Here is a 138,761-nt window from a genome sequence, read left to right on the forward strand (position 1 = left end):
AATCTAGAAAGGAGACCAAGAGGGGTTAGAGGTATTGGGGAAGTGGGGAGAAGGGCAAAAATAGCCTTGGGGAGTTCGAAGTGAAAGCAGAGGGAAGACCAAGGGGCAGCTACAGGAAAGGGTAGGAGGAGAGAGGGAGTGGGGAGATGAGGAGGCAGAAAATCTGCCATACACACTTTGTTAGACAATGCCATAAGGAAACCTGTTGTGGGTTACCCGCCAGAGAAGGCCAGTCAGACACTGGCATAAGCCAATAGAAAGCCTTTATTAGCCAGCCAGCAACTATACCGGGTGTTCCGGATGGCAATGTAGCCTTGAGCCCTTCTCAGGGTAAGCTTTCAAGTACATAAACCACTTCCTGAGTTGACATTCTTCAGTTAACAGGAACAGTGAGCCAGAAGTGGAACTACAGAAACCAAGAAGCAAGGTTAGTACATTGAGAGATTTTTCTAGAACTATGGGCTTGGATGGATTAGGTCTTTGTTCTCATTTTGGCAGGTGGTGCTGTCTGTGTACTGAATTTTGTGGCCTGAATGGTACTTCCATCATGGAGTCAGCTGTGCTAAGGTCTGGGGGCCTGTTACAAAACCCAGTACCTTGAATGATAACTCAAAAAATTAAAACACCACATGGTCTGAAAAGAAAACCTAGAAAAGGCAGAAGTTAGAAGTTGAAGGATACTTTAGAGATCAGCAGGAGCTGAGACAAAGAGGAATAGAAAATGTTACTCAGTGGATAAAGCATTTCTATTTGGGGTGATGAAAAAAAATTATGAACAGTGGTGATGACCGAATCAAACCACAAATGTGATTTCCACTGCTTTCAGAAATTGGTCTTATGGCTAAGATCAAGTATAATTTATGCTACTTAATTATGTTTTGTAGACTAGTCTCACTGTCTTCCAGCCTTGACCTTCTAAATGTTAAAATCATAGCATACATAATCAGACTTGGCAAAGGTCACGAATCTAAAAGAGACAGAAGTCAGAGTGGATCACAGGTCCACTAGGGTCACTGATATTAAAACTTCCCCAGTGTTGGTATCCTACAAGGATTAAGTGATGCTGAGAGTGCATGAGCCAGAGTACCTCTGAGAGGACAGAGCCCACCAAACACATTCATGCTTTGTCAGGATGAATGTGTAAATGAGGCTCTTTCTCTTCCAAGAACATCAGTGATGAGTATCAGAAAAGATGGAAGAACTGGCCTGGAAATAGAAACAAGACCTGTTCAGGCCAGCACTTCTAGATGTCTGAACAGAAAAGCAACTATAAAAACTCTTAGCCAAGCTTGAAAGTAGCAGGCTGTACGCAGACAGGAACTTGAAGCTAACTTCCTTCATGGCCTTTGGCCTTTTCCTTGGCTGATGAGAGTCAATCTCAGACAAATACAGATTTCTTGTCTGTCTGTAAAGTTGGTCTGTCTCTATGTTGAGGACAGTCTCATGCAAGCCCTCTCACACAATATTTCTTACATCTTAGGCCTCAAGGTTTGGTCAGCTCTCCAGGCCTCTTACGTCACTGGTCATATCAGGGATTCGGTTGTTATCCCCAATGTGCTGAAGCCCTGTCCTCCAGTATCACGTCTGTGTCTGTCTTCTGTTGCTAAAAGCTCAGTACAAACTGGATAAGTTACAAAGGAAGCAGCTTTATTTCAATTTGTAGTTCTGGCCCAAGGTCAATGGACCTCATTCAGTATTAACTCTCTTGTTGGTAGGGCATTATGTGGCCGAAGACAGGAGGCATGTGTTTATTTATTTATTTTGGATTGTTGAGACAGGTTCTTTTTTTTTTTAATTTATTTACTTTTATTTTATGCACATTGATGTTTTGCCTGTATGTATATCTGTGTAAGGGTGTCCAATGTTGGAGTTATAGGCAATTGTGAGCGGCCATTTGGGTGCTGTGATCTGAACCCTGGTCCTTTGGAAGAGAAGTCAGTGCTCTTAACCCCTGAGCCATCTCTCCAGCCCCTGAGACAGGTTCTTTTTAACTCCTGGCTATCCTAAAACTTACTAGTTAGCCAAGAATGACCTTGAGCTTTCTGCTTCCACCGATTTGCAAGTGCTGGAGTTACAGGAATGTAACCACCATACCTGGCTGAGACAAGACACAGAAGCGTACCACTCCGCTGCTCTTTCCTTCTTAGAAATCCACCAGGGTTAAACGACAGATGCTCCCCCAACGGCCTTCTCTAATCCAAATCGCCCCTGAAATGACTTGTCTTTGTCCATCATGGTTGGGCTAAGTCCCCACTTAATCCGCCTCCCAAAGGGGATGAAACTGCAACCCTGGCAAGGAAACCTCATTTAGACCATGCAGCCTATCAGTGGGACAGTTTTGGGACAACTTTGAATATAATTGAGGCAGAATAAGCTCATTAGGTGGGCTCCCTAATCCAGTCTGACCAGGTCCTTAGAAAAAGAAACACCAGGTGAAGGTAGATCCGCAGAGCGCAGGCAGGTGACGACAGTTCTTGGCCAACCAAGAGGTACCTGGGCCTGCAGAGGTGAAGGAAGCAAGGAGAATCTCTTTGAGTCCTCAGACACCTTGGTCCCTGGCTTCTGGCCACCAAGCTTTTGAGAGAATACATTTATATTATTTGTTTGTTTGTTTGTTTTTTGAAACTGTGTTTCTGTGTGTAGCCCTGGTTGTCCAGGAACTCACTCTGTAGACCAGGTCTGCCTGCCTCTGATGAGTGCTGGGACCAAAAGAATGAACCACCACTTCCCAGCTGAGAGAATACATTTATGTTGTTTTAAGCTACCGAATTTATGATACTTAGTTACAGCAGCCTTGGAGAGTGTATAGTCTCCTGCATGTTCTCTTTGACATCTCCCTCCTCCACTGGCCAACCCCAAGGCTTATACCTCTCCTTTCAGAATGGTTTACACCTGCTGGCCCCATCTCTCTCGTAGTTCTTCCAAACTCGTCTTAAACAACACATTCGCAGTGAAGTCTGAACTTGAGTATTCTGGTTGCCCACCAGAGCAGCAAGCCAAACATCTTTGTCATCCCTCATCATGCGTTTAAGTTAAAAACTTACTTAGATAGTTACGCCCGTTTGCCCTGCTTGGTTGTTGATGCCAGTTCAAGGCCTGGCATAGTAGATTCAGCAGCAGACCTGCCCCTGCGTAGTGTAGTCTCTAGGAGGATGCACTGCCTGGGATGCATGGGTAACATACGTGCAGCAGTGGCATAATGGTGCACATCTGTGATCCCAGCACTTGGGAGGTAGGGACAGGAGGATCAGGAGTTCAGGGACATCCAGGGCTACATGGTGAGTTGGAAGGCAGCCTGGGCTACCCGAGATCCTGCCTCAAAACAAAACAGAGCAAAGCAAAACAAAAGTAAACCTGTGCAGGAGCTCCTGGAGGGTGTGTAAAGGACCAGGCTGTGGCGGCTTGCCCCTCAGCAAGTGTATTTCTCTTGCCCGCTGCACAGGAACTTTTCCTGAAATCAGGCCAAACCAGCTTATAGCCATAATCCATTCCCCAAGATCTGATGGCTTCTTTGTTTCTTTGGTCTCCATCATTCCCTGCTCCTGACTGCCAGGCACATCTTAATGTTCCTAAGGGACCTGACCTAGTACCTTGGATGGCGTGCATTTACTCCATTTCCCAGAGTGGTGGATGACTGAAGGGGGCAAAGCAAGTAGAAAGCAGTGCGATGTCAAGAGGTTTTTCCTCTAACTGGATATTAAAAACAAGACAAACAACAGGCATATTTACTTACTTATTTAGTGTGCATGATGTTTTGCCTGTGTGTATGCCTATACCATTTACATGCCTGGTACTGGAAGAAACCAGAAGAGGCATCAGATACCCTGAAAACGGAGTCAGGGATAGTTGTGAACCACCATGCTGGGAATCTAACTTAGATCGTCTAGGAGAGCAGTCAGGGCCACCTTTCTAGCCCCTCTTTACTGAACACTTTGTTATTATTGCTCACTATATAGACCAAGCTTTCCTGAAACTCAACACAATCCTCCCACCTCAGTCTTCCCTGTGCCGAGATTACAGGCACATGCCATCGCACCCATCCTTCTGTTCAAATGTATACTGTGTATATCATATACATAATTTCTTCCGTGTAGTGAAGCAAGGGAAAACAGAATAAAAATCATCCAGATTCCTCCTGCAAGGAGACATCATCTTTCTCGTGTTGTCTCTACTCACTCAGCACTTTATGTCTGCCGACTATGAGGAAGAGAAAGTGTAAGGCGTTCCCCTGCAGTTTAAGAAAATTGTTTTAAAAAATCCCAGAGACTTTCCAGAAAACCAAAGTATTCCTGGAAGTTAATGGATGTCTCTGAATGTTGTTCTTTTCCTGTGTCTGCTTCTGATATGGGAGGGGTTCAGGAGAGGACTTTCTTGTCTGGGAGAGAATGAATTACTCCTGCCCAGGGGCAGCAGCAGCCAGTTTCTACCTGTGCCGGGGAAACTCCATGACCCACGGCCCTGGCATCTTCACCTTCTTCTAATAAGGCACAGAGCCAACTGGCTTCTGAGAAACTCATCAAGCTTCAAGGTCTCACTCACTGGGGGAAAGTTATTGTGCTTCTCTGGGCTCAGGTCACCCTGGTGTAAAACAAGAAAAAAGAGCTGACCAGATGGCTATCAGGGAAGAGATGCTCACTGCTAAGCTTGAGGTTCTATGTTGGATCCCAGGTATCCACAGGGTAAAAGGAGAGAATGACTCGCACAAGTTGTCCCATGCCCTTCCTTCTCTCAACAAAAAATAAACAACTGTAATTGTAAGAACAAACCAAACAAACAAACAAAACCAGGAGAGAATTAGAACCACCTTCCTAGGAGGTTCTGGGAGGACTGAGTGAAACAGGATTCAGGATTCAAAGCCCTTGGCTGTCTCCACCAAGTCAGCCCATTATTTATTTAGTGCTAGAACCCGCCCACTTGGCCATTCTGAGCCATTCTTAAATTACAGGCGTGGCCATTTCCCCCAAACAAAGCACACTCCTTTCCCAGGCTGCTTCCACCAAATTCTTTGTGGAGGGCACAGTAGTTTCAGGAAGTAAAGTGTGCTGCTTACCCTCTGAACCTCTCCCGACTCAACCCTCCCCTCCCAATGTCCCAGGGATCAATAGTAGAGGGTTTCCTGGCATGTGGAAACCCTGTGGGGCTGTGTCACTTTTGGCCCTATGTGGAATCCTGCAAGGTGTTCACTGGAGCGTTGCATCCTGGGAGCTTTAGAGGAATCCAGAGTTCAGGGCTGTGGCTGCTGGTGAGTGACTGATTTTCTGAACACCCTCAGTTTGGGGTTAGGAAAGGGCGATGGAGGGGATTTCTCAAGTCTCACTCCCACTCCTATACTCAGACCTGGTTTATCAAGGTTGGCAGGGTGGGGTGGGGGAGTGTTTGGCAGGAAACACACTTCTCCCAGAGTACCCAAAACTGTGATCTGGCAAAGGGGCCGGCCCTGTGGTTTTACTGAGGAAGCCTGCAGTGGCTTTTACCGTTTCATTTTTCAGTCTACATATCAAGAGGCTGCTTGCCAGTAGCTATTGTACGGCTCTTCATTGTCTCTCCTGTTCCAGGAACAGCTCAGTCTAGAAGGCAGAAGGTAGGATTAAAAAGGGGACAGTACTGTCCTGGTACTCCATGTTGGGAGGGCTGACCCTGGGCTGGCAGGTCAGCATAGACCACTTTAGGTCTAGGCCTTTGATTCGCTTTCTTCCTTCATCATCACACCAGTGAGGAAGGCGGGGCTTGGTGGGCCTCCTATGCATGTGCTCTGTTCACAATAAACCTGTCCTAGACAGGAGCTGTGGGATGCTGTGTGTCCAGGGCATCTCTTAGAGGTGTCTCCAAGAGCAGCCTGTGGGAACAGCTGGGCAACAAAGGATTGGAGACTCAAGGAAGTGACCAGCCAGGACCTCAGTCGCTAAAGGGCAAGAGAGGACCAGGAGCATAGCTGTGGATTTCTTTCTTTCTTTCTTTTTTTTTTTTAAGATTTATTTATTTACAACATTGTACCTGTACATCAGATCTTACTATAGATGGTTGTGAGCCACCATGTGGTTGCTGGGAACTGAACTCAGGACCTTTGGAAGAACAGCAAGTATTCTTAACCTCTGAGCCATCACTCCAGCCCAGCTGTGGATTTCTTGATGCCCACAGATGCCATACTCCAGCCTGCATCCATCAGTCCCACATCCCAGAGGTCACCGCTCCAAACAGGCAGCCTTAGTCTTCCTGGCGGCCAGCCTGGTGACCCTTTGGGTGTTAGGGGAGTCTCCAGGTCACATTCTGCAGTACCTGGTTCTCCACCTAGCCTCCCTACAACTTGGACTGCTGTTGAAAGAGGCCTGCTGTTTCGCTGAAGAGCTGCACCATGTCCACTCCAGGTAACCCCCTGAAGTCCCCATGGAGACTGGGTGCCCAAAGAGTATCATACCCTTGACTGCTAACCTTGGCTTTCCCTGAACGTCGTTGGCCAAGTTGGGCTGTGACCTGAGGTTGGGTTGTCTCTTGCAGGTACCAGGGCAGCTACTGGAAGGCTGTACATGCCTGTCTGGGCTGCCCCCTCCTCCGAGTGGCCCTGCTGCTACTGTCCTTCTATTTCTACTGCTTCCTCCCAAGTACTACTGGCCTCCCTCTCAGTTGGATGCTTGCCCTCCTGGGCCTTTCACAGTCCCTGAGCATCCTCCTGGGCCTCCAGGTATGACGCAGGAGAGGTGGATGGTGTGGGAAGATGGGACTGTGGCTAGTGTTGACCTGTCTGAGCTCAGTGCTGATATCGAGACCAGTTTAAAGGCTGGAGATCTAGGTGTAGAGCTATGAAGGCTTGGGGTGGCGGCTTCAACACCATCAGTGAGAGCAAGCAGGCAGCAGGTTGGGAAAGCTTTCTTCGAGAGAAGGGCTCTGGATGTCCCCTTGAAAGTCCCTCAGGCTTTCCTGCTGTCTACAGAGCCTGACCCCAGCGGAAGTCTCCGCAGTCTGTGAAGAAAAGAACCTCAATGTTGCCCATGGGCTGGCCTGGTCATACTACATTGGATACCTGCGGCTGATCTTGCCAGGTAGGCCACCTTCTGCATCTTCATCCATAGAGAGCAAGACACACAGCTTTTGCTATACTTTTTGCTATGCTTCCCAAAGCATTTTCATGTCTGCCATATAATTAAATTCCTAAAGTATCCCTGTCCGTGTGAAGGGCATTACAGAGTTTTAGTATGATCTTTGAGAAAGGAGCTCAGAAACCCAGGTGCTTTAAAACATGCTATGTATTTGAGGATGACCTTAAGTTTCTGATCCTCCTACATCCACCTCCCAAGTCCTGGGATTACAGGCGTGAGCCACTACACTTGACTGGTTATTATTGTTGTTTTGTAATTAATTGATTTGTTGGCTTGAGGATTGAATCTGGGCCTTACACATACCTAGTAAGCACTATACCACTGAGCTACCTTACCAGGCCAAGGATACCATTGCTATGTTTGGTTGATAGTAAGATTGTGTTAAAAACTCGCCCGTGCTTTGCCCAAGATCATCTATGAATGTTTGCCTTCTCCTTCCCTCCCTTTAAACTTTGCATTTTGTGTATGTATGAGTGTGGGTGTGTGCGGAGAGTCAGTCATGGAGGCCAGGTCTTTCTTGCTCTGCTGCTGCATAGCCAGTTCTCCTGTCTTTGCCTCCGAACTCTCAGATCCAAGCCGCCACATTCCAGCCTTTGACATGGGTTCTGGTGACTAAACCCACAGTGTACTTATACTTGCTGAGCCATCTCCCCAACCTGGTCTTCCTTCCTTCCTTCCTTCCTTCCTTCCTTCCTTCCTTCCTTCCTTTCTTTTTTTAAGATGTATTTATTTTTACTTACTGGACATTGGTGTTTTGACTGTATGTATGTCTGTGTGAGGATGTCAGATCCTCTGGAACAGGGGTTACAGACAGTTGTGGTCTGCGATATGAGTGCTGGGAATTGAACCTGGGTCCTCTGGAAGAACAGCCAGTGCCCTTAACCGCAGAGCCACCACTCCAGCCCTCTTCCTTTCTTTCGTAAAGATGTGTTTATTTGTTGTACCTAATGTCTGTGAATGTGCGCTTGTGCGAATTGTGTGTGTTTTCAAGCAGGCAATCTTCAGACTCCTAATTCTCCCCCTGCCTTCATGGTCTAGAAGCTAGGATTACAGGTGTATGCCACTACGCTCCTTGTATGATTCTCTTCCTATTGTCTTTTGAGAAAGGAACTCACTAGGTAAGCCTAGCTGGCCTGGAACTCATATGTAAACCAGGCTGGCCTTGAACTTGTGATCTTCCTGACTCAAATACTAGGATTACAGACATGTGCCACCACACCTGGCTTTCCATGAATATATATTTTTTAAATCTACTTATGTAGGTGTTTTGCCTGCATGTATATCTGTGCACCACATGAATGCCTAGTGCCTACAGAGGCCAAAAAAAGGTATTAGATCCCCTGTAAATGGAGTAACAGGTGGTTAGCTACCATGAACCCGGGTCTTCTAGAAAAGCAGCAGGTGCTCTTAACTGCAGAGTCATCCCTCCAGCCCTGATGAATGCTTTTGAATCATCTATCTGTCTGTCTATTAGCTTTTTGAGACAGGGTTTCTCTGTGTAGTCCTGACTATCCTGGAACTTACTCTGTAGAACAGGCTGACCTCGAATTTACAGAGAACTGCCTGCCTCTGCCTCTGCCTTCTGAGCATTGGGACTAAAGGCATGTGTCATCGCCACCTGGCTTGAAAAATATTTATTACATGCTAGATTCCCTTAATGTGTCTTCTCCTCTTTGAACTCATATGCTGTATGAACTCATTATTATTCAAATTTTATTTATATTTTTAACATTCTTTTATTAAAATTTATTTTAATGCGTGTGTGCTTGTCTGAGAATGTGTGTGCCTAGTACCTGTGGAGGCCAGAAGAGGGCATCAGATCCCTTGGAACTGTCATTATAGATAGGTGGCACCGAATGGGTATTGGAAACTGAACCCGGGTCCTCAGAAGAGCATCCAGTGCTCTTAACTGCGGAGCCATCTCTCCAGTCCTGTTTATTTTATTTTATTATTTTATTTTAATTTTATTGTTATTTTTGAGACAGGGTCTCATTATGTAACCTTAGTTAACCCAGAACTCTTGGTGTAGATCAGGCTGGCCTCAAACTCAAGAGATTCACTTGTTTCTGCCTCTCAAGTGCTGGGATTAAAAGCATGAGCCACCAAGATTTATTTTTTTTCTTCTTGTATACACATAGGTGTCTGTCTGTAGATATGTGCACCTGAGTACAGGTGACCATGGAGGCCAGAAGAAGATGTCAGATCCCCTAGGGCTGGGGCTAGTGGTTGTGAACCATCCAACATTGCTGTTGGGAACTGAGCAATGCTGAAGAGCAGCAAATGCTCTTGTCCACTGTGCTGTCTGTATAGCTCCCATCATTTTCATCTTAGATAAGAAAAAGTGCGGCTTTGAGAGAGCAGTGACCTACCTGCGGTTACGTGAATGCGTGAGATGAGGAAACAGAATTGGAATGCAGGGCTGTGTAGAGTCAGCACACTTGGCCGCTGTACTGAGGAGCGCATGTGGCTACTCCCTGACTTTGAACCCAGGCCGTGGCTCTCCTGAATCCTCTGGGATGCCAGGAACGCTTTGGACCCAGTTGTCTGACAGTATCCATCAGGGAATGCTGAGAATGCCACTTCTCAGGACTCTTGTCAGTTTCTCAGGGTCCAGGCTGCTGTAGTAGCGGTGGTAGGAGGCTGACAGAAATTCAGGGGCCAAGCATTGAGGCACATTCCTTCCTCTGCCTCCGCGAGTGCTGGGACTACAGGTGTGAGCCATCTCTCTCTCTCTCTCTCTCTCTCTCTCTCTCTCTCTCTCTCTCACACACACACACACACACACAGTGGAAAGAGGAAGTCCCTGAATGTTCTCTCCTTCCCCCAAATCTCCTTCCTGTACAATGAGAGAGGTCGGATCCCCCAAGTCTCTTGTACCCACACACTGAGAAGGCTGGTGACCTGGGTCTCGGTGGGAGACAAAGTTGATGAGATAGTTTCTTGGGCTTCCCGAATGCAGGGCTCCAGGCCCGGATCCGAAGGTTCAATCAGCTGCACAACAACTTGCTGTGGGGCGCAGGGAGTAGGAAGCTGTACATCCTCCTCCCGCTGGACTGTGCCGTGCTTGACGACCTGAGCGTGGCGGACCCCAACATTCGCTTCCGGGACATGCTGCCCCAGCAGAGCATAGACCGTGCTGGCACCAAGAATCGGGTTTATTCCAACAGTGTTTATGAGCTTCTGGAGAATGGGCAACCAGTAAGTGTACAGAGCTGGGCTTGGGGAACCCTGGATCCCTATCCACACACTGGTAAGAGCTCATGACTCTTTTCCTTCTTTCTTTCTTTTTTTTTTAACTTTAATTTTATTTATATATTTATTTATTACAATTTATTCACCATGACTCTTTCCTGAGCCTGCTTGCATAGCTGGTCTCAGGACAAGGCAAGAGTCAGTTCGGAACGACACTGAGGAGTAACGTTTATGGAGCATTTACTGGACATTCTTTGTGAACCATAACGCCACCTCATTAAACCTTACCGCCAATCTGCGGAGCAGGCGTGATCCCTGCTTTTACAGTGGAGGAAAGTGAGGCTCGGGGACACAATACTGAAGGCTATGAGAGCATTTGAAGAATTTAGTGTGCGTGTGGGAAAGCCCCAACCAAGCAAAGCAAAATCCTCAGAGCCCTTCCCCGGACTCCATTTCCCAGAATGCAATGCTCCTGGATGATGGGCGAAAGATCTGTGAAGGGTTAGCCCAGCCCAGGCCTGAAGCTAGGAAAGGGCGCCAGAGACCCTAGCAGGGCAGTCACATCCCAGGACTCTCGTTCTGCAGACTGAAGGAATACAGCCACGGCCCATGGCATCAGGGTCCACAATTCATTTGTCAGGGTGCTGGCTCAGTCTAATCTTGTTCTCACCTCCTCCAGGCAGGCACCTGTATCCTGGAGTATGCCACCCCCTTGCAGACCTTGTTTGTCATGTCACGGGATGGGAAAGCTGGCTTCAGTCGGGAGGATCGGCTTGAGCAGGCCAAACTCTTCTGCCGGACACTTGAGGACATCCTGGCCGATTTCCCTGAGTCTCGAAATACCTGCCGCCTCATTGTCTACCAAGGTAGGAGGCTGATATGGCTGGAGGACAGGAATCAGGAATCCCCAGTGTCTCACAGATGGCCAGAGAACAAGGGAGCAGCATTTTCTGGGCTTTCCCAAGTGCTCAGAGGGATCATGCCCTGCCTTTTCCTCCTCTGGCAGATGTCTTCTTGTCACCCAAATGTGGCAGGATTTGACTCTGCGGCTCTTTGTCAGTGTGACCGCAGGCATGTCTTTGCTCCTTTTCGAACATCCTCTCTAAAAGCAGGAGGGTGGGCTTCCATGGCCTTGATAACTACTTCTGGCTCTGGGATCCCCCCAGAAGCTGAGGGGTAGGTGGGAGGGGGGCAAGGAGGCCGGAGGATCATCCCAGTGGTTTCTAAGGGCCCTGTTGAGCGTGAGTAAGGTCCTCACCTGAACCCACCTTACATCCCCGTTCCAGATCCTGCAGAGGGAAACAGTTTCTCACTGTCTCAGGAGGTTCTCCGACACATTCGTCAGGAAGAAAAGGAGGAGGTCCCCATGAATGGCCCCGAGTCCTCAGGGGAGCCTTGTTCCTCCATGCTGTCCCAAGAGCCGAGGCTCCTCATCAGTGATATGGGGCAGCTTCTCCCACTCCGCACTGACCTCATCTGAGGCACGGGACAGCCTTGCCTGAGCTTCTTCAGCCTCCTGACTGGGTCTTCTTTCAATGGCCGGGAGCCTCACAGGGATTTCACATCTCCAGATGAGTCCCACATTCTCCGGCAAGCCATTTCACCTCTCTGAGTCTCAGCCTACCCCACTGTGAAGTGGGATCATAATGTATACCTTGCCCTCCTTCTAGGGTTTTTGTGAGGACTATATGTGTAGAGGTTTGGTGTCAGTTCCTGGCAAACTTAAGAGATAGGGCAAGTATTTCCCGTGATGCCTTAGGCATTCTCTGTTCTTCCTTGACCTGCCTAAGTGGTACCAGCAGACCTCTGACCCTCCAGCTTCTGGTCATGTGTGTTCAATGGGAGCTTCCATAGGTGGAGAGAGGGAGAAGGCCGAGTCAGGAGTGTTTGTTCTGTTGCAGTCACAGTGGGCTATCCTGCTGGGCTGCCTTCTCAGTAAACATGGCTATTCTCAGGTTTCTAAAATGGCCTCGTCTGCTTCCCCCTAGCACTGGTATATGTGTGGCACTGAGGTACTTTATAGCATGTCCTTTGTACATGTCCTTTTTTTTTTGTCAAAAAAGTTTAATAAAATTTATTAGAGATAAAGTGGAGTGACTGGAGAGATGGCTCAGAGGTTAAGAGCACTGGCTGCTCTTCCAAAGGTCCTGAGTTCAATGCCCAGCAACCACATGGTGGCTCTTTAACCAGATCTTTAATGAGATCTGGTGCCCTCTTCTGGTGTGCAGGCACACATGCAGGCAGAGTGCTGTATAAATCATCAGTAAATAAATCTTTAAAAAGAATTAATAAAGTGGAAACCAACTGAAGAAGACACCTGCACCAACTTTTGGCCTTGGCATAAAGGCACACATATGTGCACAGACATGCACTTAAACACGCTTCTTTCCTTTAAGTAAGAATGATGATTTTTCACTTTTTAAAAAAATTTTCCCATTTATTTATTTAATCGCTTTACAGCTTGACTGAAGGCCCCTCCCTTTTCTCCTCCCAGTCTCCCTTTACTCCCACGCCTGCCTCCCACCCCCACACATGTTAAAGACCATCCTCACAGTGTGCTGCTTGAGCACGCCGTCTCTTTGCTGCTGGGCTGTGAGAGCTATGAGAGGGCGAACGCATCACTCCTGGCATCTGTGTCTGGCTGCGTGTGCAGCACGCTTCCTGCACTCCTTCTCGTCCTGCTACAGGGCAGTAGGGGACGGGTGCCGTTTCAACCCAGACAGGGCCCACTCTTCACACCGAGGGCGCACCCCACCTTTGCTTTCAGTGTCCTTGCTTCCGGTGGCAGGCTGAAGGATCAGGAGCGGGGCTGAGTGGAGCTAGCACACAGATGCCACAATGGTCCACAGCTGTGTCCCAGGGAAGGGACCATTCAAAGAACCGGAGGGCGAGTATGTGAGGAAATCGGACGCCCTCTGGGAACACTGGACGACACAGTCAGGCACCAAGCCTATACTATGCCATTGTAACAACATTGTGGTGGCACTGCCACGGCCATCTGGGAGGGCAGACAGTCCTTCCTATGCTCCACCCAGACTTGACATGTGTCCCTCCCTCTACTACCTTTGTTTCCATCACAAGGGCTGAGTATACCACTCTGCATTTCCTTTTCTTGTTTGTTTGTTTGTTTGTTTGTTTGTTTGTTTTTGTTTTTTGAGACAGGGTTTCTCTGGGAAGCCTTGGCTGTCCTGGAACTCACTCTGTAGAGCAGGCTGTCCTGGAACTCAGAGATCTGCCTGCCTCTGCCTCCTGAGTGCTGGGATTAAAAACGTACAACAGCAACGCTTGGCACATAGCTACCTCTTAAGCAGTCACAAGGAGGTGGGTTCATCTCTGTATATATTTTGACCCCCATTCTGCTCCTTCTCCACTTCCTTGATTTCCAGCCTCATTCAATGGGAGGCAGGGCCTTAATGCTAACTTATCCTTAAGAGCTTCCCAGGGGTCAAGCAGCAGGTGTCTGTTTCTATGGTTTGCTTGCTTGCTCCTTCCTCCCTTTCCTTCCTTCCTTTCTTTCTTTCTTTCTTTCTTTCTTTCTTTCTTTCTTTCTTTCTTTCTCTCTTCCTTCCTTTCTTTCTCCCTTCCTTCTCTCTTCCTTTCTCCCTTTCTTTCCTTCCTTTTTCCTTCCTTCCTTCCTCCTTCCTTCCTTCCTTCCTTCCTTCCTTCCTTCCTGTTTCTCTTTCTTCTTTTTCTCTTTCTTTCTTCCTTCCTTTCCCTCTCGCTCTCTCTTTCTTTTCTTTCTTTCTTTCTCTCTCTCTCTCTCTCTCTCTCTTTTAAGAAAGAGCCTTATGGGGCTGGAGAGATGGCTCAGAAGTTAAGAGCACTGTCTGTTCTTCCAGAAGTCCTGAGTTCAATTCCCAGCAACCAAATGGTGGTTTACAACCATCTATACCCTCTATACCCTCTACTCCCTCTTCTGGGATACGGGTGTACATGCAGAAAGAGCATTCAAAATAAATAAACACAATCTTAAAAAAAAAAAGGAAGGAAGGAAGAATTTTACACTAAGGAGGCAGAGGTAGGCAAATCTCTGTAAGTTTGAGGCCAGCCTGGTCTACAGAGTGAGTTTTAGGACAGCCAGGACTAAAACAGGCAAATCCTGTCTTGAAAAACAAAAAAAAAAAAAAAAACCAACCAAACAGAAAAGGAGCCTTACTATGTAGCCCATGCTAGCCTAGAACTCACTATATAAGACCAATTGGTTTTGAATTCAAAGATGGATCTGCTTCTTGAATGCTGGAATTAAAGGCATGCACCAGCATAACCAAACCCTCTCCTTTCTTTCTTTCATTCTTTTTTTAAAAAAAAAAAAAAACAAAAAACAAAAAACAAAAACTTTTATTGATTCTTTGTGAATTTCACATCATGCACCCAGTCCCACTCATCTTTCTGTCACCTCGTATTTGCCTTCTGCCCTTGCAACCTCCCCCCCCAAAACAGAAAACATCTCATTGTGGAAACTGTAGTGTGTTCCATAATATACTCCTCTGTCCACACCTCTTCACTTACAAATGTTTGTTGCAATGAGTCATTGGTCTGGTTCGAGGTCTCTGGCTTCTGTGATGCCATCAATATTGGATTTTCACAGGGACTCCTCCCAGTTATCCTGTTGTTGCCCTGTGTCATGGAGATACTGCGGCTTTGGATCAGTAGGACTGTCCTTTTCACATGCCCTAACAGTTCACAAATGATGTAGATTTTGGGGTGGGCCAACTCAAGCCCTGGATCTGGGCCTGGGTGGTAGTTGAGCTGGTGAGCTCACTGGCTCTTCCTTATCCACACCACTAAGGTGAGCTTTTCAGCATTCCTCTGGCTAGGCCACCATTGGCAGGAGGCTGGGTCAGCTCTGGTGTCATGCCCTCAAGCTGGCTTATCCACAGCTATGCCTCCAGAGCCAACTCCACTGTGCTGCCAGTCAAGGCATGGGGCCCAGTCTCCCAATGCTGCAGCTGGCAAGGGGCTGGGCCAGCTCTCCTGCTCTCATGCCCTGCCTTCAACATCAGGGCCAGTGAAGTGTAAAGATAGACCTCCTGCTCTCATGACGTCAGGGCTAGGTCCCCTGAGTACCGTAGGTGGCAAGGGGCAAGGAGGGGAGGGCATCACTCCTGTGCCCACTCCACCTTACACCTTACAGAGAGTGGTGGGGGCCAGTTCTCCCACACTCATGCTGACTGGGCAGGCTCACCTGTGCCCCCTCCACCAGGGCCTACTCTACTGTGCTGCTCAGGTGAGGTGCAGGGCCCACTCTCCCAGGTGCTGTAGCGGGTGAGGGACAAGATCCGCTCACCCATCTCATAAGCCTGGGGTCAGGTCTCCTGACTGCCTCTCCCTCAATAACAAGGGTGTCATGTAATCTAGGCCCTCAGACCTGCTGTATCATTGAGGATAACCCCGAACTTCTGATTTTCCTGCCTCCGTCTCTCAAGTGCTAAGCTTTCAAGGCTGTATCACCAAGCCCAGTTTACATGGTTTGTGTCTGTATGTCTTTGACTGCGTGTGAATGGGCCTCTGAGGTACCAGAGAAAGGTGTACTTTCTAGAGAGTCGCCAGGGAGCCCAGCTTTGTTCTCCTGACCACAGGCTGAACTGTGCCCTTTCCTTGCAAGGATGGACCCCTTGTGCTCCCTCCTTCCCCAAACAAGTTCCATGACATTCCTTTTCTTTTCCTGTTTTCCCACTGGCTGGAAAGTTCTGGATCTGGAAATAATTTGTACTACATTTTAGGCGTGTTCCAACAGGCCCACCCTCACACAGAAAGTAAGAGGTAAGAAGAACCCTCAAACTTCCTAGGATGTCAAGATGGGGCTTGAGTGCTCAGGGACACTCAGAGCCCTTGAAGCTCTAAGTGGAGGTTAGGAAGTCCAGGGGCTTTGGAGGTTATCAACAAGGCCAAAGCCTAGCAGCCAGAGGTGCCCTCCAGAGGCGAAAAGACAACAGAGGTGGCTCCTTTCCGAGCAACCTGGGCCTCAGAGAAGACACCCCACAGCTCCTTGCCTTAGCTCTCCCTGGGTCCGCGGTGTGTGAAGGCCTTCTCTGTAGAGCTCTGGCATTCCTTCTTCATGGATGGGATCTTCACTTTACTCCAAGAAGGATGGAGATCAGAGAGGTACAAGCAGGAAACAGGAATTCCGAGGAGGATCTGGAGGTGCCCAGGGTGGGGGGCCTTGGCACCATGTCTCTAGGCAAGGTCCTCAAATGGCTTTTCACAGTCACCAGGAAGCTTTCTTGCTAAATATCTGAGGACAGCTCCAGCTGGGTCCAGAGGCCGTCTGTAGCTCCCACACCCAGGCTCCAATTCGTTTTTCAGCCCAGTTTCTTGTTCTGAGACCAGCCACGTTAACTCCAAATCACCTTCCTACAGATACGTGACTTCATCAGTGCTGGCCCTGTGCCCATCTAGGGCAGGGCCAGAGTGAGGAATAGGAAGTCCCTGCTGGGTTTCCCTGTGACTGTCCTGTAGGCCTAGCAGCCGCCAGTGGGTGAGGCAAATGCCGTCCTCTGGTTTCAGGGCTGGTGGCTCTGTGAGGAGGGTGGCATGACCCTGACGGAATGTAGGCCCAAAGTGAACTGCTAGCACGATGCAGATTGCTAGTAGGACAAAGGCAGCGACGATGACAGTGAGTAGTGGCAGCCCGTCCCCTCGAGGCAGTTCCCTGACCTCACCTAGCATCTCTTCGGGCTGCCTCTGAGGCTCTTGTCCCAAGGAACCCAAGGAACCGTTCACAAGTGGAGAAGACTGAGGATAGTGGCCATCCTGGGGGAAGAGGAGAGATGACAGAGAGAAATTGATATGGGCATGAACATACCAAAAAAAAAAAAAAAAAAAAAAAAAAAGAGAGAGGGATCTGAGAGAAGAAAACCCCAGAGACAGCAGTAGAGAGCAGGGAGGAAGAGAGAGAGGAGGTTTAAATACATTCATAAGGATACACTAAAAGACAAGGACAGTGGGAGCTGTGGGGGTGGGGAGAAGAGAGAGATAGACAGAGACAGAAATGAAGATGGAGACAGCAAAAGAAAAACAAATAAACAAAACCTCTGGGAAGATAGGGAGTTAAAGTCACTCAGAAAGGGCCAAAGAGAGGAGCTTTATTACAGCCTGGCATAAAACAGTTTGTCCCCAAAGTCTTTTCTCATTGCTACCTCTTCCCAAGTCTCCAGCAAGAGTCCCAGATCGATCCTGTGCTGCACTGGAAATCTGAGTACTCTCTGGGCTGCTGCCTCACATCCTGAGCAGTGGGCAGCAAGCAGCTGCTGCTTTGAGATGTTCTGGAAAAGGGGAGTCATTGTCTGTTCTCAGAGGCTCCCTGCCTCTAAGTCACTGGAAAGCAGGGGATAGAAAGAGGGACATGAACCCCAGAAATCTGGTGTGAAGTGCTATGTATGCCCATACTTCATCTTATAAGTATGCTCCCTACCCCCAGGTCTTGAGGCCAAGTTCTAGAGGCAAAATAGGGCTGGTGTCTGGTGTAGATTCCTGCCTGTGCCCAGGGTGGGTTGAAGAGATCCTGCCCCAGTCTACCCTGGCCAGGGTATTAGAGGACATAACCAAGTCGTTAGAATGTCCCTACCCTGCTAGCTGCTGAGTGGGGATGAGGGATCTCAGTGGGGAAGGCAGGCTCAGAGTTAGTGAGGTGGCCTCCCTCCCTCCAGCCATCATTCTATAGTCCCCTGGGAGTTGGGCGCCCCCCCCCCCACTCGGAGCCCTCAGCCTGGCCCACTCTGTGGAAGGTAGTTGGAGCCAAGAGAGGCTGATAAGATGAAAGTATTTCCTTTAGGCCCTTAGTCACACTGTCCCCAGATTCTGTCTCAGTGCTACCTATGCAGGGCGGAGCTGGGGCATGTGTTCATGCATGCGTGCTTGCATGTGTATGTTGGGGTGGGGGGCTGTCACGGGGTCCCCACCTAGGCCCCCAGAGTGACTTCTGGGTGTAAAAAGGGAGAAGGAAGCTTAGGTTGGGAAGGGTCTGAAGCCCCTCGAGAGAGTCAGGCCAGCCTGGCAGGAAGGGGTGAACAAGTCTACCTGGTGCATTGTCCGGGGCTGGAGCAGAGTTCTCTTGGGACTGGATACCAGCTGGGCAAAGGAAGAGAGCTCACTGCCCTAGTTCAGCCCCTACCCAGAGCTGCCACGTCTGCGGGGCTCCTGGGCACACACCCTCTGTACACACCCTCACTGTTCTTTCCCCGCACTTGTACTTCCGGGAACAGCTAGGCTGCTGTGGGCCAGCCTTCAGCTCTGAGAGTGCCTCCATCCTCCTAGGCACTTCCTTTCATACCTCCCGCAGCTTCGGAGCCCAAGTTGCCCTGCCCACTTCTTCTCCAGCAGATTCTAAACTCGACACGTGTGGGGCACCTCCACCTTCCCCAGGACCTGTCCGTTCTCCTCCTCCCTCCTCCCTCCCATTTCCTGAAGCTAAGGTCCTTTGCTCTTTTTTTGTTATATGTAACAGCTTAAGCGCTGCGAAGTATGGATCACATACACTACATAACCTATTGAATGTAATGCCTCTACATCTCTATAGCCCAACAGCTCTGTCCATTCGTCTTTGCTTTACCACACTGGTTTCTAAAATGTTAAGAACTAAATTAATTTTCTAAACTAACGTCATTTTAACTTAAAAAATTATTTTTAATTTTGTGAATGGGTATGTATATAGGCATGATGTGTAGGTGGTCACTTGTGCCATGCAGGTGTGTGGAGGTCAAAGGACAACTTTGTGGAGCTGATTCTTTCTATCCACCATTATGTTTATTCTGAGGATCAAACTCAGGTCACTTAATATTATTATTGTTATTGATGAAGTCCTTCTGTGTAGCCCTGGCTGTCTTAGAACTAGCTATGTAGACCAGGCTGGCCTCAGAGTCACAGAGATGTGCTTACCTCTGCTTCCCTAGTACTTGGATTAAAGGCACACACACCACCAATGCCTGGCAAATCCATAAATTTCTATTATTTATTTATTTATTTAAATATTATGCATCAAGGGAAGTACTATTTTATATAGACTTATTCATTTTTATGCATTAAGTATCTTGCCTGCATGTATGTCTGGTGCCTGAGGAGATTATGGGCATCCAGTCCCCTGGAACTGGGGTTACAGATGGTGGTGAGCCATCATGTAGGTGCTGGGAATGGAACCTCAGTTCTCAGCAAGAAGGACAAGTGCCCTAAGCCACTGACTCATCTCCCAGACCCTATTTTTCTGTTTGTTTGTTTGTGTGTGTGTGTGTGTGTGTTTGTTTTTCAAGACAGTGTTTTGCTGTGTAGCTCTGACTGTCCTGGAACTTGCTCTGTAGACCAGGCTGCCCTTGAAATCACAGGGATGCACCTGCCTCTGCTTCCTTCATGCTGGGATTAAAGGCATGTGCCAACATTCCTTGTTTCCTCCCCTATTTTTAATTGGCACATTATCATTGTATGTACACACAGAACATAGTGTAGCCAGGCCCTCCCTCTCCTTTGAGATAGGGTCTTACTGCATAGATCTGGCTTATCTGGAGCTTGTTATCCTCCTGCCTCTGTCTCCAGAGAGCTGAGATCATTGGTTCAGGCCATGGTGTGCAGCCAGTGCAAGGCTTTATACATTGTACAGATAAATAAAAATCGGATGAGGGTAGCTGGTATATCTATGACTGCAGGCTTTTTTCTTTTCTTTTCTTTTTTTTTTTGTAATGTGGAGGTAGTGGGGGTAGGTGGGGATTTTTCTGCTATAAGCCACAAAACGTGCTAGCCAAATTCTAAAAGAATTCTACACTTTACTATAAAGATTTGTCCTAAAATGTTACCAGTAAACTAGAAATCCAGCCTGACAAGATGGCTCATCTGGCAAAGGCACCTGAGTTTCCAGGTCTCCGGGGTCTACGTGGTAGAAGGAAAGACTTGACTCATACAAATTATCCTCTGAAACACACACACACACACACACACACACATACACACACCTCCTCCCAGTACACACCCAAAATATATAAGTTTCAAAGTATGTTATATATATATATATGTATAATATAGATTATATGTATAAAATCCCTATCTCACCATACTTTTTTTTTTCTTTTTGGTTTTTCAAGACAGGGTTTTTCTGTGTAGCCTTGGCTGCCCTCAAACTCATAGCAATCCACCTGCCTCTGCCTCCTGAGTGCTAGGATCAAAGGCATACACCATCACGACTTGCTGAAAAGCAGTATTTTCTCTCTGGGTTGTTTTGGTTTGGTTTGGTTTTGGTTTTTATTTTTGTTTGAGACAGGGTTTCTCCATGTAGCCCTGTTCTGGCTGTCCTGGAACTCACTCTGTAGACCCGGCTGGTCGAAGTCAGAGATCGACCTGCCTCTGTCTCCCTAGTGCTGGGATTAAAGGCGTGCTCCACTATACCCGACTCCTCCTCTCTGTTTTTTGTTTTTTGTTTTTAATTAACTTACTTGTTTTTGTTGTCTCATGTAAATTAGGTTGGTCTCAAACTCACTCTGCAGCTAAGACCACCTTCTGCTCCCACTCTGCCTGTCCCCATCCCCTGAGTGCTAGAATGTATGCATACACCACCATGACCAGTTATTGTGTTTTGTTTAGGACAGTTTCATCATGTGGTTTGAGGCTGACCTCAAATTCAATATTCTCCTGCCTCAGTCTCCTGAACACTGGAATTAAAGGGTTGCCCTATCCCTCCTGGCCTAGTTTTTCCAAGATAATTTTTTGTCCGAACTAGCTGCTGCCCATAACCAGCCATTCTTCACCCTGTCTTGGACGGATGCTGGCCTCTCTTTATTCTTGTGGAGACCAGTAAACTCCCACAAGACCCCCTCACCCAGAGACTTACAGCAGTAAGTGTTACTAGCTTTTTGGCTTCTTTTCTCTTAGCCATGCTGCCCATATCCTGTCACTGAGCTCAGGGCTATTGACCTGACCCTCAAATTACAGAGGCCTCTATTGATCATTTCTCCATGCAATGGAAGGTTCTGGTGATCTTCGGCCTCCCACTTCGGTCCTCTTGGATCTTAGCCAGAGGGAATCCAGACTCTTTCCCAAATCAAGACTTTAACTTCTGAATTTGGGAGAGGAAATGAGGGCTTTCTGGAAGCGAAGTGTGACCCCAGGCTTCTCCGTCACTTTTCCATGTCCACACCCAGCGTTGCAGCTGCCCCTCTCCCCTTACTGGGGAAGCCGTAATTAATCATCTGGCCTCATTAGTTTGGGTGTCACCCCTTCCTGGAATGTATTATTCAGCTCCTGAAACTAGAATATCCTTTTTTTTCCCTCTTGTAAACTCTACACAAGTGTGTTCCTTACCTGTTCATGTGGGAGTGCGTGTGTTCATGCGTGTGAGTATGGTCATGCTTGTGACACGGTGGATCTTGAGGATAGTCTCTGGTGTCGGCTTACCTCCCACTTTGAGGCAGAGGCAGTCTTCGTTGTTTGCTGCTGCGTCTGCCAGGCTGAAAGTTCCCAGGATGCTCTTGTCTCTGCCTCCCACGTCACCTAGGAGCATTGGGACTATAGAACTGCACTGCCACACTTGGTTTTCTGTGGGTCCTCGGATTTTAAACCCAGGTCCCCACTGAGCCATCTCCCCAATTAGGCTAGAGGACCAGTGAGACCCAGAATTCGAATGTCTCTGCCTCCCCTTGTATTGGGATTACATACCAGCCACTTTGCCTGGCTTTTTTTTTTTTTTTTTTTTTTTTTTTTTTTGGAGACAGGGTTTCTTTGTGTAGCCTTGATTGTCCAGGACTTGCTTATCTGGACCAGGCTGGCCTCGAACTCACAGAGATCCGCCTGCGTCTGCCTCCCTGAGTGCTGGGATTACAGGCGTGTGCCACCGTGCCCAGCAGGTTGCCTCGCGTTTTATGTCGGTGTTGGGATGGAATTTAGGTTCTTGTGCTTCGCAAGGCTACTTCTTTACCCACCGAGCTCTTTGCCCCGCCCACCTCTTGTTTTTCTATTAGGAATAACAAGCTTGCTTGTAAGGTTTTCCCTAAACGATGCTGGAAGTCCCGTCTGGACTGAGAGCCCTGAGTGGGGAGAGGAATGTGGAGAATTCATAGTCCACAGAGCATGGGCAGCTTGTGGGTCGAGCTTAGAGCTGGGTCCTTGGAGAGGAGAAGGCATCTTGAACAGCAGCTTGGGGGAAACACAGGTGCTGCAGGGAACAACCTGAGGGATCCCTCAGGGAGCAAGGAAGCATTGGGGTCAGACTGCCACCATTGGTCACTGTGCACAGAGCGCAGAGAGACCGAAAAGGCCCTAGCTCATGCCCACAGCTGGGCTGCTCAGGCTTACATCCTCAGCTGCCGGGTTGCTCTCTGAACTGGGGCCCCTGGAGCAAGTCCCAATCTGTTTCCTTCTATTCTTTGACAGGAAGCTCCTGGAGAGCCTGTCCCCGCCCCCGCCCCCCCCACCTCGCCCCAGCACTCCCTCTCTCTTCTCCATTATGGACAGAGAATACACCGAGGAGCCTGCTGGCTACACACCCAGCTAATATGGGGACCAACGGAGCCATTCGGCTGGGTTCAGCAATCCTTGGCTTACTCCTGCTCCAAGGTAAGATGCGCTTGCCACTTTCTCCAGCAACCCCCCCCCCCCCCCCCGCCCAACCCCCCCCCCCCACACACACACACACGTTCCCATCCAGGGCTCTGCCTGAGAAAGGGAAATTCCAGAACCTTTCCATGAAGGGATCAACGGCTTGGAGGATGGGAATTACTGCCCTGGTAAAACACACATTGTTAGCACATTGTTAGGCTCCTTATGATGTTTTCTAGGGTTCCCCCATAGCGTCTGGCCCCCTGAAAGGTGGCAAGGGGCTGGATCGATGCCTGACAGAACCTGGAAAATTCCTTCTAAGGGGTATCCAGGCAGGAGAAGCCTGCGGCTTCCCTGTCAGGACTCTCCACCAATCCAGGCACCATGGTCACTCTGTGGGAGGTTCTAGCACAAAGTGGTCTGTACGTTGGGTTTTACAGGTGACCTTTTTTTTCCTCCTCACCTGCGAAGAATTACAACCTGTGAATTTTGAATGCTGACTTTAATCTCAAATCATAGCAAGAGGGCTTCTGGTTAAACACAAAGACCTCTTTACCAAGGAGGGTACACACAGCAGGGGGGCTAGATGAGATGGCCTCTGGTGAGGGGACCGAAATACTACCTCCCGGTCATCACTGGCAGTCATGAGTGGGGACTTGAGGCAGGATTCTCTAATTAGGGAGCCATTGCTGGGAACCATGAGAAGTCCAGGACGCTCTGATTCACAGGGCAGCAACTTCCCTTTGTCACCACCCCCAAACCCAGTCCTTTGTGGAGGATGGCTGAGGCTGTGATCGGAGCAGCAGAAAGATGGGCCAGGGTGCTTAGGTGGGAGGGTTTGTGCTCCAGACAATGTTGCCTCCTGCCAAGGCGAGATACTTCTCCAGCCCGTGGGCTGGAGTCAATGCTGCCAACCCGTCCTGCCTATCAACTCCCACAGGGGAGAGTCAGAGGCTGATGTCCGGGGGAGGTGAGGAATTCCACGGGCCTTCCAAATGCGCAGGCCTTCCAATTGGCCCCCTAGACTCTCTTGAACCTACTGTCTCCCTAACTCACCCAGCGTCTCCGTCCACGAGCTCACAGCCGTTGTCTGCCTCATTTTGGTGGCTGAGGAATTGTCTGGAGCAAATTCATGCCAACAGAGGGGCTTCACTATGAAGAGTCAGCCAGTCTTTAGATCTGGAGAAACCAAGAGAATGGGGCAAACTTTGAAATGTCTAGCACAGATTAAACAAGGTTGTCAGGGGCTGTGGGCTTTGTGTGCATGTTCTTTTCCCCTCAACAATTCATGAGGCTGTGTGTGTGTGTCTGTCTGTCTGTTGTGATGCTGAGGATCCAGTCTAAAGCTTATATAGAACTATACCTCTAATCTCTCACACTTCAGAGAACCCAGGTCCAACTCATACAATAAGAGAAGCCAGAACTTCAAAAATTCCCCACTTTTTTTTTTTTTTTTGTGTGTGTGGTGTTGGGGTTTGGTCCTAGGGCCTCCCTCACACATATTAGGCAAGTGCTCCACCACCCAACTACATCTCCATGCTCTGCAAATCCATGCTTTTAAGCATTTATTTATGCAGCTGAGGAAAACAGGAAAATGGGGGTGGGGGTGGGGAGATGGGGGAGGGAGACATGGGCTAGGATGGAAGGAAGTGGAGCAGGTAGGCTTTAGGAAGTGGAGGTAAGGAAAATTAGAAATGTTTGTGGCCATGGCTCTTTGGGTGTCTGTACCTCTCCTGGTCAGAGGCACTGGGCCTACAGAAACACACTCCTAAGTCCCTTCTCCACTCACAGCAGACTGTAGGTGATGGGTTGGGAAGAGTGAGGCAAAGAGAGCGCAGGCCTTTATGGCTTGATGCTTGTGCCCTAGGAACTCCTCAGAAACGTGTAGATGTGTAGATAATTTTTTAGATCTATTCAGAAAGGCAGGTGCGCTCTGATGGCCCATCTTCCCAGAACCAAGATGATTCATATGACGTGATTGAACAGGAAGCAACTGTCTTCAGAGGTGTTGAATGGAAAGGGTTAGCCCAGGCTCCTCTCTTCCTAGAAAGGATTCTCCCTAGCTTGGGGTTCCTGTAACCTCTGTCTCTCCCTTCTGGAACCTCTACCCACAGAGGAGCAGGGATCTGAGAGATATTTACGTCAGGGTTGGGTAAGATTGTCTTGGAAACAATTCCACACTATCCACATGATAGCTCCATGGAGGAACGTAAGGCCTTAAGGAAAATAAACAGAGCAGAAGGCTGCCACAGCCTAGGTTGTGAAATTCAGCTGCCTTGGTTCTTCAGGGGCCTGGGTCTGATGCTTCCCTAATGAAGAGAAGCGAAGGGAACAGTAGGGTCAGATCAGCAGCTCATCCAGCCTGCATGGAGGGAGCGGCTCCTGATGGGCGGCTCCATTTCCCCATGTTGTTTTCCTTTCACATTGTTCATAGGTTTCAAGAATGATTTCATTGTGGAAAGTGAGCACACATAACCTGACCTTCCAGGTTCCCCCCCCACACACACACACTGAAAGCATGCACATACCTACACAGAGGCCCACAGACACATGTGTACACACAGAATAGCCAACAAAGGCTACAACTAGTAACTGCTGGTAACCTCCTCCTCCCTGGGTTTGGCCCACAACAACCATTTCTTTTTCTTATCTATCTATCTATCTATCTATCTATCTATCTATCTATCTATCTATCTATCTATCATACAGTGTTCTGCCTGCATGTACACCTGCAGGCCAGAAGAGAACCAGATCTCATTATAGATGATTGTGAGCCACCATTGGTTGCTGGAAATTGAACTCAGGACCTTTGGAAGAGCAGACAGTGCTCTTATCCTCTAAGCCAACTCTCCACCCCCACCCCCCCCAGAACAATCATTTCTAAAGTTGCCTCTGCTTGTGAGAGTAAACCAATCGCTCCTTTCATAGCTTCCTCTCCTCCGGGATATACCTCAGAACTTGTTTCCTGTGCAGGCCTCTACTTCCGGTGGGGGAGGACAGAAGAGAGAGAGAGAGAAAGCCCCAAACCTGACTCTGTTATTTACCTTCCCCTCCCTTCCTTTTGAATTGGAGCCAAAATGACAGTCTTCACAGGAGGAAATAAATGAGCCAGTAGTGTATAGGCATGGAGACCTAAGTTTCTCTGTGTTTGTCCAGATACTTTAAATAACCACACCCTTGTGTCATATGTATGAAGGATTGAAGACTCAGTAAAAGACTCTAGGACTCTGAAGCATGAGGAGTCCTTTCACCCTCTGCCAAGTGTGCCTGCCTTCTAGCATAGGGGTTTTAGACAGCCAAAAGCCCTACATTTCCTCATGGGCTCTGCTTGGCAGAGTTGCCAAGGTAGTCTATATTGTTGTTTTGTTTTTTGAGACAAGGTCTCTCTATGTAGCCCAGGCTGTTCTAGAACTCACTATGTAGATGAGGCTGGCCTTGAACCCAAAGAGCTATGTCTACCTCTGCCTCCCAAGTACCAGGATTAAAGGCATGTGCTGCCATGCCAGCCATAGTCTATAAGGTTTTTGCTTTCTCTCACAGGCTACAGCTCTCAGGCTACAACAACTCAGACCTCTCAGGGTAAGAGTTGGGGTCTACTCCAGCGCTTGTGCGTAAGAGCTTAGGAAGGTATTAGAGGGGGGAGCTCTGGTTTCTCTTTTTCACTGACTGCAGGTGATGGGAGCTTGGGCCATAGGTCTCTGGACTCACTCAATTGGCCTAGTCTAACATGCCGTAAAGAGGGAAGAGATGAATAGTCAGAGGTAGAGGAGAGGAGGGAAAGAGAAAAACCAACCAACCAAACAACAACAACAAACTAGCTTCAGAGAAGAAGAAAAGGGCCCAGAAGGGCAGGGGCACCAGACCCCTCAAATGATGTGTTTTAGGGCTTTTCAGGAGTCTGAACTCCCAGCCAGTTTCTCTCAGCTCAGGTGAGTGAACAAGGATGGCTGCTGAGAAGCCCACCTCTACCCCCCCCATGTCCACCCCAGCCATTCAGACCTACTTGGAGCCTGGGGGTTCTCAGATGGGCAAAGAGGTATGGCATCAGCAGCCCTGCCCTACCGCCTCTCCCCGTCTGCTTCTGTCCTTGCAGGAGATAAATCTTCCTCAGAGCCTGGTAGCACAAGGTTTCTGCTGAGCACCGTCACTCCAGGTACTCGGCTGCTGAGACAGCCAGTGGTGTCCAGGGAGAGCCCAGTAGGAACGGGACACAGTTTTGCCTCTGCGGGAGAATGTAGCCCTGTGGCAGAAGGGACAGGCAAACAGGGCTTCATGCTGGTGATTCCAAAACAGGGGAGCAGGAGTGGGTGACATAGGACCCACCCAAATGTCAGCCACTTCCGACTTCAGCTCCAGGGGCCCTTTAACAGGCAGTGGCCTTAAGAATTGTGCCTGTGGAGGAGTGAGATGAACAAGTGGAGACTGTGGGGTGGGAGGCGGTTATAATGCATCCCATGCAGAGCAGACTGCAGAGACCAAGGGTCAGAGCTGAGCCTGAGGACGGCTCCTTCTGGGACCCGAGGCAGTGATGAGGAGGAAGGCTGAGGCCCTGGGTCAGGGGCATGATGCTCGTCTAGTATAAAAGAAGTCCTGGACTTAATCGCTGGCACCATACACACAAGAAAAGAGACAGGACATTTTGAAGTAAGGAACCCTCCCCGAGCATATTCTGCTGCTGCTCTGAGCAGGTGATGTCTGCTTCCCAATCCACAGAAATTCTACAGAAGGCTTCGCAAGGCTCCTTGGTGTCCAGTCAGCCTGTGACGCCGAGGTCAAGCACCATGGGTAATCACTCCCTTTCTGTGCCCGGCTCCATGTCCTACCAGCCACAGAAGCACACACTGGGACCTGGTGAGTACTCAGGGCAGGCAGGCAGGAGGTGACAGGCCCTAGGCAGGCCTGGATGAGTTCCTTCCTTTAGTCAGGTGGCCTCTGTGCTGGAGTGGAGGTTCTTAAGTCTAGAGCTACACCAGTGGTAACCCAAGCTTGGGAAATTACAAGAAAGCATTTGGGAGAAGTAGAAACAGAAAGAAGTTGGGCCTGATCACAGTGAAGGTTATATAATCCTGAATGTGGGACTGAGAAAAGAGTGGACAGGGAAGGGAAATGGGAAGGGGGCTCCCAAATACAGAGTTGGGAAAAGGCAAGACCCTTCTCAGGGTATGATGGGAGGAATGGGGACCCTACATCTTGGCCATTTGCTTCAGATGCAGGCACAGGGACCCCAGAAAGCAGCAGAAGCAGCAGCAGCAGCAGCAGCAGCAGCACTGGCAACAGCAGGAGAGGAGGTATGCAGTGAGACATGTCTATAACCCTTTCTTGCAAATCATCTTTTGGTCCTTGGATGTTTTACACCCCCAGGCTTATTCAGGAAGTGAGTACAGATAAGGAAAGTAGGATAGCAAATACATCGGAAGTACGTGGCTTGTGCAAAGGAAGAGAAACATGACATTGGTTCTATCCTTCCAGCATGTAGGTCATAGGGATTGAACTCAGGCCACCAGCCTTGGTGGCAATCACCTCTACCTGTTGAGCCATTTAGCCAGCCCAAAACTTATGTCCCTTACCTGGCACCCTGGCTTTTTAGGTCAATGTCTTCTTTCTTCCCATCTTCAACTGTTGGCAAGACGTAGATGACTCTACTTTGTCTAGTATGGCTTCCCTGCTTCTGCAGCCTTACATCCTTTCTTCCGGGCACCACATGGTGGTGGGAAGCAACTTTTTGAGTCCTCCGAAAGCAGCAATGTGAATAACCAGCCGAGCTATCTATGTAGAAATGTGAGATCTGCAATCTCTGCTTCAGAGGTCTAGTCAGTGGTAGGGAGGAAGAAGTCCTGTTAGCTCTCTGCAGGGTCTTAGGGCATCAGGAAAGAAGCCGATTCTCTCTGCCAGTTCCTGCCAGTCCCCTTCACTGATGCACCGACACCCACTTTATTTCAGAAGCATCTCTAAGTGCTACTCCCAGTCCAGCAACCACCAGCCTGTGGACCAGGGAAGATGTGACCATCCTGCCTAGCCCCACGTCAGAGTCAGTGCTCACTGTGGCTGCCTTTGGTGAGAGTTGGCAGGGAGGATGGGGCAGGAGAGGGGATTCCACCTTAGGACGGAAGTTCAAATTTCATCTGTTTATTCTGTGGCAGACTTGCTGATGAGCAAAGCCCTGATGGGAAGAAGTATTCGCTGGCCTTCTGTCCAGCTCTTCTTGACTCTCTTGAGTTCCACATTCTTCTGGGGGATGGAGCTGGGCTAAGTGGTCCACCATGGTTAGGGGTACCAGACTACTCATTTTCCCCAGAGAAGCAGTGTCCAGTTTACTCTCAGAGTGAATATATAGTGTGCACATGAGCGTGCACACAGACACACACGCACGCACGCACGCACGCACGTACTAGCACTCTTCTGGGAAGGGAACTCTAGACTCATCCTTAATGTCCTCCCTCTTCTCCCATCTCTTCCCTGCTCAGGTGTTATCAGCTTCATTGTCATCCTGGTGGTTGTAGTGATTGTTCTAGTCAGTGTGGTCAGTCTGAGGTTTAAGTGTCGGAAGAACAAGGATTCGGAAGGTAATTGTCTTGAGCTGGGCTCCCTTGACCCTTGCTGAGCGTGCCCGAGCAAGAGGCTCAGGCTGATGGCAGCTGTGCTGAGGAATGGCACACAGGTGGCACTGAGGAGGTGGGGAGGTGGGCCTGGGTGGGCTCTAGTGGAAAGACTGGGTGTCTGAGTTGTAGCGTATGGCTCTAATCTGTGCCCTTGGGATTTTACAGATCCACAGAAACCAGGGAGCTCAGGGCTAACTGAAAGGTAAGGGGTGAGAAGCTTATGAAAGAAATCTTCTATCTGATCCCAAACTCTCTACTCCAAGAAGAAAACAACTCCCTCTGCCTTATGTACACACTACACACACACACACACACACACACACACACACACACACACCTGTGCTTCCCCACTACATACCACAACCATTCACACCACTTGGAGACATATGCCCCACAATCTTCTGGTCTTCAGTGAAGCTGGGGAAAACAGGCAGGCTCAGCTGAGCAGAGAGAAGTGAGGTTCTTCCATACCAGGGCTTGGCTTCTGTTGCTTCTTCATGAAAATGTAGATTCTGATATAAGATACACCTCTCTAAACTGAAGAAACTTACTGAAAACCTACTCTGAAGTCTGGTGTGGTGGCACATGGCTTTAATCCCAGCAGTTGGGAGGCAAAGGCAGGCAGATCTCTGTGTTCGAGGCCAGCCTGGTTCTCAGAGTTCCAGGAAAGCCAGGGCTACATAGAAAAACCCTGTCTCAGGAAACCGAAATGTACCATGTACCATACACAACAGCATACAAGTTGTGATATTACCTCAAATCTCTACAGCAATTCTTTTCTTGTTTCCCCTGAAGTATGAAGCATGCTTTGGAAGCTGAAGCATGACAAATTGTAACTTGGTCAAGAGCGAACAACTAGTAGATAGGAAAAACAGGTTTTTTGTTTGTTTTGTTTTTGCTTTGGCTTGTTTTGCTCTGTTGACAGAGGGTCTCACAGAATGCAGGCTGCTTTTGAACTCACTGTGTAGCTGAGGATGACATTGAGCTCCCTGTCTTCCTACCTCTACCCTACCAAGTGCTGGGCTTATAGTTGTACACCACCAACCCTTCTGGGCTTATAGTTGTATACCACTAACCCAGCTTGAAAAAGAACAGAAATAAACCGGGTTTAAATAGAAGTCTCTTGGATTTCAGAGCACATTCTCATTTTATTATGAGTGCCCCCACGGTTCCCTCACTCCCCATTGCTCTGTCCTCTCCTCTCTGTAACCCTGACTCCTCCCATCCCAGCTGTTCCACAGCCAACGGAGAGAAAGAGAGCATCACGCTCATCTCCATGAAGAACATCAACACGAATAATAGCAAAGGCTGCACCTCTGCGGAAAAGGTACATTGTAAATTTTTTTTCCTTCCTCGAGTTCACCCGTCTCCACTCATCACCTCACCTCCTACCTCTCAGTCCTATTTTCAGGCTCTGGTTCCTTAGCCATAAAGGCCAAAGTCGCAACTGAAGACCCAGGCTCTCCCCTGCTGGCTTCCTACCTTGCCCTTTGCAAGTTCACCCTTCCTCATTATATCTATGCTTTTCAGATTTTTAAAAGTGACCTTGAGCCCAGGGTCCAAATGTGATGCAGCTGTCCAGTGATCAGGAGGAAGAGAAGAGATGAGATGGGCGAAGGCAGCAGATCACATATAAGTTATTTTGTTATGTGTCTGCTCCCAGCTCTAAAGGACATGAAATTCCTCTCGATCTAGAAGCAACCTACCATGAGAGCGACTCCTTCCCACTTGGAAGCCACTCTAGACTTTCAACCTGCCTCCCTCCTCCTCAGGAACACAAGGATGAGGAGTGAACAGGGCAACATTTAAGGAAGTAATAAGGTGGACTGGTCCAGTCTGCTCGAATTAAAGTTATTTTCTGGGGCTGGAGAGATGCCTCAGGCTCAGAGTTTAAGAGCACCGACTGTTCTTTCAAAGGTCTTGAGTTCAATTCCCAGCAATCATGTGGTGGCTCACGACCATCTATAATGAGATCTAGTGCCGTCTTCTCTCGTACAGGCACACATGAAAGCAGAACGCTGTGTAAATAATAAATAAATAATTCTTTAAAAATTATTTACTGATTGGAATCCAATTTCTTTTAAGGTTTATGTTCCCATCTACCTACCTTCCTTTCTTCCTTCTTCCTTTCTTCCATGTGTGTAGGTATATGTATTGTGTGCATTCAGGAACCTACAGAGGTTAAAAGAGGGCATGGATCCCCTGGAACTGGAGTTACAGATGGTTGTGAGCTATTCTGTGGGTACCAGGAATTGAACTTGGGGCTTCTCTTAGAGCAGTAAGTGCTCTTAACTGCTGAACCATCTCTCTCTCTCACTTATATATATTTATATATTATATATATTATATATATATTATATATATTATATTTATATATATATATATATATATTAGCAGCATTCTAGCAACTTAGGTGTCTTCTTTTCTGGGGCAGACATGCCTGTGTGTTTCTATCTCTGTGGGTAGCCCTGAAAACTAGTAGGCTAGAGGGGAGTTTGTTTAGGTTTGCCTGTTGCCTGTCTTTTTATTTATGAATTTCATTATTTTCCTGTGTGTGTGTTAGTGGTATTAACACTCAAGTAAGCATTCTACTGATAAAGTATATTCCTGAGGTTTACTTTGTATTTTGAAACAGTCTCACTAAGTTGTCCAGACAAGCCTTGAACTTACTCTGTATTTGCTGGGGTTTGAATTTAACAATCCCCCTGCCTTAGCCTCCCAAGTACCTGAGAATACAAACCTGTGCAACCAGGCCCCGGTGTTGCTTGTCTTATTAGGTAAGGTAGCACTGAGTAACCACCTAAGAGGAAGAAACAGAGGCTGTAATCAATAATGAATGGAATCAGGCCATCAAAATGGCTCCATGGGTGGGGGTGCCTGCCATCAAGATTGGTGACCTCAGTCTCTCCCCCAGAACCCACGGGGTGGAAAGAGAGAACCAGCTCCTGCAGGTTGTTCTTTACCTTCTACAAGTGCCCACACACATAAAAACGCACACACAACAAACAAGCAAGAATTCATATTCTAATTAATTAATTAATTAAGTTTTTTTTTTTTCTTTTGGTTTCTCGAGACAGTGTTCCTGTGTAGCCTTGGCTGTCCTGGACTAGCTTTGTAGACCAAAGTGATTTGTCTGCCTCTGCCTCCCTGAGTGCTGGAATTAAAGGGAGGTGCCTCCACACCCAGTGAGATTGGGTGCTTTCTTCCCAGAATTTCGGAGCAGAGGCAGGCGGATCTTTATGAGTTAAAGGCCAGTCTACTGTACAACCTGGTTTCAGGACAGCCAGAGGTACATCAAGAGACTTACTGATGTGACATTATTATTATTATCTCAAATAATAATAACTGTCGTAGGGTTTTATTGCTGTGAAGAGACAGCATGACCAAGACAACTCTTATAAAAGAAAACACTTAATTTGGGGCTGGGTTACTGTTTCAGAGTTTTAGTCCTTTTCTAACATGGTGGGAAGTACGGCAGCATCCAGGAAGACATGTGCTGGAGAAGGAGCTGAGAATTCTCCGTCTTCATCTGCATGGAAGCATGGAAGAATATGGATATGTTTCATATTGGTCATGGCTTGAGCATTTAAGACCTCAAAGCCCCACCTCCACAGTGACACACTTCCTCTAATAAGGGCACACCTCCTCATAGTGCCACTAGCTATGGCCAAGCATTCAAACATGATCTATGGTGTGATAACAATTCAAACCAGCACGATGATGATGATGATGGTGATGATGATGACAATGATGATGAATACCAGGCACCGTGTTTACATGCATAATCTTAGCACTCTAGGAGGCTTAGGCAGAAGAATATTGAGTTGGAGGTTAGCTTGGAGCTACACTGTAAGACATGTTTACAGAAAAGAAGGGTGGGCTGGAGAGATGGCTCTGAGGTTAAGAGTACTGAGGGCACTGGCTGCTCTTCCAGAGGTCCCGAGTTCAATTCTCAGCAACCACATGGTGGCTCACAACCATTTCTAATGAGAGCTGGTACCCTCTTCTGGTGTGCAGGTATACATACAGGTAGAATACTGTATTCATAATAAATAAATCTGAAAAAAAAAAGAAAGAAAGAAGAAAAGAAAAGAGGGTGGAAGAGATGGTTCATCAGTGAAGAATACTTGATGCTCTTCTAGAAGGTACATTTCCAGCACAAAGGTCAAGCAGCTCACAACCATCTGTACCTCCAGCTTCGGGGATCTGACCCTCTTCTACCTCTGTGAGCAGATGGGTGTGTACACAGCCACAACCATCACATAAAAATTAATCTTAAAAGATTGAACACAGCATACATCTTTAATCCCATTACTCTACAGACAGAGGCAGGAGGGCCTCTGTGAGTTCAAGGTTAACAAGTTCTGGCCAGTCAGGCTGCACAGTGAGACCCTAAAAATAATTCTACTCTAAACAGAAGAGTAGGAGCCAAAAATAGTCCCAGGTGACTCCAGGCATATCTATAGTGTTCTGTGGATTTCCTTCTCATTCTGCTGGCCAGGAAGAATAGAGAAAGGCACTTAGGAAATAAGACTAGTCAGAAATTGTAGCAGACAGCTCAGGGTCCCACTACCCGGACCACACTTCAGAGTCACAGTATTTGTTCCCAAGCTGTGGGCTGCTGAGGACACATAGCCGGCTAATGGCTGGCTGGTGGAGGTAAAGGACCTCAGTTTTCATTCTACATGATCGTGTTCCCTTGTACAAAAACATCCATTAATAACCCTTGGTGGGGCTGGAGGGATGTCTCAGCAGTTGAACGCACTGTCTGCTCTCCCAGAGGTCCTGAGTTCAATTCTCAGCAACCACCTGGGCTCACAACCATCTATACCCTGTTCTACTCTCTTCTGGCATGCAGCTGTACATGCAGCTAGAACACTCAAACATAAAATAAAATCTTCTGAATTTTTTTTTAAAATAATAACCCTTTGGCATGCATATCTCAATGTCTCAGAGTCCATTCCCCAAAGGACTCATCCTATGTATCATTGCTATAGGATTTGCTTATTTAATTTTGACACAGGATCTCCTCTATCCCAGGCTAGTCTGGAACCCAGAATGTAGCCAAAGATAATCTTGAACTGGCCTTCTTGCCTCACCTCCCAAGTATAGATACATACTACCATGCCCACTTTTATGCAGTTCTGCAATCAGACTCGGGGATCTATTCATGTTAATCACACGACCTGGTCCTCATGCTACGGTACTGTCTTTCTTTCTCTTGTATGTTATGGGTATGTATGTGTGTGGACACACATGTTTGTAAGTGGAAATGCACATACGTGCATTTGCATGTGGAGGCCAGAAGTTGATGGGCCAGTCTTCCCCACTCTGCACCCTCTGCATTCAGGCAGGGTCTGTCCCTTGAACCCAGGGCTTCTGATCTGGCTAACTGTGCTGCTCACCCTAGGAAGCACCCATTTTCTACTTCCCCGACACTGGGATCACAGGCATGCCCCCATGTTTACCTCGTTCACATGTGGGTGCAGAGGATCCCCAACACCCTAGCTTATGTGGCAAGTACTTTTACCCACTTGAGCCATCCATGGCCCCATAGGACAGTATTTTTTTTTTTTTTTTTGGAATGTTAGATACATTTTATTTAAGTTGCACTAAGGAAAGCACATAGTAGCTGGAGGCAGTGGCCCATGCCTGTGATCCTAGCGCTCTGAGAGGCAGAGGCAGGCAGGTCACTGTGAGTCCTAGGACAGCCTGGTCTACGAAGCAAGTCCAGGATGGCCAAGTCTACACAGAGAAACTCAGTCTTGAAAAAGCAAGCAAGCAAACAAAAAGCACACAGTAAAATCCAGTTACAGTACAAAAATCTATCATGGGCATAGAACTTTTCTAGGCGACATAACAATGTCTAGAAGTCTTGGTTTGGATTCTGTTAGCTTTATTATCATTCTGCTGTGGACACGAGGTTCAGCTGCTTAGCGTACTGAACTAATCAGGTCAAGGACTTGGGTGAATTTCACTCTGGTTAACTCACATGACTTCATTACAAAGCTACAAAATTTCCCCTGACTCTAGACAATGTACTGCAAATGCGAGCTGTTAGTCATAAGGTATTTATATTTGGGAGGGGGAGGAATGAACTGGTATTAATATCTCTGAGACAGCAAGGCTCTCACCGGGCTGCTGACACTGCAGTACGACACTAGCTACGATGTTCCTGTTGCTAAGTAACGATTCTCTGGGGAGGGGTCCAGGATGAACCTATTTAAGGCTAACTGTGTTGATGGGGGGGGGGTGTCTTTGGGTACATACTTTGTATATAAACGCAAGAGTCCATCTCTGACAGGAAATCCGAGTGCAGTCCTCTGCTGCTCCCGTAGCTTCCCTAAGCCTACATCTCTTCCTTGATGTCTAGACAACAGGATGGTGACCATTTACAAGACAACTTCCTCCCTTTTTTTATACAAGACTATGCAGTCCTAAAGCAGGAAGTTGGCTTTCTCTCTATATCTTTCTCTCTCTCTCTCTGTGTGTTAGAATATTGTTTATTTATTTGCTTAAACTATGGGAAAGCAAGCAACACACCAACTCAGGTACACAGGCTCTGACTGAAAGAAGGAAAATGTACCCAGTGTCTTCCTATTCTCAGGCCTGGAAGAGGCAAACCTCACATCGGTATCTCTAGCAAATATTTTTGAAAGTGGATAAAACTGACAGAAAACCTGCTTCTGGCTTCCTTGCCCTTACTTTGGCACATAATTTCTCAAAGCTAGGCTAGTCCTACTAAGTTCTATGTAAATCTGTCAAAACAAAACAAAACAAAAACCAACCAACCAACCAGTCAGCCAGCCAGCCAGCCAAACAAACAAACAACAAAACAAAACAAACAAACAAAAAAAAACAAAACAAAAGAAACACCTCGTAGTCCTGACTGCCAGTTGCTTGGATTTGTGGATTTTTTTTTCTTTTTTTTGTGTGTAGAAATTTTCCTGGGTTTGTGGATATGTCCTTTTTCCTGTGACTTTTACACCTGTTTCCTTCCTGAGAACTGGCTTGGAAATCCCAATTCTCTTTCCTACTTCTCTCCAAGAAGTTCTTCTATTTGTAGTTCTGAATTATGTGTGTATGTGAATGCAGGTGCCCAGGAAGGCCAGAGAGGATGTGCAATGCCCCGAAGCTGGAGTTATCAGTGGCTGTGAGCCACCTGATGTGGTGCTGGGAACTGACCTCTGCAAGAGCAAGCAGTATTGCATTTACCACTGGACTGCTTCTCCAGCCCACCTCCGGGACTGCCTTTGCCTTTGCTGCTGGGTGCTTTCCCGTGGCTTCTCCACCTCATACAAACACAGCCGTTGACTGACAGTGCTTATTTCTGTGGATTGCTGAATATAAGCAGTGACTGGCACAGAAATGCTCTCAGTGTTGGACCCCTGGGTTTGTCCAGGTGGATACAGTCAGAGACAGATGAATCCAGAAAATCAGTGGAGGCATAAAAGAGCCAATGAGTATACTTTCATGCAGTTATCTGAGAAGGTTGCCATACCACCACCACCACTTTTTCTCTTTTTTCTTTTACTGGGAGGTTTCAGAGAATGGGGAGAGAATGCTCCTCGGGAAGTTTGTTTTCCAGTTTTGCCCATATACATAACATATGTACATATACATATACATACACATATACTTATACATATACTACAGTGTTCTGCCTACACACCAGAAGAGGGCACCAGATCTCACTATAGATGATTGTGAGCCACCATGTGGTTGCTGGGATTGAACTCAGGACCTCTGGAAGAGCAACCAGTGTTCTTAACCTCTGAGCCATGCCTCCACCATACAGACTTTCTGTGTCAGCCCAACACTGAATAATGACATGGATTTATATTTATTTACAATAGCTTCAGGTCTTAGCTTACGGTTGTTCCCAACCAGCTCTTGTAACCTATGTTTAATCTACGTCTGTCACCTGGTTCTTTACCTCTCTTCAGTTTAATATGTCCGACTTCCTCCGTGTCTCCTAGGCCAATCTTCTCTTTCTTTCCCAGAGTTCCTGGCTCTCTGGAAGTGCTGCCTACTCTTTCTTGGCTTTGCTATAGGCCTTTCAGCAATTTATTCAAACAATCAGAAGGTGATGGAAAACATGTTTACAAAACATTGAGACAGGTGATGCTTAGCGATACCAGAGTCCGGCCTGTCCTCAGCTCTCTGCTGGTACAGATGTCAGCATTTGAATAGTACAAAACCCTCATTCCAACCATCTCAGGCTGGCCTTAAACTAGGATCCTTCTGCCTCCCTGGTACTACAGATATGCACTACCACATCTGGTGGGCTTTTGTTTGTTTGTTTGAGATAAAGTCTCCTGTATACCAGACTTGCCTTGAACTCCTGGTTCTTCCCTTTCCTCTAGGGTGCTTAGTATCACTATGCCTGGCTTATCCCTTGACCTTTTTGAAATCAGAAGTGGGAAAGATCAATAGCTTTAGTAGCTAGAGGCAGGTTCTAGGACACAGGGAAAATCAGCTACCTATCCTGTTTTTTTTTTTTTTTTCACAGTGTTGTTCTTTTTATTCCTATTTGTAGTAATAATGATTGCCAGATATACAGGCATGGAGACCTAGTTAGAAACATTGGAGACTTTATGACATGCCCCATACAGACACTACACTACCAATTTACGATGTCAAATCACAAAGAAATGGCTTTTGTTCTGCTATGCTAGTCTGTAGTACTGGCTAGCATTTATTAAATACCAGACCAAAATTTACATACATTCTAAGCATTGCCTTATTGTATCTGTCAGCAATGCTAGGCTAATCTCTTAACCAATGTGCTGTTTCCCCTTCCTAAATCAGATGACAATGCTCAAACATCTGGACAGCTGCCACCTTCTTGATATTTATGGAGGTGGGGGTAGAGCACAGTGCCATCTTTAGGTGTTCTGTTTTTAATTGACATTACAGATGCCACAAGCCTTTAAGAGTCAATTAATTTATTTGTTTGGTTTTTTTCATTCTTTTTTCTTTTTCTTTTAAGAGACAGTTTCTCTATATAACCCAGGCTATCCTGGAACTTGCTCTGCAGACCAGGCTGGCCTCAAACTCGTAGAGATTCACCTTCTCTGCCTTCTGAGTGCTGAGATTAAAGGAGTGCATCACCACAGCTCAGCTTTCTTTTTTTTTTTCTTTTTTCTTTTTTTTGCTGGTAGTTTTCAAATATATGTTTTTCAGAGTCACAAAATATAAAACAGAACTATTTTGATTGGAGAATGGCAATTCAGCCAGCCTTTACTGCTGTGCCTCCCTTTCCATTCCAGCTCCTCATAGAAGGTCCCAGAGGCAGCCACATGCTGAAGCTTAAGGACACCTCAACTTGGGTGGTGGTGCCACCCACCTTTACTCCCAGCACTTGGGAGGCAGAGGCAAGAGGATCTCTATTAGTTCAAGGCCAGCCTGGTCTGCTGAGTGAGTTCAGGACATCCAAGGCCACACAGAGAAAGCCTGTCTAGGGGAGGAGGTGGCAGGAAGGGTACCTCAACTTAGTAATTACCCATCAGCTCTAACCTCAGTTTTTAGAAGACTGAGGTCAAAGCAGGAGGAGAAAGGAGTTGGTCAGTGCCATGGAATGATTTGTGGCAAAACCTCAACTATAAGCTATATCTAACATCTAAGCTTTTTCCGCTGAAAGTCGTTGGTCTCCTGGCATTTCCAAGGAGTCATGGACTCAGCTCACCAGGGCTATGACAGTAGAGAAGTGTTAGAGCCACATGTCACCTGGGGCTCTTACTCTTCTGTCTGGGTTCAGGGCTATGGATCCCCCAACCCACTTTCCCAACAGCCTAAGTAGCTGGTGGTTGACAGAAATATTGATTAGCTTCCTTGAATAAAATCTAAGTGAACTCCAGATACATTTTTTTTTTCAGGAATTTTTCTGAAATAATGATCATTTTGTCCTTTTGTAGAACTGATCTTTAGCTTGATTAGATTGGGTTTGGTGATCCCAACCTAGTTAATTTCCTCTGTGAATGAGCAAGGTAGTGAGGAGACCAGTGATTCCCCTGTGAAGTATGTGAAAGAGTTGCTTTGATTTTTTTTATTTTTCTAGACTCCACGAAAAAACAGGGTGAGGAAGAGTAGGAATACAATCCTCATTTTCTCTTTACTAACTTCTCAGAGCTGGTCCTTCAGAAACGAAAACGGGGCCAGAGAAAGGACTGGGCAGGGAAAGAGAAATGCCTCAGAGGCTCACGAGTATAAAGGGGACGAAGAACAAGGAATGGCAAAGCTCTGATGGCAGCTCCCAAACTTGCTCCCCCTCCCCGCATTATAGTCCCTATGAAGCCTGAGGAGCTTGGATGGGAGGAACCTTAATTGCTGTCTAACTACATTAAATTCACCCCCCCCCCTTTTTTTTCTCATTCTTTGGGACATTAAACCTCGGAGAGTTGAGTTTGGCCTAGCACAGAGTTTGCACAGAACAGACACTGGTGAACATTTAAGAGGGGCATTCCTGAGGGTGTAAACGGTCACCGGCTGACCTAAAGTGTGCGAAGCCGTTGACGTGGGACCTGTATATGTTCTTAGGATGAGGCAGGACAGAAGTCACCATCCTCAGCTACAGATGAGTCTGAGCCAGTTACCACGCTGGCCTAAATCCCACAGGCCTCGTTCTGGGGGTCCCGCCTCTCCACATCTCAGCATCTCTGAGTGTTCTGCGCGGGCCCCGCCGGGACTTGTAGTCACGTAGAAGCGCTGCACACGGACTAAACTACAATGACCAGCATGCCTCGCGCCCCCTCTCTTTCAGTCTCTCGGACTTGAGAGGCTCCGCGGACCTGCTGACTGAAGACCGATATGGCGGCCACTCTGGGCAGCGGGGAGCGCTGGACCCAAGGTACCAGGTCCTGGACTGGAGGGTGGGACAAGGCAGCGTTCCGGAGAGATCAGGGATATGACTCCTCGGATCTTAAGGCGGAGATCCTGGGCCAAATGGAGGCTTGGGGGAAGATGCTAAGTCTGGATAGGGTTCGGGTTGCGGTGGAGGACGGCCCAGGGCAGAGGCTAGGAACGCTGGCTCCAGCTGAGGCTGTGGCCCTGAGCTCAGTCACCGGCTACGACTCGTTGCCTCCGGGCACCCAAAGCTGCCCCGGCCTTGCCCCGTCCAGAGCCCGCGGCTGCCTAGCCAGTCTTGACCTCCTGTGACTCGAGGGCTCTCAGGATGCTGAGTTCCGTAACTTACCTGCCCGTATGGATAACTCTTCCAGCTTAGCCACCTGACTCTCAGTCCCGGTTTGAACTTGTCCCTTCAGGCCTCATCGGGGCCAGTAGGCTGTCTGTCCTTTTCCATCCTACGGTCAGGCAAAAAGTTTTGATCCCAATACCTATCACGTGTCCTGCATTATGCTGATTCTGCAGGGGGAATTTGACAGACGCGGGTCCCCGAGGTCACAGAACTGTCAGTCCACTGAGAGAGTTTGACCGGTTAACAGCTATTTACAAAACACGGCCAGTAAGTTCCTGGGTTACCACAGCAAGGTTGGGGGTTCGGGTTGCTCACTGACAAGGTAGCCAACATAGCCTGGGTATCAAGAGAAGCTTTGTGGAGAAAACTTTACGTGTAAAGATGACGGATGCCTTACAGTCAGCCTGGCTGTCTTAAAGGAAGAGTGTCGAGAGAGTGTCACTGAAGGATATTAAGTAGGAGAGAAAGTCACTCTTAAAGCCTTTTCGGGTCTTCTGACAAGACAGGAGTGCCCTGTCCTGGCTGGCACTTGTACTGAATCCTCTTACACAAAACTATATTTTTTGTGGGCAGGAGTTGGCCTCACCCATACAGACCCTGGTATGGCTAGCCCAGAATCTTGATTCATATTAGTTTTACAAGTTTTAATTTATTTAATTTTTTTAAAGATTTATTTTATCTTTAATTATGGGTATGTGGAGGGGGGGGGAGGAATATGGGCAAGTGAGTGCAGGTGCCTTTGGGGACCAGATTCACCTGGAGCTGGAGTCACAAGAGTTTTGAGCTGCTGTGTGGATGCTGGAAACCAAATTCAGGTTCTTACAAGAGCAGTATTCACTCTTAATTGCTGAGCCATCTCTCCAGCACCTACAGATCCTAGTTTAAAAGAAATGACTTCTCCATTCTTTTTGTTTGTTTTGTTATGGTATTCTAGGTTTTGTTTGCTTTTGAGACAGGGTCTGTCTATGCTTTAAATTTTAAGAGTTAGGAGGCATTGTAAGCAAAATATTGTTTTATGAGAAAGGTCACTTTTGGCCATGGAGCACAAAGAAATGGGCCTCTCTGTACATGCTACTAAAGACAGGGTGTTGGGTGGAGATGCCGCACAAAGCTCTTTTCTGTATCTAAGTGAATTTGCTGGATGAGCATTGTAAGTATGGTGAAAATTTTGGGCTTTGTGTTTCTGATATTTAAACTTTTTTCTTGGGCACATCCCGTATTTTCTGTATAGTATCCGAGGGAAGATGTTTGTTGCTGAGGGAAGATGTTTGTTGGAGTTTTGAATGGATGTCTTTAGTCATCTGAAGACACTTCTTCACACTTCCTTGCGTTTATCTACAAGCTTCCAGAGAGTTAAGGCATATAGCAAAATTGTAGAGCTGGGCCTAGTTGCATATGCTTGTAATTCCAAAGCTAGAGAAGCTGAAGGTTCATGAATTTGAGGCCAGCCAAAGGTACATAGTAAAATTTGTCTCAAAAAAAAAAAGAAGTCTTAATTTGGATTGACCCAGAGGTTGACTTGGAGGTTGCTTTGCAGCTTACATTGATGCAATCAGAAGAAACAAATACCCAGATGACAGACGAGCTGAAGGCCCTGATCCCTGTGCTTGCTGTAACTGCATGAAGGCACAAAAGGAAAAAAAGTCTGAGAATGAATGGACTCAGAGCCGGCAGGGAGATGGGAACTCCACTTACACAGAGGAACAGCTACTTGGAGTACAAAGGTAAGCCTGTGGAAGGATAAATACGGGATTTTACATAAAGTGCTTTAGAAAACTGTCAGTTTCAGGATGGGCTGTGTAACCACTGACCTGTGTCATCACCATTTTTCTTTAGATTTGTTATTTTATGTGTGTGGCTGTTTTCCCTGCATGTATGTCTGTGCACCGTGTGTGTGCAGTGCCCTCAGAGGCTGGAAGATGGCTTTGGAATTGGAGTTACAGGCAGGCAGTTCTAAGCTGCTATCTGGGTGCCAGGAATCAAACCCATGTCCTCTGGAAGAGCAGCCAGAGCTCTTCACCACCAAGTCATCCCCAGCCTGCATTATCATATTATTGAAAGACACTAGCTTCTTGACTTTAAATGAAAGACTGGATAGAAATGGAGTAGTGGAGCACAGTGTGAGTTGTCTGGTCTGCTTTAAGAGAAGCAGTGAAAAATAAAGTAAATAAGAAACCAAGGGCTGGGAGTGTGCCTTAGTAGTAGAGCCTTGTCTTGATTGCATGAGGCCCTAGGTTTGATCTCCAGTATATTTAAAAATGAATATGTTTTTAGCAAGATGTGGTGATCCAGGTTTGTAATCCCGACTAGTTAGGAGACTGAGAGAGTCTCACAAGGTTAAGGCCAGCCTGGGACTACATAGGAAGTTCAGGGCCATACTGGGCAACTAGTATGTGAAAACAGGACTGGGGTGATAACTCGCTGTCAGAGTGTCTGCCTAGTACTTCAAGACCCTGAGTCCAGTCCCGAGAGCTACAAAACAAACAAAAAAGAAACTAGATTAATCCCAGCACTCGGGAGGCAGAGGTGGGTAGATCCCTATGAGATTGGGGCCAGCCTGGTCTACAGTGTGAGCTCCAGGACAGCCAAGGGTACACAGAGAAACCCTGTCTTGGAAAAAAAAAAAAAAAAAAGAGAGAGAAGAAAAAAGAAAGAGAAACTAGAAGGTAGGTGTGGTGGATATGCCTATTGTCACAGAACTTAAGTTAAAGCAGGTATATCTGAGGCTTGAGGTGTGAGACCCTTAACAAAAAACAAACAAACAAAACCAAAAACAACCTAAGAAAGAAAGGAAAAGAGAGAGAGAGAGAGAGAGAAAACCCTTACATAAAAGGGATAAAGAAGAGCTGGGCGAGGTGGCACACACCTGTGATCCCATCACTCCAGCAACAGAGGCGGGTGGATCTCTTAGGTCTCTGTGAGTTACAGGCCAGCCTAGTCTACAAAAATGAGTCCAGGACAGCCAAGGCTACACAGAGAAATCTTGTCTTGAAAAATGAAAAGAAAGAAAAAAAAAAAAAAAAGGAAGTATAAAGAAAATAATGTGAGAAGATAGAAAATAGAAAATAGGAAAACAATAAGTAATACCCAATAAAATCATAAATTAAATCTCTAAATGTCAACAAAATTGAAAAACTTTTAACTACACTGTCCAGGGGGGAAAAAAACCAATGCTCAGATGACTAAAATCAGAAATGAGGCATGCCTGGTTGTGCAAAACTATAACCACAGCAGGAATAAGCAACTTCTAGGCTAGCCAGAGGCATATGGAGGTCTGCCTGCTCCTCAGCACACAGACACAAAATCAGGACTGAAAGGAGAGGACAGTACTTCAGAGTTTCTCTGTGTAACCCTGACTGTCCTGGAACTCACTCTGTAGACCAGGCTGGCCCCGAATTCAGAGATCCACCTGCCTCTGCCTCCCAAGTGCCCAAGTGCTTTGATTAAAAGTGTAAGACACCACTCCCCGGCTACTACTCTTTTTTTTAAAATTAATCTTGTTTTTAGGTGTCTGTGTGTGGGTATGAAGAGGGTATCAGATTCCCTGAAGATGGAGTTATAGGTAGCTTTGAACTACCTGATATAGTGCTGGGAATGTGAGTTCAAGGCCAGCCTGCTCTGTATAGCAAGTTCCAGGCCTGCAGGAGCTATAGAGTGAGAGATCCTATCTCTTTGTTGTTGTTTGTTTGAGACAGGGTCTTTCTATTTGCTGGAACTAGAGGCATGTACTAACATGCCCTGGGAGACTCTGTCCCCAAAACAAACAAACCAAAAGTAAACAAATGGAAGAGTGGAAGATCACTTGGAGATGGAAGGACTCAGAGTGGCCAAGACAGTTTTAAAAAGAGAACAAAATAGGCCAGTTGGTGGTGGTGCACACCTTTAATCCCAGCACTCAGGGAGGCAGACAGGTGGATCTCTGTGAGTTCAGGCCAGCCTGGTCTACAAGTCCAGGATAGTCAGGGCTACACAGAGAAACCGTGTCTTAAAAAATTCCGAAGGGAGAGAGAAAGTTGGAGAAGTAATGCTTTAAGTTTTGTTTTTTGGGACAGGGTTTCTTTCCTGAGTGCTGGGATGCCTGTCCAGCCCTTAATTTTTAGACAAGGTTTCACTTTGTAGACAAACTGGTTCCAAACTCCCAGTAAACCTCCTGCCTTAGCCTATCAATTGCTAGCAATGCTAGGTGATACAAGCCACTAAGCCTAGCTCTAGTCCATCAATGGCCGACAAGGTGCCTAGACATTTTAACGGAAAAAAGAACAGTTGATTAGATAACTGAATATGCACATGAAAAGGATGAACTTGAACCTCAGCCTCATGGACATACAAAATCAATTCAAGGTAGGTGTGGGGATGATGCTTTTAAATCTAACACTCCGGAAGCAGGGGTGGGTGGATCTCTGTGGCAGCAGAGTGGGACTACACAGCGAGACACTGTTTCAAAAAGAGATAAAAGAGTGAGAGAAAGAAAGAAACGTAAACTAAAGAATAACAATCAAGAGGAAAACGTCTGATGTTGATCTCTGGTCTTGATACATATATGCATAAGTACATATGTACATACATACATACACTCAGGAAGTCAGTTCTCTGCTGAATGGAGAGTTGAAGCCCAAACTGAACTACATGAGATTCTATCTTAAAAAAACAACAAAAAGACCAAGTGCAGTGGCTTGCACCTTTAATCCCAGCACTCGGGAGGCAGAGGCAGGCAGATCTCTGTGAGCTTGAGACCAGCCTAGTTTACAAGCCTTGTTTTTTGTCCTGAGTTCCAGGGCAGCCAGAACTACAAAGAGAGACTCTGTCTCAAAACAAAAACAACAACAAAACAAACAAAACCCCTTCCCAATTCCCCAATGGGAAAACCACATACACAGTGTGGAAAGCTAGCCTTGAGGTCGGATGTGAGAGCATGCATCCTATATTTTCAACATGTGGGGAGCAGAAGCAAGAGGATTAAGACTTCACAACCAGCCTTAGCTACACAGTAGGTTCAAGACTAGCCTAGGCTACTTGAGATACTGCCTCAAGAAGACAAAATGAATAAGTCAGCTAGCTGACTCTTGCAGCTTTGCAGTTCTCAGATTAACTTTCAAGACATAAAGGTTCTTCTGCCCACTTATATGAACATAGTAGGGATGGAAGAGTATACCCAGAGAAGCCGTGCAGACACTGAGGTCTGGGAAGGAAGATTTGAATGTTTCATAATGGGTTCACTAATTTTCTCTTACATTTGTTCTGGGGCTCACAGGCTGGAGTGATACATTGTCTGGCTGTTGTACAAATAAAACCTTTGTGGATATACATATTGAAATGTTTTTCTTTTAAGAATCAAGAAGTGCAGAAATTACTATGAAATTCTGGGTGTTTCTCGCAATGCCAGCGATGAAGAGCTTAAGAAAGCTTACAGGAAGCTTGCCCTCAAGTTTCACCCCGACAAGAACTGCGCTCCTGGAGCAACAGACGCCTTCAAAGGTTTGACCTTGAACCCATGCCTATCTGCCCTTGTGATGTTGGTGGTACAAATTTGTTTGTTTTTAAATTTTAAACTATATTTATCTTAGTAGGAACACATTTGTGGAGGTGAGAGAAGAGCCTTTGAGAATCCGTTTTCCTTCCACTCTATGGGTCCCAGGACTCAAGCTCAAGATTGTCAGGCTTGGCAGCAAGCACCTCCTACCCACTTAGCCATCTTGCAGGCCCAGAAGCAAATAATTTTAGCCTTCTCTGCAGATGGCCTCTTAGACTATAAGCAAGTTATTTTCCTTAACACATGCTTTTGATCTGTTTGAAACAGCTTCTTAATATTCTTGTACCCCTGTCTGGCCTCAAACTCATGGACAGTCCTGCTTCTGCCCTTCAAATGAAAGCCTGGATTTTTACATACTCTTATGCGTGCGTGTGTGTGTGTGTGTGTGTGTGTGTGTGTGTGTGTGTGTGTGTATGCACATGTGCGTGCATGAGCGCATATGTGTGTCCATACGTGTTGTGCTCATGTGTATGTCCATGTGTGTAGAGACCAGAAGACAAATTCAGATGTTGTTTTCCAGATGCCATCCACCCTTGTTTTTGAGACAGGGTCTCTCACTGGCCTTCACGTAGGCTATGCCGGTCATCAAACCTCACAGTATCTCCCTTAGAAGGCTGGGATATAAGCTCGTACCCACAGAGCCTGACTTCTTACATGAGTTCTGGGGATTGAGCTCAGGTCATTATGCTTGCAAGACAAACATTTACTTGTTTGACATCACTTGGCATTCTTTCTCTCTCCCTGCCTCCCTCCACCTCTCTTTCTTTTGACACAGGGTCTCAGTATATACCCTGGGTATCCTAGAACTAGCTCTCTGGAGCAGGATGGTCTTGAACTCAGAGATCTGCATGCCTCTTCCTCCTAAGTGCTGGCTGGAATTAAAAGGCCTGCACCAGCACTGCTCAGTTTGATACGTTCTTTTTTTGTTTTTGTTTTTCTGAGAGAAGGTTTCTCTGTGTAGCCTTGGCTTTCTTGGACTTGCTTTGTAGACCAGACTGGCCTCAAACTCAGAGATCTGCCTGTCTCTGCCTCCCCGAGTGCTGAGATTAGAGGCACGCACCACCACGCCTGGCTATCTAGTGATACATTCTTAATAGTAGTTATTAATAGTTCCCTCCTACCTTCATCTACTATCTACTAACATTGATTTTTTTTTTTTTAAGGAAAAAAGTTGGATTTGTTTTTCATTTCTATAACACTTTTGGGGGGCTTGAATGTTGGCCCAGTGATTAAGAACACTTTTTGCCCTTTTGTTCCTGCAAGACCTGCATTCCTAGCACCTACAATGTGTCTCACAATCATCTGTAACTCAAGTCCTAAAAGATCTGATGCCCTCTTCTGGCCTCAAAGGGAATCAGATGGGGATGTGGTACACATAGATACATGAGGCAAAACACTCACTCACATAAAGTAAAATAAATAAATCTTAAACTAGATTATTTCTAGGGGCGGAGGTTCATTGGTTAACAGCACTGGCTGCTCTTGCAGAGGATAGCACTTTGGGCCCCAGACCCTACGTCAGGTTGCTCTCAGCAGCCTGCAACAGAGGGATTCAATGTGCTCTTTGTTGCTGGGCCATCTCTCTATTCCTGGGTTTCACTTTTTTTGAGACAACGTCTTATTCTGTAGCCCATGGCTGGCCTTGAACTCCAGAATCTCTCATCTGAGGCTCCTGGATGCCAGGATTACAATTGTGCACTATAAGGCCTGGCTTATATGTCTTTATTGTACTAGAAAAAAACCAAAACAAAAAGACCCACAAAACTTTCTGTACTTTGATATTTTGAAAAAGAAGAAAAGAAAAAATGACTTAAACGTCTTTTACATTTATTTTTGTGGGAGTAGGTGTGGGGTGTATAAAGGCCAGAGGACAACTTGCGGGAATTGTTTCTCTCCTTCTAACACATGGGTTCCAAGGATTGAGCTCAGGTCATCTGGCCAGGTGACAAGTGTCCTTACTCACTGAGCCATCTTGAGGGTACCTGAGAAAATTTTAAGTTATTCTTGGGGCAGGAGAGATAGCTCAGTGGTTAAGATCACTGGCTACTCTTTCAGATGACCAAGATTCAGTTCCCAGCACCTACACAGTGGCTCACAACTGTCTGTCACTCCAGCTTCAGGAGATTTAACACCCTCTTCAGGCCTCTGTAGACACTGCACACATGTGGTACCCATAGACAATCAGGCCAAAAACCCATTCACATAAAACAAATAAAATTCTTGTTTGCTTGAGATGTCTGTGTAGCCCTGGCTGACCTGGAATGCACTATGTAGACCAGGTTAGCCTTGAACTACCAAGAGATCTGCTGTCTCTGCTTCCCAGGTATTGAGATTAAGATGTGTGCTACCATGCCCAGCTAAAAATAAATATTTTTTTTAAAAAATATCTTATTTATTTTTACTCTATGTACATTGGTGTTTGACTGCATGTATGTCTATGTGAGGGTGTTGGATCCCCTAGAACTGGCATCATAGATAGTTGTGAGCCGCCATGTGGGTGCTAGGACTTGAACCTGTGTCCTCTAGAAGAGCAGTCAGGGCTCTTAACCGCTGAGCCATCTCTCCAGCCCTAAAAGAAAAGTGGTGGTGGGGGAACTGTATACCATGAGGCCAGCTTCTCTCTTGTGAATCTAGTTCTCAGAGCATTTTGGAGGGGCTTGTGAATCACTCACATTCTCTTCTGTTGTTGTGAGCCCAGCCTTTAATGTCTGAGCCATTTTTCCAGCTTTCCACCTTCTCTTTTATATTCATTCAGACGTCTTCTCACAGACCATTACCATTTTGTGGGGGTAAATCTGTTGCATTTCAAGGGGTGTGCATGCTTAAGCAACCCTGTTTGGGTGCTTTTGTTTGTTTTTCAGCTTAGCTGTTTTCATTGATGCAAACATTAATAGAGCTTTATAGAAGAATCATAACAAAGTATTCCTTCTGACTGTGTTTGTGATTGTGTTGACACCAGCAGGCACCTGAATCACAGAGCACAGGGAGTATGTGTGTGTGTATGATATGGCTGTGAGTGCAAGCACACATGTGCCACAGGGTGTATGTGGAGGGCAAAAGCTCTTCTACTTGCCTATTTTGGCTTTTCTGTGACATGAGCCCAGATTATCCGCAGATTGCCATGTAGGTGGCTTCTTGTATCTCAGGTGCTAGGATTACAGGTACAATGTTTGGTTCTTGCAGGTACATTTCTTAGTTTAAAAAGACTTTTTAAAATGAGCTAAAATAAGGCCTTGGAGATGCTTTTTTTTTTTTTTTTTTTTCTCCAAGCAGAAGGAATTTTGCAGATTATTTTACTTAGGAGATAGTTTTTGTTTGTTTTGTTTTACTTCAACTTAATAGTACAATAGTACTGTGAACTGTTTCAATAACTACTACTCTTTTCTTTCTTTTTGGAAGGGGGGTGGTGGTTTGAGACAGGGTTTTTCTGTGTAGCCCTGACTGTCCTGGAATTTACCCTGTAGATCAGGCCTTGAACTGAGAGATCTGTCTGCCTCCACTGGGGTTAAAGGCATGTGTCACCATGCCTGGCTATAAGTGAAATAAGAACTGTGCTGTGTTTGTTTGTGTGTGTGTATGTGTGTGTTTATCAGATCCTGAGCCACATATAGGAGCTACAGCTCCATCCTCTAGAACACATTTTTAAAAGAATTTTTATTTATGTGTATGTGTGTGCTTCTGTTTGTATGTACACTCTGTGTGTACAGGTGTCCACAGAGGCCAGAACAGAGTGTCAAAACCTAAGAAACTAGAGTTACAGGCCACTGTGAGATACCTTTTATGATGCTAAGAACTGACCCTGGGTTCCATACAGGAGCTCTTAACCTCTGAGCTATCTCTCCAGCTCCCAAATCCCATTTTTTAATAATAGGAATGGTAGGTGTTTCTCCAACATGTCTGAAATTATTGGCAACCTGAGCTAGGGACAGGGTCTCAACTCCAGGATGGCTGGGATGACTCAAGAACTCTTAGTTAATGCTCACTTCAGTAACAATTGCTAGTTGTTAGCATTGTTTCTGGTTTATCAAGACTGAGCAATCTCTGGGGCAAGTCCTTTGAGAGAACTTTGTAGTTCTAAGTGCCTCTCTCTGGAACTCTGAGGCTATCTAGCACCAACTCTGGATTTCAGCTGCAGCTGCAGTAGCTATTGCTGTCACAGTTGCCCTCAGCCAAGGCAAAGACTTGCTTATGTGCTGTTCCTGTTGGTTGCAGCAATAGGAAATGCCTTTGCGGTTCTGAGCAATCCCGACAAGAGACTCCGCTATGATGCGTATGGAGATGAGCAGGTGACTTTCACTGCACCTCGAGCCAGATCTTATCATTACTACAGAGATTTTGAAGCTGACATCTCTCCAGAGGAACTATTTAATGTGTTCTTCGGGGGACATTTCCCTTCAGGTTGGTACCTTTTTTAAAGTTTTGCCTGCGTGTATATCTGTGTACCTTATGCGTGGCTGGTGACAGAGCAGGTCAGAAGAGGGCAACTCTGGGACTGGAATTACGTTTGTGAGTGGCTGTGGGTGCTGGGTCCCCTGGAAGAGCAGTCAGTGCTCTTAGCCACTAAGCCACCTCTTCAGCCCGAAGTTAGTATCTTAGTTATGATTCTTTACACCATTTATTTATGGTTCTTAGCAAACTCTTGAAGATCTGAACAGAAAATATCGGTGCTGGAGAAACAGCAAGACTTTGGAGTGAGCTAAATGGGAGTTTGATGAAGTCTCTAGTCTCTAGTTGTGCATAATTTCGGCCATATCATTTAATTTCTTTCACCGTAGTCACCACCTGAAAAGTGGGGCTGATATTTCACGGCTGATAGGAAACTCAATTATTGCATGCGTGTACACACGCACACTGTAGCACTGTAGATTAACCCAGCACCAGACTGGTTTTGAACCCCTTGTGTAGCCCAAGAAAGTCTTCAACTTGCTGTCCTCCTGCCTCAACCTTTAAAGTAGCTATGATTGTAGACTATACTGCCAGGCCTGGCCAAAGAATTTTTTTTTTACTTTTTATTTTTCATGAGTGTTTTTAAATTGGGGCTTATCATGGGTGAGAACAGTCACCTTAGGGCATGCCCCTCAGGTGCATTATCTATAAACAATTTATAGATCAATAACAAAACTGTTTATAGATCAGTAACAAAATGCCTTTTAAAATTATTTATTTACTTATTTTATGTATATGAGTGCTTTGTCTTCACACGCAACAGAAGAGGGCTTCAGATACTGTTACAGATGGTTTTGAGCCACTGTGTGATTGCTGGGAATTGAACTCAGGACCTCTGGAAGAACAAGCAGTGCTCTTTACCACTGAGCTATCTCTCCAGCCCCAAAATGTCTTTTATTAATATCATCACCAAATTGCAATTACAAAAAAAGTTAGACCTCTCCTCAGCACAAATACTAATAGGGAAAAGAGGAGGCTAGGGGGAGAGGGAGATAAGAGGAAATAGATGTGAATATGGTCAAAATTTGTGGATATACATGCATAGTAACATAACACTAATGTCTCTTGAGATGACTCAGCAGACAAAGGCTCTTCCCACCAAGCCTGAAGACCTGAATTTGATTTCTGGGATCCACATGGTAGGAGGATGGAAACAATTCCCGAAAGTTGTCCTTTGACATGTGCTTTGCATGAATGTACACATGTGCATACATACATGCGCACGCATTTGCAAACACATACTGAATAAATGAATAAATATATTTTAAAAAGTTCTTTAGGAGCTAGGGAGATGGCTCAGTGGTTAAAAGCACTGCCTGTGCTCTCGCTCTCTCTCTCTCTCTCTCTCTCTCTCTCTCTCTTTTGGTGTAGGGTGGGTTTTGAGACAGGGTTTCTCTCTATAGCCCTGGCTGTTCTGGAGTCCCACTGTTGGACCAGGCTGGCTTTGAACTCACAGAAAGATCCACCTGCCTCTGCCTCCCTGAGTGTTGGCATGTACCACCATGCCCAGCTCTGGATGCTCTTAAAAGGACCAAAGTTTAGTTCCCAGTACCCACGTGGCTCACAACCATTTTTAACTCCAGTTCTTGGGGACCTGATACCCTATCCTGGCTTCTGTGGGCACGCCATACACATGATGCACAGACATACATTTAGACAAAATGCCCGTACACATAAAATGAATTATTTTTTAAATGTTCTAATAAATCACTAGCCATAGTGGTATATGCTGGGTATAGTGTGTATACCAGCACTTGATGGGTGAGGAAACCAGAGCATCAGGAGTTCAAGGTCATCCTTCAATACATAGCAAGTTTGAGATTAGCAGGTTTTCATGAGTCACCGTCTCAAACAAAACATAACAGAAGCAAAGAGGGGAGCTGGGGCTCCGTGGTTAAGAGCACTGGCTGCTCTTCCGGAGGACCCAGGCTTGATTCCTAGGACTCACATTTGTGACTACAGTTCCAAGGGACTGGCCTCTGCAGGCATGCATGCAGTGCACATACATACATATAGAGAAAATAAACATGAAAACATAAATAAATCTTTTGTTGTTGTTTTTTGAGATAAGATCTCTCTATGTAGGCCTGGCTATCCTAGAGCTTAAATTCAGTCTGGCCTCAAACTCACAGAGATCTGCCTGCCTTTTCCTTGAGTGGTGGGATTAAAAGTGTGTGAAACCACACCCAGCAACATAAAATAAATAAATCTTTAAAGGAACAAATAAAAACATGTACAAATGGCTCAGCAGTTAAGAGCACTTATCCTTATAAAGGACCTGGATTTGATTTCCAGCACCAACATAGCAGCTCACAACCATCTGTAACTCCATGTCCAGCTATATCTAATCCCCGCTTCAGGCCTCTGTGGGTGCTGCATGCATATAGTACACAGACATACAGGCAAAACACCCTGTCTTAGTTACTGTTTCACTGCTGTAAAGAGACATCATGACCAAAGCAGCTCTTAGAAAGTATTCGATTAAGGGCTTGCTTCTGGTTTCAGAGTGTTAGTCTATGATCATCATGGTAGGAAGTAGACAGGCATGGCGATAGAGCAGTGGCTGAGAGCTTTACATCCTGAGCTGCAGGCAGCAGGCAGGGAGAGAGAGACTGATCCTGGTGTGGGCTTTTGAAACCTCAAATCCTACTCCCACTGATGCACTTCCTTCAACAAGGCCACACCTCCTAAACCTTCCCAAACAGTTCCACACACTGGGGCCCAAACATTCAAATGTTTGAGCCTGTGGGATTCATTCTCATTCAAACACACCCATATACATAAAAATAAAACATCTTTAAAAAAAAAGTCATGGTGAAAACCTTTTTTTTTTATTACAATCAATATGTGCAGCAAAACAAAACCCATGATGTACATCGCAGAGAGCTGGAAGTTGAAAAAGTTAAATGCCAAGAAAATAAGTTGAATTTTTTAGTGTTGCTAGGGATGCAACCCAGAGCCTCCAACATGCTAGGTATGCCCACATGCTGAGCTATGCCCCAGTCCTTTAAACTGAATTATATGAGTGGCTAGTAAAGATGCCAGTTAATACTGGTCACAGAAGCAGACACAAGTATATCAGATAGGATTCATGGCCAAAATACTCTCTGTCTTCTGGCCTTTTCAAGTTTTCCATAAAGTCAGGAGATTGTTATACCTACCATGCCCAGCTGGCTCCCTCCGTGCTCCTACTGCCATATTTTTCTGTTGGGTCCAATAAACAGATGCCTGACATCAGCCTCAGGATCATGACCTTGAAAAGGACAAAAAAGGAACTGCCATCTCATGAACGTTCTCTCCTACTCTCCCTTGCTCCCTCTTCCCCTCTCTAACCACGTCTCTTTTCCAGGAAATATTCACATGTTCTCAAACGTGACAGATGACAGTCACTTTTACCGCAAGCGGCACCGCCATGAAAGGACACAGACACACAAGAGAGAGGAAGAAGACAAACCTCAGGTGCGTGGGGAGTGGAGATCATACATGTGGCCATAGTGAGCATGCTTCTGTGGGGTGAGGAGATCCACTCAGATGGGCCGTGCTGACCTGCTTCATCATGCCTAGCTTGTGGGGCTGTCTTGATTGATTGACCTTTTTTTTTTTTTTTTTTTTTTTAAACTACAGAAAATAAGAATCCCTTAAAAAATATCCAGAACTAGCCAGGTGTTGGTAGGTGCACCATTGATATCAGCGCTCCAGGAGGCAGAAGCAGGCGGATCTTTGTGTGTTTGAGGCCAGCCTGGTCCACAGAGAGAGTTCCAGGACAGCCAAAGCTACACAGAGAAGCCCTGTCTCAAAAAACAAAGAAAACAAAACAACAACAACAAAAAAAAAGCCTCAAAATTTTATGAATTAAAAGGAGTTTAAAGTTAGAAAACAGAGGAGTCTCAGAAAGTTCAAAAGGCAAGAAGTACCGCTGGGATTGAACCAGCTTGTCAGTCTTGGCTGCAAGTGCCTTAACTTGCTGAGCTGTCTTGGTGGCCTCACATGCATGTACACATTCAAAAAGCAGCAATAAATACTATGCCTCTGGCTGGTCCCTGAGAGGATGTGTCCTTTCTCCAAACAGTAGTTAATAAAGGAGGGGATGAAGCTCGACCCTACATTGTCAAGGAAGAATGTGATCATTTCTGATAGGAGTTAGATGTCATCGGTGCCACAGGACAGCTGTGGCTGAGTAAGAGTTGCTTAACACCAGCCACTCCTGGAGCCCAGTCCCTCTGTAGCAGAATGACCTAGAAGTGTAAGGGACAGAGGGCTTATGGACAGTCAGTGCAGATTGGAGGGGCTTCCTTTAGCCTCTTATCAGAGAGAAAATGTGTTGTTTGCTTTGAAGATGAAATGAAACCTTTTTGGCAAACCTTGGCTTTATGGCCGTTCCTGTGCAGTGCATTAAGTCATAACCCATAACCCTGTGGAACCTGAGTCTCAGGCACCCTCTGCTCTCTTGCAGTCGCCGTATTCCGCGTTTGTTCAGCTGCTTCCAGTCCTGGTGATTGTGATCATCTCTGCCATCACTCAGCTGCTGGCTGCCAACCCCCCATATAGCCTATTCTACAAATCGTAAGTGGAATATTCCTAATTTTTTGTCAGTAACAGTCTGAAAGACGAAAGACTTCAGGTTTTGCTGATTCATGCTGACATTTAATTTCACCTTCCACTGTGGTTATTATTTCAAGGACTAGCCATTCAGAGTTTCTCTAGTGTTTTCTGTGGAGGCGAGAAATACTAAATTTAGGTATTTGGAAACAATTAATGTAAACTAAAAGGAACAGCCCAGCAGTAATAATGTGGTTTTAGGAGAAGGATTATTCTGTTACACAGTGACACCCTCTGGTCAACTGGAAAACAGTCAGAATTGGGTTAGAAGGATCAACCTAATAATTTGGGATTCATAGCAAATCTTTCTCACCATGGTGGAGTTAGAAAGGACCCTAATGAAGGCGGGAGTGCTGTCTCACACCTGCAGTCCAGCACTGAGTAAGCAGGGACAAAGGATTGCCATGATTCCAGGCCAGCCTAAACGCGAAAGGGGGGGGGGGGCGTGGAGGGGGTAGGAAAGAGAGGAAGAGGGAGGGAAGGAGAGAAAAGGAAGAGGGAAGAAGGGAGGGCTGGTTGTGATAACTACGGCTGGAATGATAGACACTAGGACCTGGTGATTAAAAAAAAAAATTAATTACAAGAAGAGTTGGAGAGATAGCTCAGAGGTCAAGAGTACTAGTTGCTTTAGCAGACGACCGGGTGGGTCAGAACCATTCATAACTCCAGTTCCAGGGGATCTGATGCCCTATTCTGGTGTCTGCAGTCATCAGGCATGCAAATAGTTCACAGACATACATGCAGGCAAAATACTCATACACATAAAATTTAAATTGATTAAAAAAAGTTGCAAGGAGGGACATTTGTTGCCCATAAGTGATGTTTGGAATTCTGGAACTTTTCAGAGGGTATATAAATTTGAGAGTCTGGATGTGGGTGGGTGATGGGTGGTTGCTGTTGGCTGCTATTGGTTGTTGTTGGTCATAGTTTGCTAAGTAGTCACTAGCAAAGAAATGAGAAGAATAAATTAGATAGTCTTACATTCAGGATTAAACTTGCTCCAAGAAACTTGATGCCCCTAATCAACAGGAAGTAGTCTAATGATAACATTGCCCCTTTCCCATCTATCTTTTCTTCTCTCCTATCTAGTGTTAGGGGATTGAAAAGGTGGGAAAGGGTAGAGAAGGGTGGAGGGAAGAAGAGCCTGCAAAGTAGCCAACGCTGGCTGCAGGTGACTCTTTGTAAAGAATGAACTAAATGATGGGGCTGCGTTGGTCCTCACTACCAGATTGCTTGCTTGGTGTGTACGCTGGCCAGAGCCAAGAGTGAGAGTGTTCTCACTCCAAGCTGATGTGTTCCGCTCTGTTTCAGAACCTTGGGCTACACCATTTCTAGAGAAACGCAGAACTTGCAGGTGCCTTACTTTGTGGATAAAAACTTCGACAAGGCCTACAAAGGGGCTTCTCTTCGTGACCTGGAGAAAACAATAGAGAAAGATTATATCGATTACACCCAGACAAGTTGTTGGAAGGAGAAACAGCAAAGTAAGTAAGGCCACACAGGCTTTCACTGGTGGCCATGACTTCCCTCTGAGAGGTCTCCCAGCTTCCTGATCCCGCTAGTCTGCTGGTTTGGGTCATGAGAACAAGCACCCACTCAGATATTATAGCATAGAAGGATTGGGAAAGTTAGAAACTCAGGCGTCTTTGTATTTACCTGTTATATTCTCTTTTTCCTCATGAATAGGGATGGTAGGGGGGCTTACTACATAGCCCTACCTGACATAGAGCTCTCTGCGTGGACCAGGCTGGTCTCACAAAGATCTGCCTGCCTCTGACTCTACTGCTCTGCAGTCCTTATTTTCTGATCCTCCTGAGAACTTAGATTATAGATATATGTTAGCTCTCCCATCTTACTGCCTGTGTTTTTTCTGGAGAGATGACTCAGAGGTTAAGAGCACTGGTTAAGAACACTTCCAAAAAAAAAAAAAAAAGAACACTTCCAAAGGCCCTGAGTTCAATTTCCAGCAACCACGTGATGGCTCACAAACATCTGGTACCCTCTTCTGGTGTGCAGGCAGAACACTATATAAATAATAAATAAATAAATCTTTAAAAAAAAATTACATGTAACTGTGCCTAGTGTTGCCTGCCTGTAATCCCAGCACTTGGGAGGCAGAGGCAGGCGGATCACTGTGAGTTCGAGGTAGCCCGGTCTACAAAGTGAGTCTAGGACAGCCAAGGCTACACAGAGAAACCCTGTCTCAAAAAACAAACAAACAAAAACCAAACACCCCCCCCCAAAAAAAAAAGGAGGAGGAAGAGGAGAAGAGGAAGAAGAAAAGGAGAAGGAAAGAAGAAAAAAGCAGTAGTAGTTGTTGCAGCTGGCATGGAGTTTGGTGCCCCTCACTTTTCGTTGCTTCTGAGTGCATAGAAGGAGCGTGGCCTCTTGGGTCTGGCTTTTCAGTGGGCGGAGTATGAACAGATCTTCCTTCCCTTTCCCTCCCAGAGCTCAGTGAGTGACAGTGTCTGCACTTGCTTACAGCCCTAGCTGTTACTGGGGAGTGCTGGGAGGAGTGTTAGCCCTGTCTCAGCCAGCCCCTCAAGACACACACACACACACACACACACACACACACACACACACACACACTAACTGCATTTTGGCTTTGAGAACTAGGCTTTGGTTGTTTTTGTTTTCAAAGCCAACCTTAACTCATCTTTTAAACTTTATTACTAATGTCTTTAAATGTGTACTGATACAATTAGGTCCTTGGTCCTGGTGCTTATAAGCCCTTGCTGACCTGTCACGTGCCCCTACCTCCACTGAGCTAACCTGCTCTTCCGCTGGGTTCCTAAGGCACTTTGTTCTTCCTGCTAGTGCAGTACTGCTCACGAGCTTTACACGTGGGTTCCCTGTGCAGGGCTCCTGGCCCTGGGGAGGAGACTGTGTCATGCTAATTCTGTGTCCTGAGCTGTTCTGGGTTCAGAACAAGTGCTCTGGGTTATTAGAGAAGATTCCTACACTGGAAATGAGTGAGCTGATGAGAAGGGTAACAGATCAGTGTGCTGTCTTATCCCTTTCCCTCAGGGAACTTGCCTCTGCCTTGTTTCTACAGGGCAAAGCCTAGCTATCTCCTCAAATTAGGGCCAGTTAAACAGGAGGACGAATTTGCTTTTAACCTCCCTCATTGTTAAATTAGGGTGTATTTTTGCTGTTGTTGTTGTTCATCTGGTTGTTTTTTTTTTGAGACAGTGTCTCACTATGTTGCTTGGCTCCCCTGCAACTCACTGTGCAGACAAGGCTGTTGAAATTAGATTTTCTCTTTTAAAAACCAGAGAGGAGCGCTGGATGTGGTGGTGTAGGCCTGTCATCCCAGCAAGTGGGAGGCACAGATAGGAAGATTTTGAGTTTAAGATCAGACTGAGCTACATAGTAAGACTCTGTCTTGGGGGAAAAAATTAGGCTGATGAGATGGGTCAGTGGGTAGAGGCAATTGACACTAAGCCTGACCTGAGTTCAATCCATGACCCAGAAGTAGAAAGAACTGATTTCCAAGCCGGACACGGTGGTGCACACCTATAATCCCAGCTTTTGGAAGGCAGAGACAGGCAGATCTCTGTGAGTTCAAGGCCAGCCTGGTCTATAAAGTGAGTCTAGGACAGCCAAGGCTACACAGAGAAAACCCTGTTTCGGGAGAGAGGAGAGAACTGACTTCCAAAGTCGTTCTTTGACTATCACATACAGGTTATAATACATTCATGAGGGTGCACACACACACACAAATAAATAGGGGGAATTAAACAAAAACAAAAGGCCAGGTACTGGTGGTGAATGCCTTTAATCCTAGCACTTGGGAGGCAGAGGTAGGCAGATCCCTGAGTTCAAGGCCTGGTCTACAGAGCAAGTTCCAGGACAGCCAGGGCTACACAAAGAAACCCTGTCTCAAAAGCCAAAGGAAAGGAAAGAAAGAAAGAGAGAGGAAAGAATTAGGAACAAATTGGTATATAGTTTAGTCTCAAACTCACAGAGATTTACCTGCCTCTGCCTTCAAGTGTTGGCCTAAAGGTGTTCCCAGCATGGGGAAAGAATTTAGGAGCAAGAATCTGTGAGGATCTGAATCAGACAAAAGGTACAGTAATACACCCTAAGTGTCCCTTTTGTGCTGGGCACCAGAATGGTTTGAATGTATTGCTTTCTGCTGGAGCTACATCAAATCTGTATTTTGTATTCTTTGGGCCCTTACACACAGAAGCACACATATACATAAACCACACACACACATGTGCACATGTTCCATACTCTGCTCTGGCATTGAGATGCTGACTATGCAAAGAGGTTAAAGACTGTACTAGAAGTGGTGCCTAGGCTTTTGTTCCCCACTACATGAGGCCTGTTCAGATCTGTGGCCCTCTTCAGGTCCAAGTGAAATTTTTATGAGAGCTACACCTGGTAGAATAGACTTGTAATCCTATCCTGTAATCTCTTGAGAAACTAAAGCAGGAGGATCACAAATTCAGGGCCTGCCATGGCTTGAGAGTGAGTTCACAGCTAGCCTGGGCAACTTAGTAAACCCCATAGCAAATATTAAAAAAAAAAAAAAAAAAAAGAACTCAGGGTATGGTTCATGCCTAGCATACATGAAGTACTAGGATCTATCTTCAGTTAAAAATACACACATACAGCCAGGCAGTGGTGGCACACACTGTTAATCCAAGCTCTCAGGAGACAGAGGCAGGCAGATCTCTGTGAGTTTGAGGCCAGCCTGGTTTACATTTTGAGTCCAAGACAGCCAGAGCAGCACAGAGAAACCCTGTCTCAAAAAACCAGACACACACACATGCACACACATGTAAGCAAATCCATTGAATGAGCCTGATGTATGCAACTCACCAGTTGTGAATGGAGGTTGTCACCTCATCCCCTGTAAAATCTATTCATAGCATTTAAACACAATGGTTCTGAGGAGCCTCCACACCACCCAAGTGCCATTTGAGAGCAGGCAGCACCTGCCCTCTGAATCCAGCAGCAAGTGCAGCCAGAAAGGTTAAATTTAGCACTTTGAGGTTGTAAAAATAAACTCACTTGAGAACAAAGTTCAGTCTTGGCAAAATACCAAATGGAAATTGTATTAAGACTAGCCATTGTCTTTGAAAATCTTACTTATTCCTTTTATTTGCTTTTCCTTGGAGTGCCTATTATGGGTGATATTTTTATGATTAATCCTTTACTACGGATGATAATAGTCCTGTTTACTCATTCATGGATAGATCTGCGTATTATACATACTGCCAGGGAAAGTGGCTGTGTCACTGTGCTGGGCGAGATTATTGTAACAGGCAAGACCTGCCTCCTGGGCTGGTCCAGCAGAGCTGAGTGAAGAGCTGGCCATGAATGAACACTTCTTTCCACACCCCTGAGCAGGATAACAGAGCTGGTGGAATCCTAAGCTTTGAAGTAGGGGGGGGGAAATCATTTCCTACCAAAAGGTTGTGTGGTGTGGGTGTAGCTTAGAAGAGTGAACACTGGATTCCTGGTGAAATCTAAGCATGCACAGCCTCACACAGTAGAAAAAGGACAGTGGCCCTGGAACCAGGTCCTGGATAGTTACAATTGAAGGGAACATTTTGTTAAGAGGAAAAGGTATTTTCTTAAGTTTGTTCCTCCCAAAGCCTTTTTATTGTATTCATTTTATTTGTTTTAATTATTTTTTTGTTTGTTTTTTTTGAGACAGGGTCTCTCTGTGTAGCCTTAGCTGTCCCGGACTTGCTTTGTAGACCAGGCTGGCCTCGAACTCACAGAGGTCTGCCTGCCTCTGCCTCTGGGATTACAGGTATGTGCCACTGTGCCTGCCTACCCAAAGACTTTTTTCTTTTGTTTTACTTATAAGTTACTGAAAAACAAACAAAACAAAACAAAAGAAGCAACCAAACGAACAAATTCTTGAGTGTTGGGGCTGGAGAGATGGCTCATGTTAAGAGCACTCACTGTCCTTCAAAGGACTCCAGCTCCGGAGTCTCAGCCCCTGCTCTGACGTCCACAGGCTCACGCCTGCACGCAGAGTACATGTATACACTCACATATACACATAAAATACTTTTTTAAGATTCTTTCATTTAATTTTGTATGTGAGTGTCTTATCTGCATGCATGTCTATGCACCACATGTGTGCTTGGTACCTGCAGAGGTTAGAAGAGGGCATTGCATACCCTGAAACTAGAGGTATGGATGATTGTGAGCCACCATGTGTGTGCTGGCAAACCGAACCCAGGTTCTCTACCAGAGCAATAAGTTCTTAACCACTGAGCCGTCTCTCCATCCCCTAAAATATTTTTTAAGTTACTGAATGTTAACATAGTTTGTTAGAAGTAACATACTCTTTGAACAGACCCTTGGCTTGTGGCATGGCGGAAGGAGAGCAGGCATATTTCTTTGAAGCACTGACCTTGTGCCAAAGCAGGTTGTCTGACTCAGTTTCACTGAGCTTTGTGAAATCAATCCATGTCTTATGTGAAAGATATCTTTCTTCAGCTGGTTATAGTGGCTGTCAGGACAGAAAATACTAAGAATCATTAGTGTCTACTGTCTTCTGGATGAGGAGTTCAGAGAATGAGACATCTAAAAGGTCAAAACAGCATAAGGAACTGGGTGGTGGCGGCGGAGATGCATGCCTTTAGTCCCAGCTCTCAGGAGGCAGAGGCAGGCAGATCTCTGAGTTCCAAGACAGCCTGGTCTACAGAGTGAGTTCCAGGACAGCCAGGGTTACAGAGAGAAACCTGTCTCTAAAATACAAAAACAAAAAAATCAAAGCAGCAGCATAAGGAGATTGTTCTGGTGAAGGCAGAAGCATATCTGTTCTGCAGCTGTGACTCTGAAGAAGCAGGTGCAGACTGATTTCACAAAGCCTCCCCACCTGCCGGAGAAGCCCTGGAAAGGAGTGCTGAGCACGCAGTGGGGCAAAGGAGCCAAAGTTTAACACTTGAGTGCAGTGCGCAATCCGTCCTCCACGAAGCCCCATCACCTGCAAGGTCCTGGCTAGCGGCACTGTGGGCACCCGCACGAAGGGTGAGAGCACATTGTTCTGCAGCCTGGGAGGCCCACTGCCTGCCAAGCCACTGCCTGGCCGGAGTCCAGGCCCTGCAGCCCGATTGTACAGGGAGGGTTCTCAGGGTTATCTACCCCTCACCCTGGAGTTCTGGGCTTCTTCTGCACTTTGGGCCTTACTTGGTGAATCATTGTGAGCAGAAATGCCAGGCAGTGTTTTGTGTTGATGGAATATTATTCAGAAGTCCATGGTATTGTTCCTCCTGGATGAATGCTAAATCCTGTGTCCTGGTAGTTTACTGATTAATCAGACAGCTTCGTCTTGTTCAGCCAAGAGAAACAAAACCTGTCAGCAAGGTGATTAAAAATGAAAGGCCTTTTTTCAAAGTGATTAAAATAGTGTTTTCATAAGCAGGGTCCCTTAAAAAAGCTGCCTGCTGTTGGAGACTTTCAGAAGCCACGAAGCCGATCCAAGCATGCCATCCTATTAATATGTGATACTCATGTCTCCAAAGGTGCATTTCAGGAGCTCCCCCCTAAGAATGAGCAACTTACAAGAGAATAAAAACTTAGACCAAACACCGTGGAGTTGAGAAACACAGCAGAAATTATATTCCAGTTAAAAATAGAATGGCCTTCTTAATCATGAGGAGAAAATGGTATTTATTTGGTCAAAGAGCCAGACAACTGGGTCAAAATGATTTGACTTTTGGAAGAGCCATTTGAGTTGGTGACCCCCATATGTGCTAAGGGGATGAAGAGAGCCGCTAGCCTTCTGTAGATGCCCACCTACCAGAGTAGGCTCTGCATCACGTGTGACTCCTGAGTCTGCAGTACTGAGGGTAGAATGTAGCAGCTGTCTTTATCCAGATGACAAGAATGGGCGATTGGGCTCCAGTCTCTCCAACTGCCATCTCATCACCACTGGTAGCAAGGCTGTGGTGATCTCCTCTTTCTGCACATGTGCAAGCTTCCCATGCCTTTGCCAAGTGTTTGTTGATAAAAATGAAGCCTAGTATTTCTGTAGCATAGCACCGACTACAGTGCTCTCAGGTCCCAGATGGCCTTAACTCGCAGACCCAACAGGTACCTCTAGGGTAGAGGAGTAACTGTTGCCCAGATGGATTAGAGCAAAGTAGCATGACAGCAAGGCCATTTGAACCTAGAAAGACTGAAGGGAAGGAGGTGTTCAGTCTTAATGAACCTGTTGTGTCTTTCAGAGTCGGAGCTGACCAACTTGGCAGGGCTGTACAGAGATGAGCGACTTCGGCAGAAAGCGGAGTCGATGAAACTCGAGAACTGTGAGAAACTTTCCAAGCTCATCGGTCTCCGAAGGGGTGGCTGAGAGGACCATGCCCTGCTCAGGGTGGGCTTTCTTACCTGTTACTTTTACATTGCAAATTCCACTGTATAATACAAGTTAGGAAACGGTGAGCGTGCTACTACCTGCTGACTTTGTTGGGCAGAGCTGCAGCAGATGGAGCTACATCTGTCCCCACCCGGTTCTTCGCCAGGCTAGGCTCCCAGGGCAGGAACACTGTCTGAGTTACACAAATGGTAAATTTTGGACCCAGCTCCTCCGTGAACATAGGCCAGGGCATTCCAGAGAAGGTCCACCTTTCTTTCTTCATCCTCTCCGCAGCAAAAGCCCACTACCAAGGTACCTCCAGGCATCGCCAGTGCGCTTCAGGGTATTGATGGTGTCTACCAAGAACTAGACCTCTCCCTGCTGCAAAAATCACCATCTTTTCAGTTTTCCCATTCCCTAAGGACAGCATAGAGAAATGGAATTATTTAGGCAATTCTTCAGTGTTGTCCATATTTCTGTTGAGTCAGGAACATGAGCAAATTGCCTGATTTGATTTTTTTTTTTTTCTTTTTTGAGAGAAGGGCTTATTCTGTAGCTCAGACTAGCCTGGAACTCACTGTATAGTCCAAGCTGGCCTTGAATTTGCAACGATCCTGCTGTCTGAGTCTCTTGAGTGCTGGAATAACAGGTATGAGCCACCATACCCAGTGAGGTTCCTTTTATTTCCTTAGTCATCTCTTTGAGAAGGTCTGGAAAGTAATACCTGTTGAGCAGGCTGGACATGGTGGCACACACCTTCAATCTTAGCACTCAGGAGGCAAAGGCATGGCAGCCTGGACTACACTGCAAGTTCTAGACCAGCCAGTTACATAATGCGACCTTGCCTCAAAAAAAAGAAACAAAACAAACAAACAAACAAACAAATGTGTTGCTGTAAAACAGTTCAGTGGCCAGTTCTTCAGCAGCAGGAAGCAGGGGTAAGGGAGAAGGTAAAATACAAGACTGTCAGATCCTCAGTGTCGATTCTCCATGCATCTCAGAACTGGAGAGCATTCTCTGTGTCGCTTCCCCTTTAACTCATCATTTAGTATTGTAAGTCATGGTGAGCACAAGTATGCACAGAAGTGCAGTAGTCAGACCCAAAAGGAGGCACAGGCAGAGACACGAAGGGAGGGAGGAGCCTGTCTGTGGCGTGGAGGGCTAATGTCAGCCTTAGTTGTCACTTTGAGTCAGTACCCTTGCACATCTTCCTTTCATTCAGTGTTTTTGGAGTGCCTACTACAAAGCAATTGCTTTCATGTGGGTTTTTATTTTGTGGTTTTGTTTCTGGTTTTTTTTTTTCTTTCTTTTCTTTTGTTTCTGTGGTTTCTTTCTTTCGTTCTTTCTTTCTGTAAAGATTTATTTATTTGTTATGTATACACTGTTCTGTCTGCATGTACACCTGTGCACCAGAAGAGGGCATCAGATCTCATTACAGATGGTTGTGAGCCACCATGTGGTTGCTGGGAATTGAACTCAAGACCTTTGGAAGAGCAGCAGCCAGTGTACCTAACCTCTGAGCCATCTCCAGCCCGTTTCTGTTTTTTTACTTATGCCTCCTCACAATTTATAAAGCCAGTGCTTTACCTTATTCATGAATCAGAACACTGGCCAGAGAGGATGAATAGTTGACCTAGGTCATATGGTTAGGTAAGGAAGTACGAAATGTGAGAGATCATACTCTTTCTCAGGTGATTCTAGCCAGGTTGGCAAAGCAGAGATTTTTTTCCTCGGATGCCTCTGTCCTCCAGGACACCTTCGCCCCCAACTTGCATCCTTTCCATGGTACTCTTACATCCCTTCAGGGCTGCTTCCCTGCTAGGCTTTTAGAAGGACCAGAGCTGGACAGATGGCTCAGCCATTAAAGCTGCTCTTCCAGAGGATTCAGGTTCAATTCCCAGCACCCAGGTGGCAGCTCCCAATGTTCTGTAACTCCAATTCCAAAGGACCTAACTCCCTCTTCTGGCCTTTACAGGCACTGAGTGCACCTGGTGCACAGAAATACATTCAGACAAAATACCCATATATATTTTCTAAAAAGCAGGACCCTTAGGCCAGGCTTGGTGGTGCATTCCTTTAATCCCAGAAATCAGGAGGCAGAAGCAGTTGTATCCCTGTGAGTTTGACACCACTACAAATTGAGTACCAGGACAGCCAGTGCTACACAAGCAACCTTGTCTCAAAAAACAAACACACAAACAAACAAACAAAAAACAGGGCCCTTGATACAAATCTTCAGAGGCAGAAAAAGCAACTGTTCCTATTTCTAAGTCATTGATTGCCTAGGCTGTGTGGTTGGGCCTTCTTGTGGAGGGCTGAGTCAGACTTCAGTTTCTGAGTGCCCAGATTATCAAGACTGAATTTGAACAGACCAGTAGGTGACTGGTTTATAGTCCATGTAGTTTTTCTTTTCTTCTTAGATAGGGTCTCATGTATCCCAGACTGGCCTCAAAAACCTTGACTTGGTTTGGGGATTAAGGGGGGAAGGTAGTTTGAAACAGGGTTTTTTGTTTTGCTTTTGTTTGTGTGTTTGTATGTGTGTGTAGCTTTGGCTGCCCTAGAACTTCTCTGTGGACCAGGCTAACCTCGAACTCAGAGATCTGCCTGTCTCTGCCTTCTGAGTGCTGGGATTAAAGGCCCAGCTCTTTTGTGTTGTTTGTATTTTGACAGGGTTTCTCTGCGTAGCCCTGGCTGTCCTGTAACTCACTCTGTAAGTCAGGCTGGCCTCGAACTCAGGGGTCCATTTGCCTCTGCTTTCAGAATGCTGGGATTTAAGGAGGTGTGTGCCACCACCACCTGAAACCTTGAACTTTGGATCCTCTGCCTCTACCTCCTGGATGCTAGTCACTCCTGGCTTATGTGGTGCTGGGGAATGAACCCAAAGCTTTGTGCATGCTGGCCTGCTGAACTATGTCCCGAGACTTATCTTCTAATTTTTTGAGAATCTCTTTAAGCTATGAATAGCAGGGAATTTATTTTGTAAAATGTGCCAGGCATGGTGGCATATACCTTTAAACCCAACTCCCTGGATATAGAGGCAGATGGATTACTGTGAATTCAAGGCCAGCCTGTTGTACATAGCAAGTTCAGAGTGAAACCCTGTCTTGAAACATACATTTTAAAATGTACCCATAAACCAAATAAGCTTATGGAAAGTTCCTAGACATGAAAAAATAAAAGCTGTCCTCTCCCAGCCTCAGCCTCAGCCAGAAAGTAGACCATCATGAAACTGGTCTGGCAGGGTATAAACCCCTCTGCCTAGATGCCCTTGAATAGTTCTGCAGATCTCATGGAAGTGATTGAGCTACCTGTAATGATGACACCAGAGACAATAACTCAGCTGCATTAAATGTCACAACGATTGTCTGTTCCTATAGCCTGGTAGCACTGTTTCCTGGCAGACTACAGTACTCGTGTCTTGTTTCCTCAAGAGAACTGTATTTGCTTCTGTTAACTTTTATAGTCTAATCTATTTGGCACTATCTAGAATAGTGTTACACTCTTAAGTCCTTCCTTGCTTATAATTTAGATACGTTGTGTGCTTATTGGCAAAGCAAGCTTTGTCCTCTTGCCTACATCTTGGGGGAGATTTCCTATCAGTGTAAACCCTTTAGCCATGGCTGTTCTTCCTGTCACTGTGGCTCACAGCTTGAGACCACAGAATAGAGACTGCGATGGGAGTGAAGTTAAGACACAGGACTCAGGGCTCACACAGGATCAGAAACTGCCATTCAAATGAGGTGCTGTCTTTAGTGAGAGGGAGACAGAAAATCCTCCTTGTAAGGAACAGCAGAGCTTGAAGGAGCCTGTGACCTTGTTCATCACTCAAGCCAGGAAAACATCTAAGCTCCATTGATCAGCTCCAGGCTGACAGCTTGGGAGAAGTGACCGGTAAGAAAATAGCATTGCTGTGCATGCTTCTGGGAACTATTAGAATTTACAAGACATGCCGAACCCTGCTGGAGCCAGGGCCAGCAGGCTGGCTGAGCTGTGTGCAGTTCTCATTCTCACCTTTATTCTCCTCACAACTGGCACTGCCAGGAGGCACCTGGGGAATCCCAACAGGTTCTCGTTGCAACTGGCCTACATGACCAATCCGTTGTCTCTGCATGCACTGCTCCTCACAGGAGCTGGCTTTTAATTATTTTTCATGTAAGGTGTTAGATTGCTGTCCGATATATTTATTTTGGGAAAGGGCCAAGTTAGTATACATCTTAATGTTTGGGCCTGCACTGTTGATACCTCATGCAGTATCGAGTAACTGTTATAGACTGAGTCTACATTTGCATCACACTCAGTTTTTAGAGGTAGAGATAGAAGTGCTCTGTGACCAGAGTGAGGAATGACACATGTGAAATTAGTTGGCAGTGAAAAATGCTGAGAAATCTGGCCACCTGATCCATTGCATCTAGAGTGAGTGTATTTTACAAAGTGAACATTAAACAATTTTACATACAGAATGTGACCTTGTGGCTTTTCTTTGTTCGGCCTTTGCATGAAGTCCTCAGATACTAAATATGCTTGGAGCCACTGTGGACTAAAGATGGTACTGTGGAATAATTTGTGTTTAAAACAACACATAATACTAATGGCATGGATTCACATTTGTTCTTTTTGTTTTGTTTCAAGACAGTGTTCTGAGCCAGGTGCAGTGGCCCACGCCTGTAATCCCAGCTCTTGGGGAGGAAGAGGCAGGTGGATCTCCGTGAGTCTGAGGCCAGCCTGGTCTACGAAGTGAGTCCAGGACAACCAAGGCTACATAGAGAAACCCTGTCTCAAACAAACAAGACCCAAAGCTATAAAAATAAAAATAACAATACAGTGATCTGCCTGCCTCTGCCTCTCAAGTGCTGGAATTAAAGGCGTGTGTCACCACTGCGTGGTTAAGGATTTCTTTTATATTTTTCCCTTTTAATTGTTTTATATATGAGTCTATAGTGCCCTTGGAGGCCAGAAAAGTGAGTGTGAGCCATCATGTGGGAGATGGGAACAGAACCTGGGTTCTCTGCAAGAGCAATAAGTAGAGGCTGGAGAGATAGTTTAGCAGTTAAGAGCACTGTCAGCTTTTCCAGAGGTCCTGCATTCAATTCCTGTACCTCCATGGTGGCTCACAACCATCTGTAATGAGATCTGATGCCCACTTCTGGTGTGCAGGCATACATGCATACAGAACAGATCATACATAATAAATAATCATAAAAAGAAAGATTTAAGGGGGCTGGAGAGATGGCTCAGAGGTTAAGAGCACTGGCTGTTCTTCCAGAGGTCCTGAGTTCAATTCCCAGCAACCACATGGTGGCTCATAACAATCTATAAAGAGATCTGGAGTGCTCTTCTGGTGTGTAAGCCTACATGCAGGAAGAGTACTGTATAAATAATAAATAAATCTTTAAAAAATATTTAAAAAAAGAGCAGCAAGTGGGATTTTCGTTGGTTAATTTTATTTTTTAACATTTTATAATTTATATATAAAATTTCAGCAACAAACAATATAAAATGACATCACTCTTATGTTAAAAGTAAAAACAAGGGCTGGAGACATGGCTCAGAGGTTAAGAGCGCTGGCTGCTCTTCCAGAGGTCCTGAGTTCAATTCCCAGCAACCACATGGTGGCTGACAACCATCTATAATGAGATCTGGTGCCCTCTTCTGGTGTGTAGGTGTACATGCAGACAGGACATTGTATCCATAATAAATAAATAAATAAATCTTAAAAAAAAGTAAAAACAACAAAATAGAACTCAGTTCCACTTTTTTGTTGTTGTTGTTTGTTTATTGGTTTTTTTTTTCTTTTTGAGATTTATTTATTATTTATACAGTATTTTGTCTGCATATATGCCTACATGCCAGAAGAGGACACCAGATATCATTTTAGATAATTATGAGCTGCCATGTGTTTACTGGAAATTGAACCCAGGACCTTTGGAAGAACAACCAGTGCTTGTAATCTCTGAGCCATCTCTCCAGCCCTACTTATTGGTTTCTTGAGACAGGGTTTCTCTGTATAGGCTTGCTTCGAACTCACAGAGATCCAGTTCCCTCTTCCTCTTGAGTGCTGGGATTAAAAGTGTGAGCCATTTTTCCTGGCTTTTATGGCAATTCTTTTTTGTTGTTTGTTTTTTGAGGCAGGGTTTCTCTGTATAGCTCTGTCTATCCTGGAATTCAGCCTGTAGATCAGGCTGGGCTCAAAATCAGAGACCCTGCTTCTGCTCCATGAGTGCCGGGAGTAAAGGTGATGGCCAGCACCTGGCAGTATAGCAGATTCTTTAAGAGAGGTTTGAGAGTGGTGGAGAGATGGTTTGGCAGTGAAGAATTTATACTGCTCAACCAAAGGTCCCAGTTTAGGTTCCTAGCACCCACAATGGGTGGATCACCGCCACCTGTAACTGGACTAAAGACATGTGCCACCAACACCTGGAAAACACTCAAATTAAAAAAAAAAATTATAATCCAACAACAATGAAAGCCACACACAATTGATATAAATTTTAATTATAAGACAAGAGTATGAACAAAGCATTTAAAATGATCTCCACCTTTTAATAAAATCATATCCCTGTAAGAAACAGATCTGGTCTTAAGAAAACATTATTTTATGAGAGACTTATGTTGGGCAGTTTATTTTTTATGAGAGTTAAAACATGTTTACAAAAGAACCTGTTGATAAAACCAGTTCCTATCCTGAAGTAACTGTATAAACAACTTGACATCTGAAGCCGAACAGCTAGGAGCCACCTAATCTTTATTTCTCTTACACTGAAAAAACAAACAAACAGTGTGGAGATGGTGGCTGGGGCGTGGAAGCAGCAGAGAATAAAGACCCCACAGAGAGTGCCTGTAGGTGAAGGATGTAGCTTTAACTGAACCAGTGCCACTTTCATTAAGGGTTCCCTACTTTTAGATAGCAATGGCAGCACACCACAGCCAATCTAGATCAAGACGAGATTTAGCATCAGAAACTAATGTTAAATTAGTTAACATTATTATTATCCAATTAGTTACATCTTTTCCCCGAAACAACATGGACTTGAGACTCAATTCAGCAGAATCTAAGAACTTGTCTGTGTTCCAGTGGGCTAGGCCAGGAAACAAATGATACCCAGTGTAGGACTCTTCGAGCAAACACCTAGTGTAGTGGTTCTCAACCTGCGGGTCAAAAGCCTCACAGGGGTCACATATCAGAAAGCCTACGTATCAGGTACTTAATTACTATTACAATTTGCAACAGTAGCAAAATTATAGTTATGGAGTAGCAATGAAAATGATTTTATTTTGGGGTCACCACAACACGAGGAACTGTATTACAGGGCTGCAGCACTAGGAAGGTTGAGAGCCACTATGCTAATATGTCCTGACTGATTACCTAGCATCACTCTAAACTTTAAGCTTAGAATTCCACTACGTGAACCTGACTTACCTCAGCAGCAAAACTAGGGTTGGGGGTCACCAAGATCTGTATTAAAGGGTCGCAGCATTAGGAAGGTTGAGAGCCACTGTCTTACTAGTTTTCATTTTGCCTTGGCATCCTTAGTGCCAGGATTACAGATGTGCTCTACCCAGCCTTGAAAGTCTGGCTTTTTACCTCCAAAGCATCCCGGACCTCTCTTCTGATACCATTAGGCGCACACTTCCAAACTTCCATCCACTCCACTGCAGTAGCTTTACCTTCTTGCCCAGATTATTTGAGTAGCTTGCTTTTGTCCCCAGTGTTTACATTAACGTTCTAATCATAGCCAACATTTTGTTTTGAAGTTTTTTGGTTTGTTTTTGTTTTTGTTTTTTTTTGCGATAGGGTTTCTCTGTGTAGCCCTGGCTGGCCTGTAACTTACTCTGTAGACCAGGCTGGCCTGGAACTCAAGAGATTCGCCTGCCTGTGCCTCCCAATGCTGGGATTAAAGACATGCACCACCCTGCTTGGCATGTTTTGAGGATTTTTATTATGTGTATCTGTGTATGGGTGAGAGGTGACCACAGAAGAAAGAGGTGTCGGATCCCATGAAGCTAAAATTATAGTTTTTATTTGTTTTGTTTTTTAGACAGGGTTTCTCGAGGTGTAGCCCTGGCCGTCCTGGAACTTACTTTGTAGACCAAGCTAGCCTTGATTCGAACTCACAGAGCCTCTGCCTCCCAAGGGCTAGGATATAAGGTGTGTGCCCCCACACCACAGTGGTTTGTAAGATGCCCAACCTGAGTGCTGGAAACCAAACTTGAGCAGCACTTGCTGTCATCTCTCTAGCATCACCATCCCTGCAAGAACGCGCGCGTGCGCGCGTGCATGCGTGCATGCATGTGTGTGTGACTGGGAATTTAATCCAGGTTCTTGCACATGCTACATGCTTGGTAAGTCCCCTGCCGCTGAGCTATGTGTAGCCCTGGTTGTCTTGGACTCCACTTACTCTGTAGTTTGAGTTTGAGGCTGGCCTTAAGACATGACCAGCAGCCTGGTCTACAAAGGGAGTCCAGGATAGTCAGGACTACAAGAGAAGCCCTGTCTCCCTGTCTCAAAAAAAAAAAAAAAAAAAAAAAGAAAGAAAGAGAAAAAGGAAAGGAAAGGAAACAGGAAGAAGAGTGTGGGAGAGTCAGGGCAGGAAAGGGGTATAGCTCATTGTGAGAGAGAGAAAGTTGATCCCAGCACTAAAAGAAAGGTGGTGGACAGGGGTCTGTATCTCCATTCCTGTGGCCAAAGGATCCAGCAATAGACTGGGGTATACTTTTCTGTTCTCTTTTGTTTCTGTAAAAGGTAGAGATTTTTTCCATGTGTATGAGTGCTTTGCCTGAATGGATGTCTGTGTACTGTGTGTGTGTGCCTGGTGCCTGCAGAACTTAGAAGAGGGTGTCAGATCCTGGGACTAGAGCTACACCTAAGTGCTGGGAACTGAACCTGGGTCCTTTGGAAGAACAGCCAGTGCTTTTAACCACTGAACCATCTCTCTGAGGTAGAAATTAAAAAAGGAAATCAAAAGTCTGGGATGTAGCTCAGTGAATACTTGTCTAGCATACATCTCAAAATCAGGAATCCTATGTTCAATCCCCAGCACTGGACATACATGTATGTACATACATGCCCTGTTCCCACCCTATACAAGGCCTTCAGGCATTGGTAGTTCCTATTCCTGTCACCTAACCGCTTTCCCTAATCCACCCACTAGGCTATGAGAAAGCTCAGGCAGCCCCTGTTGAAAGACCAGAGGTTCCTCAGCCTGAGCTCCCTGCTCCCAGCACCAATCTACCAGTTATCAACGAGCACTCACTGTTTCTTTTCCTATTGTTTCTCATTTCTTTTCCTATTGTTTCTCATTTATTATTTGAGGCAGGGTCTCTTCAGCTCAGGCTGGTTTCAAACTCAAGAACTTTCTGTTTTAGCATCCAAAGTACTGAATTTACAAATATCACCATGACTGGCTGAAAACTGATTTTTTTTTTTTTTTTTTTTTTTTTTTTTTTGGTTGGTTGGTTGGTTGGTTGGTTTGGAATTTTTGTTTTAGGAGAGAGGATCTATGTGGCCTTGACTGCCAAGAACTTGATATGTAGACTAGGCGTCTCACAGAGATCTCCTGAAATCAAAGGTGTGCGCCACCACTGTCCAGATAAACCCAGCTTTCTATAAGTCGCCTCTGTCATAGAGTCTCATCAGGTCAATAAAAAAGTAACTACTTACACTGACTGTATATTCAATGTGACCAGCTTGCTTCAAGCCCCTGCTTGCCCTGCCTTCCTGCTGTGATGGACTGTCCCTCCAAAATGTGAGTCAAAATAAATCCCACCTTCCTCCAGATGCTTCTGTTAGAACCACTTTGTCACAGCATCAAGTGGCTAATGGAGGCATCCTCTCCCAGGTAGGAGCTCAACTCCACAGTGTCACATCACACTGAGTCTCACTGAGCCCAGGCTGACCAGAAGCCCAGAATGCCTACTGACATAGATGTCTGACCAGGGTGACCAGCCTTCACGCCCACACTGGATCCACGGCTCTCTCCTTGCAACCTTGCCCCATCCCCAGAGACTGGTTACTAGATCCTCCTGCCCTTCTGGGTGTTGTCCCAGAGGAAGCCTGTTAGACTGCTGGGGGTGAACGTTGAGTGCCAAAGACATGAAGTAACATCACGAAACCTCTGGGGGATGGAACAGAGCACGGTTCATGGAGGAATACTGAGCATCACTTCCCTGAGGGACGCTGGAGTTTTGTCTGAGGTAACTCAGGTGAACGCTCTAATTTACTAGACAAAGTTCTGTACAAGCTGTGTCGAGGCCACAAATGTGAGGGCACCTTAGGTACATGCCATCCATTGCAGTAACCACTGGCAATATGTGGCTATTGGAATTGCGGGCTGAGGATGTAGCTCAGAAGTAGAGTGCATTCTTGAAATGGAAATTATAACTAAAGTTGGTTAAAAAAAAAAAAAAAGTGGGGGCTGGAGAGATGGCTCAGTGGTTAAGGGCACTGATTGCTCTTCCAGAGGACCCTGTTTCAAATCCCAGCACCCACATGGCAGCTCACAACTGTAACTTCAAGATCTGACACTCTCACATAGACATACATGCAGGCCAAACACCAATGCACATAAAGGTAATTTAAAAAAAACAAAACAAAAACTTCAAAACTCCTTAGGCAAGGGGATGAAGAGATGGCTCAGTTGTTATAAGCATGCATTGCTTTTCCAGAAGATCAGAGTTCAATTCCCAGCACCAGTATCAGATGGTTCACAACCACCTGTAACTCTAGCTCCAAGGGATCCAACTCCCCTGGCCTCCATGGGCACTTGCGTACACATGCACACACATGCTTGAGTACACACATAACACACACTTTTTTAAAAAAAATCCTTAGGCACAGAGCTGGAGACATGGCTCAGAATTTAAAAGTACCTGCTCTTGCTGAAGGCCCAGGGTCGGTTCCCAGCACCCACAAAGTGGCTCACAGACATCCGTACCTTGATTCCAGGGAATCAGAGGCCCCGCTTCTGACCCACACAGACACTAGGCAGATACTGTGCACACACACTGCAGGCAAAAACATTCATACACATGCAAATAAATCTAAGAAAAAAAATTTTTTTTAAATCCGAGGGCACATGGGTCATGTTTTGAGAACCAGGTATGCCTAGTGTTCCTACAGGACAGACAGACTGCAGACTACATCCACTATGTTTGGGATGTTCTACTGCAGGTTTCTCTAGTCCACTGCCCCACGGCCATGACACCCCTTTGGCTTTTTGTTTTGTTTTTTTTGAGACAGGGTCTCACTGTGTAGCTGTGGCTGTCCTGGAACTCACAGAGAGCTGGGATTAAAGGCATCTGCCACCATGTCTGGTTTATAAGGTTTTGCTTTTTGTTGTTTTGGAGACACAGTCTCTTGAGTCCAAGCTAGCCTTGAACTTGCTATGTATGCAAAAATGACTGAATTTCTTCTACTTCCAAAGTGTGTTCTTTTGATTGAGCTTCTGTGTTTTTGTGGGTTTTGAGGCAGGGCTTTCATGTAGGTCTGGATTGAACCCACAATCCTCCAGCCTCCCGAGGGCTGAAGTTACCAGCCTGAGCCACCACACCTAGTCTTCTGTTGCTACACTATTGGGGATGAAATCCAACCCTTCTCTTACGACACAAGGGCTGTACCCATTGAACTACACGCCCCGGCTTCAAGAAGCTTCAGAGGAAGTCTCCGCCCCCGGTTGCCAGGGTGCTCTGTGGCGTCGTATTCTCATTGGCCGACGACAGGCGAGGCACGCAGCCGGAGGCCATTTCCAACGAGCTGGCGGGGGCGAAAGATGGCGACGCCCCTTGGGTGGTCGCAGGTGGGCTCTGGTTCTGTGTGTCTTGCCTTCGATCAACTGCGGGACGTGATTGAATCTCAGGAGGAACTGATCCACCAGCTGAGGAATGTGGTATGGAGCCAGAGCTCGGGGAAAGGCCTCGCCGGATGCTTCACCGGCGGGGGCGGGGCCAGGCCCTCTTTGGATGTAGGGGGCGTGACTGGACTACCTTGGGGGCGGGGCGTCATCCCGCACGCTGGGCTCACGCTTTTTTGCCAGGGGCGGAACCAACAAGAGCTGGGGTGACTTCCTGAACTTTAGCCCAAACTGGGCTATGTTCCCCCACTCTGTCCGAGTGCTGAAAGGACTGATAGAACTTCAGTGTCTCCACTTTTAGGGGTGACCTCACTGACTCCCCAAGGCTGCTTGCACACAGAAGCCAGATCATTCCTTAAGCCTCACTCTCCAGTGACAGATGCAGTGCGAATGCCGACTTGGCCTTTCTCAGTGCTGACTTAAGGGCCTCCAAACCTTTCTGTGTCCATTTGTTTCCACCCTCAGCTAAGGGAAGCCAGCCACTGGCGTCACAGTTTATCTCGGTGCTGGCCAGCTTGGCGATCATGGTTTTTGTGTTTTCTATTTTGGTAACCATGCTGAGATGTGTCTCTATCTCAAAAAATAAAACTGGCTTCACATCTATTTTTTTACTCTATGGGTTTTAGACACTGTCTTCCCTTCTGGGCAGTTAGACTCTAAGAGAATTATAAGAGGCTATTCTGTGTATTTCAAGGGAATGTGTGCTGCTATGGGCACTGAATCACCTTCAATTCCCAGAGGCTCCGCAGATCTTTCTTTTGGCAGCTCACTTTGGCATGTGTATTCCCAACCACCTGGAACACTTTTTTCTCTACTCCTACTTAGCAGTTAGATCTTAGGACTAGTGTGTCTTTTTCTGAGAGGAATCCTGATCCTTACTAAAGCCGGGCCCCAGGGGTTCCTCTGTACCACAGTCCCTTGTGCCTTCACCCATGACATACAGTGTTAAGGCTGGCTTTGAGACATCTCCATGAGGGTGCTTGCTCCATGCAGGCAGCACCTAAAAGCTCGGCCTCAGGAAATCTGTGAGACTAAAGTCTCCTGCCCTACGGCCTGTCAAGTCCTGGGTGCCTTGGACATGGATCCATTATCCATCCTTTGTCCTGGTCATTAGGGGGTATCCCCCTCCCACCCCAGCCCCTTCCTGAGCCAGGCTCTGTTGCAGATGGTTCTCCAGGATGAAAATTTTGTCAGTAAAGAAGAGTTCCAGGAGATAGAGAAGAAGCTGGTGGTGAGTATTGGCCTCTGTGGATGCCTAACCACCTCCCACTTTCCCAAGATCCCTGTGGCTGGGCAGAGTCCTTGAGCGTTGGCCTTTCAGAACCTCTAGCCCTATAGGGAGGCAGAATCTTCCTTCACCCTGGCTTCCACATGCACCCCTGAGGAAGGGAGCTAGTTAAGGGATCCAGAGACCTTCGGAGGCTTGGGATAAAGAGCATAAGCACCTCCCCTGCAGGAAGAAAAAGCTGCTCATGCCAAAACCAAAGCCCTCCTGGCTAAGGAAGAAGAGAAGTTACAGTTTGCCCTTGGAGAGGTGGAGGTGTTGTCCAACCAGCTGGAGAAAGAGAAGCTGGCTTTTGAAAAAGCGTGAGTGAGCCTCCAGAAGGGGCTTGGAGGTTAGGGGCTCACCTGCCTTCTACCTGCCCACCCTTTCATTTTAATTTCCCTACCCAGGCTCTCCAGCGTCAAGAGCAGAGTTCTGCAGGAGTCTTGCAAGAAGGACCAGCTCATCACCAAGTGCAATGGTAGGCGGGAGTCCCGTGCTGTTAACATACACGGGTTCTTTCCCAACAGCCCAGTGTCATCAACAAAATCAGGGTTCTACCCCAACTTCTGCCCCCGGCTGAGGATACAGGCAAGTCCAGGCGGGTCACACCTTCGAAAGTGCCTTCAGGGACCAGGCAGGCCACGGAAGTGATGGAAGCCATCGATCGGTGTGCGATATTCTTCACAGCCATAAAGGAACGGGCTTGCTTCCATTTTTCTTGAAACATACAACCTTCTTACTCCACCTTTTGTTTTTTCCCATTTTTGATAAGTTTTAGAAATAGTGTACCCTGTTTATTACCTTGCTTCAAGAGGAGCCATAGAGCAAGCACAGTCCTACTGGGGAGCCGATCTTAGACCAGGATCAAGGAGTGAGGACTGGGGTAATGAGACTCGTGCCCCTCTCATGGGAAACAGAGCCTAGGATTGCCAGATCTTTAAGAAAAGAATCTAGAAGCCAGGTGCTGTGGTGCACTATGTTCTAATTCCAGCATTCAGGAGGTGGAGGCAGGAGGATTGGGAGTCTGAGGTCATCATGAGCAGTAAGACCTTGTGTCATAAACAAAAAAGGATTTAGAAGCTGACTTTAATGGAAACTTCTGAATTGTCAGTGTAGGCAACTAATTTGGGCAGTTTTAAAGTACTGTATTCACTGAGTAAAAGATGTCTGGGCCACTGGATTTCAGGTGCTTCTGTGGAGCGCCCTGAGCTGATGGCACATCTATGTTAAGCCCTAGCTTTCAGGAACACCTTCCATTTTCGGAAAATGCTACACTCTTGTTACTTAGCCTAAAAAAGTAGCTGTGAATTCCATGCACAACATCTGTTCATTCTCTGTATCAGAGCTTGAATAGACCAGAGACCAACCCAAGAAGGTTAAGATCCCTTTGGTGAGGCCCACCTGGGGGCCTTGGGCAGCCCTCACCCACCTTCTGTCACTCCAGGTGGGCACTCCTGAGAAATGCCAATAGGCTGCTCTCTTCATCAGGACAAGCAGGCTTGCAGGCATCATGTGTGTCTGAGCATGACCTCCTAAAGCCTAACCATAGTCACCGTGTCAAACCCACAGTATCCCTCCATCCCTGAGTCCTTTCCATCTCCCTTAGCACCTCCCCTACCCAGAGAACCTGGGGAGCTGGAGATACCTCCTGGTATAGCCAGAGATACCTTACCGAGGTCATTTTCTCCCGCCCATATCAGTCCAGGCCCTGAGGCTCTACATGTGTTACGGGGTCAGGGTCTGGCTACCTCCCCACATACTGTCCTGTTCCTTTTCCATGGGCCAGAAGCCCTCAACTAAGCCAATATGGTGATGTGAACCTTACCTTAGTATCTCTGCTGGGTCCTTTGCGATCTTTCTTTCTTTCTTTCTTTCTCTCTCTCTTTCTTTCTTTCTTTCTTGAGACAAGAGTTTCTCTGTGTAGCCCTGGTTCTAGAACTTGCTCTGTATACGAGTCTGGCCTTAAACTCAGAGATCCACCTACCTCTGCCTCGTGCTGGGATCAAAGGCATGTGCCACCAATGCTGAGCACATTTTTGTTTTGATATTTACATAGCTATTTTCTTTTTTTCCTTATTTGAGACAAGTTCTCTCTGTGTAGCTCTGGCTGTCCTGAAATTGTGTGTAGACCAGGCTGGCCTTGAACTCACAGAGGTTCCTCTGCCTCCAAATACTGGAGTCAACAGGTCTGTACTACCATGCCCCGCTAGTCACACAGATTTCTAGTTCTCTTTCCCAAAAGAGTTTTAGATGCAGCTAGTCCCGATTATCCAGATGACCTTGAGCGCCAGGCTCTGTGGCTCAGTCCCATCATGCACTGGGCTCCTTCCTTGTCTCTTCACTGAGGTTTCTTTGTTCTTTTCCACATTGTGGCCCAAGGACCAGGTTTCATCTCAACTGCTAAGTGGACCAACCTTTGGGCATGGCCAGAGCTTGTGTTGTAGTTGCCTGTCTTCCTTCTTCCTTGTATGTGTAACATGTCCGTCTGTCTGCAGATTCACTGTCCAGAGGTCAAAGTCAGGTGCCTTCCTCAATCTCTCCACATTATTTTAGATTTTATTTTGTGTGTATGAGTGTTTTGGCTGTACGTATGTATATATCTGCACTACATACATGACTGGTGCCCACGGATACCAAAAAAAAGGCATCAGATACCCGGGGACTGGAGTCACAGACCGTGGCGAGCTGCCACAGGAGTGATGGGACTTGAACCAGGGCCCTCTGCAAAAGCAGCCAGGGTTCCTAGCCACTGAGCCAACGCTTCAACTACCTGACATTTTTTATTATTCATTCATTTGTTTATTTATTTATTCGGGACAGGGTTTTTCTGTGTAGCCTTGGCTGTCCTGGACTCACTTTGTAGACCAGGCTGGCCTCAAACTCGGAGGTCCACCTGCTTCTGCCTCCTGAGTGCTGGAATTACAGGCATGCACCACCATGGCTGGCTGTTTTTTTTTTGTTGTTGTTGTTTAAAGCAGTGGTTTAATATTACAGTGGGTCTGTGTGCATCCCACAGTGCATGTGTGGAGCTGAAATGAAAATCTAGCCTTCACTTTCTCCATCCACTCTGGGTCCTGGAGATTGAACTCGAGTCATTGGGTTTCACCTGCTGAACCATCTCACACCCACTGCCTGATTTCTTGTGACCAGGTCTCACACGGAACCTGAAGCTTGCCAGTTTTGGCTAGACTGACTGGCCAGCAAGCCCCAGGGACCTGCTGTCTGACTTCCCCAGCAGTTGCAAAGGCACACAGCTAGCTACACGTGGCTTTTTATGTGGGTGCTCCATGTCCAGATTTCAGTCCTCGTGTTTGTTGGGCAAGTACTTTACCAACTGAATCACCTCCTCAGCTCCCATCCCATTTAAATTGTATGTGTTCATCTGTGGAGCGGTGTGCGTGTGTGGATATGGGAGGTGCAAGATAACTCTGTCATCCTGAGAGATGGTACCTACTTCTCTTAAGACTGGCTCCCTCCCTGGCCTGAAGCTACTCTGGCTGGCCAAGCAAGCCCCAGAGCCTCCTGCCTCTCAACACTAGGATTATAAGTACATGCCACCACATCCAGCACGTTCACGTGGGTCCTGGGGACCCCGCTCAGATCCTCATGTTTGTAAGGCCAGTGTCTCACCGTCCAAGGCCCTCTCTAATTCTCACCCTATCCCTCAATTTCTTTTATATGCCTGAACCTCAACGATTTTAGTTTTCTTGGTTTGTATGTGTGGGTATGTTACCTGGTATGCACAGTGACAGAAGGTTAACTATCATGTGGGTGCTGGGAATGGAACCCAGGTCCTCTAGAAGAGCAGTCTGCGCTCTTAACTGCCGAGTTCATGCTCCAGCCTCTTGTCCCCTTTTGGAGATGAGTGTGTGTGTGCACCCCAGGCTAGCCTCAGACTTGCTTTGGAATGGCTTTGAACTGATCCTCCTGCCCTCACCTCCCTACTGCTGGGATTCCTGTCATGCACTACCACACCTAACATTGCCCTTTTTTTCTCCCCTATTTTTCTCTTGAACGGAGCGGTGCTGGGAACCAAGGCAGGCTGAGCGTAGGCATTACCAGCGGGCTTTGCTCCCAGTCCAGTAGCCTTGTGGTCTGGGATTTATTTATTTATTTTTTTCTTCTTCCTGCGTGATCAGAAATTTCTGGTGCTCCATGAAGGACAGTTATATAAATGAATGCTCTCAGATTCTTATTAGCCACCTTGGATTTTGACCCAAGACACAAAAATCTTTTTATCTAATGTATGCTTCATTAGGAGGAAAGCTTTTCCATCACTGTCAGACAGGAATAGGGACGATTTACATACGAGGACACAGGCCCAAAGGAAACCGCTCCCTAGGCCAGCACACTCACCCTGCCTGTCAGCATGAGCCTGCCTGTGGCGTGGCCTCCCCTTTCCCTGAGCATCACCTCCTGTCTGCCCTTTTCCTTTTCTCTTTTCAAACTTGAGCCCCACAGACACGTGTTCTAGTAACGCACCACAACACTAGTGCTCAGCTGCCGAGTCTTTATTTTTATCTCCTCATTCATTCATTCTGTTAAGACAGGGTCCCAGGTAGCCCCGGTTGGCCTCAAGCTTGGTAGGATGACCTTGGGCCTCAGACTTACCATTGTCTTCAAAGTGTTGGGATTAGTAGTGTGAGCTTGCCACCCTTGGTTTAGTTTCTGAGTTTTGTTTTTTTGGGTTTTTTTAGATTTATTTTATGTGTATGTGTGTTTTACCTATACATATATGTACACCGTATATGTACCTAGTACCTGTGGAGGTCGGAAGAGGATGCCAGGAACTAGATGTTTAGGAACCACCTTGTGGGTGCTGGGAACCAATTCAGGGTCCTCTGCAAGAGCGGTCAGTGCTCTTAACTGAGCCATCAGTCCAGCCTCTAATTTCTGACTACTAACTCCTTTTTGAGGGAAGTTCAGCACACATCTGAAAGCGCCAAGGACCTCATCTCCCACCAGAGGCCCTATATAGCCCAGGGTTGAGCATCTAGTCTGCCTTTGCTAGGTCTGGTTGAACTGGGATGGCCAAAGTCTCAGGGAACATCATGTTCACTCAGCTCATAGAACACAGATTTGTAGTGTTTTAAGTCTTGGGGATGACAGTGAAGAAGACAACTAGGACTTTATGCCCTAGTTGCAAAGGCAAAACAGTGATGTGTGAGACACTGAAGACATGGGCACACGGGGAAAGGGGCAGGAAATGGGATTAGGAATTTCTAGACCAAGGTTCTAGCCAAGGAGGTGTAAAAATCTGAGGCCAGGGCTCTGGCAGGGTCCTCTGCTTCACTCCAAGGACTTTGCCAATCCTCACCTGGGTGAGGGATGAAGCCACTGACATAATCATTGTCCCCAAGACCCCATAAATTTGCTGATATGACAGGCTCACATCAATACCCATAATCCTAGCTATTCAGGAAGCTGAAGCAGGACCAAAAGTTTGAGGCCTACCAGGATAAGAGTGAGTTTAAGGCTAGCCTGGTCAACTTAATGAGACAGCATCAGAGTCAAGTAGAAAGCAGATGTGTGTGGTGGTGCACTTGGAAGGCTGAGGCAGGTGGATTGCTTGCATTTGAGGCTAGCCTGGTCTACATGGCAAGTTCCAGAATAGCCAGAGCGACATCTTTTATTTTTTTATTTTTGTCTCAAAAGAGAGAATTGGGACTATGGTGTGAGGCCTTGGGTTCAGTCAATACAGAAAAACAAACTCATTCATGCTAAGGAGATGGCAGTTGTTGAAGGAGAACCCCTGGGCAGGGAGAATGAAGTTCTGAAAAGCCCCACAAGGGAAGACCTCAGTTGAGGAGGGCCTGAGAGATGGGAACCACTCCTTCCCCTGCCTCTCTCCCCCACAGAAATTGAATCTCACATTATAAAGCAAGAAGATATACTTAATGGCAAAGAGAATGAGATTAAGGAGTTGCAGCAAGTTATCAGCCATCAGAAACAGATTTTCAGGTGAGGGTCCTGGGGCCAGGCTGGGGGTTGTTGATGGAAGTGGGGAGCCTGACTTCTGGCCCCTACCCAGGGCTGTCAAGCCTACGACCGGCCGGCTCCGTTGCAGGAATCACATGTCTGACTTCCGGATCCAGAAGCAGCAGGAAAGCTACATGGCCCATGTGCTGGACCAGAAGCATAAGAAAGCCTCGGGAACACGTCGGGGCCGTAGCCGTCAGTGTCCCAGGGAAAAATAAAATGCTTACTTTCCTGTTCTTTAGCTGTAATGCCCACCTTCTACCTTCTCTGTTCTGGGGAGATCAGCTGTTCCATCCCTGTGGGTCCATTCACCGAGGGAGCTCGCTCTGTCTGCCTCCTACAGCAAATCAAGGCACCAAAGGGGGAATGGGGGACATGGCTAGGGTCATCCACCACTGGGCTGCCTCTTCTGAGCTTAGGAGCCCTACTCAAGTCTCCAGTGTCTGCTGCTGCCCTTGTTTGGGCTGGGTAGAGCCAATGGGAGTGAATGGGAAACTGGATGTTTGTGGTCTAATAGGGACTGCAGCTTGGTTTTGCTGGTTAGTCCTTCACAGCCCCAGTTAGCCTAATCATACCCTACCTGGACTCCAATAAATGTGATTTTCAGGGGTTGGCGTTAGGGTTAGGACAGAAAGGAGTGTATGTGTGAGTGTTAGCCCTGGCCAGAGACTCCGAAGACTGGATTCCAGGACCACAATGAACCCAAGAAACCAGAAGCCATCAAGTACTAAGAATATGTTTACACTATCATACAAACTACATCTGCGCCTTCTTACGCTTCAGAACAAAAAAAACCACAAGGAGGGAACTGACAAAACTTTAAAGCCGAGGGACACAGGGAAAGGGCAGCCTGCTCAAGTTGCTCAGGCAGGTCTTGACAGGATGAAAGGCTAAATCTGTTCAGAAGCCATCACTGAGTGTGCCACTAGGCGATCTGTGCTGGGTCACTGTGAGGGCGAGCGCAAAGGAGGGGCCAGTGCGCTGGCATCAGGGCCAGCCGGGGCCTGAGTCACAGCCGGACCTTCAAGCCAGAAGCTAAGGGCAGGCCGTGTCCAGCTGCCATAGGACAATGACAGCTGCTGGTTGCTTCCCTACCAGGGAAGGAAGGAATGTTCTAGGGGACTGGAATAAGGGCCTTCTGCGCCTGGGACTTGAGAGGGAACCCTACAAGGTTTGGTTTGTCGCCCAGGTTTGTTCTGGGTGCTAAGCAGCTTGTGAAAGCTAGCTAGGGACCATCCTCACTCCAGCTCTTCCCAATGGGCCTAAGAGCGATGAGTCCACCAGCACCTTACCTGAGGTAGGAGAGCCCTCCAATTCTCCCCCTACCCCATTAGAGGTAATATGGGGACGCGAGAGGAGTGGAGGAAACCACGGAGGAGAGTGTCCTTGTGATGTTAAAGAACTGGGGCTGAGGATACGGAATTTCGAGATCACAAACCCTATCCCAGGTAAGCCCCTTGCAAAGCCAGTTTTCTCACCTGTGATAAGTGGCGTAGGGCCTAGCTGCTGGTTCATGTCTAAAACTAGGCCTGCCTTCCTCACACACGCCCTTCAGCCAAAGTCTGGAGGGCGCCCCCTCACTGCCCCGCGCCCCTTGAATTGCTCCTGTGCTGGAGAAAGTTGGGCATAGGGGCTTCACCCACCCCCCAAGCTCAGGTCCCTACCGCCAAGGCCGCCAGCCCAAGCGCGGACGCTGGCTCTTTAAGACCGTTTTGACCCCGCGGCGTCCAGGAGGGGCGGGGACAGCAGTGCCGGCGCCGCGAGGGAGCGAGCGAGCGAGGAGCGGAGGCACGGGGCAGGAGGCAGCGCTCGGTGTCCTGCCCGCCATGCTGACGGCGCTCGCCCCGCCAGCCCTTCCCGGGCTCTCAGGGCGGCTGGCTGGCCCGGCGCGGCGTCAGGACTCGTCCGGCTCGTCCGGCTCCTACCACACAGCCCCGGGCTCTCCGGAGCCCCCGGACGCCGGGCCGGACGCGGGAGGCCGGGGGACCTGGCTGTGGGTGGCCCCCGGGCGGGGGGCGGGCGCGCAGCCCGTGCTGTCCGTCAGCGCCCAGAATAGCCGCCGGCAGCAGCGCGGCGGCTCGGGTTTCCCGCGAGGCCCGCCGCCGCCCCGGCCCCAGCTGCGCGTGCTGCCGTCGGGGGAGATGGAAGTCGTCTTCGGCGCGGAGCTCCTGTGCGGCCGCTCGGCCGCGGAGGAGACGGAGCCGCCCGCCTTCCACGGACCCCCGTCGCCGCCGCGGACCCCCGACGGGGGCTCCCGCTGGGCCACCTACCTGGAGCTGCCGGCCCGCGGCCCGAGCTCGGCCGCCCCCGGCCGCTACGAGTGCGTGGAGGTGGCCCTGGAGGAGCGCCCCGCGCCTACCGGGCCGCGCACCGTGCCCAAGCGGCAGATCGAGCTGCGCGCGCGCCCCCGGAGCCCCTCGCCCGACGGCCGCGCCCCGCGCCCCCGCCTGCTCCTGCGCACCGGCTCCCTGGACGAGTCCCTGAGTCGCTTGCAGGCCGCCGCGGGCCTCGTCCAGACGGCGCTGGCCAAGAAACTGGCCGCCGGCCACGGCACTTCGGGGTCCACCGGCGCGCGGGAGCGCACGGAGCCTCCGGGACCCGCGCACGGCGCTCGCGCGGCCCCGGACGACGTCAGGTCTCGGCCGCCCCGCGCGCTCGACAGAGCCCCGCGGCCTTGGCCGAGCCTCCGCGAGCGAGCGATCCGGCGGGACCGGCCGGCGCCCGGGACGGAGCCTCTGGGTCCGGTCAGCTCCAGCATCTTCCTGCAGTCGGAGGAGAGGATGCAGCCGGCTCCCAGACAGGAACCCAGGAGCCAGCTCTCCCGAGAGATTCCCGATCGGACCGTACCGCGGGCCCGGAGTCCCCCTTTCCCTCCCAGGGGCTCCCGGGCGGTTCCCGGTAAGGCGGTGAGGCCCAGGAGCCCGTCTCCCCCACAGCAGGCCCCGAACGGGGCCGTGCGGGGTCCTCGCTGCCCGTCCCCGCGGAGCCTCCCTCAACCTCACAGGACTGTTTGGAGAGCGAGCAGCCCGTCCTTCCCCGGGGCGTCCTCCGCGTGGGAGAACCGGAGCGCCGCCTTCGAGGACGAGGGCCTCGGGAGGAGCCCTTCCCCTCCGCCTCCTCCCCACCGGACGCGGGGCGTCGCCGGAGTTGAGAACCCGGGTCCCGAAGCCCCGCCGGGGCGGGACTCACACCACCCTGTGCCGCCCCGAGACGCGTGGGGGCCTACCGTGCAGGGCCCGTCGGCGGCGCCGCGTCAGGGAGCTCCGAACGGCCTGCCCGACGAGCCGGAGTCACCTACGCCGCCGGCGCCCGGGACCCGGGAGCTCACGGGGGCGCGGGGCCCGCTCGCCCCGGAAGTCGCTCCGGAGGTGGCTACGCCGGGCCCGCCCCCGAGGCGTCCCGCCGGCGCCCTGGACGGCGGCGCGGGCCCGGAGGCCTCGGGCTCGGGGGAGGCGGCTCCCGGCCGTCCGCGCCCGACCATCCCGCGGCCGCGAGACCTGCGCAAGATGGTGAAGACCACCTACGCGCCCAGCTTCGCGGCGGGACCCCCGGGCGCCGGGCTCCCCGCGCCCGACGCCGGCGGGGAGGAGGGCGAGGCCTCCGAAGCGCACGCCCCCCCAGCGCCGGAGCCGCCCTCCCCGGCTCACTACACGTCTGTCTTCCTCAAGGACATCCTGCCAGTGGTCCCTCACCCCTACGAGGCCCCGGAGCCTCCGCCCCCGGCAACCCCGAAGGATGCCCCCCAGCCCAGCGGGGCCCCGAGGCGGAGGGCGGAGAACAGCACCGCGAAGCCCTTCGCGCGCAGCGAGATCCGCTTGCCCGGCGCTCTGGCCTTGGGCCGGCGGCGGGAGAAGACCCCGGCCGTCCCGGGACGCGGTCCTGGGGGAGAAAACCCGGATGCTGAGGCCCAGCGCCTGGTCCGAGACCCGGAGGGTCGAACCAGCCCCCTAGGAGGCGCTTGCTCCTCAACCCAGCGTTCCTGTTTAGCACCCGGAGGGACCCCGCCGCCCCTCTCAGGCTCCCCGCAGGCCTGTCCAGCCTCGAGCCTGGGGGCAGCACCCGAGTTGGAGACACCGCTTGCGGCCCCTGCAACTGCGGTCCAGGCACCCCTCCCTCCGGATGCTCAGGCGACGGCGCCCCGGACGGCTGCTCCCCTCCCGAGAGCGGCCTCTGCCCCTCCCACCGACCGGCTCCTCCCTCCAGCAGCCTCCCTGGGGATGCGGAGGCCTCCGGGAGCCACGCCCGCGGGGAGGGTCCTCGTAGACCCCGAGAGCGGTCGCTACTACGTCGTGGAGGCGCCGAGGCAGCCGAGGCTGCGGCTGCTCTTCGACCCCGAGAGCGGGCAGTACGTAGAGGTGCTGCTGCCACCCACGCCCTCGCCTTCCCGGCCGCCACGCCAGGCCTACGCCCCGCTGGCCCTAGGGCCCGGCCTCTACCCGCCCACCTATGGGCCTATCCCGGGCTCCTCACTGTCGCCGCTGCCCCCCAACCTGCCGGCCCTCGGTAGACTCCAGCTACCCTGGGCCCCTGAAGCTGGGCCCCTGGAGGGAATGTACTACATGCCCTTGAGTGGGACCCCTAGTCCGGCTCCACCGATGCTTTTCTGTGCCCCGCCCTCCAGCTCTGGTCCCATCCAGGCCAGCAAGGGTTCCATGTTTCCTTTGTGAAGCATCAGTCTAGACCCCCATGGATTTGGGTTCCCTAGAAGGCTTTGGAAGTTCCTGTTCCCAGTCTCTTAACTTTTTCTCCCATCAACTCTTTGGCCAGTTCCAGCCTGTCGCCAGACCAGAAGGGAATGTATCTGCTCCCCGGGCTGATAGTGCCGGCGATCATCAAGCAAATGGCTGGCTGCCTCCCTCCCGCCCCCCAGCAAAAATGTGTATCCCCTTCCTAAAGTTTCCCAGGGTGTGTATATGTGTGTGTAGGCAAGCTAGCATGTCAAAGTGAGAAGGCAGCTAAGAAGTGGGGTTTCCCGGAAGAGCAGGTGTGGAAGCAGCACGGCCCAGGGCCTGCAGTGAGCCGTTTGTATCTCACTAACACTGGGCGGCCATCAAGTCGGGATTAGAGCTTTGTCCTAGGAGGCTGTGGGAGAAAGGGGTGTGGCCCAGGCCAGCTTGGGGCTAAGCATGGGAGCTCTGAGGATGGTCGGTGGAGGTGAAGCATGGGTGTTGTGTAAGGAGATGTGGAGGATTAGCCTGGAACTGGAGGTGAGAGAACTGGGTGAGATGGGCCAGGATTGCCGCGGTCCCTGCAGAAAACAGGACAAGCATCTCCTTGGCAGAAGGGCCTGCAGAAGGGTCTAGGGAATGAGGAAGGGGAGTCAAATTATTCTTCTTCGGGCTGTCTGTCGCTAGGGGTGACCAGGGACAAGTGCTGAATTAAAGCATGTCAGGTGATCAGTAATCGTTTATCTTAGCTGGCCATTGCTGGATGGCAGGGCAGGGGGAACAAGAATCTAGAAAAACAAGTTACCTTGGTTTTGGAAATTGTAGTTGTTTAACCAAAATGGAGGAGCTTTTAAGATGGCTGTGATAGCTGCGTGGTGGTGGCACACACCTTCAATCTCAGCATTTGAGAGGCAGAGGCAGGGGGATCTCCATGAGTTCCAGGCCAGCCTGGTCTGCAGATCGAGTTCCAGGACAGTCAGGGCTATTTTACAGAGAAACCTTGTGTCCAAACAAACAGACAAAATGGTGTGACCACAGCTAACATTTCACAACAGGGAGCCTAGCTCCTCCTTCAAGCCCCAGTGTGTGTCTAATGTAGACCCTCGGGGCTGAGCTCGCTCACCTTGTCCACCCAGGCAGCCGGTAGGCTCAATCACCAGGATGACAAGAGGAAGGAAAGTTAGGCTGTTATCACGGGGGGGGGGGGGGGTGCTGCTGGTGGCGGGAGGGCAGGTTAGAGCCAGCAAGAGAAAGGGTGTCCCTATATGGAGTAGACCAAGGGGCCCTAACGCTGTAGCTGGTTCCAGCATCCACACTGGGACCGGCCCTTCCAGCTGCTCACAGCACAGCAAAGACCCCAAGCCTGCGCTCCAGCTGTCCTGAGGGCCTGAGGACAGTTTCTGTGAAGTGGGAGGCGATCTCTGTAGTTTTGAGCCTAAAATGGCTGGGCCTTGTTGGAAGGGTGTTTGAAGAAAGGCCAGTTCCCACTAGAAGCAGTGTCAGGATTGGCTTTGACAGCTTTCTGTTCCGAGCCTATGCAGCAGCCAAGATCCCATGGAGTCTATCGGCCTCGTCCTAGACTGGAAATTGGCTAAAATACCGAGTCAGAACAACCTCAGCATCTCTACCAGAGACATTGGTCCCAATGGCATCGAGGGGCCAGGGACCGGGGTCAACCCTACAGAGCCTCATCTCGTCCTGCTGTGCAATAAATATCTGACCATGGAAAGCCATGGCCTCTGAAAGAACAACTGCTGTGTGGTCCTAATTTCCCGATGCCACCCTTTTAAAACAAAACAAAAACCCACTTTTACCTGGCATGGTTGTACACACACTTTTAATCCCAGCACTTGTAAGGCAGAGGCAGGTGGATCTCTTTGAGCTCAAGGACAGCCTGTGTCAATAGAGTGAGTTCCAGGACAGCAAAGGCTACACAGAGAAATCCTGTCTCAATAAATAAATTCATAAATAAATAACACTTAAAATATTGATTTTTATTTTCTGAGTGTTTGCATGTATGTTTGTACACCATGTGAATGCCTGAGGCCCATGAAGGCCAGAAGAAGGCACTGACTATGCTGAAATTGGAGTTACAGATGGTTCCAAACTACTATTTCAATGATGGGAACTGAACCCAGGTCCTTAGCAAAAGAAGCAATTGGTTTTTGTTGTTGTTGTTTGGGTTTTTTGAGACAGGGATTCTCTGTGTAGCCTTAGCTGTCCTGGAACTCACTTTATAGAGCAGCCTGGTTTTGAACTCAACAGCAAGTTGCCTGCCTCTGCCTCCTGAGTGCTGGGACTAAAGGTGTGTACCACCATGCCTGACTGGGAAGTGATCCTTCTTAATCACTGAGCTTTCTTAATCTTGCTCCCCTCCCCCCATCTGTTTCTCTGTGTAGCTCTGGCTATCCTGGAACTTGATCTGTAGACCAGACTTGATCTGGCCTCATGGAGATCCCCCTGCCTCTGCCTCCCAAGTGCTAGGATTAAAGGCATGTGCCACCATCACCAGCCATCTTGCTGCCTCTTAACCCCCACAAAGTCCCCCATGCCTGGTTCCGGCCTTGGTGAAGGGGACCCTAGAGTTGGAGAAAGAGACCACATATGCCCTCAAACACTGTGGTCTCCCAGACTGACAGTGCGAGAGAGCCCTAGGCTAGCAACCACAGCCACGGCCACATTGCTCTTTGTGGCTAAGTGAACAGTGGGCATTGGGGACCACTCTCAACACAGCTTCTCTAGCTGGAGGGCTTGTCTCTTCTCCCTGGGCCTTGCTGTCCCCTGTGGAAGAATAAGCGAGCATAACCAGCCCTCTCGCTGCAGGACGCTCAGCAGTCTCCACCCCTTCATCCAGGTCACAGCATGAGACATCCACCAGCCAGCAGGCCTCCTCCCCAGCCTCAGCCCCTCCTTGCACCTTCATCCCCTAGGTGTGCAACGGAGCCGAGTCAGCCGGGGCCAGGGTCCCTAACTACAGAAACTGTGCGTGGTGCGTGGCATCACCAGGGCCCTGGGGGAGGGGAAGAGGTCCAATGAGGTGTCGGTTCCCTATTGGCCTAAACCACAGATAATTCAAAAGCACATCCTCACCACAGCCTCAGCAGCTCTACCAAGTAACTTCAGAGGCCATGAGGCTGCCGTTGTTGCTGCTGTTTGGGTGCGGGGCTCTCCTGGGGAGCCTTGGGGATAAGGCTTCGCTCTCTGCTACCGCCCCTATGCTGGATGATGAAGAGAAGTACTCATCCCACATGCCTGCCCACCTGCGCTGCGATGCCTGCCGGGCTGTGGCCTACCAAGTAAGTTGTGCCTGTTCCCTGCTCGGACCACACCATCTGCCTTAGACCCCACCTCTGGCCTTTAACCCCCGGCCCTCAGCCCCAAGCAGCAATCTTTCCAGGACGCTGCAGCCCCCTTGAATCGCCAATGCCTCACTTTGCTCATTTGCCTGGTCACCCTTTGGTGACCCATCTCGTCTTGTCACCCAAGGAATGGCTCGTCCTCTCATAGTCCTCCCTGTCTGTGCCCCTTTCCAGCTCAGCACCCTCCCCACGCCCCCAGGGCGCCTCTACTCTACGTGCTGAGCACTGTATCTATGTGAACCCACCAGGCTTGTCCTTTCAAGTGTGCCTGTGTGTCCATGCCTCTGTGTGTACTCAGGGGGAGTGAGTGCATGTGCTATTAAAGACTGGGCTCTGGTTACTCTATTTATTTGTTTAATATTACTGTTGTTATTATTATTAGCTTTTCTTGTTCTCATGGTTTAAAAATAGCACGTGCTACTGGGCAAGTGTGCCCTGGAGGAAGGGTCAGATCTTCTACACAGCATCTCCTCCTCCAGCCCCAGAGAAGTAGGTCCTGCCTGAACTGGCCCAGGTGGGCCTTGGGGCCCGCCAAGGGGAAACTGCAGCCTGCCTCCCAGGTGCTTCCGCCCACCCGTCAGCAACTCCGCCACCTCATAATCCCAAGAGACTAGGGTGTCTGTCCTTCTCTCCTTCCCCCAATCGGCCAGCAGTCCCAAGGCCCTAGATCTCAACACTTCCTCATTCCAGATGGGCCAACATCTGGCAAAGGCAGAGGCCAGATCTCACGCTCCAGACTCCAGTGGACTGCAGAAGCTGAGTGAGTCGGCCTATGTGGACGCCCTGGACCGGACCTGCTCTCAGAACTGGCAGTCGTGAGTTGCCAGTCCAACCCCTGCCACCTTCCTTAAGGGGAGGGCCTGATGGGTCTGAGCTCCATCCTCCCTCACGCCCATTCCATGAAGGCTTTGGAATGGTTGAAGGGGAGAGGTTGGCTGGGCTGAAGTCTGGGCTAGTGTTGCTGCTGGGAATATGGGGGTGGGGGGCAGACAGTCACAGAAAGGTCACTATGAGATCCTAGGCCTTGGACCTAACTGTGTCTGAGCTCTGCCAATGTCCAGTATTAGCTCAGAACAGGAGAAAGTCCCTCCCTGGCCTGGCCCCCATTGATCCTATACCCGTTGCTTCCCACCACCATCAGCTATGGAGTCCAAGAAGTGAACAAGGTGAAGCGTCTCATGGGCCCAGGACTTAACAAGGGGTCGGAGCCAAGCATAAGTGTGATGATTTCGGGGGGACCCTGGCCGAACAGGTAATGACAGTGTGGGGGAAGGAGCCCCTAGAGTCCTGATTTGCCACCCCCCCCCCCAGCTTCTCTGTGGGCAGGTGAGGATTCAAGGTGCCTGTTGCTCCCTCAGGCTCTCCATGACGTGTTTCCACTACCTGGGAGAAGTTGGAGAAGACCAGATCTACGAAGCCTACCGCCGAGGCCATGAGTCTCTGGAGGCACTGCTCTGTGGGGGCACGCAGGGGTCCTGCTCGCAGGACACCCATGCCCAGAGAGAAGAGCTTTAGTCTGAGCTGTGAAACCTCTGAGTTGTCTCTCTCTCCTTTTTTTTTTTTTTTGGAGATAGGCTCTCATCATGGAGCCCAGGCTGGCCTTGAACTTGTCCTGTGGCCTCAGCCTGGAAAGCAAAAGCGCTGCCCTGAGCCTTTGTGCCTGGCCCTTCCCTTCCTTTCAGCTGTGATGGTGGGGGCGGTGGGGTAGAGGAGTCAGGAAGCCTGGCTCTTGCTGCCAATCTTCTTCCTCCAGCCTTCGCTGGGGCACTGGGCTGGGTCCACCTTTCTACTTTCAAATAAAGCTCAGTGCCCTGAATCCTCTCTGTGAAAGGGTTTGGGGACGGGAGAGTGGGGCAGACAATGGGGTTTCTGTTGAAGTCCTTCCCATGAGGGCCAAATTCATCTCACTCCCCCCACCCAGAAGAGAGCTGGCATGGCTGGAAGTGTGAGCAAGTTAGGAAAGTACCTAGTCAGAAGGGAAAGTGCAGGCAGCCACCTTGTGGCCACCGAGGCATGGACTTCCTGCTGTCCACCCATTTAGATTAGACAATGGAGGCTCAGCTAAGTAATGAATGAAAATGAGGACGCAGTGCTCCCAGGGATGGTTAAGGAGGAGGGTTTTGTTGTAGGTTTGAAGGAGGGAACAGCCAGAGGTGTCTGGAAGAGTCTGAACTGAGCCATGAGAGGAGATGGGGCAGGGGGCAGGTGGGGCAGGAAGTCGGGGGGGGGGGGGCAAGAGGACCAAGAGAGGAGCAGAGGACCAAGAGAGTGCACCTGGCAGAAATGGCAGATTTATGAAGGGATGAGAAGCTGGGGGAAGGGACCCAGCCCCTGGGCTGGAGAGGGTTAGGGTAGGGGTGTGGTGAGAAGTGCTGGGAGGAGCTATGGGTACTGAGTGAGCCTTGTCCTGGGTTTCTTTGGGACCCCACAAGTAAAAAGAGTAGAGGCTGGGCTGACTTTGAAGGCAGGAGCAACGCTGGCTGCTGGAGGAATTGTGGTGTCTCAAGCAAGCCCTGGAAACTGCTCTGGACCCCTAGTATCCTTGTGAGGATCAATTCATTAAGGAATTGTTAGGGTCCCAATAGCCAGAACAACCCAAGCTGACATAAGAGTCCAGCAAAGCAAGTCTTTATTTGAATTAGGCAGCAAAATCAGTCAGGGACAACAGCACAGACTTGGGAGCTGACTGCATCTTTGAAAGTTCATCCTAGTATTTAAGCAGGTGACAAAATGTATTGTGCTCAGGCCGCTACTGATAGATCAGGGCCAAAGAACAGACTAGGGAGCTGAACTATGACCCCAACCCAGAATGTTACAGATTTTTAAAGCTCCAAAACCACAAAGATCTGTGCCAAGTTACAGTCACATTTTTTTCCACCAATCCTTTGTTCTTTCACGGTTAGGAACAATCATGATGTTTTGGGGGAACAAAAGAAGAATAAGGAGGAAATTGGCTAGCCATCTGGAAAGCTCCCCTAGGGCCCGGGAACTTGAACTTAATTTCACCTTATGATCAAAATGGAGTCTGAAAACAAAATGACAGTACTAAGGATAAGTCTCATTTGTTTGATGCCAATAGAATGAAAACACGGCAGCTTCCTCTTGGATGAATTTGATCAATATCAAGCCCAAGTTTGAAGTCTTCACTTCTCTCCTTGTACCTTCTGATTGTCCATAGTCTGTTTTCCGGCCTGTTTGTAATCTGTGTGTTGTTTAGGCGTGCTTAAAATGTGCCTGTCCCTTACAAAGGGCCTGACTCTGTATTTATTTACAGTTTGTTTTCAGATAGCATCTCACTATGTAGTCCTGGCTGGCCTGGCACTCATACAGATCCGATTGCCTCTGCTTCCCAAGTGAGGCAGTGCGCCACTAAACTGAGCTCCGAGGAATGAGGGATTCTTGATAGAAATCTTTAACAGAGTTTTATGAGGGAAAAGGTCGCTCTGCTGCTCCCAGCTGACTCAGATAGTAAATGAAGCTGCCAACAGATGTCAACAGCCCACTCCAACGTATTGTGTGTGTCATGGATATTTGTTTGGAGGTTCCTTTTCACCTGTTGGCTGTTTTCAGTAGTTACCACCACAAATACATACACACACTATTCGGGGTCAGGGCATTGAAGAACACATAATTTAGAATTAAAGCTGTGCATTGGCTTGGATTGTAGAAGCTGATTGCCTGGGAAATCTAGGGCAAGTAGTTTACAGTGCTCTCCTAAAGGCAGGTTAAACTTAAGCAGGGTAAGCAAGCACACGGTAAAATAGCAGATTAACTACGCAGTTGCAGTCTGAAGGGGTATTGTTAACTTTTTAATATTGTTAACTTTTCTGTGAGGGTTGCCAAAAGTTCAGTCTGCTGGGGGTCAAGAAATATCTTTATAAAAATGTATCACCCTACCCCACATCCCGTTGATAGCATCTAGGGGTCTTAATCAGGTTTTTATTTTATTTTATTTTTTCTGTTAGTTAAAGAATTAAAAGGCAGGGGACTGGAGAGACGGCTCAGAGGTTAAGAGCACTGCTTGTTCTTCCAGAGGTCCTGAGTTCCATTTCCAGCAACCACATGGTGGCTCACAACCATCTATAATGTGATCTGGTGCCCTCTTCTGGCGTTCAGGTGTACATGCAGGCAGAACATTGTATACATTATAAAATAAGTAAATCTCTCTAAAAAAAAAAAAAAAAGAATTAAAAGACAGGGGGAAAAGTCTTGAGTAAAACAAGCAGTGGCAGAGAATTCTGGAACACTGCAAAACAGCAGCAGACAGAACCAGCAGCCGAAGAAAGCTGTTTATTAAATGTAAGGCAACACACGCGCAGCAGGAGAAAACAGACCCTCCAAAAAGCAGCAGGGGCCTCAGGAAGCTGAAAACCTGGTCTCTGGAAGAGTTTTTTTCCTCCCTTAATCTAGAGCTGGTCGGTTTGAAGAGAAAGACAGGATGGCTGACCGGCCCACAACTGTGTGTCCTGATCCAGCTTCCAACTTGTTGAGCCAGTCTGTTAGCAAGAGGCCTGCTGGCAAGAGAGAAGGTCCACACGGTGTTGGTTTCAAGCTGCCGGGCTTTGGTTTAAGGAGGATGAGGAAGAAGCCAGCCATCCGGAAGCTCGCCACCTTTATTTCCTGGTCATGCCGTCCTCCCTATCTGCCGGCCTACCACGGAACATGTCTGTTAGGAACATCAGTGCAACCATTTTCTCTGGCTTGGAATAATGCAGAGCCTGCAGGAGAGGAGTCAGCCACAAGGTTGGCAGCTGGGATACGGGCTCCAGCAGGCTTTGACACGTTAATAAAACAACCCTAACGTGGCACTGAGAGGCTAATGAACCAGCACCAAGAGGTGAACCCCAATGGCACAAAACTCATGCCCACTGGACAATACAAAAAAGCTGGAGATTTGGAAGTGACCCGAGGACCACGATGCTGCCAAACTCCTCGGTCAGCCCGCGCCTCTGTGCAGACGCCCATTGGCAAAGGGGACTCCGACTCTGGCCTGGGGGACTGTCCAGCACCATTGCAGAGTTCACACATCCCCTCCGGTCAGCACGAGCCACTGGCTGAATCTCTCAGGGGCCTTCTGGGCCCTCCAGCAATGCCACTCTCCTGACCTGCCACAGATGAAGCACCTCGCGGCCAATGGCAGTGGAGCCAGCAAGCTGCCAAAAGCTTCTAGCCGGAGAACTGCCTAGTGGAACATTAGCTGCCCGACAGACCAGCCCGGCATGTTGAGATAGCTGCGTACATGGGATTGCTGTAACCTTTAGAGCAGCCCAGCATGGTAAAGAACATTCGTGTGACTAAACGGAGCATATCTGAAAGGCAAATACGGTGCGGGCATGCTCACTGCTGAGTGCCTCAGCCTACAGGGCAGGCTCTGGGCAGCGTCTAAGCCTTAGTCCCTCACCGTGCCAGCCACTTTCTTCCCTGGCCCTTACCCCAGAGAGAAACCTCAGAAACCGGAAAGCCAGGGCCCAGGTTGCTGGCTGGACCCTTAGGAGTGTCAGCTGTGGGTCTGGGCAGATGCCTGTGATGAGGGCCCGCGGTGATCCTGTCTGAGGTCACCAGGGAAACGGGGGTGGGGGCGGGTTCCTGCTTGGTTCTTAGCCTTGTGTTTTGTTAGTATTTTAAAAGGTGGGGTGGAGAGGTTACGAGGACTTGGTTCAGTCCCCAGTGCCCATACAGGGGCTCACAACCATCTGTAGCTTCAGTTTCAGGGGCTCCAGCCCCCTCCTCTGACCTCCGGGACCAGGCCTGCACATACAGTCAAAAACATGGACACACATAAAATAAAAATAAATCTTTTGGAGGCAACCCGAGGACCCAAATGCCATGCTACTTAATCAGAGAGTTTGAGCCTCTGTGCAAGGGAAACCCCATTGGCAAAGGGACTTAGAGACTTGCCACTGTGTAACCCTGTTTTGTTTTGAGACAAGGTCTCACTATGAAGCCTTGGCTGGATTGGAACTTGCTCTGTAGACCAGGCTGGCCTCAAACTCACAGAAATCTACCTGCTCCTGCCTCCCAGGGGCTGAGATTAAAGGTGTGCACCACACCTGGCTCAAAAATAAATTAAACCTTAAAGAAATTAAAAATAAGTGGACTCCTCCTCCTTAGCCAGCTGTAGTGATATATGCCTTTAGTCTCAGTGCTCAGAGGCAGAGACAGGTGGATCTCTGTGAGTTCAAGGCCAGCCAGAGCTACAAAGTGAGTTTCCGGTCAGCTACGGTTATGCGGTGAGACTCGTAAAGGCAGCTTTGGTTTCTCTGTAAATTCAGTCATGTCATATACACGTGTTTCTGTTTTAATGCCGAGTGTGAGATTTTAGTTGGGCTAGAGTTTGTCCACAGCTGTTAATTGTCTCCTGCCGGTCATGTTTTTGCCAGCTGGTAACTGCCTTCCACGTGCAGCACGTGGAGAGGGGCGTGGTCTAGGACTCAGAGTATGAATATGATAGCCCAGCCAAGAAGAGGCGTGTGGTGTTGGAGTGTGGCTGGCTTGGCGAGAGCAACTTGGAGAAACCGGGGAGGCAGACAGTGCGGAGGACGGCGGCTCGGACAGGACAGCTGGCTGCGTCTGCTGTTGCCGGAGTTTGGTATAGAGCCCTAGGCCCTGAACAGCTGGGAGAAGTAAAGGGGTCCTCTCTCCCGCACGTAGGGTTGGGAGGCTGGAAAGGAGGTTGAGGCCTAAACACCCCAAATAAAGTAGAGTTAAAAAAAAAAAAAAAGAGCACTACAGGGCCTGGAGAGATGGCTCAGAGGTTAGGAGCACTGTTTGCTCTTCCAGAGGTCCTGAGTTCAATTCCCAGCAACCACATGGTGGCTCACAACCATCTATCCAGGGATCTGATGCCCTTTTCTGGTGTGTGTGCAGGTGTATATGCAGACAGAACACTCATCTACATAAAACAAATAAGTCAATCTTAAAAAAAAAAAAGCACCACAGAGACTCTTTTGATAAAAAAAAATTTTTTTTTTTTTAACATGTGCTCAGAAGGACACTTCAGAACAATTCTATCAGTTTGAGAGAAAAACAAGGCAGACGAGTTATAAATCTCAGAAGCTGCTTGTGGAAGGAGATGGAAAAGAGGGAGAGAGACAGATGTTTTAAGTCAGGGTCCAAGAGAGCAGATAGGTTCGCCAATGGAGGAGGTGTGCAAGAGTTTACAAATGAAAGAAAGTTAGGGATTGACCAAAGCAACATGGAAATAAAAGCAGACGGGCATGTCCAGAAGCAAAAAAAATTTTTAATCAGAATAACTGAAGTGTCTGAGCCTCTCCTCAAAAGTGAGACTGTCTTGTGTGTAGGATTTTGGACTTTTATAGGCTGGCGGAGGGATGACTGTTGTTAAAATAATAATGAAAACCTCAACTGTTCTATTTTACCAATTAGATGCTGGTGTGAAAACTTGCTAGCTCAGAGGCAGAGAAAGCACCCAGCTGCCCTTCCTTCGAAGCTCATGTCTGGATGGGAAAAAAAACAAAGGCTCACTAGTACAAATGGACAGTCCAGGAGAAAAAGGCCAAAAAAACCTAAGGCTAGCTCAAAGCCCCAAAGAGCTCCAGAGCTAAAGCCCTTTCTACTTCTACACAGAAATTTAAATACCCCTCAATTCAAAGTCCCTCCCACTCCTTAATCCCTATCAGCTGGTTTCTTGCTCCAACTCTTGACCGAGGGTTAACTTTATTAAATCTGGTGTACAGAAATCTCTTTTTTTTTTTAAAGATCTATTTACTTTTTATAATTTATTTACTAATATGTATACAGTGTTCTGCCTTGAATGTATACCTGCACGCCAGAAGAGGGCACCAGATCTCATTCTAGATGGTTGTGAGCCACCTTGTGGCTCCTGGGAATCGAACTCAGGACCTATAGAAAAGCAGCCAGTACCTTTAACCTCTGAGCCACCTCTCCAGCTCCAGAACACTCTTGGATTAAACCACACCAAAGAAACAGGGTTTTATAGTTCACAGTCTTGGGGTTCACAATGGGATCAGGTGACCTTGGGGACAGAGAGTGCATCTGCAGGCCAGCTCCCCACGGTCTGGAGGTGGCGGATGCCAACAGGTTTGCTGTGTGGGTCGCCTTATCAGAGGATCCCACGGGCCTTGAGGTTGCTGCTGCCGCCCAGAACTTCTCAGTCCACATGAGGCTTTTAGGTAACTAACCTTTCCCAGACTGTCAGAAAAAGCATGGCTTTGGCTGGTATCCAAAAGGGTGCACGGTGCAGGGGTGGGGGTGTCTGTGTCTGTCTTATAACCTGGGCTAGGACTCAGAAAGTAGGCGGGTTCGATGGATGGTGGAGGGTCTGTGAGAGGTCCCACTAAGGAAGTTGACTGACTTCTGGGAAGGACATTGTTTAAGGGTTGATGGCCTTAGTGAGTCAGCCTTCCTAGGGGTGGGCTCTTGGCCAGGTGATTGACAGCCCAGCTGGATTAACTTGCATCTACTCGGTATGTGTACACTCGTGTGCGCTCATGTGGAAGTTGCAGAATGACTTGCTGGGCTCAGCCTTCCCTTCTACCGTGTGGACCCAAAGGATCAAACCTAGCAGCAAATGTCCTACCTCACAAATGACCTCTTTTCTTCTACCGAGACAGGTGTCTGAGTGTTCTACTGTGAAGAGACAGCATGACCAAGGCAACTCTTATAAATCATTTGACTGGGGTCTTGCTTACAGTTTCAGGGGTTTCAGAGGGTTAGTCCATAACCATCGTAGCGGGAAGCAGACAGGCATGGTGTTGATCTGCAGGAAGCAGGCAGAGAGACACTGGGCCGGGCACGGGCTTACGGAAAACTCAAAGTCCACCACCACTGACACGCCTCTTCCAACAAGGCCATACTTCTGTAGCCTGGTGACTAAGCACTCTATGAGCCTATGGTAAACCATTCATGTGCAAACCACCAGAGAGAGGGACACAGGGAAGAGTCTGGGAAACCTCAAAGCTCACCCCCTCCTCCTCCAACAGGGCCACATTTCCAAATCCTCCCAAACGGTTCACTAAGCATTCAAACATGCATGCCTATGGGGCCATTCTACTTTAAACCAACACACAGGGTGAGTTAGGGTCTATCTATCTATCTATCTATCTATCTATCTATCTATCCATCCATCCATCCATCTATCTATCTATCTAGGGCATGTTAGTGGTAGGATGAAAGTTGCAAGTGAGGGGTGAGTACCTTGGTGGGCCTGTGACAAGTTGTACCCATGCAACAGAGCTGGTGTAAGAAGTTTATTGTGGAAGGTGAGAATGATAGAGGCAGACAGGAAGACAGGAGTGGGAGAGAGATAGGGAACGGGAATGGGCAGACAGGTCTGGGGTTGCTGGGGGGGCTTTTATCTGCAGCACACATCTGGCACACCTGGTGGTGGCAGGTGATGATGTAAGCTGCTGCTAGGCCCCTGAGAGCAGGGCAGTGGGGTCACCTGAATACTAACAACTAGAATGGCTTCTAGGCTGTGGTCCAGCTAGTCCAACAATGGCTGTCTATCAAAGGAAGGTCCAAGAATCCAGTAGATTTTTAGTCTATGAGGCTAGGTGTCTTCAGTATCTGCCAGAATCCCAAAGACGTAGGCTGTAGTGGCAGTGAAGAAATGGACTGCCAGTGAGAGTGAAGCCAAGCAGGCAAAGCGAGCAAGTTTCTTCCCGGTCCTTTCCATAGGCTGCCAAGAGTTTGGCCCAAATGAAAGGTGGGTTTTCCACCTCAGAAGATCCACAATAAAAGGGGGTCTTCCCACTTCAAATGATATAGTTAAAAAAAAAAAAAATCCCTCACAGGTGTACCTAACCCTTGAGTTTTAGTTAATTCCAGTTATAGTCAAGTTGGCTGCCAAGAAAAGCCGTCACACAGGGTCTCATTATGTAGCCCAGGCTAGCCCGAGGCTCACCGTGTAAACTAGGCTGTCCTTGAACTCACAGAGACCTAGTGCCATTGCCGGGATTTAAGGAGTGTGCCACCATGCCAGGTAGGCCTGGACTAACCCTTGGGAGGAGAAACAATAGGTAATGTTCTAATCTTTGGAGCAGATCAGAATGTGGTCTCCACCCCACATTCTTTTGAGAAGTAGGTTTAAGGCGCGGTGACAAACATGTTTATCTTCCTAATGTTGCCAGAGAAACAGGAGTGGGGTCCAGAGCTGTCCCGGAGGGAGAGGTCTGTCTCTCCTCAGAGGCCTCTATATATCAGTGTTTAAAAGACATCACTGTGGGAGGGCTGGCATCCCGGCCCACGCGGGGGGACACGTTTTCAACCTTTTATTGCAGGAGTCCTGGTGAGGTCTGGGCTCAGTTGAGCAGTGATTGAAGAAGTGGGGGTAGGGGCTCCATTTCTGCCACCCGCAGAGCGCTGGGAGGAGTTGCAGAAGGCCCAACAGGTCAGACTGGCTTTGAGAACCAGGAGGTTGAGAGCAACCTAGACGCTGAGGAAAAGGCTGGAGCTGGAAAGGGAACTTCTTTCAAGACGACATGAAGCTACTGCCCAGCTGGAGAGCCGTGCTGCCCGTGGGCCCATGGCCTGGGCTGTGCCCCTGTATCCCAGCCTGGTCATGGGCTCAGCAACCCAGAAGTAAAGGTAGTGTCTGGGGTGGTTGGGTCTCCAGTGCAGATCTCAGGCCGGTTCTAGACCGATGAATCGGTCCCTTGCTCCTCAGGACTGTCCTGCTAGCTCAGGCTCTAGCCTCCTCCAGAGAGGAGAGACGTGGGTACAGAGTGAACACCAAGGAAAGTGGTCAAAAAGGTCCCATGCTCAACCTAATGTCCTGATATACTCACTCATTTATCTATTTCTTACCCCTTTGAAATAGGTGGGGTTTTTTTCTTTCTATTTTATTATCTGAAGGTTTTTTGTTTTTGTTTTTTTTCTTTCGAGACAGGGTTTCTCTGTATATAGCCTTGGCCGTCCTGGACTCTGTAGACCAGGCTGGCCTGGAATTCACAGAGATCTGCCTGCCTCTGCCTCCCTGAGGGCTGGGATTACAGGTATGCGCCACCACACCTGGCTAATTGAAGGTTTAACTATGTAGCTTTGGCTTGAAACTCCACTCTGTAGACCAGGCTGGCCTTGAAATCACAGAAATTTGCCTGTGGCTGCTGAATTTTAAAGGCGGAGCTATCAAGATAGGGTCTCTTGCAGCAAAGCCCCTGGAGCCTGGTCTTGAACTCCTTTTCCTCTTGCCTGCACTCCCCTTGTGCTGGGATTACAGGTATGTGGCATCTTACCCAGCTTTTCTGTAATTAAAAAAATTAATAAGTTATATTTAGTGTGTGAGCTTGAGCATGTGCAATGGTGTGTGTGTGTGTGTGTGTGTGTGTGTGTGAGTGAGTGACAACTTGTGAGAGTCAATTCTCTTCTAGCATGTGCGTCCTGGAGAGAGGACTGAACTCCGGTCATCAGGTTTGGCAACAAGTGCCTTTTCCTGCTGAGCCATCCTGCCAGCTCCCAATTTTTATTTATTTAGGATTAGTTGTGTGTGTGTCTGAGTTTGGGTATTTCTGCTAAAGGGGTACATGTGGAGGGAAGCCGGCGCTTTCCCTCAGGTCCTGGAGGTCAAACCCGGGTCATCATGGTGGTCCACGCCTTTACCTAAGGAGCCATCCAGCAAGCCCTTTCCGGTTACTTTTTAGGCAGGGATTTTCTATGTTAGGAATTATTTTTTAGGGTACAGTCCAGGCTGGCCTAGATGGAACCCACTATGTAGGCCAGCCTGGGCTTGAACTCATTGTGATCTACCTGCCTCAGCCTCCTGAGCACAGGGATAACAAGCATTAAGCACAAGACCCAACAAAATTCTTAATATTTTTGCAACAAGGGCCCCCTTCTCATTTTCTTTTCTTTCTTTCTTTTTTTTTTTTTAAGATTTATTTATTATGTATAAAATGTATTCTCTGCATGTACACCTCCATGCCAGAAGAAGGCACCAGATCTCAGTATAGATGGCTGTGAACCACCACGTGGTTGCTGGGAATTGAACTCAGGACCTCTGGAAGAGCAGCCAGTGCTCTTAACCTCTGAGCTATCTCCCCCCCCCACTCCCTCTGGAGCCCATTTTCACTGAGTCCCACAAATTGCGTAGTTGATCCTGGCTAACCCAGGGCTAGGCTGAGGCCTCAGGAACGTACGTGTCGAAGGGTGGCAGGGAGGGCACAGAAACCAACCTGAATTTAACAGCATTTTTTTTCTGAAACTCTATTTCCTGTCTGGCCTTGGTGCTATCACTACTAAGTCTTTTTCTTTCAGCAGTGAAAGAGTTAACACACACAGGGCAGCTACAGAAAATACTTGTGACAGCGGATATACAAATACAGATATTGGCATTTGATCATGTCCCTGGAGAGGACAGTGATGAAGATAAGATTAACCTCTGTTACTGAAGGGCTTCGTGATGAGTCATGCCCTGTCCCTTTCCTCACATGTCATCCCGGACTGTCCCCTCTTCACCCTGTAGACTCTGTCCCTCCCTAGGGAAACAAGAACAGGCCTCGTGCCAGGCCTGGATGCGGGTAGGATATGGAATGCTCAGGGGGTAAACCTTTACCACCCGACCAGAGTCCTTGCCTCTGCCGGATCCCCCTTTCGCAATCTGGAGCTATGGGCCTGGTTACAGATTGACTTCCTACAATGTCTGATGTGTGGAGTAAAGTCCTTCTTGGCCTTGGTAAAGCCCTCCTCTTTTCTCCTCAGACGGTTCTCAAACCTGTGTCTCAGAGATGAGGGCTCAGGAGGACCCCGAGAGACCAACGCAGGTGCTGGGGGGATGGGAGGGTAGGCAAGGGACATGGCAGATGGGAGCTGGGCCTTGCTGGCCTTTCTGGGCGGTCAGCGACAAAATTTCTAATGCACTTGACAAAAAGTGGCCAGTCCTGAGCCGCAAGTGGCACTCCGGGGAATGGGTTAGAGGGAGGAGTGAAGGAGCCTCGGGTTTGGGGATGGCTGACTTGGGCTGGGAGGTCAGCAGGGGCTGGGCCTCCCCTTCCTGTGGCTCTTTCAAGGAGGGGTAGAGGTGGGACCGGCGGGGGCTACCCATAGTCCAGAGCTGCCCAGTCTGCTACCTCCCTGACTTCTGACTAGCGGCCTCGCCAGAAAGGCAAGGACTAAGGGCTCCAGAAGCCTGGAAGCTGCTCTCATCCCTGAAGCAGGGTGTGGGAAGTGGGAAGGGCTACTGGCTGGGGAGGTGGCTGCGCCAGGCCACCTGCCCCCCCCTCCCAGTGGACGGGAGGCCACTGTGGCTGCCTGAGCAGGCTTGGCCAGTTCCTCACTGTGCGCTGAGCTGCAGCTCTCTCTTGCCCCAGCATGAGTTCCCGGGGTCAGCAGGGACTCCCGCCAGGGACCAGCAGACACCCATGCCCATGGAGCCCAAGTTCGAAATGTTGTACAAGATTGAGGACGTGCCACCGTGGTACCTGTGCACCCTGCTGGGCTTCCAGGTGGGGTGTTTTCTCCAAGGCCCCCCAACCCTACAGAACACGCCCCCCCGCCCCCACTCTCGAATTGCAAACCCTCTCCAGATAGCAAGGTCATTTCAGGCTAGAGAAAGGAAAAAGGTCGGTACAGTGAGTGCCACCAAGCAGCAGTGCCAGAGGAGGTTAAGTGGCCGGGAGGACTGTAGGCGGCCTATCCGCGGAAGCCACGGGGGTGGGGGGAGTCTGAGGTGGTGAGAGCAGCTTTCTCAGACCCCTGGGAGAGGGGATGATGCCATGGTTAGTCAGCACCCGTCAGTGCGGGGCGCAGCTGGGCCGCCACGTCCGCGTGGGCGTTGTGGAGCCACCTCTCCAACTCCTCTCACCCCAGCATTACCTGACGTGCTTCAGTGGCACCATTGCCGTGCCCTTCCTCCTGGCTGAGGCGCTGTGTGTGGGCCGCGACCAGCACATGGTCAGTCAGCTCATCGGCACCATCTTCACCTGCGTGGGCATCACCACTCTCATCCAGACCACGGTGGGCATCCGGTGAGCTGCCCTTCCCCCTACCTAGCCAGCCTTAGCTCCCGGGAGGCCTGCTGGGGGAAGGCTCCTCCGCCCACCCTCTGCCCCGGAAGTTAAGGTGTGCCGGGTCCCTGGGAGCGGCCTTCCAGCCCCTGTGCAGACTTGGGGGATTCCTGGTGCGGGATGAACAATCCTAGACGGCGCGGCCCAGTGGCGGTGGGTGGGAACAGTGGCAGGCGGCCCTCAGATTCCGGGATGGAGGGCTGAGGACAAAGCGCAGGGTTTGAACTAGAGGAGGCCGCAGGATGCGGGGGAGGGGGCCTCGGGGTCAGCCTTGCCTTTCTGTGGCCCTCCCTCCAACCCTCATCTTCTGCACCTCCCCCCCCCTCCACTGTGTGCCCTCCAGGCTGCCGCTGTTCCAGGCCAGTGCCTTTGCGTTTCTGGTCCCAGCCAAAGCTATCCTGGCGCTGGAGAGGTGGAAATGTCCCCCGGAAGGTGGGTCCCGCCGCGGTGTCTGCGCTGGGTGACAGGCTCTTGGGTCTGAGCGGCCGCCCGGAATCTCCCGGGGAGTATTCACGGCCGTGCTCTCCCCGTCTCTGTCCCCAGAGGAGATCTACGGTAACTGGACAATGCCGTTGAACACCTCTCACATCTGGCATCCTCGCATTCGGGAGGTGCGTAGAGAGCTCGGGTTCGAGGGAAGGGCTAGATGGGCGGGCCACTGTTGGAGGAGGTGGCCGACTTCTGCTAGTGTCGGGTGGAGGTGACTTACAGCTGATTTTGCCTTTTTTAGGTCCAGGGTGCAATCATGGTGTCCAGCCTGGTAGAGGTGATGATTGGGCTGATGGGGCTGCCTGGGGCCCTGCTCAGCTACATTGGGCCTCTCACGGTCACCCCTACGGTCTCCCTCATTGGTCTCTCTGTTTTCCAAGCTGCTGGTGACCGAGCTGGCTCCCATTGGGGCATTTCAGCTTGGTGAGCAGGCAACAGCACTATTTCTGCCCAGTCCTAGGCCCTGCTCCCAACCCCTTCCTTGCTGCCATCCCCTCTGTCTCCAGGAGCCAACTGGCCTAGCAGCTCTTCCCTTCTGTGTCTCTGTCCCCAGCTCCATTCTACTGATTGTCCTGTTCTCGCAGTACCTACGCAACCTCACCTTCCTGCTGCCTGTCTACCGATGGGGCAAGGGCCTCACGCTCCTCCGCATCCAGATCTTTAAGATGTTTCCGGTGAGGGGCTCCCGCCTGCTGGCATGAGGGAAGGGGCAAGGCCTGACCCGCCAGGGAAGGTCGGGGAAGCAAGGGCGGGTCTTCCGGCCAGATTGTCAGCCGGGGCTGTGGGGCTGAGACAGGAGCAGGTTGGCCTGCCTCGGCCGCGGCCCCCCCCCCCCCCCCCCCGAGCCTGCAGCACTGCCTGCCCCGCCCGCCCTAGATCGTGCTGGCCATCATGACGGTGTGGCTGCTCTGCTACGTGCTGACCCTGACGGACGTGCTGCCGGCGGATCCTGCAGCCTATGGCTTCCAGGCTCGAACGGATGCCCGAGGGGACATCATGGCCATCTCTCCCTGGATCCGCATCCCCTACCCCTGTAAGCAAGGCGGCCTGGTCCCTTCTGCCTCCAGCTGAAGCTCCTATGAGCTTCAGAATCACGCCTGGTGATTCTGGTTTAGCTACCGCAGCACTGGCCCCGGATGCCGCTGACTGGTGGTTTGCCCCCAAACCTTATTCTTGATCCGTGGTCAGTGAGAACCCCTACTAGTCCCTCTCGATTTCAGATCACCCCCTCTCTTCCTAAGCCAGCCACCTCAATAACTGTTTCCTCCGACCCAGGTCAGTGGGGCCTACCTACGGTGACTGTGGCAGCAGTTCTGGGCATGTTCAGTGCCACGCTGGCGGGCATCATTGAGTCCATCGGTGATTACTATGCCTGTGCCCGACTGGCCGGGGCACCGCCCCCTCCAGTACATGCTATCAACAGGTATGCCCACACAGGGGCTGATCCTGAGGGGTCACTGTGAAGGCAAGTGTAGGGATAGGACTGGGTCTCCCCCCCGCCCCCCCATTAGAGGCTTGGACAAGAAAGTCACAGTCCCTCTAAATGCTGGGAACTTCTGAGGCTCTGTGTCCCGGGGAAACCAGTTCGTGTCTGTTCTCATGCAATGGCTAACCATGCTGTGAAGTCAGGACCCTCATCTTCCTCATGGTACAGATGAGGAAAGCTCAGACCTGTCCAAGAGAGGAAACTGTGGGGCACCGAGGGCTGGTGTTGACTCCTGTAGCTTCCAGCCTATAGATGGTGTCAGCCTGCACAGCCCCAGAGCAGGGCAGGCAGCAGGCCGAGGTGACAGTACAGATTGCTGAAGGGGCTGGACCAACACCCTTCTCACCATTTGTTTTGAGGGTTTCTCTGTGTAGCCTGGCTGTCCTGGAACTCACTAGGTAGACCAGGCTGGCCTCGAACTCAGAGATCTACCTGCCTCTGCCTCCCCAGCACTGGGACTAAAGGTGTGTGCTACCACTGCCTGGCTCACCCACCATTTCTTTACAGGGGCATTTTCACTGAAGGCATCTGCTGCATTATCGCTGGGCTACTGGGCACAGGCAACGGGTCCACCTCCTCCAGCCCCAACATTGGGGTCCTAGGGATTACCAAGGTGCCACGACGCCAGCTAGGGCAGCTGTCCTGTTCATGTGTTGCAGACCCCATTCTAAGCCGTCTTGGCATTGGCCTAGCCCCACCCTGAGTTTGAGAGCATCCCACCTTCATCCTACCCCTCCCAAAGCTGGAGTCCATTTATATGCCTAATACCCTGCCCGCTGGAACTAGCCCTGCGTCTGGGTCTAGCCAGCCCATGGCTTCCCGCAGGTGGGCAGCCGTCGAGTCGTGCAGTACGGTGCTGGGATCATGCTAATCCTGGGTGCTATTGGCAAGTTCACCGCCCTCTTCGCCTCCCTCCCAGACCCCATCCTGGGAGGAATGTTCTGCACCCTTTTTGGTGAGTGGCTGATGCCCACCCAATGGGAGTGGAAGGGCCCATCTAGCCAGGCCACACCTCTAGCGCTTCTGCCGTGGCAGGCATGATCACCGCTGTGGGACTGTCCAATCTGCAGTTTGTCGACATGAACTCCTCCCGCAACCTCTTTGTACTGGGATTCTCCATGTTCTTTGGCCTCACCCTGCCCAATTACCTGGACTCCAACCCAGGTGCCATCGACACAGGTACCGACTCCAAATTCTTACGCCTGTGGGTTATGTGGGCTGGAAACCAGTTTGGTGGTACGACACTTCCCTAGCACCTGTGATGAGGCTGGGATTACAGCCATGAGCCTAGCTCTTTATTGAGGTTTTTATGTGCTCACTGAATCTTAATAGTTCCACGAGAGTCGATTATTACCTTCACAGAGGCTAGGTGTCCCCAGAGATGGGAGAGAAAGGTACAGACGGGGTTCAAAGTTAGGCTTTGAAATGTTCCATGGCCATGACAGTTTCTAAGTCCGTGGACTACGAGGTGGGAAGCTCCGGAAGCTCGTGCCTTCCAGAAAAGGCCACCAGCCCACGGCCCCTGACTTACTTCCGCAGGCATTCCTGAAGTAGATCAGATCCTAACCGTACTGCTGACCACAGAGATGTTCGTTGGTGGGTGCCTTGCTTTCATCCTGGACAACACAGTGCCAGGTACAGGGTCAGCACTGGGAAGGAATTCTGCACAGAGCCATGCTAGACTATGTACAACAGATGGTTTGGTATCGGAAATGTGGCCATGCAGGTCAGCGAGCAGAACAGATGGGCTGGGGGGGGTGTCTCCTGGCTGGAAGGACAGGCTGACAGCACCTTTATTTTCACAGATAGGTAAAAATGCAGCATTGGTTTTGTGGGAGAATCTGTCAAGCATGTTAACAGCCTGACACACAGATACAGGAGCCCCACAATGAATCTTGGATGCCAATTTCCCCCCAGGATTGCGGAAGTGTGATAGCCCAGTATGCATATGCCCAGTACATGTATTTTAAAACTGATCGCCAACAGATCTCTGCTGGAGTCAGGCATGGAGTGTCTCAAGCCATCTTGAAAACCTGACAGGCTGGGCTGTATCAGCAGCAAAGCACTTGCCAAGTGGATGATGCGCTAGATTTAATCCTGTGTTGAAACAAAGCAAAAATGACCGAAAAGTCATAAAGTAACATTAAACTGCAAATCCGAAACAGCTTATATCCCAGTCACTGCACCACATTGCCTCTTGCAGACGGGTTTTGGGAAACTGTGTGGGCAAACCTCAGTAAAGAGAATGGTCATTAACCAAGTTTTTTGAGACATGGCAGTTCAGACTAGTTTGAACTTGCCATTCTCGTCTTTATCTGCTCATTGTTGACATTATGGGCATGTTTCATCATAGTTGGCTTCTGCCTCGGAAAAGAGTCAAATGCAGTTCTGGCAAAGCTAGTGGAACTTACCAGCCTGGCCCTGAATCCGTCTGAGGAGGATGTGTAAGATGGTTTGTTATTCCCTGCGAGAAAATGACACGTAAAACTGGACTTAAAGAATAAAGTTGTAATGACTAGGCAGGAATCATGGATAAGCTGGCTTTGTCACAGGATGAGCTGTTAGCAAGAGCACGCCCTGGGCTACGCAGGTTTTCATGCCATGGCAGGGGGGTTAGAGGCAAATGGGATGTTGGGACTAGTCATGTGAATGCCAGTAGCTCTTTTTTCCTTTTCCACTCCGGGTAACTGACTCCTGGCCCACCTCCATCTCCAGGTTGCCATTTCTGAGGCCTCCAGCCTTTCCCTGCAGAGCCTGAGACTCAATACTCTGGGTTACCCTTAGCTCTGCTGCCCTCGCTCCTCTGGCTAGATATGTACTTTAGTCTTTTAGCTCTGGCCCTTTGGAGAACCTGCTATCCCTGGGATTCCGTTCTTAGAGCTGTACTCCTACCCCACCAAAGATCTTCGCTAGCCTGGCTTCCATTCATACTATAAAAATAAGCCATTTTCCAAATGTAGAATCCTAATATTGATAAGTATATCAAAATCTATGTCCTTGGGCTGGGGCAGGATGACTCGGCAGAAAAGGTACTTGCTGGACCTGATGATCTAAGTTCAATACCCAGGACCCACATGACAGAGATCTGACTTCTGCACTTATCCTGATCTCACTATCTTGGCTATAAAAATTCAAGATAAACAATAAATGTGATAAAAGTTTTAAAAATATGTCCTTACTCCAAGGTATACAACACCTAGACATTATTTGGGTTCCATGAACCAAGTACACACTAGTCCCATATTTAGACAGAATAGTGACTTGGCCTGTTTCTTCACCTTAAAATTTTGTGCAACAATGCCTACATGCCTCCCGGGGGGCATTCTGTAATAACCAAATTATTTAGCACAGAGCCTGCTGCTGTGGTTACACAGTGTTAATTAATCTTTGAAGGTTTCTCAGGGCTTTGGCAACTAAGGCATCTGGAGTTGTAAAGTGCTTATTTGGTATGTGAACCCACCTTGGGCTCCAGCAACCAACCAACCAACCCTGAACCCAATGTTCTCCTGCAGGGAGCCCAGAGGAAAGAGGCCTGATACAGTGGAAAGCTGGGGCCAACGCCAACAGTGAGACATCAGCCAGTCTGAAGAGCTACGACTTCCCCTTTGGGATGGGCATGGTAAAAAGGACTGCCTTTTTCAGATACGTTCCCATCTGCCCAGTCTTCAGAGGATTTTCTAAAAAGACAGAGAATCAGCCTCCAGTTCTAGAGAACACTCCAGACAATACAGAAACTGGGTCTGTGTGCACCAAGGTCTGAAACTACCTCTACAAAAGGTAGGATGTGTTATATATGGTTCTTGTGGGAGCCTGAGTAATCAAACATGTTTCAGCAACAGAAATCAAACTACTCTAATTATTGTAATGTTTCAACTTTCAAGAGGAGATGAGGCTGCATAAAAAGTCTTACGTGGATTTTGGGTAGAATTCCTTAGCCATATTATTCTAAGAACAGAAATTCCCAGTTGTTGTAGGCCACCTATGATTACAAGTAAGCTCAATTATCAACCCTACCAGATAGAGTAGCATCTAGGCCATCTAGAGTCTACAAGCAGTCACCACCATCCTGGGTCCTTATATTCCTGTACATTAGATACATTATTTTTCAGCCTCTCAAGTACTGACATTACTGGCATTAAGACACCACAATCGGCTCACCCTCTCCCAATGCATGATATTTTATTATAGCCCTTCTCAAAGTGAAAGGTCTGAAGAAAATTAAGGTGTGTTTGTTTTAGATGCATGAGTGTTTGCATGCATGTCTGTACAGCATATATTTTGTCTGCTGCCTAAAGAGGTAGGAAGTGAGCCACAGGATCCCCTGGAACTGGAGTTGGGGATGGTTGTAAACCACCATGTGGGTGCTAGAATCAAGCCTGGGTCCTGTGTCAGAGCAACAAGTGCTCTTTTATGCTGAGCCATCTCTCTTGGCCCTGAACGCAGGAATTTTACAGGTATAAAAGTATGTTGACATGGGAAAGGCTGGAAACATTAACAGTAAACAGAAAACTCCTTCCACATATACTGTTAGTGGTCATAAAATTAAAATCATTTCCACTCAGTTACCTGAAACTGCTAATACAAGCCCATTATCTTTAGAGCTTCAAAATGTGCGAGCAGTTCTGAATCCTATTTTTGCCAAAATGCAGATACCTGGCTCTAGTTAAATACTTTCCCCCTCTAATAGCATTCCAATGAAAACTGTGATGCTGAAGTCTATGGTGACTGCTGTAAGGATGCAAAGGCAGGAAGCATGAGAAAAAAGCTAGCTTGAATGGTGTCCTTTGTAGCACACTTTATTCTGAGCTGTCAGAGAACAAAGGGACTGACTTTGTATGGCCCCACCCCAAACAAGTGTCAAGCCTGTGGCCTGTTGCCAGGTGTAGTGGCAGACATTTAACCCCAGCACTTGGGAAACAGAGGCAGGCAGATTTCTATGAATTGAAGCCTGCCTGGTCTACAGAGTGAGTTCCAGAGCAACAGGGCTATGTTTTGAGACCTTGTTTCAAAGATAGAAAAACAAAAGCCAAAAACAGGAGGCTGCTCTTCCAGAGTACCCAACATCCATATGGCACAGCTCACAACTATCTATAACTCCAGTCCCAGCGGCTCCGATACCCTGTTCTAGCCTCGATGGCAACTAGGCCTGAAAGTGATACAGACATACTTGTAGGTAATATTCTACACATAAAGAAAATTAAAAAAAAAACTTGCCCTTGGAGCTGGAGGAGGTTTAGTGGTTAAGAGCACTGCCTACTCTCCCAATGGACCATGGTTCAAATCCCAGCACTCACATGGCAGTTCACAACTGTAACTCCAGTTCCTGTAATGTCACAGAGACATACATAGAGACAAAACACAAATGTAAAAAAGGAGCCCTCAGCTAGACACTGTGCCTCATATCTCTAATTCTAGCATCTAGGAAACAGACTGAAGGATTGTGGTTAAGTCTAAGGCTGACTGAGCTACAGGAAAAAATTTAAAATGCCAGGCACTTTGGACATGCCTATAATCACAACACTCGGGGAGGGAGAGGCAGGAGGATCTCTGAGTTCCAGGACAGCCTGATCTACAAAGCGAGTCCAGGACAGCCAAGGCTACACAGAGAAACCCTGTCTCGAAAAACAAAGGCAAAAAATAAAACCATAAAAAGCTTCCCCCCTCCCACCTGGGAATGGTGGCATAATCCCAGCACTTGGGAGGCAGAGGCAGACAAGACCAGCCTGGACTACAGAGCGAGTTCCAGGACAGCCAGGACAAAAAAAGCCTGCCTTTTTTTTTTTAATTTTTATTTTATGTACATTAGGGTGAAGGTGTCAGATGCCCTGGAACTGGTGTTACAGGCAATTGTGTGCTGCCATGTGGGTGCTGGGAATTGAACCCAGGTCTTTTAGAAGAGCAGACAGTGCTCCTAACCACTGAACCATCTCTCCAGCCCCCAAATCCTGTCTTTAAAACAACAAAGACCCTCACTGGGGCCGAGGTTGTAGTAAGACCACTCAACAGTGGTTGCTCAGCATTCAGAAAACAGCTCCTAAATTCAACCTCTAGCACCACAAACAAACAAAAAGAGCCAGAAATACATACAGGAGAGCAAGGTAAGCCCGCACTCGGAAAGCTGAAGCAGGAAACCTTAGTTCAAAGCTGGCCTTAGCAATGCCGCAATACACTGCTTGACATACGATAAACGGCTGCATGGCCTGTTCCAGTCTTCAGCTCTGCACCACCTAGAGAAAGCCTCGTCACCGCACACACTAAGGAAGTGTTCTGCTACTATCACACATCCCCAGTCCAACCATAGATTTTATACCATGGCTACCCACGCTTGCTAACACTGCAGCGTGCGGCACAGAAAACAAGGACAAGTTAAATATTGAGTAGCTGTTTGCACAGCTACTGTAGCTGTAAGCAAACTCTCCTGTCTCAGCGTATCTCACCCACAGGGGAGCCCTGAGGCACTGGGCCCACAGTAAGTGAATACCAACACGAGTCTGTAGTCTGCACCAATAAACACAAGCATCAGCTCAGTTCTACTATTATTTATTTTTTTAAATATTTTTGAAAAAATATAATTTTTTTACAATATTTTCAACTTAAACACTATTCACACTGAACACGTATGGCAGCTTAACCTACCCAAATATGAAGCTTAAGAAGCCAAAACTGTTCTAGCTTTGTTAAAAGAAAAGTTGTGCTGCAGACTATAGTCATGATGGTTAACAAAGCAAGGAAGAGCACCACTCAAAACCACGCTTCCATCTTTTTAGTTCTTCAGTTGGATTATGGGCTGGTGTTGGTCCTGTGTTAGACTTCACACGTGTATGGCTGTAATGCAGTGAATCCTCAGAAGTTGCAAGCCTCAAATCGTATCTCCTCATGTTTAACACTGGGAGAACTCAGCACTCCTGATACACCAGGCAAAAGCTAGACTAGCTCCTAGCTGACCACCACCTTCTGACCTTGGTCAAAGACATTCTTGTGAAATGACTTACTTCAAGTTAACAGACTTTCTTCAGAAAAGGTTATTTTTGATGGACAAATGAAACTGAGAAATCTGTTTAACAATCAGAACCTAATTTAAACTTACTCATTTACTTTTTTTTTTTTTTTTTTTTAAAAAAGTGCAGACATTTGAAAGTGTCAATTAACCCTAAGGGACCAGTTCAGCCTCAATGACAGACAATTCAGTGAGATTTGGAGGTTATTTAATTTGGTTCTTTGTCACAGTTGACTGGTGCTTCTTCCATTGCTGTCTTTACATGAAGCCACAGGGCCACTTGTACTTTCAGTAACTGTGTGACAGCTTCTCAGTAACAGTCTCAGCACTTTTATTAAGCATGCAAGACTAACAACAACTTTGGCAATGCATAAGTGTAACACAGTGACGAGAGCTTTTACAATGAAGTCTTCTAATACTGCCTTCACAGTGTGGAAATTGTGCTACATCCACCAAAAGAGGGCCCGGCTAGTCAACATGTTAGTACTTCACCCCAGGAACAAACTCCTTTGCATTTGGATTCAGATTGCTCTTGACCTGGAAAATAAGTACATATAATTAAAAAAAAAAAAAAAAAAAAAGCAAGTTCATTACAGATGGCTGTGGATCTGTGGATTTTCTCAGAAGCATTCAGCCTAGATCTTTACGTAAAAAATACCTCCCAGAGAACTACAAAAGAGTGGACAATAAGGTTATACCTAACCCCAAAAATCGATGGCAGAGAAAGAATGTGAGATAAGCTCTATATCCTTTTTTGGGGGAAGAAAGGGGACAGGGAAGACAGGTCTATGTCCTCCTGGCTGGCCTTGAACAGAAATCCAATAGCCTGTGCCCCTCAAGTGCCAGGGTCAAAGGTATGTTTCACCACACTTGGCCTCTATATCCTATTATACCTACTTCTAAAGAAGGAACTGACACTAAGTGAAACAAGAAGCCCAGGAACTTCACAGAAACTGTAAGGAATAGCATAGAATAAGGAATTCTGTCAAGTGTACCTGATGCTCTGAAAATACTTCCAAACTGGGGCACTGTTGGCTATTTATGAATTTTATTAATGATCGGTCACTAAAAAGTTGGAGATTATCTTTCTACAACTGCTGTTCTCATTCTCACAGGAAGCACTGTATGTAACAAGAACACTACAGAGAAGACAGAAGACCCGAGTTGGAAATCCTGAGCTCTACCTATTCCAAATTCCTGTGTAAGCTTGGATAGATGACCCTCTGTGTGACTTATTTTCACACCAGCTTAAAAACAAGTTGGAAGAATGGGCCGAAGTCTCTAAGCACTCTAGAGACGTGACTAGCATTATTTTTGCTTCTTCAGTTTTACTCTCCTAAGCATGCATACATGTCAATATAAAGGAAGAGCTGGAAATCTCCACATTGAACATTGGGATCTGATAAAAAAGAAACCAGGGAGATTCCAGTGGTAAATGTAGACACGCAGGTAGGCTTAACCAAACAAACAAAACACCCATAACTGAATTTAATTCCAATATCATGTATTTTAAGAGCAATACTAACATATCATATTTAGAAAAATATTAAATATTCTCCCTTCCCACATGGGAAATAAATTTATACTTTAAGACCAGCTCAGTGATAAAAATGTCTATTCAGAACATTCTGGGCTTGACCATCAACATTACATACACACAAATAAAAATCCTTAAGTGGGGGCTGGAGAGATGGCTCAGGAGGCTAACAGCACTGGCTGCTCTTCCAGACATCCCGAGTTCAATCCCTAGCAACCACATGGTGGCTCACAACCATCAATAATGAGATCTGGTGCCCTCTTCTGGCGTGCAGGTGTGCATGCAGACAGAACAATGTATCATAATAAATAAATCTTAAAAAAAAAAATCTTTAAGAGGTTTAATTGTAAAAGAAAAGAATTCTTGAATATCTTTTGGCAGCTAGAGAAGTTTAAGAATGAATTAAAATAATCTCAAATAGTCCAAGTCACACAGATCAGTTTCTGCCTTATGGATTTATGCAAATCCAGGTTATACATTAAGCCCAGCAAAGGCCTTTGTTCACCAGAGCATTATGTGACAATGACTAATGAAGACCTTGAGCAAGTATGTCCCAACAGGTGGGTTACTGTAATTTACTGCAAGGAAGGTTAAACCACAATGTGAATTCTGGTGTTTTCTATATTGTCCTTTAGCAGCAGAACGTTTTCCAAAAGCCTGGTAGAGAGGATGACTGTAAAATGACTCCGTTGGGATACTTTTAAACAATTATCATGCTTAAAGCCCAATTCTTCAGGTTTAGGTGACATGAACAGCTTAGTAAACTAATGCATAATAAAGTGATAGCAATTGACAAATTGCAGAGCCCACGAATTCCAGAGAATTCTTTCGGCTAGAAAGGTGAGCATCCAAGACCAGGGGAAAAAAAAAAAAAATCCAATTTCAAAATCTTGTGAGCACAGTGGCTCATGCTTGTAATTCTAGGTCTTGATAGGCTGGGGTGTGAGGATTGCTCCAAGTTTGAGGCTAGTCAGGGCTATGCCTGAATTCCAGGTTGGACTGTTAAGAGTGAAATCCTGTTTCAAACACTGTACGAAACAAAAAAAAAAAATCTTTTATCTTAATTGTAGTAAAAGACTCATTAGGTTCTACTTTAGTGATGAAAACTTTATTGCCAGCACATTACCAATGACAAGACTAAGAATAAATAAGAATATGAATCTAGGTCTGCACTCTTTTTCTGCCAAGAGCTTGTAAAAGTATCTCAAAGAAACTCAGTCAGGAGATCTCAGAAAACTTATCAGATAAAAATTTCTAAATTTCACCAAACTTTCAGGCCAAAATTAAAGAGCAAACCTTATCAAGATACTTTTTATATAATCAAGTCATATGGTACTACTGTAAGTTTTTGGACCACCAAAGACATTTAAATATTCTAAGAGCAACATTTAAGTTTAATGCAGCATCAAGGTTGAAATCAGCAACAAGGAGGTACCGTATCATCAATAAGATGGGGACCTCTGTTTCTACTCCTAAAAAGTAGAAAAAATTTCAAAGGAGAGATGTGGAACTCTTCTTAAATAGAGTAGCTGGGTTTTCCACTTATGGGAGATGAGGTGGGGTCTAAAAAGACAAATGACTTTTTACCACAAGATCTTCCAGAGAAGAGCCATCACTGATAACAAGGTCATTAAACTGGTCTTGGATTTGGTCCATAGTTTGTGGGAGATCTCGAGCTGGAATAAACCATTCATGTTCTTCTTCCTCTTCCAGCATTTCTTGGAAACAGCGTTCAATAAACTCTTCTTCCCACAACTCCTCTTCTATCTAAATTTACAACAAACAGGTGGTAATCATAGCATATCTGCTTAAGACATCAGTAAATATCTTAATTTTTTTTTTTTTTTTTTTGAGGCAGAGCTTCTCTGTGTAGCCTTGGTTGTCCTGGACCTGCCTTGTAGACCAGGTTGGCCTTGAACTCACAGATATCTGCTTGCCTCTGCTTCCATGAGTGGCCTTAAAATATTTGAAATCACAATGTAAGGGCCGGGTGTGCCCTTTAATCCCAGCACTTAGGAGGAGGGAAGGTTATACAGAGACCTTGTCAAAAAAGAACAGAACTAAATCAAACCATAATGTGGCTAGTCCTGTGGGTTTTAATTTATCTCAGCACATGAAGAAAAAGGTAAAATGACTACCATGAGTTCCAGACCAGCCTGTAATACAGAATGAGCCTCTTTCTCCAATGCTTCCTAACAGTCAGGCACAGTAGTGCACACCTGTAATCTTAGGAGGCTGAGATATGAGAATGGTTGAGTTTCTATACACATAAAACCCCACAATATCAGAGCTGGAAGTGTAACTCCTTGGCAGAGTACATTATTACTATGAATGAGGCCTTGGGTCTGATCTCCCAACATCAAAATTCGTAAGTTAAGCTGAGTGCAGTGGCAGAGGTTTTTAATCCTAGCACTCAGTGAGGCAGAGGCAGGCCAGCCTGGTCTACACAGTGAGTCTAGGACAGCTAGGGCTACACAGAAACCCTATCTTGAAAATCCAAAAGAAAAAAAATATCAAAAGTTAGAAACTTTCTTCCCTGTTTCTGTACTACCAAAAAAAAAAAAAAAAAAAAAAAAAGCCCCAAACTACCACAAAGACCTAGGAAGCTCTGTTTAGGATTATTTTAGGTCTTTCCTTGTCTCTACAGAAGGTTTTTTTTTCTTCTTTTCCATTGAGACTAGCAAGGAGAAAGTAATGGAGTGATCTCTTTAAGAAATATTTTTCAGAATTATTTAAGAAGCCTTAAAACATCCAAGCCCTAATCCAACCCCATAAAGACGAAAATCTCTAAAAGGTAGAGATTAAGGCTGGAGAGATGGCTCAGGGGTTAAGAGCACTGACTGCTTTTCCAGAGGGCCCATGGTCCCAGCATCCACATTACAGTTCCCAACTGTCTGTAATTCCAGTTCCAGGGGCTCTGACATCCTCACATAGACATACATGTAGGCAAAACACCAACGCACATAAAATAAATAAATGGTTAAAAAAAAAAAGGTAGAGATTAAAACAGCAGCAAAATCTCCCAACTGATCTAGGTGTGAGGGAGTAGACAAGGTGAGCCCTCAGCCCTACAAAACAAACACAAAACCTAAGGACTGAAGAAAGGACTCGCTGGGAAAGAGTGCTTGCTCTTCATGCGCAGGACCCACGTCTGGTTCCCAACACCCATGGTAGGCAGTTCACAATTGCCTGTGACTCCAATTCTGTGGGAGCCAATGCCCTCTTTTGGCCTCTGCAGGAACTTGTACACACACAAAGAGTAAAAGCAGATCTTAAACTCAGGCGTGACGGCTCAAGGCTTTAATTCCAGCCAGCACTAAGAAGGTGGAGGCAGACCAGACAGGTAGATCTGAGTTCCAGCACAGCCTGGTCTACAAATTCTAGCCAATAGGACTACAGGGTGAACCCCCCCCGCCCCCCCCACCAAAAAAACCCAAAAACCCAAAAAACAAAAAAAAAAAAAAAAACACAACAAAAAAAAGCAAAACCAAACCAAAAAACCCACCTCAATTGACTCAAGCCTGAACTATTTCACTCTGGAATGTTCATCATAGGCTTTAGAGAAGTTGGGCTACTAATGATTTCTGAAACTGTGATTAGGACTGGAAGTGAGAGAATGAGAATAGATAGTAGAAACATAGGATTCAAAGATGACCTCTTTCAATATATCAGACTTCTCTGAAGAGAAGTAGCAGCAGATTCTTACAGACTGACTAAGACTGAGGCTCTCCAGTGAAAACCAGACCAATTTTGATGTCTGTGGTCTGTTTGTTCCAGTTTTCTAAATTTTCTTGGATTTGCAGTGTAATACAGAGATATGACTGGATTAAGGCAATGCTTTCCAAAATGAAACTATCTGGGAGCTTTTTTATGTTTCCCAGGCTCCACCCTAGTCTTCTGAATCAATGTTTAGGGTGGGAACCTGAAACAAGCTACCCAAGTAATTTCAATGAGCTCTTCAGCCTGGCAGTGATGAGCAGTCAAATGAAACAGGAGTGGTAGCACATACATCCTTACAGTGCATATAAAGACCTAGACACGCACAGTTCAGGGCCAAGTGCATATTTCAGAGAGATGAAGCTATGGGAAAAAACAAAACAAAAACACGTTTGTATACAAAACTAACTTGTCTGTTGAATTCCTCTTCATTTTCCATCCACATGTACTCTGCAAATGGATTATCATCTTCATGAGAATGACCGTTAATAATCACATCTTCATTGATGATGCTTGGGCTAGTACTGCTGCGACTTGGATCTTTCATGGTTGGTGTTCGTTGTCGTTTTTAACCTTTAAAGTAAAATATAATCATTTTTTTAGTTCTTCATGAGCATGCCTCATTAAGGTATTAGAGGCACATGCTACATTCTTTTCCAATGAAACAGCTGAGGGCAAGTCTCGACAGACACAAGTAGGAAACTCTTCAGTGTGTGTGAAGAGCCACAGGTCTGGTGCCAGCTACTTTTTAAATTTTTTATTTTTTGTGTCAACAGTCAGAGGCAGGTGGATATCTGAAGTTCCAGGCCAGCTTGGCTGACATATCAAGGTCCAGCAGAGTTAGTGTTACATAGGAAGACTGTCTCAAACTATGAGCAGGGGTTATGCACAGGTCATGGAATGTGTGTGAAAACCAGTGGACAGCTTATATAAACTGGTGTTCTCCTCCTACCACGTGGGCTGTGGCTTATAGGCAAATAAGCCTTTATCCATTGAGTCATCTTGTTGGCTCCCGTATCTTAAAAATAGTAATAATTTGTTTTGTTTTTTTGAGACAGGGTCTCACTATGTAGTTCTGGCTGTCCTGGAACTATGTAGACCAGGCTGTCCTTGAATTCACAGAGATCTACCTGCTTCTGTCTCTCCAGTGCTGGGATTAAAAAGCACATCTCTGTGCCCAGCCAGAAAATTCCTTTTAAAAAAAAAAAAAAAAAAGATTTATTTATTTTATGTATATGAGTGTTCTATCTGCATTTACACCTGCCAGAATAGGGAATCAGTTCACACTATAGATGGTTGTGAACCACCATGTGGTTGCTGGGAATTGAACTCATGACCTTTAGAAGAGCAGACAGTGCTCTTAACCACTGAGCCATCTCTCCAGCCCCAGAAAATTCTTTAAAACTTGATTTCAGTTAAGTCCCAGAACTAAAACTGAAAAATAACTCTTGAAATATTTATGTTTACCAGGTGGTGATGGTGCGACGCCTTTAATCCTAGCACTTGGGAAGCAGAGGCAAAAGGATCTCTTCGAGGCCAGCCTGGTCTACAGCGTGAGGATTATACAGAGAAACCCTGTCTGGCAATTTTGTGTGCAGCCATGTGTATGTGGAGATCAGAGGACAATTTTTTTTTTCTTTCTTTTTAAAAAGATTTTTTATACAGGTCTCTGCCTGTACACCAGAAGAGGGCATCTCATTATAGATGGTTGTGAGCCACCATGTGGTTGAACTCAGGACCTTTGGAAGAACACCCAGTGCTCTTAACCTCTGAGTCATCTTTCCATCCCCATAGAGGGCAGTTTTCTAGAGTAGGTTGTCTTCCATCTTGTTGAGGCAGCACTACTGTGGCAGATACTCCAAGCTATAGAGTTTATGGAATCTCGGAGGATTCTTATGTCTTTCTGCCACTGTTGTTCTCTGACCTCCACACGCACCCTGTGAGGCATGCTGTGATATACCCTAGTGTGTAATAAATAAAAATAATCAAGGTTACTGTGAGCACACTGGACACTCTCAGTTAAGAGTTTGGCAAATGTACTAATGGTATAATTTTAGTTGAGATTAGGGGTGGTAGCATGTGCATTATAATTAGTGTCAAATATAACAATTTAACATCTAAGCACAATTACCAACATGCTTAGGATTTTATATCAGTAGCTCTTTTATTCCAAAGACAATGATAGTCATTTGCTCATATTTGATATTATTTCTCACAATCTACTCACCAGCAAATAACTTAAGGTAACCTAATTAATTACCTATAAAAATTAGGCTACTCAGGTTGGTGGCACAAATCTTTAATTCCAGTACTCAGGATGAAGAGGCAGGTGGATCTGAACTGAGGCTAAAAACTAAAACATGGAATTTCAGATTCTTTACTATTTTACTAGTTAAGTTGAAACTGCTAAAAAAGAGATGCATAACAGCAGTCACTTGTACACAAATTCAGGCAATAGTGTGACCTGGCCAAAGAAACAACAGAAACACCATCACCCCAACTTAAAAACAGGCAAAGAGGTTCAACTGGACATTTAGTTGATGCTGTCTTTAATGAATACAATTATGTTTAGGGCTCAGAAGGTTCAAAGGGCACTACACAGAGACAAAGGTGTGGGGTTTCTTGTAGGTCACATTTGCCATAAGCTTAACAAACCAACAGTCTCCATCCAGCACGATGGCCTCTACTCCCAGTGCTCAGAGGTAGGGACAGGTGGGCCTCCGTGACTCAGGGGCCAGCTTGGTCTAAGCAGCAGCTTCCAGGCTAGTCAGCATTGAAAGTGAGACTCAAGTCTCAAAAGAAAAAGAAAAAGTAAAATAAGTAAAATTCTAGAAAAAGTGTTCAAAGATTATGACAAGAGATGCTGAGAATCCACAGCGATCTCATGAAATGCACCATTCACTACTGAATAGAAATTATAAAGACATCTACATTCGAAAAAAAAAAATACAAGAAAGATGACTGTACTAGAAAAAGCACACATGCTTTTCACAAGAATATCCCATGAATAAAAGCAAAATTTGAAAGAATCAAGATCTTGAAAGTACCACAAAGACTTCCAAGAAGAGAACATGCTACACAGGTGTGGAGTGACATTTATGACCAATCCCAGCACTGGAGAGGTAGGAGATCAGAATTTCAAGACTATCCTCAGCCACATAGGAAGTCTGAGCCTAGCCTGGGCTATGTGAGATGCTGTCTTAAATACTTTTGGGCTGGCTGGGGGTACTTAATGGTAAAGCACTAAGAGGGATTAGCATGCCAGGCGGTGATAGCACACATCTTAATCCCAGCATTTCGGAGACAGAGGCAGTGTCAATCTCTGTAAGTTTGAGGCCAGCCTGATCTACAGAGTGAGTCCAGGACAGCCAGGGAAACCCTGGGTTGGGGGGCGGGGGGGCGGGGAGTATGTATGAGGGCCTGTGTTTACTCTATAGTACACAGGGGGAGAAAAACCCATTTCATCAAAACAGATTTTAAAGCCCATCAAATAAAATTAGGCAAAAGATTTGAATTAAGTTATACAGATACATGAAAGACAAACAGATGGCTTATAAAAAACAAAGCTCACACCTTGACTCCAGTACTCAGGAAAACAAAGGAAGACAAATCTCTGCTGAGTCCAGGCCAAGCAGAGTTTAAAATTTTAACATTATCCATTAGAGAAATATAAACCACAGTTACAATGAGATAGCAAACCACACCCTCTGGAGAGCCATACTAAAAGAAGTAAAACCCTCATGGATGGCAGGATGCCACAGCTGCTCTGTAAAATATCATGGCAGGCCTTCAGTAGTTTAAACAAGGACTATCATTTGGCTCAGCAATTCCATTTCCTAGGTATATACTTAAGAAAAAGAGTATGTGACCTTGGTTACCTAAAAACTTGTAAATGTTCTTGACTATGTTTCTGTGTTCCTCCCAGGTGTTGTTGATAGGAGTTACTCATTATTGCTTGCTGCTGCTAATCAATTAAACGATAAACCAGTCTTTATATGCCGCTGGAAAAACCCTTATTCCATGTGTGGGCTTGTTCTTGTATACAGCCTGAACTCATGAGACCCTTACTCACGTGACCTTTCTTAACCCCAGAGGCTCTGAGCCTGTCTGAGGCTCTGAATGAAGTTGGCTATGGCAGGAGGTTTTAGTCAGCCTCATTTATTGGCTCCACTTCCTCCAGGTCTCACCCCCTCTACAGCGGTGACACACGGGGCAGGTACAGTGCTGCGTGCCTGAAATCCTGAAGGCCAAGAGCCAAGTGAGGTAGCAAGCAGGTTGGGGCCAGCCTGGGCTACAGAGCAAGCTATTGACTGAGAACAATCAAAATAACTTCAATACTTGGAAAGCCTAGTCAAGGGGCTACTGTAAATTCAATGCTAGCCTGGGCTACATAGCAAACAACATACCAGCCAGTTATATAGCAAGAGCCCCTCTTACCAAACAAACAAAAAACAAATACCAGAAACAAAACCCAAAAAACTAGTCAGGTGCTTTTCATGCAAACATGAGGTCCTGAATTTTTTTTTCTTTTAAAGATTTATTTAATGTACATGAGTGCTCTATCTGCATGTGCACCTGTATGTCAGAAGAGGGCATCAGAGCACATTATAGAAGGCTGTGAGCCACCACGTCATTGCTGGGAATTGAACTCAGGACCCCTGGAAGAACAGCCAATGCTCTTACCTACTGAGCCATCTCTCCAGTCCCCGAGGTTCTGAATTTCAATCCCAACACCCAAATAAAAAGTTGAGTGTGGTGGCATATGCCGTAATGTCAGCATGGGGAGAGGTGAATCCCTGGGGCTTGTCAGCCAGACTTGGATAGTCAGAAAGCCCCACATCTTGCTGAGATGTTGTTTAAAACCAAAACAAACAGGGTGGGGTTGGTTAAATAGCTCGGTGGTTAAGAGCACTAGCTCTTTTTCCAGAGGACTAGGGGGGTTCTTTAGTTTCAGCACTTACAGGGCAGCTCATAATTGAAACTCCAGGGGACTGGAGGCCCTCTTCTGACTTCCTGGGGTACTGCACACAGAGGGCACAGGCATACTTAGAGGCTGACCTCTGTGAGTTCCAGGCCAGAGGGCTACAAAGAGAAACCCTGTCACGAATCCCTCCCAAATAAAAACACTAAGCAAGTTCCAGGGCAGCCAGAGCTACCCAGAGAAACCACGTCTTAAACAGGGTTTAAACAACAAATCACATATTTTATGATTCCACATATATGAAATATCAGACTACGCAAATTAAGAGGCAAAAAGAAAAGAGCATTTGACTCTCTACTGATAGTAAAAAGAAACAGTAAAGGTGACAGAACAGGTAACAGGTTTTTTTGTTTGTTTTTTGTTAGGTAATAAAATTGTGCTGAATTTTGATTTTGCTCCTGAACCCCCAGCCTTCCTGTCCCCACTTCCTAAGTGACCAGATTATAGGCCTGTATGGATCTGTTAAATTCTAAATTGTTTACAAAATAAAAATTCTGTTTTTTGCCTAGTCTTTCAATCTTGTCTCACAGGGTGTCAACATTTTTGTTTTTTTATTCTAGGTAAGATTCTCCCTATATAGTCCTGGAAACTCAGTTACACAAACCAGGCTGGCCTCATAGAGAGATCTGCCTGCCTCTGCCTCCCAAGTGCTGGAAGTAAAGGCCTTGCCACCATATCAAGTTGGGCTTTTAACATTTTTGATGACTGGTTTTATATTTTCCACCGTAATTCCATGTTTAATTTTCTTACCCTTCTTTTTAGATTTCATTAAATATTTTCCCCACAATGTTTGTTTTCTGAAAGTTATTTTCCTATGAGTTAAAAATATGCTCTACACATCAATGTTTTTCTTACACATCTGAATGTGCAGGGATCACACCCAGGGCATCTGAATACAAGCCAGGTAAATGCTGTAGCATTTAGGCTGTCTACTCAGTTCTTTTGTTGAGAGTGGAGGAAAAAAACACATGGTCTCTATATATAACAGGTTATCCCTGATCTCATGATCCTCCTGCCTCAGTCTCCTGAATACCAAGATTACAGGCCGTTGTTACCAGAATCAGCTAGTGCACAACTTTAATTTTTTTCGTGTATGTAAGTACAGGTGCCTCTGTAGAGGCCAGAAGAGTGCACTGTATCCCCTGGAGCTGGAGTTTTAGGCATTGTGAGTCACCTCTGTAGGTGCTAAGAATTAACTCTGGCTGCCTGCAAGAGCTCTACAGTTAAGAGCTCTTAACCCGAGCCATCTCTCCAGATTCCAGTATGTACCTTAAAAATAAAACAAAACAAAACAAAAAAACGTTTTATTGATTCGTGGTAAATTTCACACCATGCACCCAATACCACTCTTCACCATCCCTTCTCTACCCTTGCAACTTCCCTCCCAAAAGAAAATACAAACACACACACCCCAAAACAAAAACCCCAAACAAAACATGTTTCCTGCAATGAGTCACTGCTGCAGTTTGAGTCCTCTGGCTTCTGCTACCCCATCAATACTGGATCCTTATGGGGACTCCACTCAGATACCCTGGAGCTTTGGATCTGCAGGACTGGCTCCTTCACTCACTCCAGAAGTTCAAAGATATGACAGATGCTGGATGGAGTGAGCTAACTCAAAGTCTGGATCTGGGCTTGGGTATCAACTGAGTTGGTCAGCCCACAACTCTCCTGCACCCACACCACCAGGGCACACTCTCCAGCCCTCCCTGGCTAGCTCACCCAATGCTGAAGCAGGCAAGGGGTAGGACCAGCTCTCCTGCCCTTGGGCTGGCTCATCCTCTCTTTTCACCACCAGGGCCAGCTACTATGCTGCCCAGGTGAGGTGCAGGGCCTGCTCTCCTGAGTGCCCTAGCATGTAGCTTTTAAATACTTGACAATTTATATTACCATCTTTGATTTTACTAGATCCATTGTTCACCATCATTTTTCTTTATTTGTAGTACTGAGGAATGAAACCCAAGGAAGACCTCATTTATGCTAGGTAATCAGCCTACCACTGACCCACAGGCCTAGTTCTTTTGGATTTATTGTTTGTGTATGAATGCTTTGTTTCTACGTATATATGTGCACTACATACATGCTTGCATAGTCTGCGGAGGTCAGAAGAGGGCATCATATCCCTTGGAATTACAGATAGGACAGTTGAGAGCCATTATGTGGCTGCTGGGAACCAAACTCAGGTCCTTTCCAGTCCAACAAGTGCTCTAAACCATGAGTCATCTCTCTAGCCCCAGGCTTCTCCCCCCCCCCCCCCCCCCCCCGACAGGTTTTCGATGTGTAGCCTTGGCTGTCCTGGACTTGCTTTATCGACCAGGCTGGCCTTGAACTCAGAGATCCACCCGACTCTGCTTCCCTGAGTGCTGGGATTACAGGCATATTCACCTTGCCTGGCAGCCTTTCTTTCTGACAAGTTTACTATGTAAATTAGGCTGAAAGTGAATTAGAGACCATCCTCTCTGGGCTTCACAAGTAACTGACATTACAGGCCTCAGCCATGCTCAACATCCATCCTTGTCTCTTATATTATATTCTCTTTACTTGATACATTTGAATTTTACTATTAATTTGCATGAATTTATTGTCACATTTCACAGAAAAAGGAATGAAAGGAATGGGTCACATGTGCACACACAAAAAATCCTATGAAGTTATGTATGTCATTCTATTAACATGCAGGCCCAGGGAATCCTAATTAACATAGCTACTGCACTTGCTTCCTGCCTCTTTGGGGACTTGATCCTGGCAACAACTTGAGCAGCCCTTGGAATAAGGGAACAGCAGTACTTTCTAAAGGATCAATTGCTACCGCCAGCAATCAGGATCTATTCCCAACCCACAGGAAGCTGGACTTTTTTTTACAAGAGAAAGAAATGAGGATGCAGAGCTTTCTGGATGGTAGAATCTGTTTTTAATTTTTCTTATTTTCTATATAGAAGTATTTTGCTTGAGTGGATGTCCATGCACCATATACATGCCTGGTGGCTGCAGAAGAGGGCACAGGAGCCTCTGAAACTCAAGGTAGAGATACTTGTGAGCCATGATGTGGTTCCAGGAATCAAACCTGGGTTTGGAAGAGCCACCAGTGTTCTTTATCAGTTATCTTTCCAGCTCCCTGTTCTGTTTTAACTTAAAGACTTTTTTCCTAAAGTTTGCCTGGAATTCTGCATTTCCAAACCACTGCATGTTCAAAAATGTCTGTTGCATTCATATATGAGTAGAAACTTTAGTTGCAATCAAATTTTTAGATTTTTGTAATTCTAGTAAATATAAATTATTTCAAGTTTCACTACCATAGGAAATTAATTTTCTTCCCCTTGTAAATATCCTGTTTAAGACTGGACAGATAGCCAAGCATAGCACCTCATGCCTGTAATCTCTACACAGCAGAGGATCAGATCTAAACTGCAGGCTTGCTTCGGCTGTACAGTGTAAGTTCAAGATTAGCCTGCATAACCTATTAAGACGACACTTCAAAATTAAAAAAAAAAAAAAAGGTAGGGGGAACCCATTGGGCGGGGAATACAGCACAGTTATAGAGTGCTTGCTATCTTGGGGCTCTAAATTAAATCCCCAGCACCACAAAACAAGTAACAACCCACCTAAATAGGATAGGGCTGACAAGGGATTTAGAGCACTCATTAGCCTGTTACGTGGGTTTTAGCATCAATATAAAAGGTAGGAGAGAGGAGGAGACAGAGGTTTTAAAACTTAGATTCATAAATTTTACTAGACTTTTGTTAAATATAGTAGTATTTTTTTTTCCCATTAATGCTGCTTAGAAATCAGCTAAGCCCTTCAACTTAGGAACTTGTTTTCGGTAGACCATGATCTCTTTGTTCCTACCTGAAATTCCTCACATACTGGTTTCCAGAAGTATTCTTTTATATTGCTATTAAAATTTAAAATATGGTTTTATTATCTTTCTCCACTAGTTTCATCTCCTAAGAATTTTCATTAAAATTCAAATAGAATCATCTGTTTCTTTCATTAATTTGTCTTCGCAGGCATTCACCTTTCTTCTTTAGACTGTACTCTGAACCGACTCCTTCGATTTAAGCACTCTTTATGCCACATACACAGTCTACCAGTCTCTTCAGCTGTTAAGTAAAAACAAATATCCCATCAGGCATGGTGATGCCCATTGTAATTCCAGCACGCAAGGGGTTGAGGTAGAAAGACTGCCCTGAGTTTGAGGCCATCCTAGACCACATATCAAGTTCCAGGCCAGCCTGGGCTATGCATTAAGGCTTTGTCTCAAAAACAAAACAAACTTCACAAAGGAGAAAACTATTTTCATTGGTCCTTTTCCACACAGAAATTTTTGGGAAGCATGACATTTCTGTCTTAATGTTTAGAAGAGCATCCTAAGAGCCAGCCAGTGAGGCACACTTGTAATCTTGGCACATGGGAGACTGAAGGGGACAAATCTGGAGTTTAAGGCTAGACTGTACTATGAACATAGACATAGTATTTTCAAAAGGAAAAAAGAAAAACACAGAAAAAGGGAGTAGCTGCCGGCAAGGGGGTGCTGAGTGAAGGATGCCTTTGATCCCAGTACTTTAACAGGCAGCTCTCTAGAGTTTCAGGCTAGGCAGGCTATACACCAAAACCCTGCCTTAGGGAAAACAAAACAAATGGAAGACAGCTATCATCAGTCTGCTTTATTCTAATAATGTGTAAGGACAAGTCTCACCTCCTCACAGGTAAAATGGGGAATAATGACAGTACTCAGGGCTGGAAAGGTGGTTCAGCAGTTCAGAGCACCTGTTACAGAGATTCAATTCCCAGTACCTATATAGCAGCTCACAACCATCTTTTAGCTCTGGTTCCAGGAAATCCTACTCCCACCCTTCTATCTCTGATGACACACATACATATATTCAGGAAAACACTCATAGGCATGGAGTAAAATAATCTAATAAAGTTTTTTTTTTTTTAAAGATTAATTTTACGTGTGTGTTTTGCCTACACATATTTTACATGGACCCTCTTCTGCCTGAGGACAGATTGAGCAAAAGATACTGAATTGAAGCTCACAATGTGGATGCTGGAACAGAATCTGAGTCCTCTGTAAGAGCAAAGTATTCCTAACTGCTGAGCTACCATCTCTCCTTCTTCATACAGGGTCTTGCAACCCAAGAATGGTCTTGCTCCTGATGCTTCTGCCTTCATCTCCAAAGTGCTAGGATTACAGCTATGCAGCCCTGGTGTCTCCTTATTTATAGACAGGGTCTCACTGTGGCCCTGGCTGTCCTTTAACTTGCTAGGTAGACCAATCTGGTCTCAAACTAAGAGAATCCACCTACCCCTGCCATGAGTGTGAGTGTATACATATATCTGTATACGTGTGTGTACATATATGTATTTTTATTTTTTCACTGGTCTTATACAGTAGGGGTGAAATAATGTTAAAGGCTAGAACCTGCCAGTGTGGTGGCACATGCCAAAAATCCTAGCTACTTAGGAAGAAAGAGGTAGGTGGTCTGGTCAGTTTATCAAGACTCTGCCTCAAAGGGCTGGAGATGCTGGTTGTTGCAAACAACACAAAACAAAAAGCCAAAAGCTATAAAACACTAACCTCTAATGTTAAAAGAGTAAGGGATGGCTCATTATTCTCTATCATTTTAGTCATAAGGTCAACATCAGAAACACTATTCTATATAACTAGGTATTAAAATTTAAGACTTAATTCAACCCCTTCAGCCATGTGCCAATTAAAGTCACTTTAATTAAAATATACTTTAGTTGAACCTGTCATATTTCAAGTATTCCCGCCCCCACACACGATATCACTATGTAGCTATGGTTGGCCTTGAACTCAGATATTTGCCTCTGCCCCCAAGGGCTAGAATCAAAGGCGTTTGCCACCACATCCAGCCATCATATCTAGTTTAATTAATATTTACAAAAGTACTTAGACCAATGCCTAGCATTATTATTGTAGTTTTTCAAGACAGGGTTTCTCTGTGTGTTGCCCTGGCTGTCCTGGCTCTCACTTTGTAGACCAGGATAGCCTCGAACTCATGGAGATCTGCCTGCCTCTGCCTTCCAAGTGCTGTGATTAAAGGCGTGCACCACCATGCTTGGCTGCCTAACATTAAGTGCACTTGCTAAATATTCTGTCATGCTCCTGTTTTCTCAACTTTAAAGTAGGTAAGAAAAAACTTGCTCTATTTCCACAAGTTGTCATGAATATGAAAATGCTTTATAAATTACAAAATGATGTGAAAGAGCAAAAGCTTATTAAATACTACCGTCAATCTTGCACAGTATCCATTAAAGCTGCTATAACAGTGGACATTTTAAAACTTTCATTAAAATGAAGGCATCACTAGCTAGGGTCATAAAGTGATAAACCTGAATAAAATTTGTTACTTATTTTGGAAAAACCCGCTATAAACTTACTCTGTTCCAAAGAGGATAGAAATTACCTACCTCAGATTGAGTTCTCAAGGACCAATATGCACAGCCTTTAACCATTACAGTGAATCGCCATTCCCCCCATCCCCTAAAGAAACAGATAAATAGGGTATAATTTTTTGAAAGTTACCTATCTTTGTGATACATACTTCTGAGACTGGTTTTGTTCAAGGTCATTAACTAACACAAAGAGACTGTTCTCAATATCCTGTCATTCACAAACCACAATCAGAGCCACAAAACAGCAAGTACTGGGTCTCATTCAAGTCCTTGCATAGACCCTTTTCCTAGCTGAAACAACCTACAGCTGAAATTTCAGATGCTACTTAATGAATCAACACCTATTACCTGCTAAATGAAACGTGCCAAAAACGTGACACCGTGACACAAGAAACGCTCAGTCAGCACAAGCAAAATGAGCATTTACTGAAATAAGTATCAAAGGCTGTCAGCAAATTGAAAACCAAATGCTTTCTAGGGCTTGGGAATGCAAAATCAAGAAAAGTAAGATAATAAACCAAGTCTTTTAGCATGTATTAAGAAAGTACCGCGGGCTGCTGCAACACATTTTAAAAAATTAACTACACCAGAATCCCTACTATCCTCTTTCCTTTCATTGAGCTAGTAGAGGTGGTGAATAAGCACATATTCATGAAAAGTAAGAGGAACAGCATCAAATTGTAAGAACTGAAAGGACCTTTTAAATTCATCTAGCTAAAGCCTTGCTGGTTTAAGTGTTCCCAGGGCCCCCAAACAACAGGCCTATTTGAAGCACGTGATAAAGCTTAAAATAAAGGGGTAGGGACGGTGAAGGAATGGAAGAGGTGGAAAAAGATACAAGCCGTTCGACCGTTACAGAGTGCTCCCCTGAGACACCGCCAGCCTGCCTGTCCCTTTTCTCCCCAAACCCCAGCATCGGCAGAAACGCGCAGGCGCAGCAGAAGCGGCAGCGCGTGGCAACGCGCAGGCGTATAGTGGGTAGAAACAATGAGCTTTGTTGCCCAAGCGGCAAAGGGGGGGGGAGGGCTGGGGGACGCAGGGGAAAAGGTACTGGACAGGGTTAAAACAAAACAAAACAAAACAAAACAAAAAAGAGACCGAGGAACACAAGAAAGTGCTATCCCGGCAACACTCGCGCGCCACTAAAGACCCGGATAGAGGACTGTGCGACCGCAGTAAGTACTGAGAGAAATGAGCGAAGGCCATTTCGGATAGATGGAGCCTGTCCCAGCTTATCCCTCAGACTCGGCGGAAATGGGTCAGGAACAACCGAGGTCAAACCGGGCTCGGTGGCCCGTGGCCTGGGCGGCCCCTTTCGCCCCCCCGTGGCCTCTCGACCGCCGGAGTCGCCGCGCCCTCACAGCCTTCCGTCCGAAGGGACCCCTCACCCAGTGCACGGCAGCGGGGACGGCAGCCAACGAATCTTGTCGGCCTCCGCGGATCTCCACAGGCAGCGCCGCTCCCCCGCTCGACGTGCGCTTCGCCCGCCGCCTCCCTTCTCCAGTCCAAACAAACAGCCTAGCCCGGAAGTGACTTCATTTCCGTCATCCCGGCCCCACCCACTCGTTCTGCCTTTACTCCCCGGCTAGGCCACTAGAGTGCGCAAGAGAAGAAGCGACTCTTAGGGTCAAGTCTCTGTGTTGTGCTCTTATACAGGAGCAAAGGGCTTCCGGGCTCCGCAGAGACCCACCTCGGGTTTTTCTAGTTCTGTTGACTTCTGGGTGTGTGGCAGGTACGGCTCCTCACTCGCCCGCCCTACCTGACGATGGATTCTGTGGATATGGGAGCTGGGAACCAAGGTATGCATCTGTGTCCTCAATATATATACCAAAAGGAACATCCAAGTAATGACTCTACCCCGATATACATACTAAAAGTGTACAAAATAAAAGAACACGCACTGATGTCACATTGGGATCCTGACCTAAGCAAAAAGCAAATCAAAAGCATATGGCTAATCCACAAGAACTCGTACTCATACACCTTTTAAAGACCTTTACACAGTCACAGAATACCAGCAGGTGTTTCCTATTCAGCCTGCAGAGCCTCAAAACAAAACTAAGGAAGGCTCAACATTTTCCATGCCAATAATTTCAACACTTGGGCGGAAGCAGGGATACAAGAGCATCATTTGCACATCAGTTCTTGTTAAGAAAAAAAAAAAAAAAGCCAGCAAGATGTTTGTTTCAGGGAATAAAATGCTTACAGTAAGTACGAGCTTTGTGACCTGAGTTCCATCCCCAGTACCTACATAAAGGTAGGAAAGCACCAACTTGTCTCTGATCTCCACACATGCCATAGCAAGCAACCAAACAATCAAAGGCAAAATCTTTTAAGTTTATAACTACCTTCAGTGTACTGGCCTATATGTCCATGTTATCATCACTGGCTAGCTCTTAAGATCTATGTCTAGTGACAAAGATGTGTGAAAAACTTTCGGGGCATATTTTTAAGAGGACATATAAACGCCATTAAATATTTGCTCTGATATAGGAAAGATGAACTTGGAAATAAAATTTTAATTCTTAAGTTCATATGCTTGTATTATTCACTGAAACAACCAAATTCTGGGAGTTTTGTTTTTGGAAACAATGCAATCAGCTTTATGTTCGAATCTCTATAGTATTCAAAGGTCTTGGCATCAGTGACATTACCTTTGAATTAGTATCTTCACTTCCCCTCAGGTAGCATTTTAACCCTTGGCCAGTCTTGGTGACAAAGGGGGAGGGGAGGGTTTACTCCTCAGTTCTGGCCAGTTCAAAGCCCCACAGAAATCAACATGGGTCATCTAACATGGCTCAACTACTTCACTTACATTTACAGAACTGAATGCTAAACTGCTCTAATCTTAAACCTCTCATCTGCAAGACAAGCGCAGCCTGCTAAGCTGAAATCCCACAGTTATAGCCAGGGAAAATTTGTCTTTGTTGCTGCTAAGTATACAGCTATGAGAGGAAAAACTGTTACAATTTATCCAAAGGATGCTGATAGCCAGCTGTTGTAGACAACCGTGTAACCCTCGCACTCAGGAAACAAGGTGGACTTGTAAATTTGAGCCTCAAAATCAAATGGTATTGGTGAGGAACCTGGAAGAGCAGTCCAAAGTAAAAAACACAACAGAAATCGATGTTTACATGTTCTATAATTAACCTACTTAAAAACATTTGTACATGAATGTTTATGTATTTGCTACATGTTGGTGCCTGAGCCTATGAACTGGATTTAAAAGGTGGTTGTGAGCCTCCGTGGGTGCTGGTAACTGACCTTCTGCTAAGAGCAGTACATATATATTGGTAACCTCTAAGCCATCCCTCTAGTTCTATTCCCCCCACATCCCCAAAGACAGGTTTTACCTTGTAGCTCATGTTCACTTTGAACTCATGGCAGTCCTGCCTCAGTCTCTGGAGTGAGGTTAGACTGAGATTACAGGCAAGAGACCCCACACATTTGGCCAACCCCACACCCCTAAAAACTCAGTACAAGCCAGACCTAGTAGAATCCCAGCTACTCTGGAGGAAAAAAAAAAAAGTAACTCGGGCCAACTTGGGCTATGCTGCAATTGCAATCCCAACTCCGAAAACTTAAAGACCTTATCCCAAAATAAAAAGCAAAGAGTTGGTCCTGAGTTCAACTCCCAGGAACCACATGGAGGCTCACAACCATCTAAAATGAGATCTGGGCCTCTTCGGCATTCAGTCACATGTAGGCAGAATCGATGTCTTAATTAAAAAAAAAAAAAAAAAAACACACACACACACAAGAGTTATGGGGAAGAGTATTTGCTTAGCATGTTCTGAGTTCAATCTTTAACACTGGGTGCATTACTAAGAAAGCCTGAGTAAGATGATTCCAATCTCAATTTGGTGAGACCTGTCTCAAAGCAAAAACCATGTGTGTGCCTAAGACATGTAAGGACCTAGGTTAAATCCCCAGGATTTCACAAAAACAAACACCTAATCTAAGCATGCCAGTCTAGAATCCCAGCACTCAGAAGCAGAGGTACATGACAGATTCTGCTTTGAAAGAAAAAAAAAGGGGGGTGGGGGTGGGGACACAGGTTAGCTGAGTGCCTATCATGTTCTAAACTTTTGAGTTTGATCCCCAGCAAAAAATAAAATTGGGCATGGTGGCACACACCAGTACCTGGAGGATAGGAGGATCAGACTTTTAGATCAGTTTATCATCCTTAGCTACACATGGATGACAACCTAAGCCATACAAATACATGATAGCAACATACCTTTAATCCCAAAACTCAGGATAAAAGAAACAGGCAGGCCTTTGTAAACTGAAGCCAGTCTAAGCTACATAGTGAGCTCCAGACCAGTGAGAAATACTTAGTGGGAACCTGTCTCAAAACAAAACACCCCAAACAAAAACCTTGTTTCAAAAAGGACAAAAGTCTGCAAAAGAGCATGAATAATGGCCCTATGCCTCCCTCGATCTCCCAAATAATGTCTAGTTAGTTAATACTTTTCAATGCTTCCATGTGTCTTTTATTCACTTCAGTGGATAATTACATAGCATTTTCCCCTAAAAGAACTTTCAATGAGAAGTAAAACTAGATAACCTAAAAAGGGTTATTTCTATGTAGTTTGAATGAGAAATTTGAAGAATAGCATGAATGAGGGATAGACTAATGATGACGTGTGCAATATTGTAAAAGCAGAACAATTCACTTCTCCAGTCTGGGTTGGCTTTCTACAGCCCAGCTTTAGAAAGATGGGAGAGCTATACTTAATGTCCACGAGCATCAGGCACACCAGAAAGTTAGGAGTTATATTTAATCTCATAGGTCATTACATTAATAATTAATTGAATTGTAATCCATTCCACAGGTTCACATGGCATTACAATTTAGATGGCTTTCAAAGACACAAACAGGTTTCTTAGTGCTGAGAACTGAAGTACCTTGGACATGCTAGGCAAAGGTTTTAAGACAACTCTTAACTCCAGCCAGGATTATCCACCTGGAAGATCAATGTATAATTTGGTAGGTAGCAGCTGGAAACTATTAAGTCAAATCTAAATAAGGGTGTAAAAAAAAAAAATCTTCAATTTAAACGGTTTCTCACTGGGCAGCAGTGGCACACAGCCTTAATCCCACCACTCAAGAGGCAGAGCCAGGTGGATCTCTGAGTTCAAAGCTAGCCTGGTCTTTTAAGTTACAGGGCAGCCAGAGCTACATAGAGAAACCAATAAATGATTTTAAAAGTGTTCTCATTATGCTGTTGAAACTGCTCTTGACCTGTGACTTGGGGTATTCCTGAGTAGTCTGAACTACAAAGTGACCACTGTAGTGTTATCTAATCCTCCATTTCAGGACCCTGTCTCCAATCAAATAACTGAGAAACCATGATTTCTGATTTAATCCCGGCAACTGAGCAGACAAAAACTGGTCTTCTGATAGGAGGTGGCACTGAAACTCAAACAGCATTTTGTTCAATTCAAATCTAACTCTTAAAGGAGTGGGCTCAATCCCAACACCAAAAATTAAAACAAAAACAAAACAAAACAAAACCTCTTGAGAGGATTAGTAACTCAGTGGTATTGCACTTACCTACCTAACAAGTACATTAAAGTCCTGGGTTAGCTCTCTTACACTACACTGATTACTCAGCTGGACATCTTAAGATACCGCTTCAAGGCAGGACGAAGTGCACACCTATAATTCCAGCGCTCAGAGAGGCAAAGGCAGTCAAATCTCTGAGTTCGACGCCAGCCTGGACTACTAAACAAGTCCAGCACAGCTAAAGCTATACAGAGAAACCCTGTCAAAAAAAGATACAGCTCCAGTTATGGAGGGTTCTCAATTAAGGGTATCATGTTCAAGCCAGCCACCAAGAACTCCTTATCCTTCTCCCAATTTTGTACTTACCTGTTCTACTCCGCCACACTCAAGTTTCTGTTAGGCCTGGCTGTCCTGGAACTGGCTCTGTAGACTAGGCTGGTTTTCAAATTTAGGGATACCCCTGCCTGTACCTCACAGTACTGACTGGACTGAAGGCATGCATCACCACCACACCCATGCTGGATGCCCAAAAAATTTATTGTGAAAAATGCTAAACAAATGTCACATTTATGATATTGCCCTAAAAAAAGAAACATTCAAAAGGATAAGGACATAGCTCAGTGGTTGAGTGCTTATATTCAACATGTAAAGGCCCTAGCATTGCAATCAACTACTCAAAAGAAAAAAGGAGTGGGGGTAAAAAAAAAAAAAAAAAAAAAAAATCTTTCCCTCCTACATAATGGATATAATCTTAAAAATTCTTAGAAGCCAGGTGTAATGGTGCATGCCTTTGATCCCAATATTTGGGAGGCAGGGGAAGGCCTCTGAGAAGTCAGACTGGTCTATATAGCAACTTCCAGCTACATAGTGAGACCATGTCTGAAAGAGCAAAACAAAACAAAACTTTAGAGGGTTCTTTAATATGGCTCAGTGGGTAAACACATTTGCCATATAAGTCAGACCAACTTGAGTTGATCTGGGGAACCCACAATAGGAGACAAAATAAACCCACAAAGTTTTCCACAAATGTACGTGTCCACATTCCTATACAATATTAAAAACCATGAACTTAGGTTTTACTAACTAGTGTTGTTGGCATATGTTATAGCTAGAAATTAATCTTTGTGTTTCCCCTAACTCCAGAACATTTATGCTACTGAGGCTGGGCTTAAACTGAAGCTTAACTCTGGGTACCCGAGTACCTAAATGGGCTGAACTTTTGCACAAAATAAAATAAAAATAACATCTGGGATATACAAAGCAACTCAAATGTCAACAATAACACTACCAGAACTTAAATCTCTTAACAATGAGTAAAAAAGGATTGTAAACTAAATTCAGGCCATCTCTAACCTACACTCACATTTGTATAATAGTAAGACTAAATAGGAGAAGTATGTTTAATTTTGTAGCAGGTATAAAATCAAACATTTCTTTTATAGGTTTGCCATAAACTAGATCTGGAGGAAGCAGGCATGTGATCACATATGTACAAGTTTGGGCAGGATACCAAGTTCAAACCCACTCTGGGCTATATCGTATAACAGACTAAACTCAAACTCCCTATGCTAGATTATCTTACTTTTGATCTTGTCTGTATATCCTGAGTTCTGGGAGTAAGAGCATGTGCTATCGATCCTTGTTTATTGGGTGGACTTGGTTAATGCTATGAGAGCATTACGATATAAAATGAGCTGTATCTACAGATATCTCAAAGGTAAAAAAACACCTGCCAAGTTGGACAGTGGTGTAACACATCTTTGATTCTAGCACATGGAAGACAGAGGCAGGTGGATCTCTGTGAGTTCAAGGCCAGCCTGGTCTACAGAGCAAGTTCCAGGACAGTCAAAGCTACACCAAAGAGAAAAACAAAACAAAACAAAAACCCTGTCTCAAAAAAACCTAAGGATAAGCAGGGTGCAGTGGTGCACGCCTGTAATCCCAGCAAAGGGAGGCAAAGTGAGGTGGATCTCTGTGAGTTTAAGGTCAGCCTGGTCTACAAAGGGAGGCTAAGACAACCACGGCTACAGAGAGAAACCCTGTTTTGAAAAACAAAAACAAAAAAAAAAAAACAAAAAAACCCAAAAAAACCCAAAGAACAAAAAGATTGACATAATCTGGAAAATAGTATTACAGATTTCTCACAAGCATCTTATTTACAAAAACAAAACACCAATCTGACACAATTTCTCTTTTTTTGGGGGGTTATTTTTGTTTTATAAGACAGGGTTTCTCTGTATAACAGAGCTGGTTGTCTTAGAACTCACTTTGTAAAATAGGCCAGCCTAGAACTGATCACAGAGATCTATCTACTTGCCTCTTCCTCCCAAGTGCTGAGATTAAAGTCCTGTACCACCATCACCCCAATGAAACCTGATTTCTTAAGGCCACAAGTAAAGCTAAACTGTTAAATTCTTCAAGTTATTAAATCCATATAATAAGCCATACATGTTTCCATTTATATGTGCACAATGCTTTCTTGTTTGTTTACTTTTGAGACATGATTTTACAATGTAGCCACAACTGGCCTGGAACTCTATGTGAGGGAAGGTGGGCTCCCAAATCAAGGCAAATCTGGCTCTGCCTCCCAAATGCTGGGATTAAAAGTATGTGCTACCACACCTATTCCTGGCCCTTGTCCAGTTTTTAATAGTTGCTGTTAGATCAAAACAAAACAAAACAGAATTAACAAAGTGAATTATTAGTAACAGCTAAAATTAAACTGAAGAAAATTGGCAAGGATTTTTTGTACATGTTACTCAAGAGACTAAAATTTTACCCAACATTATATTTAAAATACCCTTTTAATACAATTAGGCTGGAGACTTTGAAAGATAATCATTTGTCACTGATTTAAAACTGTCCTTTGGACTTTAGATTATCCAACAACATCAAAAATCTTTTTCTGATTTTGAAAGTGACAGAATGAATTTTTCCAATGCTATTTTGCAATTTGATTCTTAAAGGCATGGATATGATTGAATTTGAGCTTTTACAATTTCATTACCCACAGTATT

The 138,761-nt window shown here is 46.9% G+C and overlaps 9 protein-coding genes across 17 annotated transcripts; 7 read left to right on the forward strand and 2 right to left on the reverse strand.

Annotated features, from left to right (window-relative positions):
* Positions 1-378: 378 nt before the first annotated feature.
* Positions 379-12,364, forward strand: Sting1 (stimulator of interferon response cGAMP interactor 1). 2 transcript variants are annotated; one of them, XM_055625537.1, is made up of 8 exons: positions 379-427; positions 5,490-5,581; positions 6,139-6,365; positions 6,496-6,679; positions 6,929-7,037; positions 10,054-10,292; positions 10,966-11,152; positions 11,573-12,364. In XM_055625537.1, the coding sequence occupies exons 3-8, from the start codon at positions 6,139-6,141 to the stop codon at positions 11,764-11,766; spliced, it is 1,140 nt and encodes a 379-aa protein (XP_055481512.1). In that variant the 5' UTR covers positions 379-427; positions 5,490-5,581; the 3' UTR covers positions 11,767-12,364. The 2 variants fall into 2 exon arrangements, with proteins under 2 accessions (XP_055481512.1, XP_055481511.1); XM_055625536.1 differs by lacking the exon at positions 379-427 and adding an exon at positions 5,032-5,242.
* A 2,243-nt stretch (positions 12,365-14,607) lies between these two features.
* Smim33 (small integral membrane protein 33) lies at positions 14,608-18,386 on the reverse strand. The gene is made up of 2 exons (XM_055625636.1): positions 18,306-18,386; positions 14,608-17,039 (listed from the first exon to the last, which is right to left on the reverse strand). The coding sequence occupies exons 1-2, from the start codon at positions 18,312-18,314 to the stop codon at positions 16,641-16,643; spliced, it is 408 nt and encodes a 135-aa protein (XP_055481611.1). The 5' UTR covers positions 18,315-18,386; the 3' UTR covers positions 14,608-16,640.
* Positions 18,387-22,719: 4,333 nt separating this feature from the next.
* Ecscr (endothelial cell surface expressed chemotaxis and apoptosis regulator) lies at positions 22,720-31,419 on the forward strand. Of its 4 annotated transcripts, none has more exons than XM_055625605.1 (10): positions 22,720-22,817; positions 26,340-26,378; positions 26,893-26,952; positions 27,513-27,650; positions 28,007-28,087; positions 28,740-28,853; positions 29,264-29,362; positions 29,564-29,600; positions 30,629-30,725; positions 30,929-31,419. In XM_055625605.1, the coding sequence occupies exons 1-10, from the start codon at positions 22,757-22,759 to the stop codon at positions 30,965-30,967; spliced, it is 765 nt and encodes a 254-aa protein (XP_055481580.1). In that variant the 5' UTR covers positions 22,720-22,756; the 3' UTR covers positions 30,968-31,419. The 4 variants fall into 4 exon arrangements, with proteins under 4 accessions (XP_055481580.1, XP_055481581.1, XP_055481582.1 ...); XM_055625604.1 differs by having other exon boundaries at positions 22,726-22,817; positions 28,743-28,853; XM_055625606.1 differs by lacking the exon at positions 26,340-26,378.
* Positions 31,420-40,177: 8,758 nt separating this feature from the next.
* On the forward strand, positions 40,178-68,327 carry Dnajc18 (DnaJ heat shock protein family (Hsp40) member C18). 2 transcript variants are annotated; one of them, XM_055625515.1, is made up of 9 exons: positions 40,178-40,247; positions 42,133-42,319; positions 45,925-46,070; positions 50,338-50,523; positions 53,921-54,030; positions 55,025-55,134; positions 56,482-56,654; positions 63,375-63,520; positions 68,132-68,327. In XM_055625515.1, exons 1-8 carry the CDS (start codon positions 40,208-40,210, stop codon positions 63,497-63,499), a joined length of 1,077 nt encoding a protein of 358 aa, XP_055481490.1. In that variant the 5' UTR covers positions 40,178-40,207; the 3' UTR covers positions 63,500-63,520; positions 68,132-68,327. The 2 variants fall into 2 exon arrangements, with proteins under 2 accessions (XP_055481490.1, XP_055481489.1); XM_055625514.1 differs by lacking the exon at positions 68,132-68,327 and having other exon boundaries at positions 63,375-67,962.
* A 6,878-nt stretch (positions 68,328-75,205) lies between these two features.
* On the forward strand, positions 75,206-82,840 carry Spata24 (spermatogenesis associated 24). 2 transcript variants are annotated; one of them, XM_055625596.1, is made up of 6 exons: positions 75,206-75,384; positions 76,514-76,579; positions 76,805-76,935; positions 77,023-77,093; positions 82,474-82,576; positions 82,647-82,840. In XM_055625596.1, exons 1-6 carry the CDS (start codon positions 75,268-75,270, stop codon positions 82,810-82,812), a joined length of 654 nt encoding a protein of 217 aa, XP_055481571.1. In that variant the 5' UTR covers positions 75,206-75,267; the 3' UTR covers positions 82,813-82,840. The 2 variants fall into 2 exon arrangements, with proteins under 2 accessions (XP_055481571.1, XP_055481572.1); XM_055625597.1 differs by having other exon boundaries at positions 75,207-75,384; positions 82,683-82,840.
* A 1,197-nt stretch (positions 82,841-84,037) lies between these two features.
* Positions 84,038-89,250, forward strand: Prob1 (proline rich basic protein 1). Its single transcript, XM_055625598.1, has one exon. The coding sequence runs from the start codon at positions 84,421-84,423 to the stop codon at positions 87,259-87,261; it is 2,841 nt and encodes a 946-aa protein (XP_055481573.1). The 5' UTR covers positions 84,038-84,420; the 3' UTR covers positions 87,262-89,250.
* A 1,101-nt stretch (positions 89,251-90,351) lies between these two features.
* Positions 90,352-92,436, forward strand: Mzb1 (marginal zone B and B1 cell specific protein). Its single transcript, XM_055625663.1, has 4 exons — positions 90,352-90,557; positions 91,311-91,435; positions 91,762-91,872; positions 91,979-92,436. Exons 1-4 carry the CDS (start codon positions 90,390-90,392, stop codon positions 92,133-92,135), a joined length of 561 nt encoding a protein of 186 aa, XP_055481638.1. The 5' UTR covers positions 90,352-90,389; the 3' UTR covers positions 92,136-92,436.
* An 8,632-nt stretch (positions 92,437-101,068) lies between these two features.
* Slc23a1 (solute carrier family 23 member 1) lies at positions 101,069-120,828 on the forward strand. 2 transcript variants are annotated; one of them, XM_055625813.1, is made up of 17 exons: positions 101,069-101,189; positions 103,299-103,360; positions 103,907-104,041; positions 104,406-104,563; positions 104,946-105,034; positions 105,146-105,213; positions 105,333-105,514; positions 105,645-105,765; positions 105,968-106,124; positions 106,367-106,514; positions 107,085-107,190; positions 107,403-107,532; positions 107,613-107,756; positions 108,117-108,212; positions 110,090-110,354; positions 114,690-119,376; positions 120,299-120,828. In XM_055625813.1, the coding sequence occupies exons 1-15, from the start codon at positions 101,084-101,086 to the stop codon at positions 110,335-110,337; spliced, it is 1,950 nt and encodes a 649-aa protein (XP_055481788.1). In that variant the 5' UTR covers positions 101,069-101,083; the 3' UTR covers positions 110,338-110,354; positions 114,690-119,376; positions 120,299-120,828. The 2 variants fall into 2 exon arrangements, with proteins under 2 accessions (XP_055481788.1, XP_055481789.1); XM_055625814.1 differs by lacking the exons at positions 101,069-101,189; positions 103,299-103,360; positions 103,907-104,041 and adding an exon at positions 104,153-104,314.
* Paip2 (poly(A) binding protein interacting protein 2) lies at positions 113,102-131,763 on the reverse strand. 2 transcript variants are annotated; one of them, XM_055625816.1, is made up of 5 exons: positions 131,621-131,763; positions 130,248-130,320; positions 119,238-119,401; positions 116,699-116,878; positions 113,102-114,111 (listed from the first exon to the last, which is right to left on the reverse strand). In XM_055625816.1, exons 3-5 carry the CDS (start codon positions 119,373-119,375, stop codon positions 114,055-114,057), a joined length of 375 nt encoding a protein of 124 aa, XP_055481791.1. In that variant the 5' UTR covers positions 119,376-119,401; positions 130,248-130,320; positions 131,621-131,763; the 3' UTR covers positions 113,102-114,054. The 2 variants fall into 2 exon arrangements, with proteins under 2 accessions (XP_055481791.1, XP_055481790.1); XM_055625815.1 differs by lacking the exon at positions 130,248-130,320 and having other exon boundaries at positions 131,621-131,762.
* Between the last annotated feature and the right edge of the window lie 6,998 nt (positions 131,764-138,761).

Source organism: Psammomys obesus, unplaced genomic scaffold (assembly GCF_907164565.1).
Source record: "Psammomys obesus unplaced genomic scaffold, mPsaObe1.curated_primary_1811, whole genome shotgun sequence".
NCBI classification, from domain to species: Eukaryota; Metazoa; Chordata; class Mammalia; order Rodentia; family Muridae; genus Psammomys; species Psammomys obesus.

Coding starts and splice junctions, on each gene's coding strand:
- Sting1 (XM_055625537.1), top strand. CDS start 6,139: ATGCCATACTCCAGCCTGCATCCATCAGTCCCACATCCCAGAGGTCAC. Junction 6,366..6,495: donor CTGCACCATGTCCACTCCAG/GTAACCCCCTGA, acceptor TGTCTCTTGCAG/GTACCAGGGCAGCTACTGGA. Junction 7,038..10,053: donor CCTGCGGCTGATCTTGCCAG/GTAGGCCACCTT, acceptor TCCCGAATGCAG/GGCTCCAGGCCCGGATCCGA.
- Ecscr (XM_055625605.1), top strand. CDS start 22,757: ATGGGGACCAACGGAGCCATTCGGCTGGGTTCAGCAATCCTTGGCTTA. Junction 27,651..28,006: donor GAAGCACACACTGGGACCTG/GTGAGTACTCAG, acceptor CATTTGCTTCAG/ATGCAGGCACAGGGACCCCA. Junction 30,726..30,928: donor GCTGCACCTCTGCGGAAAAG/GTACATTGTAAA, acceptor TATGCTTTTCAG/ATTTTTAAAAGTGACCTTGA.
- Dnajc18 (XM_055625515.1), top strand. CDS start 40,208: ATGGCGGCCACTCTGGGCAGCGGGGAGCGCTGGACCCAAG. Junction 46,071..50,337: donor AGCAACAGACGCCTTCAAAG/GTTTGACCTTGA, acceptor TGTTGGTTGCAG/CAATAGGAAATGCCTTTGCG. Junction 54,031..55,024: donor AGGAAGAAGACAAACCTCAG/GTGCGTGGGGAG, acceptor GCTCTCTTGCAG/TCGCCGTATTCCGCGTTTGT.
- Spata24 (XM_055625596.1), top strand. CDS start 75,268: ATGGCGACGCCCCTTGGGTGGTCGCAGGTGGGCTCTGGTTCTGTGTGT. Junction 75,385..76,513: donor TCCACCAGCTGAGGAATGTG/GTATGGAGCCAG, acceptor GCTCTGTTGCAG/ATGGTTCTCCAGGATGAAAA. Junction 76,936..77,022: donor AAGCTGGCTTTTGAAAAAGC/GTGAGTGAGCCT, acceptor TTCCCTACCCAG/GCTCTCCAGCGTCAAGAGCA.
- Prob1 (XM_055625598.1), top strand. CDS start 84,421: ATGCTGACGGCGCTCGCCCCGCCAGCCCTTCCCGGGCTCTCAGGGCGG.
- Mzb1 (XM_055625663.1), top strand. CDS start 90,390: ATGAGGCTGCCGTTGTTGCTGCTGTTTGGGTGCGGGGCTCTCCTGGGG. Junction 90,558..91,310: donor GCCGGGCTGTGGCCTACCAA/GTAAGTTGTGCC, acceptor TCCTCATTCCAG/ATGGGCCAACATCTGGCAAA. Junction 91,873..91,978: donor GGGGGACCCTGGCCGAACAG/GTAATGACAGTG, acceptor TTGCTCCCTCAG/GCTCTCCATGACGTGTTTCC.
- Slc23a1 (XM_055625813.1), top strand. CDS start 101,084: ATGAAGCTACTGCCCAGCTGGAGAGCCGTGCTGCCCGTGGGCCCATGG. Junction 104,564..104,945: donor CAGACCACGGTGGGCATCCG/GTGAGCTGCCCT, acceptor TGTGCCCTCCAG/GCTGCCGCTGTTCCAGGCCA. Junction 106,515..107,084: donor CCAGTACATGCTATCAACAG/GTATGCCCACAC, acceptor ATTTCTTTACAG/GGGCATTTTCACTGAAGGCA.
- Paip2 (XM_055625816.1), bottom strand. CDS start 119,375: ATGAAAGATCCAAGTCGCAGCAGTACTAGCCCAAGCATCATCAATGAA. Junction 116,879..119,237: donor AAGAGGAATTCAACAGACAA/GTTAGTTTTGTA, acceptor TTGTAAATTTAG/ATAGAAGAGGAGTTGTGGGA. Junction 114,112..116,698: donor CTTCTCTGGAAGATCTTGTG/GTAAAAAGTCAT, acceptor CTTATTTTCCAG/GTCAAGAGCAATCTGAATCC.